The 144,179-nt window shown below is 41.7% G+C and overlaps 3 protein-coding genes across 6 annotated transcripts; all 3 read right to left on the reverse strand.

Moving 5' to 3' along the window:
• Window positions 1-21,972: 21,972 nt before the first annotated feature.
• PRDM15 (PR/SET domain 15) lies at window positions 21,973-55,897 on the reverse strand. Its single transcript, XM_030449831.1, has 25 exons — window positions 55,846-55,897; window positions 51,929-51,974; window positions 48,556-48,649; window positions 45,008-45,161; window positions 43,830-44,082; window positions 42,538-42,657; window positions 40,084-40,182; window positions 39,069-39,293; window positions 38,250-38,385; window positions 36,979-37,160; window positions 36,249-36,343; window positions 35,221-35,308; window positions 33,551-33,718; window positions 32,215-32,309; window positions 31,045-31,176; window positions 30,101-30,235; window positions 27,930-28,093; window positions 27,397-27,476; window positions 26,678-26,797; window positions 25,849-25,980; window positions 25,285-25,368; window positions 24,911-25,086; window positions 23,772-23,852; window positions 23,186-23,398; window positions 21,973-22,678 (listed from the first exon to the last, which is right to left on the reverse strand). Exons 2-25 carry the CDS (start codon window positions 51,963-51,965, stop codon window positions 22,202-22,204), a joined length of 3,540 nt encoding a protein of 1,179 aa, XP_030305691.1. The 5' UTR covers window positions 51,966-51,974; window positions 55,846-55,897; the 3' UTR covers window positions 21,973-22,201.
• Window positions 55,898-63,412: 7,515 nt separating this feature from the next.
• C2CD2 (C2 calcium dependent domain containing 2) lies at window positions 63,413-101,779 on the reverse strand. 3 transcript variants are annotated; one of them, XM_030469298.1, is made up of 14 exons: window positions 101,386-101,779; window positions 98,976-99,074; window positions 88,271-88,390; window positions 87,745-87,846; window positions 83,851-83,973; window positions 83,458-83,578; window positions 80,299-80,407; window positions 77,194-77,255; window positions 74,147-74,286; window positions 73,679-73,850; window positions 72,818-72,931; window positions 70,971-71,047; window positions 69,484-69,796; window positions 63,413-64,300 (listed from the first exon to the last, which is right to left on the reverse strand). In XM_030469298.1, the coding sequence occupies exons 1-14, from the start codon at window positions 101,665-101,667 to the stop codon at window positions 64,068-64,070; spliced, it is 2,067 nt and encodes a 688-aa protein (XP_030325158.1). In that variant the 5' UTR covers window positions 101,668-101,779; the 3' UTR covers window positions 63,413-64,067. The 3 variants fall into 3 exon arrangements, with proteins under 3 accessions (XP_030325158.1, XP_030325157.1, XP_030325156.1); XM_030469297.1 differs by having other exon boundaries at window positions 69,484-69,781; window positions 70,920-71,047; XM_030469296.1 differs by having other exon boundaries at window positions 70,920-71,047.
• Window positions 101,780-117,794: 16,015 nt separating this feature from the next.
• ZBTB21 (zinc finger and BTB domain containing 21) lies at window positions 117,795-138,460 on the reverse strand. 2 transcript variants are annotated; one of them, XM_030469085.1, is made up of 2 exons: window positions 138,341-138,460; window positions 117,795-121,336 (listed from the first exon to the last, which is right to left on the reverse strand). In XM_030469085.1, exons 1-2 carry the CDS (start codon window positions 138,454-138,456, stop codon window positions 118,147-118,149), a joined length of 3,306 nt encoding a protein of 1,101 aa, XP_030324945.1. In that variant the 5' UTR covers window positions 138,457-138,460; the 3' UTR covers window positions 117,795-118,146. The 2 variants fall into 2 exon arrangements, with proteins under 2 accessions (XP_030324945.1, XP_030324947.1); XM_030469087.1 differs by lacking the exon at window positions 138,341-138,460 and adding an exon at window positions 124,201-124,273.
• Window positions 138,461-144,179: the final 5,719 nt, after the last annotated feature.

Consider the following 144,179-nt stretch of genomic DNA (forward strand, 5'->3'; position numbering starts at 1 on the left):
TCTATTTTCTAATATAAAATCTAAAGATGAAAGTATTTCTGTCAGATGCATGTCAATAAAACCATTTAAATACAAAGAGTCGGTCCTGGTAGCTCACAGTAAGCACCAAACGCATAGTTGTTGAGCATCAATGCGTTGACTTGTAGGCAATAAAAAATCATGTTTCCTTAAGAATGCAGCTTGAATCTAGAATCTACCATGACTGAGCAAGTCTGCACAAAGCTACCTGTATATTTATACAGCCTAAATGACTGGTGCTCAGGTCTGGCTACATGGTTCAAATATTCAAATTCCCAGAGCAAAGACCCACCCACCTCTTGGCTTCTACATTTCCTGTATATCCAACAGCAATATCACATGTGTTTCCTTGTGCTTAGATGCTGTAGGATTCTTTCCCAACAAGTCACAGCTCTTGTAGTAGAACTTGTGGGAATAATCTGGGGACCTCAGGGAGATTGTGGTTAAGTTAACGAAGGGCTACACCATTTGAGTGAGGTCGATTATGCATGGCAAGGTGAGCAGAGTTACAGCTCAAGCTAAAACACAGGTTTGGCTTTAACCATGCTCCTAGTCACGAAAGAAGTAAACAGAGGTGTAAGTGAAGAATAGAAGTCTGCACAGGAGCTACTGCAAAAGAGAAAAATCCCTGAAACGTTTTGATCTGAAGGCATGAAGAAAGGAATTGCCATGCTTCAGAGGGACTGGCAATGCAATTCCTACTGCCAACACTGCTAATACAGTTGCCTTAGTTATGTATATTACATTTTTTTTAGCTGACATAATGATACTTATAATAACTCCATAGTTTATCAGACCTGTACTGGTACAAGGTGACTTGATGAAAAGTAAATTTTACTTCAAAAAGCTGTGACTTACCGTGTCCCCTCATGTGATCTCAAAGCAGCCTTTCATTGCAAAATGTTTCTAACAGTTCTGGCAAGCAAATATTTGTTCTGAATTTAAATAGAAATTATTTAGTGTTAGTACAAATAACTTATGAAAGGTTTATTAACTAATAACCATACCAGTTTCATGAATAAACTAATGCAACATTGAGACAGTTTCAATAGTCTTTTTCATTACCAATACTCTTTAGAAGAAAAATTTCTTTAGGCTTAATGAAAAGGATTGTTTATCAGTAATTTAATTTTATCCTAAACAGAATAACAATCTGTTCAAACCACCAACAGTCTGAAGTTTGAGCTCTCCTCTCAATTACCTAGATTGCACCTACTTCCCATCACCAAAACAGCCACAATTTCTAAATATATTCCAAGCACTGAAAAACTGAAAAACCTCCCACCTATCCCTTCCATGCAAGAAAGCTTGCCAACTAATACACATTTGGTTGAGGCAGGGAGTGTTCTGGTAAAAAAAATACTTGCTGGAAAAGCCAAGCTGAAGAGAAAAAATTGTCTTTTGACCTGAAAGTAGTTAAATGATCATTGGAATTACTTGCAAAGACTTTGCAATCCAAGCCTGGCTATTGTGGAGATTCTCTCTTCAGTTACCGAAAGTCTTTCCTATTCGTGGGCAGTTCTCCAGTGTCAGTGGAGCTTCATGCTCTGCCATGGGCACCAAGGAAAGAGATGCTCTGTGATGCCACAAATGCCAAGTGAGTGAAAGTGCTTTTTCTACTGAAACACGGATCTAAGGGTGTTCTGTTGCTCACTTGCATTACTCTAGTTTATCAGAAATGCAAAGTCAAGAGAATTTATGTGTTTTGTGAAAACAACATATAAGTTACAAAAACCTTACATGTTTTATGAAGAAAATTGCTGGAGTAAACCCTGATTTCCTTCAATTGACTTACATGAAATATTTACAATATTTATGAAATTACATGAGCACATTATCACAGAGCACCTTTGATTAAATTATCTCCAAAATATAAACAGGAATAAGGACATGTCCACTAACTATCTTCTGAATCTTGTCTCACTGCATCAAAAACCTCTTTGTGTTACTGAAGAACACTATTCTGCAAGAAGAACCCGCTACAACTCTTTCTTGTGTGAGGGGCCAGTAATCAGAATCCTTCAAGACATTGGCCACGTGTCCATCTTACAAAAATGTCAGTTTTGCATCAGCAGAGAGTATGCTGTTATGCTTTCCACCTTCTTGTGTCAAAGTTTTTGATGCCACATTCATGCTCATACAGCATAACAGAAATAATATTCATTGCTGTTTCTGCTGCCCACAGTCATCACAGAAGTCTAGCAATCTTTGTGGTCTCTTGAGAATGAGAACAAGATGGGCTAGCAAGTACATGTCAGCTGTACATATCCAAGGACTCTGCTTACTGACCTCTTTTTTTTTTTTTTTAATCTTGACATTTTTTATCTTTACACACACATTCACATAGTGGTTAACCACAAGCAATCAGCTATCCACCAAACAATCTTTGCATCTGAACAGCTATATCCTCACATCTCTTTAGCTCAGCAACAGCCTGGTACTGTGAACACAGTGCAAGTTTTAATGTAAACAGAAAGCTCTGGCTATTGACAGATGACACATAAGGGGAAAATCCCTAGTAGTTTAATGTATTGGTATAATGGGAGCTCAAGGACTACTTTCAGGAGGAAACCTCAGACATTTGAAGGAATACCCTACCCTACCACATAATGAGAAGCAGCCATGAGTCTCTCTCATCTACCTAACAATAGCAGCTATGCAGAAAGCTACTTTTTTAGAAAAGTGAAATATTAGCCTGGACCAAATCAAAGATTTAACAATCCAGTTGGCTAAATTCATATCCAAGAACACAGAGGCAGGGAAAAAGAAAAATATTCTTTTGTGGATGATGCATGATAAAAGTAACCAGGTGAGTCAAACTCAATAATGGATTAGATACCTTTAGGTCTCAAAAATTAATAGATAAAATGAATTTAACAGAAAGTTAAATTTAAGTTCATTTAACCAAGTAGGTCCATTTCTGCTACCCATTGGTATATTCTCCCAAGTAGAACAAGAACATTATAGCCTTGATAGCAAATCACATCCACTGCAACAGATAGATTATAGGCAACATCCTGGAAAGGAGTTCTGAGCTCAGGATTAACATACTGAGTACACAGACAGAACTCTAAACTCCTTACTAAAAGACAAAGGACATTCTAAAATCCCACCTTGCCTATAACGAGGAAACTAGATCATCAGTGTCTCTTTTGTCTCTACTGTGTACAGGATATTTCTGATCAGGAGGGGACATGGAAAATGGAGAAGTTCCCACATCTAGATCACAAGATAGAGGATTTACTATTCTCCTAGTGCAATATGAAGATTTCTGTCTCTCTTTAACCCCAAATTCAAAATGTGATAAACATCACACTAAATCTCCCTCTTACATCCTTTCCTTGTGAACTCTGCCAGGGCCCTGAGTATACCAAGAGCTTCTGGTTGCCCTGACCAGCCTGTATCTTTCTTTCTCTGCAGCCAGTTCTACCCTATACATCTAAGAGATTGGCTGCTTGTGTTTGAGGTCTTCTCTAATATGGTGATGCTGTTCAAGCTTCCCTAACACGAAGCTGTGAGAAAGAGCAGGGAGAAGTCTCATCTGGGGCCTCCACTACTCCCTGTGCTCTCTGGCTTGGTAGCTGCTGCTACCCACCCCACAGGCAGGTGTGCTGAGTGCTGCCTGGCACCTCACTGGACTTGCCTCTGACTTGCTATCTGGACTTCCTGGCTTGACTTCAGCCCTGCTGTGTTACAGTGGACTTGGCTGGTGGCTGCTGGGCTATGGCTAGCACAGCCAGACCTTCTCTATTCTTCTTGTTCAGGTTCTGTGAGGCTGCACCCTGCCAGTGAGGTCCCTGCCTGCTTAATTGCCACCCTTAACTCGCAGATTGCCTTCACTTTCAGAGCAGCCCACTCTTGCTGTCCCCTCACAAGACTGAGGGTCCCTGGAAAAGACTGATTACTTCCTATCTGTTGTCCTAGTTCCATGACAACTGCTTCTTTGCAGACATGAGACTTACTGCCCTCTGTTTGCTTCTTAAGTTTGGGGGTGTGAATGGAAAGGTGTTTTTCACCTTCTGCATGTCACTTTCAAATGTCTACCACTGCTCTGAACATTAAGATCACAGAATGCAGCAAACACCATAAAATCCAGGACCTACTCTTTGGTTCCAAAGCAGGATCAGCTCTACCTCAATCTCAGAAGCAGTCTTCTCAGTTCCTGGATGGTAGACAACCTCTATAATTTCAATAAGAAACTGCTACAATATTTAAAAATACCCTATTAAAATGGCTTTCCTAACTTAGGACTTGCACCTCTTTGTTACAACTGAAGCTCAATACTTCTTACTGCTTCTGGCACAGACATGAAGAACAGATGATATCACTGTTCTTAACAGCAGGGCATTTCTTAAAAACATGTGAAGATCCATAATACTATTTTTCTTCTGCACTTCCCTTTTCCCAATTCTGTTATTTAAGTTACACAGTCAAAAGAAGAAGATGATGTTGCCTTATATCCACTGATGGGATTTTGTCATCACTGCAGTGAATAGCTAACCCAAAAATTAACTTTAGCCCATAAACTGAAAAGACACACACAGGAGCAGTTCACCAAGTGGATTCCAATCAAACCTGGATTTTGCTGACACATTTTACAAGACAGAGCCACTGACAGGCTTAAAGACAAAAGTCCCACAAATTGTCTCATTATTCTTCAGCAGAAAGTCTTTCATTCTGGAGAGGTTCTGCTCGTACATTTTGTAAATCTGAAGATGAATGGTATGCACATCAAATGGTAGTTCATAATTTAGCCCTTACTCAAACAATCAGGGCATCTGCTATGAAAGACTGTCAATGGAATGTAGCTTCTACAACAGAGCCAAGGGCAGGACATCATCTTTGAAGCCGTGACAAGAATTTTAATACAAGAGGTAGCCAGCAATACAGGGAATACATTAAAATGCTCTTTCTCATTACAGAGTTGAGACAAACTAAGATGGCAGTAGGTGTGCTTCCCTTGACTGGAAGGCAACAGATGAGGGAAAGAGTAAACATACCATTGAATTTTATTGCAAGGGAGACATCCTGATCCGGAGTGATAGAAGTGAAAAGTCTGTTTGAATAATATATGAACTGTCAGTCACAGGCAGAATTATGAGGAAACTCAACTCTGTTCAGTACTGGCACTTATCAGCTTAAAGTTATTGGGTGCTGAAGGTGATCAATCCCATGGATGATAGGAACTATACTACTTAAATTGTGGTCCCTATAAAATATGTTGGGGAAAATATCTGAAGATCTCTCAAGTGTCTATGTAATATGTAACAGTAAGTGAATTTTATGAGAAACACTGTAGAGAAATACTTTTGGACATGGATTTTTTTTTTTAATATGAACTACCTTTCCAGTGGTAATAAACAGCTTTCTTCTGATCTATAACAGTTTCTTCCTCAGTAGCATAGGTATGAATAGCAACACATTGACAAAAGCTCATTGGGTTATTGAAGGTAACCCAAAATACAGGCATGGAGAAGACAAGATAGCTTGGCAGGAAATCAACTGACAGGAACATAAAATTAAATGTTTTTAGAAATCAAACAGACACTCGTAAATATTGCAGCAACATTTAATTAACTCACCCCAACACAGAGGCAATTACATCCACTACAAAAATGTAGAGCATTCTGCAGTATCCACCACACAAACCAGATCCTGAATTTTTCCCTACCACCTAGTACTTGAGAAGTCTGTCTAGACTGAGTGAATGCCACTCCATTCTTTAGAGCAGAGATGTGCCTGTTAATATTGCTTTATTTCCTGAGTATATCTTACCTTCCCTTATTTCTGCTGGTTTATTTCTTTCATATATTTTACCTTCTCCCTTCCCTTCACCCTTCTATCTGCTCCTACTCACAAGAAGGCTATGAGGGCAGTTCAGGTAATTCCACCAGAAATGGGAAGGCTGCACAGTGATTAAACTGAATTAGGTGTTATGGACACAACACCCCACGAGTCAGTACTTATATGACAAGGGGGACTAAACCTTAATTAGCTTCTGGTTCACTCCACAAAAATCCACACCTGCAGAGTGAAAATAGACTGCATATTACATCTCCTTCAAGTAACACAGGGTGTCATGCAACTGCATGCGGTCATCAGTCGCAATTCAAAGTATTCCTCTCAATTCCAAATAATATAATCCCTTAACCTCCCTGCTGTGCTAGCACAATTTTGTAAGGCTATACATTGGATGAGGAATTGATTTGGCTTTCAACCAAATCAAAACACTGGGGAGAGGAAATAGGAAGGAACTGAAACTCCTTAGGCTTATATTGCCACTGCAGCTAATGTACAGTTGATTCAAATTTAAAAAGCGTACTTAAAAAGAAAAATATATATAAATGAAAGAACTATTATTATCTGGTTTTAATCATCTTAATCTTAGTAGAGTGGATTAAGCAAAGCTGCTAGGCATCTTTGTGCAGAACAGAGCATTTACACGAGGAGTTAATGCTGGCAAACTGCTGCATTTTGAATTCACACTCCAACGTATTTCACAATATCTCCCTCAGGGAGACAAGCCCTTATTTCCTCTTAAGGGCTTGAAACATGATCTGAGAGATCCAAGGTCTTGTGTATATGAAAACATATAGGCATATTAAGGTGAATCAACTAAAAGTATTGAGCTAGACAGTAATCAAAAACCTCTCCACTTCTTAATCAGAGTAACCATATGGGGGTTAAATCCATTTTAATTGTTTGGCACCATCTCTTCAAGTGTTTCACCAGAACTCTCTCAAGTATTTCTTCCTATGTAAACAGAAGTTTGGGGGGGGCTGTTACCTGAGTCAGAAGCTTTACCTTTGAGGAAATTGAATCCTGACAGAGTAAGAGGCACAACGAGATTCGGGGGAAGCTGGATGGGTGATTTTCAAAGACAATTATATTCATAACTGTGGGAACATATTTGCAGTAGGGTGGGAAAGGTAAGCAGTTTTCCCTGCCCTCAAAGTTCTCCTCTTTTGCAGTGTGCCCTTCCCCACCTCCTGGGTCTAGTCTAGCCTGCCTACTAAGTTGGGAAACATTCTTTTAATTAACAGAATTCACAGCATAGTTTGAACTTGAAAAAACATGTATAAAGAGATTTAGCAAAATGTTATGGACTGTAGGATTCCATCAGCCAAAACTTCTCACTTACATAAATGAGAAATGGAACATGAAATCAATTAATAGGAAGATTTTTTTCTTCTGTTGTTTTAAGCATGTTTTTCAAAAGCCTGTGCTTACTGACAGATGCAGCAAAATAAAATTCTGAGGTCTTTGAAGTTTTTCTAAACCTCTTAATTTTTAAAATAAATAGATCATTCATAGCAGCATGAGCATAAGATATTGACATGTACAAAAAAGCATTAATAACAATAACTACTGTAAAAAATATAATTCCTATAAGCTGAGACATAATGGCAATATGATTTGTTTGTAATCAAAATATGCAAACTGTCCAAATTTCTCCCTCAGAATTTGGTCATTTCTTATTTCACGTAAAGAAAAAATAATTAAAGCAGAGGTATCAAGGCATAATATGAGTAAAGATATTCTGAATTCAGAGCCCAAAAAGCCAAATGGATATTTCTAGACATTCTGTCCAGTAATAACATACAGAGGAGGAGGCACTCACCTTTTATAAATGCTATGGCACAAACAATTTGTAAACACAAATGTTAAAAGGAAATTGGAAATAACTTTAGATCTAGTAAGGAGAAGGTTCTAAAGAAAAACATGGGCTATCACCACCATCAGAAAACAAAATTAATTTCACTCCACCACTGCAGTATATTTACTTAAACATCACACTGATTCTAATTCAACAAGGTTATGCATGTGAGGGTCACAATACCTATGTAAAGCACCACCAGTCGACTTTCCCTTGCATAGAAATATTTTCATCCTGATCAGTGTTTGTTTGTATCTTCAAAAAGCAGTTTCTGTCAATAAATAATTTTATTCACAACTTTGGTATGAAAAAGTCATGGATAGTAGAGAACTAGGATTTAAGAATGATAAGCCATAAATCACTGAAAGGCCTAGAAAGACATAAGGAAAAAAGGATCAAATGTCTTCAAAAAATATTAAAGTTTTTGTTTCGTGGTTCAACATTCCTAAACCTACATAAGACTTGTCCATATGAGGTTTGCAAAACTGTTTAGTTTTACAGTTTTTCTCATTTCCACAGTACTGGAAATTAGATTTCCATTGTGTCATCTTTGCCAATATTTTTAGTTATATCACTTAATTAAAATAAAACAAAAAACTCATACAACATGAAAGAAATAATGTAGACCAGGTAGACCATTTTCCCCACACTACTGCTTTCCCTTAAAACTATCTTGCTTAACACTTACACAAAAGGACATGGTAAGAAAATGCCATCTGCAAGTCACCATACTTGTGAAAAGTTTGTGCTCACTAGTCATAAATCACAGCTGAGGTTCTGAGGCCAAGAGTGGCAGAGGAAGTACTTCAATATGAAGCCACTTTTAATCAGGAAAGAACATCTCCAAGGAGCAGAAAAGATTTTATACAGGCAGCACTATTTATGTTAACATAAAAAAAGCAACTACTAATCATCTTGGAATAGTTGATACAGAAATAGCACAGTCAAAACTGAACAAGTAATGATTTTATTTAATATAAGACACCAAACAGTGGTCAAGATACAAAACCTTTTTAGCTGAAACCAGTCTTGGCCACATTTGAACTCCAGATTTATATGAACATCCTGTTGCAAATGTTGGATTCCTGTCCCAGGGAAAAAAAAAAACCCAACAAACAATCTTTCCAACTGACCAAGGAAGCATCAGATATTCTGTTGCCTTTCTTTTGACAAATGATAAACACTCTGGATCTCTCTTTAAACAACCAAGTTCATTAATTTATCATTAAGCTGGGTATATTAAGGTTTTTGCATATATGCTCTTACAACACAAGAGAAGTTTCAATGGTCAAAAAGATCATTTTAGTCACCAGAAAAAGAAAATTTGAATTTCAAGTCACAGATGCTATACAAATATGTTGTTTACATTTTTGTGAATGCTTCCATAATAGTTATCATGTATTATTTATAAAGATAGTAGGAAACACTGTTCAGCATTAAGATTGCACAAAATCAAATTCAAATGCTAAAGTAAAGTTAGGACAGGAAAGGAGAAAAAAAGGCAGTATCTCAATGTATTTCACTTACATCACAATTCTCCCAATGGCAAACAAACTGCAAAGTGTTTGGTAGCTGATGCCAGCTATGGTTGTTCTGCCATAACATGGTGCAAACAAGCTGGCAAATCGTGGTGCAATGCCTGTAACTGAGAGGCTGTGAATTTCAGTTTGGGGTGGTAACTGTGAAAATTGACAAGCACTAGCAGGTCCCTGGGATTTTCCACCTGAAATCCACAATTTCCCCACCAAGGCTGGTACTGCTCTAAACACAAGAAAGAAGGAGCATTTTAAAGAGAACTGCATGAAATCTGCAACCACGTGTGACAACAGCGAGAATGCCAACAGTATTTACATCTGTAATAACGTCACCATCTGTAAGTAACCTTAGCAATTACCAGCTTCTCTGCTATCTACTGATAATGGAGTAGATAAAACTTGCAAATTTCAGAGGCAAACAGATTTTCCACTGTCTTACAACTGCAGCAATACTACAGCATTTTGTACCTTAAGCCACAAGTTTTTGCAGGAGGGCACTTCATAAATTTAATAATAAAGATTTGTAAAAATAAGCATTTTCTTAGGCATATACTATGGCACTCTTCATCTTAGGTCACATAGACACTGTTACTGTTTGTCCAATTCTACTTTTTTCACATTTAATTAAAACTCATTCACCTTTAATTAAAATGTCTACACCTGTAATTACACTTGATTACAGCGTTAAGAATAAAGAGCAGGATATACAAGAGCCAAAATAGCTATATTAAAAAGTCTAGTATATTATTGTTATGACATCCACAGAGACTGCCTATAATTTTCTGCAGAATCAGATTTTTTGTTGTCCTTTTGAGTACATTTTTACTATTAAAAAGATAGAACACCCACCAGAAAATAACACCGGTGTATGTATCCAAATTAGGCAAATAAAAGTTTCAATTTTTTTAATAAAGATTCGTGCAAGTACTTTAAGCTTAGAATTCCCCTGAAAGGGAAGACCTCTGCCATTCAAAAACCATTCGCTAAAATCTCTTTTTATGCAATTGCATCTATTGAGGCTCTAATCTTAAGAAAAAAGAAAACCTTGGTAGCAGTTTTCATTACATCACATCTCCAGTCTCATTTTAGTAATAGTTATCAGTACAAACAAAAATCCAGGACAATAAGGTATGAAGCAAAAAGCAGGTACAATCCCTTGTCTAAGGGCTTCCTGCAGCTGGGCCTTAGATATGAACATCTGTGGCACAGGTAAAATAAAGTCAGTATTATTTTCCAGGCTAGGAACAATCTTCCAGACCGCAACTTAGTTTGTGTGACAGGTGAGACATAAATGACCTGCTGTTTCCAAGAGGTCCTGTAGGTACTTTTCCAAGTGTTCTGCAATATGATTACAAAATTATTCCATTCACTTTCCTATAAAGCAGCATTCTTTCCATTCACATGCTGATATCAATTCAGTGTTCTTAAACTTTCTTCAGGGGCCACTGACTAAAATTTTTGGAGATACAGTGAGGTTTTAGTTATCATACTACATTTCTGTAAATTTCTCCTGTAAAATAGCAGTTAAGATTAGGGGCTGCTAGTTGACATGAAACTTTCTAATGGTTTGCTTGTTGTTTTTTTTTTAATTACTGGATACACTGTTTTAAGATTCTAAAGCCCTATTTTGCAAGCATTTACACCTTGCCAGAAGCCATAATTTGTAGCATTTTCATTGCAGCCATGCAGTAAGAGTCCTGTGATCACCATCCTGAGTATCTGCTGAGGATACCTTCACTGTAAGTTAATTCCATGGCACTATCATAAAACCTCTTTTGACATACAAACCCAAAGTAACCATTATCAAGTGTGGAATTCCACAGTCACTTTAGCCTGATATAATGCGTGGGCTCCTATTGAACAGGGATGGTTCCATCTTCCCCTTCTTATCTTTCTCAAGATTCAGCTCTGGAGTGGGAACAACCAGCCTCTAAACTAATGAGAAAATAGATCCAATCAAAAGCTAATTCATGGAGGAAATGATAGACAGGTGGCTAAATTAGTTTTCTGCTCAACTGGAAGTATATTTGAATCAGTATAAAGGAAGCAACAGGTATATAAACCAAGGAAAAATTATTTCACTTCTTTTTCATGATTCTGAACCTGTACAGCAATTGCAAACTTCATTAAAAACCACTGGTCTGTTCTCAGTGGTTTTCCACTCCCTTAACTCTTCCCTGTGTTACTAGCTTCAAAGATCTGCCAGTTCAGCTACTCCAAGGACCACTCCCTGACTTGCATTATTCCCAGCAACCTGGGTTAGTTTTAAGTTTAAATAGCCTCCAAGCAGATCAGCTGATGGATCTCAGTCAGCGGCAGACTTTGGAAGGAGGATGGTAACAAGCAGCTGGGAGGAGGTGCTTCATTTTCTCATCAACACATACAAATCTATCCAATAGCCTAAAGCATCAGTATGAAAGTTTGACTGTGTCTTTCCTGATGCTCTTACTGATTCTATCGATTAAAAAAGTCAGGCTCAGGCATAGTACTAGGTTAAAAAAAAAGCGTGCAAGTGGAAATACGTGCAGAAATCAGCATCCTACCTCAGTAGTGTTAAGCAGACAGCTGTCAACATAAGCAGCGATATCTTTATACTTCCCATTACTAAAACTACCAATTTGGGAGCATTTCCCTACCAGGAAACTAATTACGAGAAAGCTTCTGAGAGAACTGATCATCTCAGATTGCAAGAGGGACTCTTCTCGCATTTGTAACAGTTTAACCAACCCTTTTATTTCACCAGTGCCCCATCTTACTGGCCTGAAGCAGTAAAACCCTGGCACCCAAAAAGACAGAGGGAAAGGTGAGAAGATTACCACTTATGCTATGCCTTAAACAATCCACTGTCAAGTACTTTATTAATAAAGTTATTCCAGACACAGTCTGGAACAAAATACTTCAAGTTATAATTATTCTAATTGACCAATGCCAGCATCCCCAATATCCTAACAAGCAGACTAGAATAGAGGCAAAAAAGACCGAAGGGCTCTGGGAGTGACCTTCAAATGCTCCCACCCACACCGGCACGGACCTTCAGCACCTCTCCCTTCCTCCTGCTGCCCCTACACCCCACCTCAGCCACCTCCTGGCTAGAGACACCTCCCCTCCGCCTTACCCCCGTTATCCTTGTACTCCCCCTCAGCCGGCTACAGACACCGCCCCTCCGCCTTCCCCCCTTTATCCTTATACTTCCCCTCAGCCGGTTACAGACACCTCACCTCCGCCTTCCCCCCGTTATCTCTGTAGTCCCCCTCAGCCGGCTACAAACACCCCCTCTCCGCCTTTCACCCTTTACCCCTATGCCCCCCTCCCCCCCTCAGCCGGTCACAGACACCTCCCCTTCGCCTTCCCCCCGTTATCCTTGTACTTCCCCTCAGCCGGCTACAGACACCGCCCCTCCGCCTTCCCCCCTTTATCCCTAAACCTCTCCTCAGCCGGTCACAGACACCCCCTCTCCGCCTTCCCCCCGTTATCTCTAAACCCCCCCCCCTCAGCCGGTTACCGACCCGTCCCCACGCTCTCCCTACACCCGCAGCAGCCCGTGGCTGCTTGCAGAGGGGCTCCCCGCACGCCTGACCAACGGCACCGACGGACCGCGGTGGGACGCTGTGGGGCCAGGCACGTACGAACGCCCACCTGCGCCCGCCACGGGGCTGCGCATGAGCAGGGGCCGTACTGCAGGCGGGGAGCGGGGAGCGTTCTCCCCGCACAGCGAAAAGGAGGGGAAGGATGGTAGGGGCTGCGGTTCGGGTTGTTGCCATCCTTCTCCTTCGACTGAAGGCGGAGGCTGAGCTAAGCTTTTCGGCGGCTCTTAGCCTCGCGTTTCCACCCGCCGGCGGGCGGAGTCGTGGGTTGCCCTGTGGCGATGCAGGAGCCCAGGGTTTTACCTAGGGCCGGAGTCAGTGCGCGCGTATGCAGCCCGCCGGCAGTTAGCGGCTGCTGCGCTGTGCGGGGCAGCACCAGAGGGTTGTTGCCCTGCTTGCAAACTCTCCCCTCTTGAAATGTTTCCTAAGGCGCACGGGTGCGCAGCCTGGGACCGGGGAGCGCCGCAGACAGGGCCGCACACCTGTCCCGGTGCAGGTGGTGGGTGGGGAAGCACCTTAGCTGGAGTCGATCCCCTTTGCTTCCTTTGTGGCGCAAGGCTAAAGACGGCCCGCAGCTCACAGAGTCCCCCAGTTTCAGAGAGCCTCGGGGGTGAAAAGTGGCACTTGTCTCAGGACACCGGGGAGAGCCCTCAGGCTGGTGCTGTGGCACAAGCTCCTATTTCTGGTGCTGGAGGCGAGACTGAGCTGCCAGCTCAGGAGTAGGAATGGGGGGACCTGCTGTTGGGAAGTGAATGTCCAGAGAGGTGCTGCCAAAGGCATTTCAGGTGGTTAGAACACGTTTTCCTATGACTGTTGTTACCACTGAACAATTCCACTCACCCATCATCCTGGAGATACTTAAAAAGAGACTGGACGTGGCACTCAGTGCCATGGTCTAGCAACCGCAACGGTGGTTCAAGGGTTGGACTTGATGATCTCTGAGGTCCCTTCCAACCCAGCCAATTCTATGATTCTATGATTCTATGATTTATGTTGCTGTTTGTTAAAACTAAACCCCACTATTTTCAGTGTCCTTCACAATAAACACGGGCACCTTTAAAGGTTAAGAATGTACTAGCTGGCAATGCATGCCATTAAGAGCTTTGGAGTCAAGTGTAGAAGACCACACACATTCAGTTCCTGCTTCCAGACTCTGACCAAAGTGTCCCGTGCAACCAGAATTTGTGATTTCTTGCTAGCATTGATTAGAGCAAGTTCTTGCTCTACTTGAGTCACTGCTTAAGCCCCTCTTCATTTTGACAAAATGCTTACATTTAATTTCTAGGGAGTTTTTAAAGTAGCTCAGCTCAAAAATGCTGGCTATACTGTGTGAAGACGAAGTAAATTATTCAGGAAATGTGTATGCTGTATAATTAGAATGACTGCTATCCCTTTACTAACTAGAATGCTCTCAGAGCTGACTGGATTACTTTAAAAAAACAACAGTAAATAGAGCCCTCTTTTCCAAGACTTTTTTTTTTTTTTTTTTTTTTTTTTTTTGGTAGGAACAACTCGTATCTCTATTCAACCCACTTCTTACTTATATAACCACACAAGTATATCATGCCTGGAGGAAAACTTCGTGCATGTTGGGATTTGCATGTATTTCATGGGAAAAAAAGTAGTGGAAAAGGGAGGAGAGTGAAAGAGGAGTAGTGCACTTGCCTTCAGGACAAAGTTTCTCATTTTTTCGCTTTGATTATGCAATCTAAGCTCTTCTTTTTTGCACCTTTAAAAACAGTGCTTTGTCACCGATTCTATTGTCTCTTCAGCAGGAATCTTCTGTTTGCATCAGTACGGACTTGACAGGTGGGCAATAAAGCAACTATTCTTTCAGACACACCCACCTCTGAACAGAACCTGCTTCTGCCCGAATACCCCCAACCTCTGTACCCGTATTTACTTCAGAAATCAGTCCTGAATGCTGCATGAGAACTAGAGCCCTTGGGCACAAGTGCATCAGTTAGACAAAGGTCTTTATTCCTTTTGAAAGCTCAGGCTAGGGCTTTAACACTGACTGGGGTGTGGAGAGAAGGGAAGAGCTCACCCATGCGGTTTTGTTTTTTTAACCTACCCACAGCCTTCCATTAGGAGGGCCATTTTTATTCATCTCCCTCTCCTTCACACAGCAAGGAAATAGTTAGAGCTTCCCCACCCTTTCCTTTAATGAGCTGATTGGATTTTTTCATTGGGTTGTTTTGGTTTTTTGGTTTTTTTGTTTGTCTGTTTGTTTGTTTTTTGCTTGTAGAACACCCTTCTTTATTCCAGTGTCCTCTCTTTGAAGGGGCTGCTGCGTCCAACCTGCATGCAGATATCACATGCACAACAGAGCAGGTCTGTTCTGTGCATAATGAAGGACAGTTGCCTTTCATAACCTTGCTTTTCCTCTTCTCTCTACAGCTCCCTGAAAGGAGGTTGGAGCCAAGTGGGGGTTGGTCTCTTTTCCCAGGCAACTCTCAGCAAGACAAGAGGGCATGGTCTTAAGTTGTGCCAGGGGAGCTTTAGGTTGGACATTAGAAAGAATTGCTTTATGGAGAGGGTGATCAGGCATTGGAATGGGCTGCCCAGGGAAGTAGTGGATTCTCCATCCCTGGAGATATTTAAAAAGAGACTGGATGTGGCACTCAGTGCCATGGTCTGGTAACTGCAGTGGTAGTGGATCAAGGGTTGGACTTGATGATCTCTGAGGTCCCTTCCAACCCAGCCAATTCTATGAGTCTATGATTCTATGATTCTCAAAAGTGTTGAAATGTGGACTGCTTCATTCTCTTATCATTCAGCATCTTACCCTTTGGTTTCTGCATGTTGCTGCACATAACACCCTGAGCATGTTTTATGTTTGAATTTAGTTTACCATAAACTGAACACACACATTTCCCCCTATACAAGTAACAGCATATAGGTTCTGTTAGGAAAGAAAAGCTTCTGAATGCAATAATCACTAATATTTAGTGAACAGCAATGCATCTACTGCAGCCTACCATGCAGTTTTGTACAGCAGGCTAAGTATGTGTTCTCCCACATTTTTAAGCTGTGCTTCCAGTGTATTTCATTGCCTCTGAGCTCTCTTTCTCCCCAGTTTTGAATCTATTTCTTGAAGTTCACCACAGGTCACTCATGGTCCTGTGAGCTTTGTGAAATCAGCCAGCTGTGTTGGGAGAGATACTGAGAGGAGGATGTGGCTCATGGGGAAGAACTTGGTTGGTACCTGCTACCATTAACAGCACCCAGTGCATCAATACCTACATAAGTAGTCCTGGCAGATGAGCCAGAGTGTGTGCCTTCTTCCTGGACCTAGAGTCATGGCAAAACCCTCAGCTCCACATGGGTAGGAGGGCATAAATCTGTAGAAAGTTAGTATCATTAGTTTCTCCTTGTTTTTACTCCTCATTCTGCCATTACTACTCTTCTCTTTTGCAGATATTTTAATTTTTGCTACATTTACTGAACACCTTAACATTTTGGACTCAAAATCTAGTAAGGAAACAAAAAAAATAAAGTACACACCTGGAAGCAAAAGACCTTAGAACTTAAAAACTCTGCTTTTGATGAAATAAATCCCCAAATTCAGTAATTTAGTAACTTTTCATACCAGCTGCCCTGACAGCCATTACAGCTAATGACCAGATTTTCAGAAGTGTCAACAACTAACCAGGCACTGTAACTGGTCAGAACAGCTCATGGTTAAGGCAGAAAAAGAACAGCACTATGTGACAACTGTGGGGGAAAGCCCACCCCTGGAGTGGGACCGACATCTCCCGGACAACTCTCAATAGCCTCTCTGCCTCTGTCAGCTCAGCTGTTGAAAATGTAAGTTCCCAACAGTGAGTTTCTGGACTCTCCAGAAAAGCAATCCAATACATCAGCCATCATTAGCTGTACTGCAGGAGCTTGGTGTGTCAAATCCCAGTCTGAACTGTGTGCTTGGTAGCTGGCAGCAGTACACAAGCAGAACAGCACTTCAGTACCCACCAGGGAAAATACAGTAGCATTCTCAAAACATTTCATGGCAAGAAACATGTTTTCCAACCATGGTTATGCTGTATGAAGTAACTGTGCCTCTCTATAGTGTTCCAACAGTTCTTGTACTGAAGAGTTGGTGACAGACATTAGAGAAACACTTTTTCCTCTCTCCTGTTGCCAACGTGACACTTTGGGTTTGCTATAGGGCAAAAGCCCTCACAGACGTAAGCCACTTGGCTGCTGTCTGTCTCCGAGACAACTCCAGGCCTATCCATGCTGCTCATCATGGTGGGGATCAGCTGCATCCTCCTGCCAGTATGTTCCTTCCCCGCTACATCAGGCAAGGCCAACATAAAACCAGATGAAAAGGCATGCCCAAAACACAAAGGGTTAAAGATTTTCCAACAGGTATGCCTATTGCCAAAACAAATGTAAGGCCAAAAGTAATTAGAATGAGTGACATTGTTATTATTATTATTATTATTTTAAACAGCACCAAAGAAATCTCATTACCAAGCAAAAATTTCCAAAGCAATTTACCCTACCCACTGTCATGTAGTCCTATAGTTTTTATATGATTGCCATTTGGGCGTATGGTATTTTTCCACTCCTGGTGAGTATATCAGGCATCTTTCTGTGCAGAACATAAGTAAATCATGCTGGCAATCTGCCAGAAAATTCAGATCTAGAAATAAATTCAACTGTTACCTGGCTGTTAACTGCTAATAATTTCTGGAACAGCAAAATGTACACAAATGTAGCTGGTCAGACTGATAGGAGACTGACTGGTAGGTTTCTAGAAAAATGCTCACTTTTCATACTGACATTATCTAAAATGAAAAGCCAAATTGTATACAGTTTAATACCACCTGGTACAGGAAGTTTTCCTGATAACTCACCAAAGACTACTGCTGAGAAAGGTTCAGTCTCCTCTGCTTTCTGTTATTGCCAGGTAACAAGCTATAAAATAGAATATTTTAGAACGCTACCCCATGTTTCTGCATACTGTGGGATGTAGTAAGTTCTGTGAGATAATTATTAACCCTATAAAATTATTAACCCTTTTTGAAGCAAGTCCATGAGATTACAAGAAAAAAATGTTTGCTGCATTAATTAAGGAACAGAAGAGAATAACACTGGTAGAGAAAGGGTTCTGTACCTCGATGCTCCTTTACTTCAGAGCCCATGTGCCACGGACAGCATTCAGTTAAATAGTCTTAGCAGTTAACAATGACAATACACAGAACACTACACAACATCACTCCTTTGGCTCAAAGTAATTCCAGTTTGTTACTGAACATTTGTTATGCAAAATCTCTGACACACAGCTGAAAACAATAACCTTCACACTCTACAGCTGAAAAGGCTAGTAACAAATTGGCAACGGAAATTCAGATTGCACATCCCTTACATAGACTTATTTTTTGTGCAGTTTGAAACAGTATCAGTGTAACTTTGGTATTCATCTGGAAAAGGCCTGGTTGGGATTTGCCCAGCAGCTATTTGCCCAATGTAAGCTCAGTAAGCTTCAGAAAAGGCATCAATTTCCAATGTCTCCAAACAAAATAATTTGGTTTTAAATTTTTCATGTTTCAATACACCCAAGATACAGTTGTGTTCTCACAGGGATGTTAATAACAGTAGTTAATAATAAAATCACGCCAAGAGATGATGAGGTACCACAGCAATGGTTGCAAGGAAAAGTCAAGATCTGGCAAGATTAGCTTTTAGAGAGCTTTCTATTGCCTGGCCTAGTTGAAGCTCTTCCAGTGATCCTATTTTGCTTTGGAGGGGAAAATAAAGATCATTTTTACAGTAAGAATAATTCACTAGAATAAGCTCCCCAGGGACAAAGTAGGGTCTCTGTCACTGGAAATTTTAAAGGTGCAATCAGAGTAAAATCTTGGCTCCCTTTCCCAAAAAAAGGTTGGATCAGATGATATTTCAAGGTCCCTTCCAACTTGGGCTGTTCTACAATTACATGATCTTGGGGACACTGAGGGATTGAAGAGAAACATTTCTTTTCATGTGACCACCAACATGAAAGCATGTATTGTGTGATCATTCCTTTTAAAATCAGCTAGAATCAATCATTATCAGAAAGATGCTATCTTGCCCAGATGGGATTTTGAAGGTCAGTTAGTGTGGGAAGGATGCTAGGCAGCAGAGTACAGGATACCAGAGTATCACGTGAGAATAAAGAGGTTTTGTGAAGTCTCTATAATTGCTGATTACCTGCATATACAATTTTTAATCAAATAGGCAATTACACATTAAAATGACATGTTAAATCAATGCACCATGAATGCTACTATCAGTAGTATTAAACATAGAGCAGATGTACTCTATCTGCAGCTAAGGGAAAAGTTCTTTTCTTCCCCACTTAAAAGTTTACCATTTACGGATTTCTAAAAAAACCCTGATCTTCTAGAAACTCTATATGCAGCACTGTAACCCTCTATGTTTGTATACAGATATATATACATATGTAAATTTTTTAGATGTTAGCTATCTTTTATTTATCATAACAACTAGACCTGGGACCTGTACATTTACTTTCCTTCCTCCCATTTTTTTTCTCCAAAGTACCCTGACAAAAGATAATGTGCCTTTACCAAACAGGCACAAAATGCAGAAAAACCCCAAAAGTTTCAAGTACATAAACAATGCATTTTATAAATAAAGCTTAGCTTCCTTTTGACCAGTGGATCTGGTGTGAAGGAGAAGAATTTGTGGACAGGACAGCTCAGAAGAAACTTAAGTCAGTGGTGAGATAATCCAGGTGATAGAAGGACATAAAACTGCACTTCTCCGGATACTGGGAGGCTAATCAAACTTACAGGATTTAATGGTACAGTGTAAAAAGGATCTGAGGAAGACAGAAGGGGCCAGGGACTGCAAATTCTCCCACGTGGATGAAAGGTATTTTTCTCTTTTCGATATGCATTCTTGTCCCTCCAATGCAGACATTTTATAGGCTTGTTGACACTTAGAGAAAAGCAGTTCTACTCTGCTGACACACAATATCTGTCACCAGAAACCCCTTTCATAGGTATGTCCTGTTGCAACACAGAGCCCTCTTTACACAGAGCCTGGCACAGCAAGCCTCCAGACACTGCTATGGCACCAATAAAACCACTGGAGGCTAACTTTAATACCCAAACATTTATACCTTGAAAGAATTTGTTCTAGAGATTTTAAGGCATCATTTAGGGGTCTGTTAGTCAATGTTAACACAGACTTTCAAAGCTGAAGTAATTCCTACTGATATTTTTCTAATACATAGAACATTTTCATTAATACAATAGGCACAGACAGGACTTTTACAACCATTACTCTGTCTTCACTGTCAAACACAGCAGCTGCTTTATCCTCAGCAAAACCCTTTAGAATGGTTCTGTGGCTCAATCTGCTGCCCAAAGGACCTTGGTTCTTCAACTACACATAGCTGGAAGGTCAGGTTTCACTTTAAGGATTCCAGGCAGCAACTTTTTTTTTTTTTTTTTTTTTTTTTTTTTTAATTATTCCTTTTAGCTATCAGTCGCTTTTTCTCTGTGGGAAAGATACTATCTCCTTGACATGCAGAATTCCAGACTACACATCAATGTATGGAGAGTGGAATGAAACTGAAGTATCAGCAATGATGAATTTGACCCAACCCACTATTTATAATCCCATCAGCCATGCAAACCTTGCCCGTTATACTCTAGGGTATACTGCCTCCATGTGGCAGAATATGCTTCAGACATTCTTGTTTCTTGCATTTCACACAATTTTGTGTGTGGCTAGGAATTTTGGAAATAGTTTTGGAAACAGAAGACCAGAATCCATACATCATTTCAGTGAGAAAGAGCAATATGGGTATGAAAACATTAATGAATCATATTTTATAAGTGTTTTTCACACAAATACTCACCAGGAACACACAGTAATATACAAAGGCGCTATATATATATATATATATATATACACACACATACATATATATATATGCATATATATATATAAAGAGTGCTTTCTCAAATGTTATTACACCATGAAAGAAGATTATTTGAAAAAAATTCACATCCTGAACTTGATCAAAGGGGACTCACTGCTCTTCACACTTACTAGCCAAGAACAGGATCTAAAGAGCAGTTTTGAAAAGTTACATAAAACTCTTATCACATTCTTTTTTTTCGTTTCATTTTTCATTGATTCAAACTTGATTACAAGACCATAAAAGTTGCTTTAGCATTAGACAAGCTATCTGACTCAAGTAGCACTAACACTGTGTTATGGGTACAGGGTTTTTCCCATGACTAAACAGGAAACACTGTGTAAAACTGGTGTATTTACTTTCACACTGACACTCACCCCAAAGCTTGAGCCTCCACCTACTTTACCAATGTTGTTAGATACAAGTTCTAAAGAAGATAAAAACCCAAGAAATTACTGTTCTGCCCATGTGTCTTTACATTTCAGTTTCTACCAGCTGACCACAAGTGCGTTCCACTTCACTGTGAACAGTCTTCCTGTGTAATTTCCAGATGGGAATGAAGTGACTTGGAGTACTGTGTCCAGTTCTGGTGCCCCCAACATAAGAAGGACATAGAGCTCTTGGAGTGAGTCCAGAGGAGGTCCACAAAAATGACCATAGGGCTGGAGCACCTCTCCTGTGAAGACAGACTGTAAGAGTTGGGGGGTTTCAGCCTGAAGAGAAGGCTCTGGGGAGACTTTATAGCAGCCTTCCAGTACCTGAAGGGTCCTACAAGAAAGCTGGATGCGACTTTTCACAAGGCTGTGTAGTGATAGGACAAGGGGTAATGGCTTTAAACTAGAAAAGGGAAGATTTAGATATTAGGGAGAAATTCTTTACTGTGAGGGTGGTGAGACACTGGCACAGGCTGCCCAGGGAAGCTGTGGATGTCCTGCCCCTGGCAGTGTTCAAGGCCAGGCTGGATGGGACTGTGAGCAACCTGGTCTAGTGGGAGGTGTCCCTGCAGCCCATGCAAGGGGGATGAACTTTATGATCTTTAAGGTCTCTTCCAACCCAAACCATTCTGAGTCATGATACAGCTGAAAGGATTTTGTAAATCACCAGTGCCATCATGTTTGGGATTTCCCTGCTTTGGTTAAGATGTACTACGATGCTTCTGTCAGATCTCAGTTTTACTGCACAAAATACACAGTGCAAAGGGGTGCTAAATTTATCAAGACGTTTGCTTTCTTTTTCTTTTTTTTTTTTTTTTTTTTTTTAAGACAATACAAGGTCTAGAGACACCATGAGAATCTCAAGACTAGGGTGTTGCAGAGTGTTATGCCAATTTTAGCTTGTAGTTCATTGTATAAACATTTCCTATCTCTGTTTGGTATCCAGCAAAAAATCCTATTAGAAATTTTCCAAACATTTGTGTGGTTTTGTTTCCAAGTACTGTCCATTTCAACACTTTTCCAAGTATAAATTAGTAGCTATACATCTGTTGTTGCTGCTCTGTTTGAACCTGTTGCTGTCCCGACTGCTGTTGCGTTGGCTGTGCCTGAGGCTGCAAGACATCAGTCTGAGGCACTGACCTCCACGTCAGAGGGTGCTGTTCTGTTACCTGGTTCCCTAGAGGAGCAATGGAATTCACCAAGGTGGTCAGATTTATAAAATGGGCCACAGACTGAGGATTGGCTGCCTCTGGCTGTGGCTGGATCTGCATGTCATTTTGGCGGTTGTGCAGCATGGCGGAACCGCTGACGGTGTCGAACGTCACGGTGAGAATGGAGTTGTCCAGGGCCAACTGGCGTTCAGGTGCAGTCAGGTGCCCCACAGCCACTGGCTGCAGGTTTGTGAATTGGGGTCCAGCCGCCGTCGTGATGGGGGTTACAGTAATATTTGTCAACCCGACAGAACTGGAAGGGACTGTGACATTTGGGTCACCAAGGGTCACCACCACCTAAGGAAAAACAGAAGGGTAACCTCAGACTTGTATCTTGCAGCTGACCACCAAATGTCAAGCATCGAGCAAGATCAGCTAAGTGCTGATGGGCGGAAGAGTTGCTATGGCCAGCAAGAAAAGTCATTCACCCAGAGGGGAACACGTAAAGCTTGGAGTAGAACAACTTCCAAGCATAGAAATATGAAGGTAATGGGAGGGAGGTACATGCAACACAGAAAAAAAGCAGCTGTACTAACTTCCCCCCTTGTGGTCACAGCTTCAGACAGATAGTGAATTCTGCCAAAGAAGGAAAGGGTAACACCAAAGGAGATAAAAACAAACTAGAGGAGCTTACTGGTCCAACTTCTTGCTTTTTTAAAGTCTCTATTCACCTTCATATTACCACAACATGCCAAATTAGCCCTAAATATTCCCATGACTTTTCTGTGTTTGCTATTAGGGAAAAAAGAAAGAGTAACCCTCCAAGCAATGCCTGCTGCCCATCACCCCACTACTGGAGCTCACCTGCTGGATACTGTGTACAGCTGAGTTAGTTTCATCTCCAACATTTCCTGTGAATTCTCCTTCCTTCTCTGTGTATTCACTGAAGGCAGGGTCCTCAGGCACTTGAGTTTCCTCCTCCTCACTTGACTTTTGTTTTCGTTTCTGGGCACGTTTAGGAGCTTTTACATGCTGTTTTCCTTCTGGTAATTCACTCTGTTCCAAGGCTAATTCTGGCTGGAGCAACACATTTCCAAGCAAGACATCAAGTCATTTCCCTTACTGGAGTTTCAAGTAAGAGATTATCACCCTCAAGTGGGTTTACTGTTGATTCTCAAGTAAAGAAACAAACTTCAGCAAAACCTGAATTCAAGGAATGAGACCTCACCTTAGAATTACCTCTGTTCCACCAGCACCCATTTTATACAAGAAACAGATGAACAGCTTCCATCTGCTTATACACTTGAGTCTGGCATTAACTCTCTAAAAAAGAACATTCCTTGCCCATCAGCCTACATCCAGCTATGCACAAAAAAAGTGATGTCCCCACCTCACCCTCCAGGAGGCCTGGAACATAACTGCCACCAGGATTCTGCCACGGTGAATTTACCTGAACAATCCCAATCGAGGAGGCATCAATGGTCGTTGTCTCTGGCAACGGCTCTAACTCACCAATAGTCACTGAAATTATCTGTGGACAAAGAGGTATTAGCTGGTGAACCACAGCAGTGCATACCATACAAGAATAGTCAAACAAAAAAACATTGCCCTAATAAATCCTGTCACAAAGCAAAAAGGATCCACTCTAGTACTATCCACATATCACTTAATACAAAGAATTTAACAGTGGCTTTTAAAAAAATATCTTTTTGGCATAAAATCTTTTCCTTCTCATTGAAAAAGTTTAAAGACAACAATAGAATAATGCTTATTTTTGTATTTGAGACAGAACACAAACCACTAGGAAGTGATGAATCCTACAGAAAGCATGCAGTGTGTTTGAAAAAATATTATTATAGCATTTCTATTTATAAACCTATCAACTGTGTCCTACTCCATTATTTTCAGCTGAATCTATACATCTCAGCTTATCAAAGAACAGAGACAAATTGCCCTCTGGATCGCACAGATGTAGTTGCATTTTTAATAATACAATCAATAAAAAAAGCTTTCTGTTGATTTCCTTCCTAGTCATCATGATAAAAAAATGCTCATGGCAAAGTATTACTAATGATAAATTGGTAGTAAAAAAACCCAACAAACCCTCAAAGGGAATGGGCAAGCCTTTGTTAGCCTAAACAAGAAACACTGAGGAGAAACAATAGCTATTCAGAAATATGGACCACAGAAAAAGTCCCATTGAGGTCAGACAAAACATCCCTCTAATTCAGATCCTCTGCAGTCAGCATTTACCTTTAATACTAAGAATAATTTTGTATTATCAGCAGATGCTGTCATCACCTCTTTATACACCATTTATTTCAGACCAGTTCTGAATACGCTGAACCCAGTGGGGAAAAAAGAATCAGTTATACTCAACTAATGGATGAAGGCAAAACATGAAAAAAATATACATTTGACCTGAGGCAGAAAAAGAAAAGAGATTTAAATAATCAGGACAACTTCATTTTTAGGTACTGAAAATCAGGTATGTTTACTAATCCCCTTCAAAGAGTTAATTCTTTTCAAGGTACTGAAGATCATAACAACCCCAAACAACCTCCCAGTCTACCTGTGAAATTAACTCACCTCTGGATGTTTACGTCTCATATGTCGACTCATGGATGCTCTGGTAGAAACCTTTGTCCCACACAGCTGACAGCTCTGAGCTTCTACTTTATCATGAGTAAGCTGGATGTGTTTCTGTAGCATATAATCAGTGACATACTTCTTATCACAAACTGAACATGTCCACTGTTTTCCTACTGGCAGCAGATGGGAGGAAACGCTGTTAGTGATGGTCCCCAAAGAAGAATATCATATTCATCAGCATCTCTACACAAGGAACAACTTCATGTTGGTAATATGATGTGTAATACTAGTTCCAAGACTGGCAAGTCTAAAGCAAACCTAAGAACAAAATTAAGACACCATCTTTGGAAACTGCTTTTTAGAGGATTTACCTGTATGAATCAACTTATGAGTCTCCATTGTATTTCGTTCACTAAATGTCTTGCCACAGAGCTCACACATGAAATCTTTGATCCCTGCATGAAAAGCACATTTAGCATCGGAGTGAAAACAGTCTAAGGTATCTGGGACAATTCCAAGTTTCATATAACCAAAAAAACCCCCATAAAACATCACAGCTAAACAAGAAGCAGCCCAGCTTCATTAGTTAATTTTATCTAAGCCATACCACTGCATGTGGTAGAAAATGAATCTAAAAGAAATTGATATGGGAAGTAAAATTATCTTTTGGGAAATGAAAACATGAAGACTAATTTAAAACCAACACTCCAGACCTTCCCTAGACCAAAACAATCTCTCTTAAAAAAGCACAACATGAAATCAACTAAACTACATATCTTAATTGTATAACAGGTGGTTTTGGCTGACCAGAGGACAAAATCTCACTTTTCAAAAGGCAGAACATGCATATATTTTTATTAAGTTAATAAACTAAGTTCTCTTAGGGAGCATTTAAAAGATGTAGTGCAACTTCTGCACATCTGTGGAGACCTCACCCGTGTGTCTTTTGTAATGCTTCAGCATGTTGACTTTCTGTGCAAATTTTCGGTGACATTCCTTGCACTCATATTCTTTAATCCCTTTGTGAAGTTTCATGTGGTGACGAAGAGCATGTTTTGTCTTCATTCCTGTCAGACAAAAGGGATAGCATGACAATTAGCCCATTGCTCCCATCTTCAGAGGAAAACTCAGGATGATCATGTTGTTAGCCAAGAGCTCTGGGATCATGTTTGCAGTGTGTCCACAATTGCATATTTTAAATTTTTTAGGTAGCAGTGCACATTGTCATTACTATTTTAATTCTAGGCAAGAGGTCTGGAAAACATCTGCGTAGCCACTGAAGAAGCAGCAAACAAGCGAAGACAAAAACATCATTAAAGATGTCAAACTGACTTACTGCCTTCCACTAAAATAACAGCTCAGAGTTGTTCAAGTTATAACATAAACAATTCAAGAAGTCAAAACAATTTTTACTCTTATGGCTCTTTCAGAGAGTAATTACTCTATACCTTAAGCTTGAAAACAGACTACAATGAAAAAAAAATAAATTGTATTCACTTTTGTGTTGCAAATGCAGTGGAACTCAGTCAGGCAAGCACTCCTCAATCTGATAGAAGCAAATTTTATTACAACCACTGTTTCACAAGCCATGAAACCAAACTGTATAAAATTAGGGGTAGTTTATGTATCCATAAGGCTCCTGTTTCTACCTCTCAGAAATGCAGGATTTAAAATAGCAAGGACCTTTCCAATATTCTAAGAATGGTAGTTTTAATTCCAATATTCACCTATCACAATTAATGGAAAACAAGGCATTGCACATACCTTTGCCACATTCTGCACACAAGTATTCTCGGATATTATCATGGACTCGCATATGTTCTTTTAACATGTCTTTTCTAGCAAATGATTTGCCACATTGCTCACAAGCATGACTTTTTACACCTTAAAAATAAATTTAGAAGACAACATAAACAAAAAAAAAAAAATTAATGAAAAATGTGCATCTCCTAAAACCTGACTAAACTGGTGAATTAGAGGACAACAGTCCATGTATTTCATGCATATTGTAGCCCAAACTAAATTAGAAGGCTTTGGAGAGAGAGATAAAAGCTGACCTTTTCTATGAGATCTGAAAAAAAAAATAATATAAAGACTGAGGTAGGAAAATACTGAATAGCATGAAATAATAATGAGCTGCTACAAATGATTTTGCAATAGCAGTTTTCAGCCTGTGTAATGATGAGAAGGTGGCATAGATAAGAATTTGGGGAAGATCAGAATACAGAATTAGGATTTTTAGCAAGTGAATCCTGCATCATATTAAATAGGAATTTGGATTGTGTGCCTAGATGAAATATCTTCATTAATACTATCTGGTTTAGAAAACCGGTTTGCCCTAAAAGCATACGTACAATATTTATCATATTGTAACTTCCAGTAAAAACCCATAATTTATTTCCTCCCGAAAAAAGTAAGGCAGGGACTGGCATTAAAAATTTCTTTTAAATAATGATAACAATAAAAAAATGCAACATTTTTACCTGTGTGTATAAGCTTATGTCTTTCCAGATTTCCTATACTGTTAAAAATCCTTCCACAGATTTCACATGGATGGATGTATCTGAAACCAGAGACCAAAAACCTTCATTCTTTTCTTGAGACAGAGGTGGATTTTAGGCATCTCTGTCAGCAGCTGTATTTCATATGGTAAAACTAATTACTATAAAAATTCTTTGAAACAAACGCATTTTTAAAATGAGCCTTAAGAAACTCATGAGTTCACAGCAAGCTTGGAGTAGTTTGGTATTGTTATATGCTTAAACCATAGTTTTAAAAAATATTTAGCAAAATCATAGATTTATACTTTACAAAGCCCAAACTAGGAGGCTGCTGACTAAGCATGTGTGCAGTGAATCCTTAGTCATACATACGTCAAGCTTTTAATAAACATTTCAACACCCATTATATCTTTCAGAGATTTTAGTACAGCTCAATTCTGCAAAAGCATCAGATGTCAGAGCCACTGTAACTTCAAGAAGATAGCTCCTCTTATCAGCCCAACACATCATCTTACTTCTGGACGTTAGGATCAGGCAGGTTCTCCCGGTGAATGACCATGTGGGCATGGTAAGTTGCCTTCAAGGCAAAGCGCCGGTTACAAATGCTGCAGCCATAGCCTTTCTCCTTGTGCACCTCCATGATGTGCTTCAGGTACTCCTTCCCTCTGCCAAAAGTCAGCTGTGAAATGAAACAATAGTGAATGAAAAGGGGAAACATTTCTCGGGAACAGCTATGATCTAGTAACATATTACAAGGATCTACTGTCAGAGGTAGGAGATATAATTGACCTGTGTATCACTAGATGAAAAACTCCCTGTCAAAGCTGGAATTAGGGCTGGACCTCTTTGGTCACTACAAGCACATTTCTACAGGACAACACTCAATTCACTTTGAAAACTAGCTTGAGATGGTGCCTCTGCTTCTTATACTGCACTAGGAGAGGACTAAGAGTGCAAATGGAGAGCAGTGACAAGTGTTCTTCCCCAGGGGTTAGTATTGGGACTGGTGTTGTTTAACATCTTTGTTGGTGACAGAGACGGTAATATTGAGTGCACCCTCAGCACATTTTCTGGCGATACCAGGCTGTGTAGTGTGGCCAACACACTAGGGGGAAGGAAGGTCATCCAGAGCAACCCTGTCATGTTTGAGCACATGCACTGGCAGATGAAGTTCGACAAAGATAAGTACAAAGTTCTGCACTTGGGTCAGAGCAATACTGAGCACAATTATAAGATGAGCAAAGAATGGATTGAGAACAGCCCTGAGGAAAAAGACTTGGGAGTGCTGGTTGATGAGAAGCTCAACATGAGCCACCAATGTGTGCTTCCAGCCCAGAAAGTCAACTGTGTCCTGGGCTGCATCAAAAGAAGCACGGGCAGCAGGTCAAGGGACGTCACTCTCTCCCTCTGCTCCTGTGAGACCCCACCTGGAGTATTATGTCCAGTTCACCCAAGGAGTTCTGATCAATGGCTCCATGTCCAAATGGAGACATGTGACTCATATGATGAGATAGTTCTCAAGGGTCACTATGGTGCTACCTGACATCTTTGTCAGTGACAAGGACAGTGGAATGGAGAGTACCCTCAGCAGGTTTGCTGACAGCACCAAGCTGTCTGGTGAAGTCCACACAGGAGGGAAGAGACGCCATCCAGAGGGACTCTCACAAGCTCAGGAAGTGGGCTTGTGCAAACTGCATGAAGTTCAACAAGGTCAAGTGCAAGGTTCTGCACCTGGGTCGAGGCAATCCCATGCATGAATACAAGTTGGGAGGAGAAAGGATTGAGGGCAGCCCTGAGGAGGACTTGGGGTCGAGGACAGTCAGTTGAGGGAGATGATTCTGCCCCTCTACTCCACTCTTGTGAGGCCCCACCTGGAGTACTGTGTCCAGTTCTGGAGTCCCCAACTCCCCAGGACATAATGCTCCTAGAACATGTCCAGAGGAGAGCCATGAAAATGATCAGAGGGCTGGAGAACCACTCCTATAAAGACAGGCTGAGGAAGTCGGGGTTGTTCAGCCTACAGAAGAGGAGGCTCTGAGGTGACCTTATAGTGGCTTTCCAATACCTGAAGGGGGCCTATCAGAAAGCTGGGGTAGGGCTTTTTGTACCAGTGTGTAGCAGGAGGACATGAGGCAATGGCTTAAAACTTGAAGAGGGGAGATATTAGGTTAGACATTAGGAAAAAATTCTTTACTGTGATGGTGGTGAGATGCTGAAATAGGTTGCTCAGGGAAGCTGTGGCTGCCCCCTCCCTCGAAGTGTTCAAGGCCAGGTTGGATGATGCCTTGAGCAACCTGATCTAGTGGGAAGTGTCCTTGCCCATGCAGGGCAGTTCAAACTAGGTGATCTTTAAGGTCCCTTCCAACCCTGGCTATTCTGTAATTCTATGATTTGAAAGTTCCTTTATTGTTTCTTCCTCCAGTTTTGCTTGCTTGTTTCCTTGCACACAGGTAAGAGTACGTACATGTATTTTTCAAATGTCCACCATTCAACCTACACACTACCATCTAAAGTCTTATGGAATAGCATCACTTCACAGATTAGAGGTAGAAAGCACTGCAGAAGACAGCCTACCTGTAGTATTCTTAGTGAATCCTTAATGTTATTTAGAATTCTGGATCATTTATAGACATCTCCATCCCTCACCCCATCCAAACCAAATTAATTTAGAAGTATTTAAAGCTACCTGGCACCTTTTGCAGCTATACTTGTGAGGCTCAGAATCTGCACTTCCATCAGAGTTGTCATCATTTTCCTCTGATGAGATTCCAATTTTACCAATGAACTCTTCCCTCTGGTGATCATCCATTAGTGCTATGTCCTGTGTTGGGTGGGAAACAATATTCTGGTTTAACAGATTAAACTGCTGTTTCAAAGGGTAACATCTAGTCAGCTTCTCATGCCATGCAGACTGCCTTGTGTTAACAATTGCTGTAGCAGTATTTATTTAAAATATCCCCCTGCTTCACTCTGTTCAGGTATACCCCATTCCTCCATCCATGACTAAACAAAGAACAACTGTTTATCCAAATAGATAATACTCAATATTTTGTGTATAAAAGAAACTTAAATGTAACAAAGACTTAACTGGTACAGTATAACATCCATCTTTATGACCACCACAGAGTGATACAATTCCTTTCAATTCCTTACAATTTAGCATTAACCTAGTTAGGTCAAAAAACTCTCTCTAATTAAGCACACTATTAATAGGGTTGTTTTTGTGATTTAAAACATTTTGGGAAAAGCAGGTGAGGAACTCACCAGAAAGGCAGTCATGCTGGCAAATATAAGACTGGCACAGCAATGGCAGGAGCAATTCGTTTTCTCAGTTTGGTTTTTTTTTCGTTCAAAGAGAGGGGATGACAAGAACCCTTCAGCCCAACCAAACTACAGATGGAACAATATATCTGTTTGGAGTCTTCCTGTTGTTATTCTCTCTGCCTTAAACTGAGCAACCTCTGTGATTAACCCAGGTGTTTTTTCCATAAGGTTCAGAACAGTGTTGGTAACAGTGCTTTACTGGCAGCACAACAATGGCTGTAAGTCTCAATACATGTATGTATTCATGTATTCATTAATAATTCTGCTAAGTAATATGGCTTTTCTAGTAAATCCTTAACACAGTACCTTAAAATGGACATGAATATGATCTCTCAACACATCCACTCTGAAAAATTTCCGTCCACAGATTTCACAGGTGTATTTCTTGTCTCCGTGTGTTAAAAGGTGTTTGTTCATATTGCTCCTACATGAAAATATCTGAAGAAGGAAGGCAAGCTTTTTTGAATTATGTCCAGCACGGCTAGAACTCTTTGCAGGTTATCCAGTGGATAGTAGATAACATATTTATTATCTTATTTTATTCATTCTGGCAAGAAAGATGTAAGAGCTCCTGTTATGCAGCCAGCAGACTACCTCAGAAACTGCTGCCAAAGCAAAATACATGCATGCAGTTCCAAGGAACTTAGTGAAACTGGCCATCCAGTGAACGTGAGGTGAACGTGAAAAAAGAAAGCTGTGGCACAATTATGTAGGGTAGATTTGGAAGCATTTAAATCTTTTGAATCAAGAATGTTGCATCTATCTATAAAAACACATCCACAAAATCTACCTTCACTGATATGTAACATATTCAAAGTATCAAAAACAAAGCTTAGGAGTTGCTTGAGTGTATCTTGCACCATGAACAATTATAGACATTTATAAAAGAAACTGCAACTCATGAGTGTTAAACACCCAAATGCAATGGTGCCATGACTACACAATGAATTCACTTTGAATTCTAATAGCAAATCATCCCCAATGCACATAGTCAACTCCAGCTGTTTACATTCTGGCAGAAAAACTTCACTCTAAATAACATAAGCCATGAGATTTCACTGACAGACACAGCAGCTTCAATACACTCCACATCGTGCTTCATGTCCTGGAAGCCTAATCTGAACTTCAGTTTTGTTCTTATCTTTGCCTGCACAGTTCCCACCATCCATGGCCACAGTGGGCTTGGACATATAATGGAGCTGAGGCAACTTACAGAGTTAACACCTTGCTGGGGTGGCAGGGCCTGCTGGTAACTGACCACGTGCCTCTCTGAGCTGCAAGGCAATCTGACTCAGCACATATCTAATGCAAGTCATGCACCTCAACTTCTTGGCAGGCTGTGTGCCTATACAGGTGGGTTTAACACACAGGTGGTAAATTGTTATGGCACGGCAAAACATCTGGAGGCTCAGGGCTGAGTACCCTTGAAGCTACAACGCAGAACTTCACATGGCACATGCTGGCAAAGACACCTACCTTCCCACACACGGGGCATCCTGAAGGCTCCTTCTTGTAGCGAACCATGGTTTCTGTGCTGTGCTCAAAGTCTTCTCTTTTCACACGCCTTACCCCTTAACAGAACAGTCCCCATCAAAAAAACCAAACCAAACCAAACCAAAAAAAACCCACCATGGTTTTCTACTCCAATCTGTGTGACCTTTCAGGTGAATACTGTAAAGAAGAGTGAAACACTGGGAAGAGCCTCAGTGCAGAATTTAATTGCTAGCAAAAGGATAATTTCTAAATTAAAATGGTGTCTTAAGAACATAAAAGCAATCTTCCAAGGTGATATATTGTGGCTCAACAGCAATTAAATCAACTGTAATGTGTCTAAAAACAAAGATCTAGGAGGCCTTGGCACTTTGAGCAGATATTTGGCCCAGAAATTTGTCCTCAAAGTCTCTAAGGAGAGAAGGAACCAACCCAGCATCTCCTTTAATGCTCAGTAAGGATTAGGGTTAGTCCTCTCGAAGAAGTCCTCTTTTTCTCCTGCTTTCAGAGGGGAAGTGGGCTGCTAGTGCTCTGTGACAGCTAAACATAAGATGCCTTGACACTGCCATTCAAACCCTCATCCTCTTGTTGTCTTCTAACTCATGGCACAAAGGTCTGAATCACAAGAGCACACAGTGACAGTTGACTATGTCCAAAGTACCAAAGAAGACAATCTGGCTGCTTTACTAAAAAAATCACGGTTTTGGTTTTATCATGTAGAACACTAGAAAAATTTTAATATCTACTTCAGCAATTTACCATCACCCAAGTTTTTCTAGGGTTTTTGAGTACCTGTAACTTCCTTAGCTGTTTGAGATTTTGAACTGTAACGTCTTATAACCTCATTTTCATGTATTGTCAAGATTTTGAAAAATAATGTCACACAACATTACATTTATACCATATTTACATACTGCTCCTAAATTTTCAGGTTACAATGCATCAAAAAAAAGGAACAGAATCCAAAGAAAGAAAAAGATATTAAAACCAGCTACTCTAAACCGCTGCATAATGAGCCAATCAGCTTTTATGTGACTGGTAGTAATATTGGATCCAATACAGTGAGGCTGAAAACAAACAAAAACAGAGTATGTGCATCTCCTAGGAAGTTTTTCATAGAATTAGACATCTTCCCAATAGGATTTGTTTCTATTATTTTTAAAAAAGAACACGTTTTGCTGAAACCTCCTACTCCAGATCAGGTAATTGTCAAAAAAATGGCAGCTATCATCCAGAAGAATCTAATGTGCAATCCTTTCCTTGACTTCCCCAGTTCTACTGCTTGAAGAGTAATAATTAGGTTAACCTGCAGTGTACTTACCTTCCAAGTGTCGTCTTTGATGGTCTAGCATGACATCTTTCCGATAGAACATCTTACTGCAAATTTCACAGGCAAACTTCTTATCCCCATGCTTTTTCTTGTGTTTTGAAAGGTTACTGTTTGTAGAAAAGAATCTGAAACACATCTCACACTGGAATGTCTTGTCATCTGTAAGCAAAAGAAACTATGCAGCCCTTTACTGATGAAAACAGGTTTTGTATGTTTGTGAGATAAGCAGTCCTTTTGTTAAGACTTCAGTTTTAACATATCATCACTTATGGATTCATTTATTTAACACATCATCATTATATGGATTGAAGATGGAAATGCAAAAGCACTTCACAATTTGTCTGCCCATGGAAAAGGTAGTTAAACATCAAACAACTGACTGAGTTTGTATTTACTACCTACAAGGTTAAATATCACTGGAATGCACTGGAGGACATTTCTTCAAAGGCAATAAATATATTTTATGCTAACTTGAACACAGAAGCCAGCATCATAACTTCCTCACATGTTTGTTTCCAATGTTTGCTGTGATCTAGCATACATTAAAATTCTGTTTGGAGTGGATTCTGTTGCAGTGGATTCAAGTTTTTAATGTTGGTAAAATCACTCCACATATAGCAATGCAGCATCACATGAACATCTGTGTCTAAGCACTGCAATACTTCTGCTGGATCTGGTTCCTAATACCAGCCAGTATAGAATATAACAAGAAAGAATAAAATTGAAAAAATAGACTATTACATGACAAAAGGCCTATGCAGCATTTGTTTTGTATTCAGTAGTTGAGAGTTCTATTGTAACATGGCAGCACAGTCCTGTAGATGGAATCTGCCAGTGCTGCAGTAATCACAAAGAAGAGTTTGCACTGAAGAGTAAAAACTGCTGCTCATGTTGGTAACAGTCAACTCAAACAAATGAGCTGCTGTCTTTGAATAAACACTACTGAGGCTACTTGGCATTACTTGCCATTCTTCATAAGGCTGAGATTTTATACAACCTGCACCCTCTGAAAGGAAAACCTACATTAAATGGTGCTGCAAGGGGCAACTACCCAGGTGATTCGGGACAGAGTTATCAGAGGTCCCCAACAGTAATCAGGGTGTCATTTCCTAAGCATATGATCACTTGGCATAAAGGATATGAGTAACCACAAGAGACAGCTATGGGAGAAATGGACAGGTTCTAGTGATACCAGTAAAGAAACACTGAGAGAGACCACTGCAAGCTCAAAGAAAGCATGAGAAAGCAGAAGAAAACTTGAGACTATCAAAAGTACTGTTCCCCTTTCCAGTTCCTGTATTTCAGAGAAATTAGGTGGAACTTAGTTACTTAGAAAGAAAGCTGAAGAGATACAGTGGCAGAGTATTTGTGAACATACAAATTAAATACCAGTGAGGATATTAGACAGGTGAGCAGGAAATACTAAAAAAAACCAATATAGGAGTGGATGTGTTGCTTTACAGATTACTATACTTTGGCTTACTTTGCTTATCATAACAAAAGCATTTTTTATGAAGTGTGGAAGGAGAGGGACAGGTTGTTTGTGATGACAAAAATCTAATTGACTGCTCTCCCCATTTTGTAGATAGTATGATGGATGGATTTGGAACATCCTCACAAAATGCACTGGAGATGCCAGGAAGGAGAACAGCCACTCTCACCTGTCCTACAGTTGTGGAATTCCAGAGCACTCTCTATCCGAAAGGCCTTTTCACATGTGGTGCACTTGTATCTGTACTCACTGTCAACCTGAGGATTGCAAACAGTAAGTTTTTAAGAGGGGAAAAAGACAAGTCACATCTGATAGAGAAATTCTAACTCTTAACTACTTTTTGTTTTCTGTCTTTTCCAAGTTTTCTTCCTTCTTCACAACATACAGATACACAGCAATGCAAAATTCTGATGCTGTATCATCCTGTCACCCATGTTCCTACATCTGAGCTCTATATATCTATAAAAAAAAAGTATACTCTGCAACTGTGTGCATGTAATAGTCTTCCTTGTAACTCTAGGTCCAACAGGGACACAGAATTTTTGAAAAGCAAGACGTAATCCGACTCGTCCTCCAGCTCCAGAACAGACACCAGCAATCTCAGAGATGAGAACCTTGATGCTGAGCAGCACTGGAAATACTACTCATCAGGCCCCACTACAGCTATGTTTAATATTTATATGGTAGCAGCAGCACTGAAAGACCCTCATCAATAAGTGTGGTGCTGCTGCTGTCAACACTGTAGGTTTACAAATATGTGTGTAGTCCTTAATGACAAAGCCTTTACCCAGAGAGCTTACACAGTAAATGGCACTATAGGTAAGGATAAATGAAACAGGACAAGCAAATAAGACTGGAACAGTTCTATTTAGTACCACAAACTGAAGTCAGATCTCACCTCTAGATCATGCAAGTCCAGCTGACTCCAGCTTGTCTTGCTGTAACTGATGTTGAAAATAGCTTTCGATAGAAAATTCAGTACAAAAAAGGATTTGTATGCTCAGAAGGATTTCCACACTTTGAAAAATCATCAGCTGTTCTAACAGAAGATGTTACCTCTCCCCATCAGTCTTGTCTCACTTATCCACATGGATATCTGCTCAAATGTAATTGAGCCAAGCTCCCCAGCTAGCACCTGGAAGCTCACCATGCATTTTCACCTAACCTCAAAAGAGCCCATTAGTCATTTCCACTCACTTCGTTCCTGCTGTGCTTGTATGAAACATGCTGCTTCAAGCTCTCTTTACGGCTGAACAGCTTTGCACATTCCTCACATTTAAATAGTTTGTCACCTGAGGGGATCAATCAAGACAAAATTAAAAAAAAAATGAAGTGTGATAATAATCAACTCTAGGCAATACAGAGGAAACCAAAGCACAAGCAATTACAAACAAACAGGCCAGTGACGAGAAGCCTTATTCATTCAAGAGATTCAAACAGTGGATTCTAACCTTTTCCAACAATTTTGACAATAATTTTAATACATTCCCCCATCCTTGGGAAATAATAAGTGATTATTTCTCATGGAATCCTTAGAAGTAGGTCACGGACCCCTAGAACTGCAGATCACAAGCTAAAAAGCACTCAGCTGACATCTACACAGTAATTATACAAATACGCCTGTGAAGGCTGGGGATGATATATATGCATATATTTAAAGGGAAGAATAGTTTTGGAAAAATCCATCACACCCTTAGTCCACTTTTAAAATATGCACCTAAATTCAAATTTTAAACACAGACTTCAGCTTTAACTTTGGTCAGCATAACCAAAAGAGTTTCCTAGAGAGAGTTAAAGAAAGAAGAAGAAGAAAAAAAAACCTCAAAATTTTGTATCTCAACATCTAAAAATAGCCTAGCTCTATTATTCAAAGGTGAAACCAGTGAGAGACAAAATCAATAGGCAAGCAAGGCAAAAGTAAACCCACCATGAGAACGGATGTGCCTGCTGAGGTTGCTGCTATTCTGGAAGATTTTACTGCAGATACTGCATTGATAGACTCGCTTGTGCTCCCCAAGTTGTTTTATCAGCTTCCGACGTATACCATGTCTACTGGAGAGAATTAAACTTCTTTTGAGGGACATGGTGTTTTGGTGATGAGCAAACCTACTGGATTAGAGAAAGAAAGGCAGGGACTGAAAGGTATCCCACGGGTTGCAAGAAAGAGTCCCACCAGCTGGCAAAAGCTAGAGGAGTGTTATGCTCAGCTTCTGGCAGGAGAGGGAGGCCTGGAGCTTCCTCATTGCCAAGGTGCCCCCCTGGCCTCCCCCTGGAAGCAGCAGATATCAGAGAGCACCTCACTCCAAATTATCTTTACCCAACACAAATGAGGAAAAAAAGCAGCAGCCAGCAGCCTCAGAGATTCTCTCTGCAGGCCCCTCAGAGGAACATAAAAGATCGGTTCTGCTTATACTCTGAAAGCATTAGTGCTACTTCAGCTTAGAGAGCTTGGCAGTTCACATGCAAAAAGGAAATGGGGTAAGAGGGCAGCAGGATGCCAAAAAGCAATACTGTTCTGTTTCCCAGCACAATCACATACCAGAATGTATTTTTGATGGCTCTGTCTATGCTAAGAACTTCAATATAAACCATTACTAGCTGATTTTGAAACATCAAGTGCTTTACTATTCAAAAAATAATTCAAAAAGCCAATTTTAAGGACACAGAAAGCCATAAAAGAGTCTAGATTAATTCAGTTTTATTGAAGACTCTCTGTATTTAAGGCTCTGTAACACCATTTTTCCCCTCCCACTGCTCTAAATCTGAAGTATCACATGCACAAATCAACGTGAAATCATTCATGAATTAAAATGACAAGACTCAATAATAAGGGTTAGCATAGTTTTTGAGCAAAAATCTCTGCTTGTTTTATCACTAACGTTCAGTAGGAGCAACATTTCACTTTGTACCTGCAGGAGTCTCTTGGAATCCCACTGAATAAAAGCAGTAATATGATGAAAAATTAAATTCTCATGGTTTATATGCCAAATTTCTACCACTAAATATCTCACCATCTGTGCACCATCCTCCAGTGCACAGCCACCTTTGTGGCACTCAAGGTCAGCTCTCACAGCAGCATCACACAACTTTACACCAATAAAAAAGAGCATCTGTGGGCCCAGAAGTCAAGCAGAGCTGTTGCATGCTACAGAATCTTAATTAAGCCTATGAGGTAACTTTGCATCCCAGAGTACTTACGTTGTCACTGAACTGATGCTATTTGTGGTGCTGGGCACCTTTCCTATAACCAAATCTGTAATTCTCTCTTCTGCAGCTGAAGGCAGGGCTGCCTCTTCTGGTGGGACCTCAATTACAACCTCAGCTATACGTTCAGCTGTAAACACATAATAAAAATGACAGTGTTAATGTGGACAGCTAGAAATAAAACCTCAAATGCAGGTATTTGTTTTTTGTAATGGGATGTGGCACTAAAAATATTATTTGTCCATGACAAATAATGGATTGCAAATGAGTAGCAAGATATTGCAAGATAAAGTGGCTACTGTATTACAAGCAAGATGCAGCCAAGTTCTCTTACAAAAGTGTGATTTCCTAACTTTCCAACCTACTACTATGTCAGTAGTAGTTGACAGTTGACTATGCATCACGAACTTTCCTACTACAACTTCCTTTAAAGAAGGCAAGGCCCCTGAAAAAGGCCCCTTTCAAACTTTAAGGTTGAAGAGACAGATATCTGCTCTTGAGAGAGAGAATGCTTTCTCTCCTGTTATTCCTTGCAGAAAGTTAGGCAGGTCTTTAACTACTAGCCTGTGTTTCTCTGGACCTCTCTATTACTGAAACTGTCAGAGAAGAATGCAGGTAATCTAAGTGTAGGCACTGCAATATTTACTGTAGAAAAGGAGCTCAGAGAGATAATTTGTAAAGTTTGCAAATCATCTTCCTCAGCAATCTGAAAACCTCCATCTTGCTCCTCTGCTATGTTTTAGGCCTTTCTGAGAGGGCATCAACACAGACATATATGAGGATATATACTTAGCATTTTAAGCTTTGTTTTACCTGCAGAATCTTTCACCTCAACAACAACCACGGGTGTTTCTGCTTTTGCTGGTTTGGGCTTTCTCCCCCGCCTGGCCTTCCTCCTGGAGTCTGTGCTCACGCTGGCTGCATCACAAATCACTGGCTGATCCAGAGGGGAAGCCTCTGCTGCTTTCTCTGCAACAGCCTCATTTGGGCTGGTTTGGGGGGCACCTTTAGCTTGTTCCAGGTGACTCAGCAAGTGCTCTGGGTGGATGGGAAAGAAGAAGAGAGTGAGGAGGACAGGAACTGTCACGAAACACTCAGAGAAATACCTCCAGATGAGGCCTATCTATCAGGTTAACCTCATTTAGCAGGGACTCACTTCATATTATTTCAAAAGCAGTCACAATGCCTTCCTAAATAAAAATGTACAGTCTATTAAACATTGAAACAACTACTCAGAGGGACAGAATTTTAAAAGGGATTTGTTAGATACCACTGGAATCTGCACCCTGTGGAAGACTGCACCCCCTGATAACTGTATATTTTTCCAAATCCCTCAGTGATTTAGCAGCTTAAGTCCCCTTTTCAAAAACAATTCATCAAATGGTCAGAACTCTTAAATATTCCAAGTTCTTCTGAAAACTGCATTAAAAAGTTGCAAAGGAAATGCAGGAAAAAATGTATTCCGTTACCTTCAGTAATACCACACAAGCAATACCACTAAGCATAAGCTGGGATCACTGACCTTACACACTGCTTTTGCAGTTCTCCATCCTTGATACTCTCAACATTCACGTCTGATTTTCTAGAAAACAGCTTTATTTCTTCTAAATTCAAAATCTAAGTTGTTTGTCCAGAGACTGACCACTGCCATATCCAAAATATTACTGTTTTACCTTGCCTGCTATCCTTTTTCTTAAAGGAACACAAAAATTAAAACATTTATCTTACTCCATCATGGACAAGTTATCGTTTCTTAGTGTCCTGCCCTGGAAGAGCAGATTTCTCCTGATGCTTCTCAGTATTGTCATGAATTTCTAACACTTCTTACCTGTCAGTAGCTGAGGCTCCTGGAAAACAGAAGAACAAACTTTACATGTCCACTGACTGGTCTCAGCTTCTGCAGCTCCACTATCATCTGGAGTGTTCTCTAAAATAGAACACAAAGATAGGAAGACGGTAAACCCCTGTAGCTTTATCTTGCAATAACTTCCTGAGTATCACAAGTTCTGATTTAAGAGGTAAGTGGCCCACAAGGGTTGCTGTGACCACTTCAGTATTTTCCAAACATGAGTGAAAGATGATAAGTCAGAACAGAAACTAAATTATGGCTGGAGAGAATATCATTGCTATGCTGAAGTCCTGAGGATCCCTTTATCACTTTCTAAAGAACTGAGCATCAAAAGCAAATTATAAAGCAATTTTTAGCACCCTTAAAATCAGGGTTGTAGTCCTTCAGGTCAGCTGAGGAGAGAAGCAGGAGAAGCCTCCTTGTTCTCCATGAAAAGCACTGCAGAGTAAGAATATTGGGATTAACTGAATTGTGAAGATAATGAAAACCAAGATCCATTTTTCCTCTAATTTCTTCATTTTTTTTAATCTGGCATGATCTGAAATGTTAATTAAAACGTGATTATGGGTGACAAGTCTGAATTTGTCAAGAGGATCTGATAAATCTAAACTGGTTCAGAGATTATCCTTTTTTTTAGGTTCACACAAAGTTGAGTATTGCACAGTCTACAAGACTCGCCCAGGAGAGAGGGACGTCACTGAAATTAGTTTAAGTGAATGGCAGCACTGCAGATTCAAGCTATAACTCAGTTTCTTCCACAGATTTCCTGTATGATTGCTAGTGAGTCAGTTAATCTCTCTCTGCCTGAGGACCCCACCTGTAATGGGATGATACTCTTACTTCTTCCTTTTCACTGCTCACTCTTAAACCAAAATAAAAGATTCTCTGAGGAAGAGGGTGTTCCCTGTTACAAACTACATTAAATGTTCAGGTGTTCAGTTCTCACTCATGCTGTAATAAATTAAAAACAAACAATTCAGCAACAGAAATTCCTTCTTCACAGGCTACACAAAGAGAACATCTTGACAGCTCAGAGGGGGAAAAAACAGCAAACTTAAACCCCAAGCTTCTGCATGATTTTTTTTAAAAAATCAGATTGGTAAGCAACATGTAAGGTACTGTATCTGCCTCATGAAACTGCAGGCTAGTAAAACTGAAAAAGCTCTATCTGTGGAACTGAAGTCTGTTTTGAGAAAGTGTCCCTGCACTTCCCTTTCTCCTTAGCTGCACCTAGAAAACCTAGTTGTGAACTTTTTTGACAGAAGTTAGGTCCTGTTTAGGTCCCCACTTCTTCAGACTTCCATGGCAGCTGCAAGGCAACCCAGCTTACTCAGAAGCACTGACTTGACAGCTGGCAAAACTTTTGTAAGACTTGAGACAAACAGAGTAAGGAGAGGCATATTGGGAACACTCTGAGGTTGCCCAAGTATAATATAGGTGGTATTCTGTTTCTATTGAAAGTGGACTTTCAGACAATACCATGAAGAATGTAGGAGGGTCTGTTCAAATTCTCCCCCTCACAAAAAATCAATGATGCCAAACTCAACGTCCTCCTCCAGTCACTTTTAGACACAATTACTGTTACATTTTAGCTGTCACTGTATGCAACTTAAATGAATGGATGAAAAACTGCCTTCTACACATCTACACATCTGCAAGAACTCTCCTCCTCCTGGTTACTTTCAGTAGGCAAAATTTTGCAAAGTCACCTTTTCAAAGGACACACCCAGAATGGCTGTCTTTTGATCCTCATCTCCATGTTATATATTCTGAGTTTACTTTCATACACAGCAATTTATGTTAAATTGATTCTTAACGTTATTGTTCTGCTGAACAGAGATTATACGGTGAGGGTGCCTTGCTTCATAATCAACCTTGGAGAAGGGGTTCTTATGACCTTCTTCAGCCATTTGTTCTTTGCCAAGAGTGTCTGTATTACTTGTAAGTTTTCCTAAATTTAAGTTCCTGTAATCAACTACAATAGGCTACTGCTATTATTGTAATTCTGGCCTCTATGGCCTGTGTTCTTGTCCTTTCCAAACATCACTGTTCTTACATTCACTCACAGTCTCATGTTTTCCTTTAGAACCTAATAATTTGAACTATTACACTTTGCAGAGTTCAAAGATCTTCTTTGGAACTGCCCCAACACCCCAGCGCTAACCACCTCCAAAGTCAGAAGCAATTTTGGGTTTCATAAAAATCATGTGCCTAAAGGTATATCATCTCCCCTACAACTCGTTAAACTGCACATATATTTTAAGAACCGTGCCCAGGAAAATAAAAAGAATCCAGACTTTTAAGTACTTTCTAAATTAATACTTGCTGAAAAGTTATATAACAACAGCATCTGCACAGAAGTAGTGCATTTAGCAGCTATTTAGACCTGTATTTAGACCTCTAATTCCCTTAAAACACTATAATTTTGCATACCTGCTGGATCAGCTGCTGATATGCTGCATTTCTTTGTTTTTTTATGGAGAAAGACAGCAGATGAAGGTCTTGAAGAGATTTTTCCCTCTTTATCAGATTCCATCACTACCAAGCACACATCTGTGAAGAAAAAAAACAGCTGCTTTTCTTTACTTTCCAGACCCTCTGATCCTCTTGCTCTGTGCTAAGGCCAGTAACCATAGTAAGAAAGTTTTGCCCTGTAGCAGGCCTGCAAAAAAACATTTTAATGTAAAATCCTAACCAGGACATTCTTATGTCTGAATCTCATGTAATCTACAGCTTCATACACTGTAGTGTGTAGTAAAAGTGCTGAACAGAGAAAGTAGAACCTACCTAAACAATATTTTAAAGTACCCATATGCACACAAAAATACACAAAGGGGTTAAACTAAAGAGGAAAAGCATGAAACCTCTCAGCTAATACCACGTGGAAACATCTTAGAATTCAGAACCCTGTTAACCATGTTGATTTAGCTGTAGCACTTAAGACTGTGCTTACCATCAAGATCAGCCATACAAGCATGCTGATAGCAATGGCATCCCCCCAAGCCATTTTTTTACCCCAAATAATACTCTGTGTAGCAGTGATACTATTCAGGGAGCACTCCCAACACAAGCTTAGAAAGAAAATTACCTTTGCAAAGGATCATGCCTTGTCACTGCAGAAGTGCAAAGGCAGAAGAAAACAAAGGGGCAGAGAAAAAAATACTTCTGGCAATTCCAATTCAGATTTTAAAATATCTGATGCCTTTCTTTGCCAATTGCACAAGCTGCTGTGTAGAGTGGCAGTTTACTCTTGAGCTTTTCTTATTCTAGTGGGCCCCATGTAAGGCTTCATATGATAAAGTAATTTTTTTGAGTAAAACCAGAACATTTTCACTACAACTGAAAAGTAATGGCTTCCTTAGCAAATCTGAACAATTTAGCTTGCAATGACACTTTGGTTCCTTTGCTCTTTTTCCCAGAAATATTTCTGATGCAGCCACCAGTTCTCTAGTTAAGAACTATTTATCCAGTTTGTTCACTCTGAAGAGGCTGAATCATCAACTAGGGCTGAGTCATCTGCTTTCAAGAACTCAGCTATATCATGGTGAAGAATCTGTGCTTTCTTCTTGTAGGGCAACCACGTATGCAAGTCAGTCTGAAACTAAATGCTAACACTCAGGGTCAGAATCTATCTGATAAGCAGCACTGTCAACTACCACAGTAGGGGACTATCAGTCCTTATCAGGACTGGGCCCATAGAAAGGAAAAAAGGCCCCCACACATACCATTGGCAATACTAGTGACCTGCTTCAGCACTGGCTTTTCCATTTTTTTGGCGTAAAAAGCTGCATACCACACTCTCAGCTCAGTTCCTGGTGGGATGTCCCGGGAGGTGGTGAAGTAAATATCATTGTCATGCTGAAAGGCAGTTAAGTTTTGATGCTCATATTCAGTGGCTGGTCGCACCATCATCATCCAGTTGCAGTCATCTTCATTTGAGGTGTCAAAATATACCAAAGGCCCATCCTTCTGGAACACCTGCCAAGCAAAATATGCATGTGATAAAACCTGAACTAATAATATGAAGTTAAGAAGAATTTTTATTTTCTGCTTTTTTTTTTATTTTTTGCTTTTTTGGCTTCCGTTCAATGTACATCAGAGATAAATGCATCAAGCACGTTTCATCAAGAGCCTGTTGCTCTGTTGCATTTTCAGAAAAACAAGGCTGAGACATACCACAATGGGCAGGATGAGAATAAACTGTATGTCTATCCTAAGAATTCTTGCTGTAGCCTCCAGCTTCTCATAAAATTTGAATGAGTGAATACAGGAGAATGGAAGAGGATCCAAGCAGCATGCTGTGAAGCACCCATCAAACCAAATAATATTTCTAAATCTTTACTTTTGAGCCAGGTATTACTGAAAATATAAAACTAGATTCAGTTTTTACTGTAGCATTTTTCCTACCAAAAATTTGTTGAGAAGAATAAACCAAATGAAAGACAGAAGAAAAATATTTATCCTGCATGTTTTATAAACCTGATTCACATCACTCATTATACAAATACAATCAAATTAAAAAGACTTGTTAAAAAAACCCTAAAATTGCCTGCCACAGTCACTGTCCCTTCTGTATCATCACATGCAGAAAGTGAAACACAAACATGTTTGCTGACTGTATCATAGCCCTATCTCCTGTAAGGATTTTCACTTCAAACTCACTAGAATGAGCATTTAATTGGGTTCTTCTGTATTTTGCCCAGAGAATGCTCATTTAGGTAGTCTGTTATAAGGCATGCCTAAAAGATGTCCCAAATAACTGCCCACACACACAGTTTTTTCCATAGTGGTAGAATAAAAAATAAAATCATTATTAAAGACTATTAAAATCATCAGTATTAAAGAATAAAATCATTATAAGTAAAACTGACTCTGTCATTGCTTTTCATGTGCCATGTCTTACCTTCAGAGGAAAAGCTGATTCTTTTTCTAGCTTAACAACTCTCTTGGATTCAAATGGGCCAAACTGGGTACGTTTCACTAGTTGAGTCAGAGCAAAAACTCCTTCAGTCCCATCTTCCAATTGTCTTATTTCCAAATTAGAGGGAAGAGATGACCTAAGAATTGAAGAGAGAATTGAGAAAAAACCTCCAACATTTACCCATGGAACAAAACTGCAGGAACCCATGGAAGAAGATGTCATCTGTTTGTCCAGCCTCCAGTGAAAGAAATTTTTTTTTACTGATTTCTACAAGGATATATAAATAAAGAAGAAAACAGCTACCAGCAGTAGAAGAGAGCTGAGTCAATGATTACTTGAGAGAGCTAAACCCATGTAAATCCAGGGACCAGACAGGCTGCCCCTCAGTGTGTGCGCAGAGCAGTCCAATGCAATAGAGAGATGACCATCACCTTGGAAAGATCATGGGCATCCAGGGTGGTGTCTGACGACTGGGAGAAAGACAAACTTTGCACCCAAGTTCAAAAGAGGCCAAAAGGATGATAAAAGAAACTACAGGTTTGTCAGCTTCACTTCAGTCTCTGGGAAAATCATGGCACAAGGCCTTTTGGGAGGTATTTATGGTCACATAAAGTGAAGGTGACTGGAAACAATCACTCTGGATTAAGAATAATGCATGGCTGACAACACACCTGTCTTCCAGGACAAAATGACCAGGTTTATGGATAATTTAAGAGCAGCAGATGTAATTTTCCTTGACTTCAGCAAGACTTTCAACACTTTCTCCAACAATATTATTGTATCCAAATTGGGATGTTATGATCTGAATGGATACAGAACAACTGGGGCAAAGAAACAGCTGTGTAGCCAGATTTAGAGTTATGGTCAATAGTTCCTACCCTACTTAGAGGTCAGTAACAAGATTGAGGCAAGTCCCCCAGGAGGGAGGATTGTCCCCCTCTGCTCTGCACTTTCTAGATCCTATTGCCTCCTGTTTGGGCCCCCAGTATGGGAAAGACATTGATGACCTGGAGAAAGTTTGGGGAGGACCACCAGGATGGTCAGAGGCTAGAGTTGTCGGCCTGTGAGCAGAGGCTGGAGAAGCAGGGACTTCATTTGCCTGGGGAAAAGATGGCTGTGGGGACCCAAACAGCCACCAGTGCACATCTCCAGGGACACCACTGAGACAAAGGACCCAGGCTCTTCACAGGAGCACACAGCAAGAGCAGAAGAGACAGCAGACATAAAAATGAAAAATAAGCAGCTCAGCCTGGATATTAGCTCTGACTGGAATATCCTGAGACCTGTTTCAAAATTAATTATCCAATGACTCTACAGAACTTTGATTTTGATCATGCTTATTTTAAAAAGTAAGTTACATTCCTCCCCAAATTTTCAAACCACAAGAACTTCTGCAGATCTTAGCCCTTAAGATGAAAGCCCTGTACATTTCCCTTGCCTTCGAGCTCCCTTGTTAGAAACAATAATCACAGATGATTCTGAGCTCCCTGCCTCTCTCATTCACTAACAAGTTTCTCAGAACTATATGTTGCTGCTCAGAAATATTGTTGCTGCATATAATGCGAAGAGACATCTTCCAAAGTGACCACAACCACCACACTGGTTTTGCAAAAACCAACCCTGTTTTTCAGCTCTGTGATACAAGATGAAACACTAAAAATAATCAAGCTGTTGTACAGAAGTTGACACGAACAGATCCATTTTCCTGTATAGGTAAAGTGAAATTTAAAAAGATTGCAATCTTAGTGACAAACAAATGAACTGAAAAAAATACATTTAGTTTAAATAACAGAATATAAAAGTATTAGAGACTGAAGTTCAGGAAACATTTCTTAACACTTTTTTCCTAACCATAAAGCATCCGTTTTAGCTTTTCAGTAGAAGAAACAACATTCATGTGGTTAAGAAACTAGACAGGTTTTTAAGATAATTGTATCCAGTTTGTGGCTAAGCTTGCTTTCAACCACAGACAACACACTCTCTCAGCTACTGTTCCCCAGATGTAAAATAAAAGACTGCAATTATATTTCTTCTTTATCTTTCTCATTTTGCCTGTTTTCAGCTGTAAACCCTTCAGGACACTAAATACATTTTTTGTAACATGGCAATTTTTAAACTCGGCTTTCAAATCCCAGCACCCAATACTTCACTAGGGAACACTTAAGCATCTGCACATAAAAAACGTCTGAAAACCAGTGCATGCACCATATTCACAAACATTCACAGTCTGAACACCTGGACACTATGCTATTTCTCCACTGTACAAATAAACAAGAGCATTATATTTCTAAGAGAAAAAAAAAAGAATAGAAAAAAGGAAAAAAGGTAAGAAATAATCATTTAAGTTGCCACTGAATCCACTTAGTACAGACTAGAACCTTACTGCACTGCCCCAGTTTCCATGTATAGGAAAATCACTTCCATCACCAGTTTCCATTGTTCCTGTGGGTATTCTTAAATTACCCTCAAGAACTAAGCACCTCTAGACTGTTAAAACAGTGGTCCCCATTAACACTTGCTGCAAGGGATCATTCAGGCTCCAGACACAGGAAGCTGGTGCCTGACAGGAGCTGCAGGAAGCTTCCTTTTCCATGAAGGCCAGGGAAACAGCTACAGCTCATGCACACACGCAGCCAGAGTACACTGTGGAACACCAAGATCATCCTTGCAGAGGCAGAGGGGTCATGGCATCTATGCAACAGGCCCAGCACATTCAGTATTTGTTACAAAATGATCCTGGAATATACAGTATGGACTACACAGCCAGAATGTGTCTGTCTTACTACTCACATTTTATGCCTCTGACTTCCCAAGAAGAAATATGGAAGCTCTTTCAACTTTCTTCCCTTTTCAGACTGCTACTGCATCTTCATAACAGCTGTTTATTTTTGTTAGCCTTACATTTTATATCTTAGTATGAAATTTGCTGACAATGCCTGATTGCCTTTCTCTGTAAAAATCACTTCTCGGTGTATTTTTTTCTCCTAATTAGATTTAGTCTATTTGTTTCTTTTGATAAGCACAAATATTTCTGCTGTGTTACAGGTTTTCTGAGAGAAGCATCACCCCTAATCATCATGGAGAATTACCCTAGTAGCAACTTGCTTTTGCTTCTCAGCATAGGAACTACACAGATTATACCAAGCAGAAGGACACAACTATTCAGAAAAATGAGAAATCCTCAGACACTTTTCTGAAACTAATACAGTAGTAAGTCTGAGGAGAGGAGGAAGTTGCAGGTACTCAACTGAGACAGAGTCATTACCCCATTTGGCACTATCTGAATTTTTGTCAGAAACCTCAGCAAAGCAGCCAAGTCTTGATGAGCAGCAAGTAATTTTTTGGCTTCAATTTAGTAGAGCACTTAAGTGTGTGCATCAAATTTTCTATTTAATCAAGGCCATGTGCTTTCCACAGACTGGGACTTCAGCTTTCAGCTGTTGGTGTGACAACCATTAAACAGCAAATAGGCTTTAAAGAACTATTATGGGTGTTGAGTTTTAGTCAGAACTGACACATATGTTCCTTACCTTGCCCTGCTCAATACAAAGGAGTCTTTGACTGTCACCACTGGGCCCAGTTCAGGACATTCTGAATCATGGTACTGCCCACAGTCCTCGCACCCTGCGAGGAAACAGACAGCATATAGAAAAGTTGATGGAAAACACTTTTTGTAAGTTAGCTGCTTTCCAATACAAATTGGAATACAAATACAAATCTAGCACTGAGCAAAATATATACATATAAAGGCAGATGTTGATAGCTGGCACTTCTGTAGGCGAGATAACACACTATGAACAGAAGGCAATTGTTTCGATTCTCTCTCAAAGGAAAATAATTGCCTTACATCCACAGTAAATATTCACCTTAGAGACAGCATTATTCTTCAGATAAAGCACCATTCTAGCAGCTAAAGAAAACCACATTACTACCTTTGCCAGAACCCAGGCTTTTAGAAACAGCTGGAGTATCATGGTCTTTTTACTGACAGAAAACATAAGGCCAGAACCTGTAGCAGAAGCCCAGCAGCAGAACTTGCAGGGGTAGCAGCAGGGGACAAGTGCACTGCTCAGAGCTGTGCCTGGCATGCTCACCCTCCTCACCCACAGCACAGGGACAGATACCTCCAAGATACCTTGCAGTGCCTTCCCAAACAAGTCAGCTGGCTGCGTAATACACTTGGGCCACTTCTTAACTCGCTGTCAGTTTACCTAAAGTAACTTCTGCTTGAAGTGGCTGTAAATTACCCAAATCTGGATGGTTTTAGACCAGGGTAATTTTAGTTTTTCTAAAATAAGCCAACTTAACAGGATTTCAAATGCATATACATTGCTTCACTTTGAAAAATAGCTCTAAAACTGCCCTGCCTGGCCAGCTGCTGACACAGCTTAGGAAGAGATCATCACACAGTGATGATCCCCCACTGCAATTTCCATCTGAGCTTCATGCTCACAATGGCAAGTCAGGTAACCCCACCAGGGATGTAGAGGTTACACCTTGTTTGGGAAGAGAACATGACAAATGCCATGTCATTCCAGGGTATGTTCCCTCTGGTGAAGCTATTCTGTGCTCCTAACTGGGAACCTCTCCTTCCCACTATTTGTCCCAGTGAACTAACAAAAAGATCTAAGACATGGAAAGGGAATCTGAACTAGAACACACAGCTCCACATTGTTTCTTTTGGCAACAAAACCAGTTTATCAGTGAAAATCCACGTGCATTCGACAAATGGCAGTACCAGCTCGTGCAATCCCCAAGCCTGTCTACTGCTCCCTGTACAGCTGCTTGTGCTGCCTTCTGGCAAATCAAACAACAAAACAAGCAGCTTTTCCCATCAGTTTATTTTTCAGATGAATGAGTTTTCCTCTCCAGTTTGCTGTACAGCACCAGACAGCTGTACCAGTGGAAAGGATCAGCAAACACTATCCACATAGAACCAGCATCAAAACTGAGCCTAGAGCCAAATAGTTTCCCCTGTCCTGTGCTGTTTACCACACCACCACCACCCTTAGGTGTGTCTATACTCACACTATGCTTAATATTACTGAAGTAATCTGGGCTAAATAAACTTCCAAAACCAGAGAGGGTGGAGGAGCCACAGAGGAATGTGTAAACCAGACTGCTGAAAAGAACTGGATTATCATCCACAAAGGTTTATCATAACCAACAGTGGCAGAGTAACAGCTTCTTAAACTGGCTTTGCTGTCAAGGGAAAGGAAGAACTTAGTAATTCCCCTTATTTTTTGACTGTACCTATGCACCCCTCATTTCTGCAAAGATAGCTGCTGCAGAGGTTCAATGAAGTGCAGACAGCACTGTCCAAAACAACATGCATGAATAAGCTACACATTTCTCTCACTCTTTAGCAAAGGGATGAATGATCAGAGCAGAGGGAATGAGATACTAACAGTGTTTAGCATGTCCCTCAAAATCTAAGGGAGGGATGCCTTACAGCAGACATTCCCCAGTGCTGTTATACTCAAGGTATGTGGCACTTTCAAGAGATTATAGCCACAGGAGAACTACAAAAATAAGTACGGGGATAAATGGTAAAATAATCCACAGGGAGTATATTCACAAACTTCTATAAAAAACATTCCCAAACTTCTACAACTATGAAATACGTACTCAATCATGTTAACTATGTGAGTGCACAATAACATTTATAACAACTCACTTTTTCAGAACAAAAGCAGTCCCCATATTCTGTGGGAAAAACCTACAGAGAGCACAAGAAAGCTCAAGAAACTCAAATGACCACAGCCTCCACTGGAAGGGGAAAAATCATGTTGTGTGACACCTTTCTATGCAGTCAGGGATTGGTATCACATACCTATCCTTTTTGCTGTCCACCAGGGTCTATTTATGAAGGGGAATATAAGGTAACTTCACCTCTGGTATCTGCATCTCAATAAAGATGTCTATGGAGTCAATACTCTTTTTGAAGGAACCCTGGTCAATCTTTGGTGAAGGGAAAAGTGCAATTTTTTTTCCTATATACTTGCCATAAGGTTAATGTGCAGCTGTGAAACCAATCAGGGGTAAAAGACTGTGGATCTATACCACCAAAGATATATGCTCTATTCTGCTCTTCCTAGATCAGATCTACAACATCTGGGCCCTCTCTGCTCACAGAAGTAGGTTAAGTGGACTGAACATCTATTAGCTTTTTTCCACTGTAACATCAAATCCTGTGCATCAAGGCTCGTGAAAAAGGAAAGGCTGCAGGGAAATGCCACTGGGAAAAAAGCCTACTAGCCAAGCTCCACTGAGCAAAGGACACTGCCTGACACACTCCCTGCGCACACCACTGCTGCAGTCTCTATTCATGCACTCTGTGAGTCCAGGTCACAGAGCCCAGTCTGGCACACAGGGTTAGGTAGAAGGCAGATCACAAAGCTGAGCTGTGTGAAGTGCAGGCCTAGCTGCAGAGGCACAAGAAAACACAGTGAACGCCATGCATGAGATTTAGGGCAGTTGGTGCATCTCAAACTAGGCTTATCTAGATAAAGAACAAGAAGTGTGAATCCTCCTCCTGTGGACATGCAGTGCCTCAGCTCAGGCTAGAAGTCAGGGTTCCCCACAGACACCACAGCTTGCTAAAGGTGGCTCTATAAATAAAGGGCTTAGACTACTGGTAGGCTTTCAGTCTCACTTCTACCATGAAAAAATTGTCCTGCTAACTCACATTGAGAGGTCTCTTTGTGTGTTTGCCGACAAAACCTGAAAAATGTGTATGGTTAAAATGAGTAATCTTCACTCTACTCCTCCATAAGCTGTTTGAGCCTCCTCTCCATGACTTCAATTCTAAATGAAGACTTAGTCTGTTTTAGTCTTGAATTTCTAACGTTCTGGGTAGACAAGTCACATTATAAGCAGATAATTTTCCTTTCCAGTACTTACAAACAAATATAATCTCATCATTGCCATCTTCAGCCATTCTTTAAACCTGACAAAATACAAAAGATGAAGTTAGTTTTGAGTAACTTTTACTTTCCATATTATTAAAACATCCCATTATGGAGTGAAGATTCTGACTGAGACAGAGCATACCCAAACACATCACTGCCCCTGCAAGAAGTATTAATTGAAGGTTAAAAAAATTAAAATCCTCCAGTGACTGCCTCATGATTCCATGTATTGCTGAAATTACTACCAATAAGCCTAAACGCCTGTGGATTCACATATTGCCTCTCTCTGAAGCAACCTTCCTCAATCCTCCTCTTGCCAACCTCCAGTCATTCTTGTGTGTCCCTGCAGCCCCTGCTATAAGCTCCTTTGGTGTTAGAGGACTAATCAAGGCCAGCAACAACCACTGCAGAACATCTGGTACAATGCAACATTCTGTTGAACAGTGACTTAAAAGATGGGCAATGGCTGACAAGCAGCTTCCAGCTGCACCCAGGGTCCACTCCACCTCAAGCCTTCACTTGAAGTAGCAGACAGATTCCTTAGTTAATCCATAGGCTACTACCAATGAGCAAAGGACAGCCCCTTGCCATGCAGAGACACACAGGGTGGAAAGCCAGTATGTCAACTGATAGGAATGCAAAGGGACACTCGGTTGTCAGGGCTCTTGGTCACGGCAGGAGGGATCCTGCTGCTCAGGCATCTGGGCAACTGCCTAAGGAGTATTTTGGTCACAGAGTCTGGGCACCCTGATACTCTCTCATGGACTGTCCCAAGACAATCTTCCACATATCCATTGAATCTCAACACTACGATCCCTTATCACATCTGCTTCCTCACCAAGAGGCCAGCACTGCCTATCTGTGGCACAAGCCAAGTCTTCCTTGGCTACAGCTTTTGGGGACTAAACTTGTATAATAAAACACTTAAACATTTATACAAAAGCCCAATGCTGAGCACCAGCAGCGATTCAGGGAATTTCCCAAAAGTTATTTTCCTGAGCACAATGTAAAAAATTCAACAAGTATTTAGGGAAACCCAGAGTATAATGGTGCAAAACGAGCCACAAGCCACAATCAGGAATTCATAGGCTGATGTGAAAAAAAAAATTGTTTTATACCAAGATGTTTTGTGAATGCTCTGCACTATCTCAAGAGGTGTTATGTTCAGTTATTTTTAGCTTGTGTCTTGAGAAGACTCTAATCCTAAATATGGCTGAATTAACAAATATTCTCCCTAGTCAGTGGTTCAGATCTGCAGGGAACACAGTGCAGCAAGACCAGCAATACTGCTGTGTGACCTCATGAAAGGCATTCGTCTTCTAGGACGTCCCTGTGACGCATTCTTCACCAAGAGCAGGCTGCTGACAGGCAGCACTACAGAAGCAGCAATGCCAGTCTTGTTCCAGGGGCCATCAGATGAGAACAGCAACAAAGGGCTGGAGAAATCACAGCAGCATAAACGTTCTTCAAGGTGGTGGGGACAAACTGGAAAAAATGCTTTTTGCAGCAAGTACATTTATTTTCCACACTGCAAAATTTCTCATTCGTCACCCATTTTTACTGTGCTCAGCACAAGGACCTGTCATGCTCTGAAATAAACAGGAATGGGCTCATGTTTTTTGTATTGGATAAAGAGAGACATCAACTGGCAGGTGCCAAAAAGAGGACTACCTTACATTAGTATTTGTACCTTGTTACAAATTCTTGCATGACAATTTTTTTTCTTTCCCATTTTACAGAAAGCCTAGGAATGGGAGAACTGCATCAACGTGAACTTTAACAATTCTGGTTTAACAACAGTCCTCCTCACCCACAGACTTCCAAACTCCTTACAAATCTCAACTGTATGTCCCAAGAGTTTTTATCAACTCAATGACATTATGATACTCACTCCTGCTAGCAAATTGAATCACAAAGTGCCATGGTAGCTCACGTGATGGCTCTGAAGACAGACTTCAAGGCTTTTTACCCTCACCTGCTGTTGCTATAGGCCACGTCTGATTCTTTTTCTTTTCAAGCATCTGTATTAGGAAAATGTTCCATTGAGTGACTTATCCTACCACACCTAATTACGTTGCTCTCTTGCAGAAACAGTCAAAGCTTCTGGGAATTCCAGAGAGCAATCATTAACTAGTAAACAACCTTGTGAAAAGACACTAAATGAATTGGACTACTGGTTCAAGGTGTAATTCTGACTTCAGTAAAAAAACAGAAAACCAGAATTTTCTGCTTATATAATTGACTTGGGCGATTTTGTACCTAAAGTGGAGGATGCAGCTAAGCACACAAATTCCAGCTGCAGCACCAGCCTCTGAACACTCTTCAGTTTTTCATTCAAATTCTCCAGTGGGCTTCTACTAGTGTGAATAAGGAATATGAAAACACAAGTGGGTGTCTACTGGGAATATACGTGTGCATGCAGAATGCACTTAAAAATAGCCTTTGTTTTCTTCATGATGTTGTGTCTCATTTGTTCACACTACTGCTCAAAATAATAGGAAACTATCTGGCAGAATATCTGGTAAACCACAGCAAGGCCTTGTATTTCCAAGCAATTATGACAACTCCAGCAGTGACTGTTGAGAAGGGGAACAATTTCAGTACCAGTGGGAGAGGGCATGGATTAACAGACACGGGTGCTGAGTTTATGCTTTTCCAGCATCACCTGTGGGCACATCCACCCTTCCTTGAGTGAGCGAACCATCTGCACAGTGTGTTTAACGAACATGAGCAGAAAACCAGCATATTGCAGAAAAACTATGTGTGTGCCCGCCTCTTTAGTAACTTAAGTTCCGTCGTCAGCCTTAGCATTACCAGAATGTTCACAGAATCACACAGGATTTTGTGTTTAGAGCGGGGCTATTTCCCTTTCTCAATCCACACACCACAACCTTCCTCCAGACGGCAGGCACCTGGAGAGCCGGGTCAGGACACAGCCAGCCCTCACGGACCCGCCCACCTACCCGGTTACCAGAGCTGGCTCCTCCTCCCACACTCTTCCATTAGGATCCCTCCCTCACACCTGGAACCAGCCCACTCCCTCCCCAAGGCGAGTCCCTGCCTCGCTGAGCCGCTTTTCGCTCCCGTAGCCCCTCTGCCCGGCAGGGAGACTCCGCTGCCGCCGGCAACCAACCCCGTGGGGCCGTTTCCCTCACAGCGCCCGCACTCGCCCCCGAACCAACGGCTCTACCGGCCGAGCCCCGCCCGTAGGGACATTTCCCCCCCCCCGCTCCTCCCTTCTTCCCTCCCCGCCGCTACACAGCCCAGCGGATCGCCCCAAGCCTCTGCAGGGGGTTGCCCTGGGCCACCTGACACACCGCCCCGGCGAGGCCGGCAGCCCGGCGGCGGTTCCGGAACCTGCCGGTACCGCGGAGCCTGTGTGTGTGTGTGTGTGTGTGTGTTATGCGCGGTGTGAACGCGTGCGGGGAGGGCTGCGGCCTCAGCGTAGCTCCGCGGAGTCGTCCGGGTGCTGAGCGGCGGGACCACGGCGCAGCCACCAGGAGCCCAGCGGGCTGCAAGGGCCCAGACCGAGGATCCGGGACCGGCTCCGCCGGGTTTTGCCTCGGACCCGCCTCGCCCCCCTCTCTACTGCCCTCCCTCCGCGCGCGGCGGCGCGGCCGCTGTAACAAAGAACAGGCGGCATGGAGGAGGCAGCGGCGGAGGAGGAGGCGGCGGGGCCGCAGCCGCCGCTGCCGCCCCGGGAGCCCTCGCCACCGCCCTCGCTTCGGCCCCGCGCACCCCGGGGAGAGGCGGGCGGGGAGAGGAGGCGCGGCGGGCCGGGCGGCGCGGGGCGGTGGTACGGGGGTCCCTGCTTGGGGGGTCCCTCGCGTGGGCTGGGGGGAGTGACAGGGAAGGGCGTGGGGGCGGGGGGGGTTCGCGGCGGGCGGGATCGCGGGGAACCGGCGTTACCTGCCCGGGGAATGGCCAGACCCGGATCGGATCCGGACTCCGGGTTCCGATCCGCTCCGGAAACTACGCGCCACCGGAAGCCAGCCCGTCCATCCGCAAAGCACGGCGGGAAGTGTAGTCCGGTGGGGAAGGGGGTGGCGGCGGGTCTGACCCTCGACCGGCGTCTTCATCGCCTGGGTCCCCTCTAGCCGGAGCGGGGGCGGTCTGCCCGGCAGCCGCCGGACCTTCCGCACCGTTTCCCCCCAGCCGGGCCCATTGCCAGGCGGGTGCAACACCTATGCAGGGGGATAGGCGCTGCCTCCCTCGCTGACGGCCCCGGGCTGGGCTGGGGGAGGAGGGCGGCTGCCATGGAGCTGGGTTTGGAGCAAGAATCCCGAGTGCCCGTCTCCGTAGGAATTTAAGAATTCCGCTTCCGTCGTCAGTCTTAGCATTAGTAGAATGTTCACAGAATCACACAGGATCAGCTGGGTTGGAAAGGACCTCTGAGATCATCAAGTCCAATCCTTGATCCGATACCACTGTAGTACCAGACCATGGCACTGAGTGCCACATCCAGTCTCTTCTTAAAAACCTCCAGGGATGGAGAACACCCCACCTCCCTGGGCAGCCCATTCCAATGCCTGATCACCCTCTCTGTAAGGAATTTTTTCCTAATATCCAACCTAAACCTCCCCTGGCAGAGCTTAAGTCCATGCCTTCTTGTCTTACTGATGGCTGCCTGGGAGAAGAGACCGACCCCCCCTGGCTACACCCTCCTTTCAGGGAGTTGTAGAGATTGATGAGGTCTCCCCTGAGCCTCCTCTTCTCCAGACTGAACACCCCCAGCTCCCTCAGCCCTTCCTCACAAGACTTGTGCTGGATCCCTTCACAGCCTCCTTGCTCTCCTCTGGACCTGCCCCAGCACCTCAATCTTCCTGAACTGAGGGGCCCAGAACTGGACACAGGACTCAAGGTGTGGCGTCATCAAGCGCTAAGTACAGAGGAAGAATCCCTTCCCTGGGCCTGTTGGCCACACCAGATGTTACCAGAGCCCAGCCACAGCCACAGGTCCTATTCAGCAACAACCAGCGATGGCTGCTTTTTTTTTACATCTAATGGGCAACTGCTGAGACCTGGTACCCAGGCAACAAAGCGCATGGACTCAATGCCCTCCTCAGCTAGAAGAGTTTTGAACTCCCAGTTTGGGTTACTGTGCTGCTCACCCTTTCCCAGCTGAAAGAGGTGGCGTGCAAACAAGAACAGCCCTAGAGTGGCAGAAGCCAGGGCCAAGGAGTACCTGGTCTTCATGTATTAAAGCAAGGTGCCCCAACTTTTAGTTCTGGTAAGAAGTGTTACCTACACTGGAGTCCCTCTAAAGCCTTTAGCAGGGCTGCCTGCCACTGTGGTGTGACTGGCCAGTCTGCACAGAGCACCACTGAAGATTCAACGATGATGGAAAAAAGGCTCCAGCTCTGTCCTCTCCAGGCTCTTCTCAGGGCTACAGCTTTAACAGCTGGGAAAATCCAGGCCCTTTCTCACTGCTCACTTTATCCATCCCCTCTTCTGTTTCTGAAGTACCATTTCAACATTTCAAGTGTGGCTGTTCGTTTTAAGTGCTTGGGTATAGTGAAACTATGTAGCATTTGAATTAATTTAATGAAGGGGAACAGTTTATTCTAAAAAAATAACTCCCCAGAAGTTTTCAACAAGCACAGTAGTAGTAAAGGAAATTGTTCAAGTCTCTAACCACAAGCACATGTAATCTGTATTTCAGAAGACATAGTTTTGCATAGTCTTCTTTTACTTACTTTCTCTGTACATTTCATATTCATATTCACAATGATGTCTTTGGGCCCTTGCTCAGGTTTCTCCAGCATCCAGTGCACAAGGATTCCGACCTTTCTGCAGAATTAACATCAGTCTGTGAACATTAATCTTGCACTAGGCTTGCTAGGGCTGAGAGATTAAAAAAAAAGAAGGACCTTTGCATTAATTGTTGAGGAATGATGAAATGGAAGGAAAGAGCATGGTTATCCTACTTGTAGTGCACTCACTTTGTCAGAGTAAGTATTAACTAAGACATAATAGTTACCTGTATATTTCCTGGCTGAAGCAGTATGGATTTACAATGTGCGTAAGTCTGGACCCTGCATCTCCAGATTTTTTTTATTTTTTTTATTTGATCAGTGTTCCTACTAATCATAGAATGGTTTAGGTTGGAAGCGATGTCTAAAGGTCATCCAGTCCAACTCTCCTGCAGTAAGCAGGGACGTTCTCAACTAGATCAGGTTGCTTAGAGCCTTGTTGAGCCTCACCTTGAATATCTCCAGGGATATCTCAGGGATATCTCAGCAACCTCCCTGGGCAACCTGTTGCATTTTTCCGCTACCCTCATGGTAGAGAACTTTTTCCTAACATCCAGTTTAAATCTATTCTCTAATTTAAAACAACTGCCCCTCATCCTATCACTGCAGGGCTTTGAAACAGCCCTTCTCCAGCCTTCTTGTAGACCCCCTTCACATACAATTGGGTATCCCCAGACCCTTCTCCAGGCAGAACAATCCCAGCTCCCTCAGCCTGTCTTTTTAGGAGAGATGTTCCAGCTCCCTGATCATCTTCATGGCCCTCCTCTGGATCCACTCCATCATATCCATGTCCTCCCTGTATTGAGGGCTCCAGAGCTGGATGCAGTACTCCAGGTGAGGTCTTACCAGAGCAAAGGGGCAGAATCACCTGTGTTGGATCTGCTGGCCATGCTTGTTTTGATAAACTTGTCCTTTTTGCTCTTGTGTGAATGGCACCACACAAGTTAAAAAAACATCTCTGAAGATTAGAGTAGGAAGGAAAAGGCTAGATGGGAGACTATTAAGAAATTTCAGCTGAACCCTTCAAGAACATAAAATAAACAGGCATAGAAACATTGGCAGTAATTCCCAGCAATGTAACCTACAATTTCTTTGCAAAAGAAGGTAAAATACCCACTTTGAGAAGGAAAATAAAACAACTGTTGTGACTATTTTCATGTGAATACCTATTTTTGGTGGGTTTTGTTTTTGGTTCTCCCATCCCCCAATCTAATACGATTTTATGGCAGCGCTAATTTAGAACATAACTTTCCAGTAATATGATCATAAGAGAACCTCATTCTCAGGTTGTGCTCATTAGTATTTGCTTCTTCTTTAAAGCCTCCAGACCCTAGCTCTCCTCCCCCTTTGATCCCAAAATTACAAATGGTTTCAGAATAAAACAATGAGTTCCACAGTTCTTTCTTCCATTAGATTCCCACTAAGTCCATGTTTCAGGCAGTTTCTCAAAGGACAAGAAGTAGCCACCTGATATGGCCTGGGTTATCAAAAACAACCCGCAGTGTCAGCACAGTGTAGGTGGAGAACTCTGCTCCTGAATAAACAGGTAAATGGGCTGTATTAAGCAACAGGTCAAATGAGTGAAGGAGAGCAGAAAACCATCTGTTGTGCATGGCTGACTAGGCATGTAGAGCAGTACACTATACAGAGACAGTTGGCTTTTATTTTATGTACAGTGATAGTTATTTTAAAAATCCACAGGCTTTTTAGTGATATAATAAATCTGTACATCATAGACTTCTTAATTGCACCAACTTTTTTGTGTTGGTTAAAAAACACCACCAGAGAAGAAGTGACTAGCACAGCTGAATGCAAGAAAAAAGTATTTTACCCCACCAAAACATAACACATTACTGGGAAAAACAGTTATAGTATTGGAAAGACCTCAGACCCACCCTTCCAAGCTACTTTGCCCTCACGTCAGCACCTTGCATAGCAATAGTTTGGATATCCTGAGTGAAATTATATTATTCACCCTAAACCTAAAATAATCACCCTTGTTAGATAGTTTATCTTAAATTGCTTGTCACCAAGGCTGTGGCTTAGCAATGTACAGAAGTGTATGCTGACTTTAAAAACATGAATAAATCTACTTAGACCCTGCGGAGGTCGAAGTATGAGGTCAGCTGTTCCCACTCACAATGGGAATGTCTTAGCCTGGAGCTACGGTATACTTGATTATGTACTTAAGCATTTATCTGAAACTTCAGCTCTACAATTGAAAAACTGCAATAAGCTAAAATAAAAAAGCTACACAGCTCCCACCCTGCATACAACTCTTGCTCTTTGTAACTCCTAGAGCTACCAGAGCTGAAAAAGATGTTAAAACAAAAGCAAGATTCTTATTTTGCTTTCCCACACACATTTAGTGGCTCTTTATGTTTCCTTTTTCCTATAACACTTTGCATATCAAGAACACCAAAACTTTGTAAGAAACACACAGCAGAAGGCTTCCACTCAAAAGCCAGGAAGGTGATGCAGTACTAGGAAATGCTGTAAAATTTCATTGATTCTCAAAACTGGTATCAATGCCAGGCAAAAGAACACTGCAAAAAAAGCAGAACTGCAAGCCAAGTCCTCTCAAGAGCAAGACAGTAAATACAGGTCTGTTTGCCCTGGAACTCCAACCTCTCTCCCAAAGAAAGAGCAGAGGAAAAACAAAAATCTAACAAAGCTTGAGAATAAAGCCCCATTTTTATGGGGCAAAGTTTATGATCTGCCCATTAAGAAATTTTCCAAGGGTATTTTGCTTTTTAAATTAATATGAACTTTTTTCCATGATGACATGCCATCTCCCTTCCTGCCACCTAAAGTCCACAAGCTTCATATGTAGCTAAGAGTGAAGTGACTTTCATTTCTTCTTGGAGTGAATTGGATATGATAAAGGATCCACTTCTCCTGAAAATTACCTTTAAAGTGATCTCAGTCATTTTAAGAAAGTTACCTACCTTGTATTCTCACTTGAGATATTAGGTAGTTTCATTGTGTCAAACTACAAAGAGAAACTAACTTCTTGTACTACTTACTCGGCCAAAATCCACAATAAAGCCAAGGCAGATCTTGGTTAAGTAAGGATGCAGGTTGTCTCCATCAAAGGAAATAAACAAGCTAAAATGTCATACAGCAAAACAAGCCACAAACACAGATTAAGAAGGCTCAGTTGTGGGCAGAAAAATTAGGAAAAGATAATCAAACCTTCATCTCTTAGACCTCATGAAATAAATAAGATGCCTTAATTGTTGTACAGAACATCCAGAAGGGTAAGAAAAGGGGGAAAAAGGGAGAAACATTTCACAGGTTCTTTCCAAGCTATTGTTCTGAAGTAATTAAATTGGAAGACGGAAAACGAGAAGTTTTCACTGTGTAGTATCACACAGGAATTTGTTCTACTCTTCAAATGTGAGATTATTAAAATAACAAAGATTACAAAACCTAAAAAAGCAAATTTATTCCCTTCGGAATCCTCCACACAACTGCAAAGGAAACGAGCAGCTCCCAACAGGATACGCTGCAGTGTTAGTTAAGCCAGTTTACAAACCCAGTCCTCTCTAGCCAAAGCAGTAGCAAAGCTCCTGCTGGCTGTCAGGATCCATCTCACAGTGACCTAAATACGAGTACACAAAAAACGTATATCCTCGGATCTCCTGATTTTAAATGACAATGTAATCTTCTATGAAGGTGAGAGCAGGAATTCAGTATTATGGGCTGAGTTGTCATGACTGAGCAACTCAGTTGTCTCTTTGTGTTTAGTACTTTAGCTTGTTTTTACAGCAAATTATTTGTAGAGGAGTAAGAAGAGCTGAGGACCACATTGGTCAGATATGAAGGTCAAACATAAAACCAAATGATGTGTATTTTCCTGAGGAGTGAAGGCAGTTACAAAATAGGATTCCCTTTTTACCCCAAATGCCTTGCTTTCCTCTTCTTAATAACTCATTCTCTCTCAATATGTCAGCCCAAACTTTCACACATTTTGCAGTACAAAATGCTCTTGGTTCCCACCATCAAGGCTCACATTTGGGCAGTCACCAAGACATTAATAAAAAAGAAACAAAAAACCCACTTTGTGTATCTGTTCTTTGAACTAAGCTACACACAAACCCTACTCCTGTATTCTGCAAGTTATTGAGTATCATTTCCACCCCATTCTACAGTACATAATAAAGCTTTGTACATTAAAGTCACAGTTCAGTAATTTAAGCAGATTTCAAGGAGTGTTAGGTGCTCGGTTTACATTCCCAGTTCCACAGCTCTTCACTTTTAGTGCAAGGGGGTGCTACACACAGAGCTCAGTCTTGCTTTGATTTCTTGGACTTGGTGATCAGTTGTGGTCTTCTCCTTCAGCAAACAAGAGCTCCTCGTAAGTCAAAAGGAAGTCAAAGGAAAAAGTGTATGTTGAGAGAACACGGTATCTTATATATATATTTTTTTTTAATGTTCATATCATCAGCCACTGTTAGACAAATGAAGAAACCTAACTTCTATTGTGTATTAAATTACCAACAAATAAAAGTGTTCAAACATATTCAAGCTGAACAAACCTGTATTACTGAACTGGGATTCCTAAGCATGTTGTATCTCTAGAAGACTCATTTGTAACCAATTTTCAAAATACATCATATTAAAATGCCTACAAGTATTTTCATAATAAGAAGCAGGGTTAAATGTACAACTATTTGATAGTCTGCACTGCTGTACTACCCCAGTGATTTTAAGAGGTTACACAGAAACTATTTTTAAACAGCAGGCTCAGTTAAAAGATTTTGACAGTTCATTTCTTCTACCCTTTTATTTGTAAAAAAGAAACCAGCCCCCTCTATTTGTCTTTGTAAAAGTATTTACCAACAAATATACTGTCCATCAGAAGTTTTGAAATGTTTCTGTTCTTTAGTGACTTTCTATTTTTGAAGAGCAGTTCAAGCTGAAAGCCCAAATACCTGCCAAAGTGCTGGATGTGTTAAGGGGAGGAAAGAGCAGAGGGAAATTACTGCTGGCAAAGCAGGCACTAATCTATCATCTATTCATGTCAATAATTTTGATGGAATGGATTTTAGCTTGGCTAAAGAGAAAAAGTTTGGTCCTTTGTCCTCAGAAGGAAAATAGATGGTAGAAAAGTACAGGTATGCATGAAAGATGGTACCTGTGAGAAAAGTGATATTTTACTCTTCTTAATATCCAAAACAAGAATTTTGCCTTTACTTTCATCATTTTTCCTTTTAATTGAAAGGAACCAACTGCAATATTCAGTGAGGAAAAAAGTAAAAAAACTCACCCAAACTACTCACCCAACTAACCACATGATAGATAGCATTGTTAGATCTAGAAACTGAAAGACTACTAAGGGAATCATTATTAGTATTTTTTTTAAAGCTGTCTTCACAACTGTGTTTTCTAAGATCTCATTCAGTGTTTGGCAAGTGAAACAAGCTGCCTAATAAAAAGCATATCTAGGTTTAGATATACTCTAGCCATCACTTATTGCTTCTAGCTTTGAATTTGATATGATGGTTAATATACTTGTCTCACAAGTACCCAGGGGAAGGAATTAGGGCCCCTAAAGTAGGTTTTTGCATTAGCAATGCAGCTTCACACAGGGAAGAAAAGCTTCATATAAGAATTCGTAAATGTTTTGTTTGTGAGTAGACTCAAATAAACTTCAAAAAAAGTTCTGGTTTTTTTTTTTAAGCATAACTTACGCACAGAACATGAAACAATAGGCTAGTATAAGTATTTGCATAATTTATTGATTTATGGCTAACATCAGAGGCATCTCTCCACCTACACAGACTGAGCAGTTATTACAGCAGGCTATAGTTATTACAGTAGGCTATCGTAATCAGCATTTTAGTTCCACTTCTGAAAACTTACCCATTTCTAAATTACAAGACAAACTGGATCTGGGTCTCTCTTTTCCCTTTTAGCCTGATTAGATAAACAACTCGAGACTTGCATTGCTACTATTCCAGGCTGCAGTAAGGAAGCACAGTAGTATCTTCTCTCTTTGTGGTGGTTCAGCCATACAGAAGGTACGGTGTTTCAGTTCTTAGCTCCCTGTTAATGTAAACCAGGTGCTTACATGCAGGTCTTCCCCACCTGCACCATTCCACATCCTCCCCCGTCTTCTACAATAAACCACACAGACCTCCAAAAGGTGCCACGATACAATTAGTGCCGCTTGTATTTGGAGGAACAACTTCATAATCAGAGAGAAAAAGCGTTCTGTAAAAACAAGCAAAAAAAGACAAGCTTTCTGTTTATTCCTGGACCACTGTACCAGCGAACATCATTTTATGCAAGTCACCAGCCATATTTGTATTCTCTAGTACTGCTCTGTAAACAAATGGTCAACTGATGGTCACGTATCCCACCAGAGAGTGTTCAGTCTTGTATGTAGGGTTCTGCAGAAGCACCATTCAGTTTGCTCTTGCTTTTGTTTTTGGAGAGGAGCTTTCTGCTCAGAATCCGTGAAAGCGTGCCTCCCTTCTTGCGGGTCTCCTCTGACAGTGGCTGCTGCAGGTAGATGAGGTCGTTGTGCGATTGACTCATCCCTGGGTCCTTCTGATGATGGCGCCGGCGGAAAAAGAGCTTCGCGCTTTTTTTCAATATCCCACCTGCAAATGGCAAAGGTGGAGAGGACACTTTAGGCAGGGCAGGCAGGTTTCCTCTTGGAGCTCAGCTTCAGCTGGAGCCTGAGAAAAAGAAGCCTCGGTCCTAACATTTCCAGTTTAAGCATCACCCTGGTAACTATTCAGTCTCAGAAGCTAGGGGGGTGTTGAATTAAAGCAAGAATATTGATGGTTTGTAACCATTTACAGGCCACAATAGTAAGAGTTCCACCTTGGAACAAGTGATTTCAGATACTGGTAATGTGAGCAATCGTTGTGCTTTCAGCCAGAGACACACATACATACACCACATGCCACTGAATCCTCCTTGCCCCGCTGTGATCCAGCTCTTTCCCAGCTGAACACCACTGAGAAATTCAGACTCTGTGGAATTATGTATTTCTCCACTTCTCCTCATTCCATGCAAGTATCATGCAAACTGCATCATGACAGGCTGTGCTAGTTCTAGGTATATGCATATACACTTGTACTGTTAGCAGAAGCGTTCAGGAGAGATGAGCTCACATATATTGCTAGAGGAGGACTAAAGATAAAAGGAATTTTCCTTTTCCAGAAATGGTACTGTTGAAAAAGGAAGGAAAGCTACTGTGAAACATGCCTATGAGCAACCAAATATCCTCTGACTTCAGCTTCTAAAGTAATTCCACACATCTTGTAAAAGCCTCCTTCCTTAAGACTTCTAGTTTCAAATGCTCTTCTGAAAGCTATGTTAGTGGTCAAAAATACACATGCACAGCATTTGGTATGGGTTGTACACTGGGTTCTCACATGTCAAGCAGGCACATCCAATTTTTCCAAAACAATAAAAGTACAGCATAGTTTATAAAAAGAATGAAATAGAGGAAGTAATGTTATTTTTTGCTCTTTCAGAGATCAAAGGAGATGGAAAAAAAAAAAAAAGAAAAAGATTAGCTCATGATGTACAACATGAAGGTGGCATTTCAGCTTGAGGTGAAGGACACTGCTGGTGCAGGAGAACACTACCTGGCATCCAACCTGCATGCAGTAGGCTCACAAAAGGCAGGCAGCATGTATTCTGTACTAATTGAGTAGCACCACCAGAATAACAACCCCAAAGCATTTGCTATTTTAAAATCCTGTTTGGAATAGCAATTCACTTCAAGCAGATTAAAAATAATATTACATCTGCTTCCAATGGGTTTATAAATTTGCACAAATCCCTTCTGCAATAGATTAAGTTGCTTTATTTTTTTGTACTACTTTCCTTGATCCCATGTCAAACCTATTATGCAGCCAAGGCAATTGCAGCTGTCACCTCACCGGGGACTTGGGACTCTTGCTGCCAACACCATCCATCAGTTCTCTTCTCCCTTGGCAAACTCGGTTTTGTAGCCACCGTTCTGCCAAATTCCACCTTCCTTTTCCATGTGCACACGTGTGCCTTATGCATAAGGCAGCTGGGCTGCAGCTGGCAGGGACACAGCTCTGAGCTACCAGCAACACTCTGCCTGGTGTTGGTACACCAGCCCCATGGTAAAACAGCATCAGTTTTGTGCAGAATTGGGTAGGGGGTTGTTGTCCAAGTGGCATGAGCCAGTTTGAATGAAGGAGGACCCAGGTAACAAGCCACCAAAGGAGCCTTCTGGCAGTCAGACCAGTATGTGAGGACCGTCACCTCCCTGGCAAAGCTTCCACACCCCATTACTGCATCCCTATCGAGTTTCCTGAGTCTTTCTCAGTTCAGCTACTGATTCCTGTCACCTCGTGGTCTTGATTCTGTTTTTCCTCCCATTGCAAATGAATACAAAAAGCACCACACGGACCAATTCTTTCATGTGATAGTCTGCAACAGCTAGAATTACGTATTTGTCCCCCAGGGACTTGACACAGGCCAAGTGTCATTTTGCACAGCAACAGCTGCAGAATAGGTATTTCATGTCAGCTCTGCTGCATGCAGCCAGGTGCTTCTTTGCTCATAACAGAGCTATTACAAACATGCACTTGGGTTTTTTACTTTATATCTTAAGGATGAAGCACTCAGCAGCTGAAAGAATATTCTAGCATGTTTTATCTTGCTGCTGCTGAGGCTGCTCACAGGGCACAATGGGATGGAAGCAGAAGTCAGCTGAAAGCAACTGGAACTCATGGATTTGAATCTTGACTGCTCTCCCACTGCCCTCTCATTGATCTTTTTGGCAAGGCAGTACCACTTCAAGCTGTCGTCAATAGCATAAAAGAAACAGTGTTCAACCCCATGATACTGACAGTTGTTAATATGCAAAGACTGGGGGGGACTGATGAATCCTTGCTGCTGTGTGGCTTTTGTTTTTGCAGTCAGCTGTTCTACCCAGCAGTCTTGGCAGCTGCAGCTGTGCCAACAGGAGTAGGACAGAAGGGTTGATCTGTAAGCAGCTATTCAGCCCTATCCATTCAGACTGATTTCCCATACTAGGAAACAGAAGCGAACCAAGAATGCTGCAAAAATTGTGCGGATGGTCTGGGACGTCTCACTGCAGCTGAAAAAACTGCAGGCAGCACTTCCCTGAGAGCAGCACTGGCTTAGCACGAGCACCAGCCCCCTGACATGAAAGCTCCCTGTGTTTTCAGAAGTACTGAGGTCATGGCTATCTGGAAGCTTGCCACATCCCCACTGCCACCCAGCCTGTTTGGTACGTGCTTCCTGACAGGGGCTCCAGCTGCTGTGGAAGCATGCACCCCTGCTAAGAAGGCAGGGTAGGGCAAATCACAATCCTGGCGATGCTCGTGCTGTTTGCGTGCTTACTTCTTGAGTTCGACAGGATCCATATGCCGGCTCTGCCCCTAACACTGGGAGATAAGCAGAGAGCATGTCAGGAATGCTGCACGGACTGACTGGTCTTCATAGGCTCCTCTGCACTAGTTTCTGAAAATGCTTGTGGGACTAAGATCACTTCTGAATCTCATTTTTGTTAGTGAAAGAAGATTTCCATCCATATATACAAGGATATGAATAGGGATCGCTTCTTTCCATTCCTTCCCAACTTCCAAAAGAGCTTTTATCCAAGTGGTTTTATAAATACCTGCTGATGTCCTGGTAGCTCTACAAATTAGACTAGAAAAGAAATCTAGAAAACTGTAAGCAGCAGGCATAAAAATAAAATTTCTGCATATGTATATCCAGTTATGGGCTCACACACATGGTTTGCACAAGCAGATTTTGATTCTTAACAAGATACTGAAGGAAAAGGCACAATGAAGGGACATCAGGAATGTAGAGCACCCCTCCAAGCCTTCCTTGTTGTCCGTGTTGTATGACTGATTGAAACAGGACAACCACCAGAAGAATGATTTTTTCCAGCAGACTAGTCTGCTAGAGCATGGAAGGTAATTTTGGAGGGAGGAAAGAAATGGATAAGACAATGGGTTTCAGACTATGTTTTGCTTCAGTTTTTATGAGTGTACCATTGTAAAGCTACATTTTCCTAAAATAAATAAAAAGACAAAAATAACTTACTGTATAGTTAATTAATTCTGGTTGACATAGTAATCCTCTTAAGTTTATAAAAGGGGACTGGTATGCAAGAATTTAAAAAAAGATAAAAGACAGTGTTTACTTTAAGACAGTAATACATACACAAGGCTTTTTAAAGCAGAAGGGGTTTTGTTTGCTTTGTCTGAGTTTTGTTTAGGCTTTTTGGTTTTGTGTTGTTTTTTTTTAAAGGGAAAGCATTTGAAAAGACAGAAACCTTTAACTTTTAAAAGCTAACTGAAGACAGGGGAGTTGAAATGCTTTCTTATTTCAGCTGTGACAAAGCAGAGATTCAAAGAGCTCTAGGTATAAAGGCATGCGAGACAGTTTTTAAAGATATTTCCTCAAGATGAGACAGCTCTCTCAAATATTAGAGATACTTGGCACTTTTTAGCAGTCCTATATACATCATGTAAACAGGATATTTAGAAGCCTAATCTCTTTGCAACATACTGCACAGGGAAGAAAACAACTCACATACAAACTTCCACTTGCTCGTTTTAGAATATGATGTTAAAAAGGGAGTCCAGAGTTATGCAGAAATTTATTCAGCTTCCTAAACTTTTCCAGGCTCCTAATGAGACAAATCCCTCCCCAGCTAACCCTCTACTCCCCTGTCCCAGACACACCCAAAGCTTTCCCAAGCCTAACCATCTATGTCAACTTGTTTGTTGCTGACCTATCCTCATCTATGGAACAATAAAGCTGTGAGAAAGCCAGAAAATCTCGATGGTCTAAAGCAGGGTCTTGGCAAAGAGGTCCCATGTATGCCTTAGGGGCTGGGGGAGGGTTTTACAGTAGGTTTTTCCTGAGGTTTTGGTAGGAAGCCATTTTAAAGTATCTCTGGATAAGGGAATCATAGAAAATTAAAAAGCAAAAGAGGGATGGATATGTGTGAGAAACACAACAATTTTTGCAACTTCAACACGCAGCCCATGAGACTGCTGTGCCAGACTTCCTGATAGCACCTGCATTTACCACTTAACCACAAACCAGTGCTACAGCCTCTGAGGTTAATGGTTTTATAAAGAAAACACAAAGAACCCCCAAGATATTTTCAAACTGCAGCTATTGAATTGTGTAAGCAAAATTATCTGACCCTTTTGTTTACTTATTAGATTACCTTTTATTCCCTTTTCTCTAGCAAACTACATACTAATGAAATGAGTGAGAAGGGAGAAATTGTTCACAGGGCAGTTCAAAAAAAGTTTACCTCTGGTTTAGCTGTGGTGCTTCCTGAACACAGGTTTTAGCAAGGGCAGGGGAGTTTTGTGTGCTCGGAGATGGGAAGGAGAAGGAAAGTAACAGAAAATAACCAGGGAACCCTGCCATTTTCACCTTAATAATGGGACTGCTACTGTAGCACAAGTCCTTGTTTACATGAACATGGTTTTCACTAAGGAACTGACAATGTAGCTTGTTATTTCTCTCCCAGAAGAACTGGGCTTAATGAGCTGTCCTTCCGCCCTTCTGTTTCCTGATGGAGGGGAGTGTAAGAACGCCTGACCTGGCTCTCAGAGCCAGAGGACTGCACCCTGTGTTGCTGCTAGTAAGACAGCTTTAAACAAACAACATAATCACACAGAATTTGAGAACAAAACAAAACAAAACAAATTTAAAAAATCAGTAAGAAAGGATGACGCTGCCAATTATGTGGGGAAACCAATCGTTCATTAAAGCAGATGTAGGGATCACGTACCTTTAGATTTCTTCATGCTCCCCGTTTCTGAAACACTTAATGAGCTCCCAGATATTTCTTCACAGGTCTGGTCTAAGAGTGTGTCGGTGTCCCACTGTTGGCTGCCATTCTCCAAACCCCAAGCCTTGTGGGTACTTTGCTGTGGATCAGTATCAGGTTCTCCTTCTGAAGCACCTAATGATAGCTTTTTATCAGAGGTGACTCCTCCAATAGCTTCTTCCACAGTGGCTGGATCTACTTCCCTGCAGGAGGTGTCCATGGCCGCAGCATAGTCCATCATCAGTGCAGCTTCACTGTCCTGAGATAAAGAGGTCTGCCCAGTGAAAATAAGAGACAACACTGACACAAGCTGCTCTGCGGGCAGAAAAACAAGCCTCCCTGCAAAAATTCTGTTCTTGTTTCTTCTTTACAATTTTATTTGTAGGGTTTGGGTCTAACAGAAAGCCACCTGAGGCTTCCTTAGCTTTACTAACAGGGAGGAGCATTTAGCCAAATGCATTAATCATGTCATGAAAGCCAAATGACTGAAATAAAACCTTTAAGTACATGCATCCCACCTACCCCTTGCCCCACTGCAAATAATGGGACTCTTTCCTACATATGCTGCTGTAATGAAATACCAGCACGAATGGACAATCATTTGGTCTTTTTTTGAAAATACACATCAAAACATTTAATCTTGTAGAAGAACTTCTTGGAAGCTGTATCAGCTAAACACAAATCCATGCAGTTCCCATATTGCAATCAGACACATCTGGCACTGTGGCAGCTTAACTTCCTTTGCACCCCCTGGCACAACACAGTGATGATGATGAGACCCATGCTCACTGACTTGTCTTTTCCTTGGCTTTTTTTTTTTTGGCAATCTGCACCTAACAGCCGGACTTGACAGCAAAATATCTTTACAGCAGCCTGCAGGGAAAGGACTACAGGCAGGCACCAAGCATAAGATGGGAGACTGGGGCTTTGGATGAAGGAAGTCTGAAGGAATGCTAAATACCATGGGAGAAACAGTTTTCTCTTTGCCTCCCTCTGTAACAGAGTCTGTGGGACTAGAAGGTTTTTCAGGGGGCTTTGTTTCAACATCTTTTAAAAAAAAGTAAATTAAATTTGTCCTTTTTCTGTGCATCTTCCCTCTATGGGTGAAACACAGAGAAGGACTAATTGTCCTCTGCTCTCAGCTAAAGTGTTTTTCCCATATACCTCTTAATGCCACTCCCATCAAGGATGCCACACATTTTCAGTCAGGCTGTTACATCTGACAATCAAAAACCAAACCTCTCCCCAGCAAGCCCACCCTGATCACACAGAGACAGATCCTGCAGAGACTGCTGAGTGAGAGGCAGCAGAATGCACATTAAGTTAACGTCACACTCGTCGGAGCAAAAACTTTACAGTACTAAGGCATTAAACATAAGTGTTTGTTTCTGCTCTACCTTGGACACCCCTGATATGATAATGGTGCTTTTCTTTCTAGGAGACTTCACCTTCTGCTTTGCGGACTCACTTAGCTGCCGGATGGCTGCTTCTGCAACAGGATCGGTGCCATTCAGTACCAGCAGTTCTGAAAAGAAAGCATTATTTCAGAGAGAAGAGAGAGAAACAAGAAAAAAAAAACCCAGCAGAGCAGAGACAGGCAGAGTTTGGTTTTGAGTTAAAATGCAAAGAAATTAGCAGAAATGGTAGGAATGACAGGCATACCAGAACATCTTCCAGCTCACTATCCAACTATTTGTTCTTGTCTTGCTATTCTGCTACCCAGTCTTTTGAGAAAAGATACTTGAATTGCACTTACAAACCATTGCCCTGAGCCCACAGGAGGTTTTGGAAGCTAACATGAAATATCTCATTATTTTAGTGTATTGCTATGCTGTGGTGATCATAATCCAGAAGTGGTGAGTAGAGCATCAGGTATCACAATAATGAAGTGCATAGTTCTAACACAGTACAAAGATGGCACATACTACAACTTCTTCAGGTAGTCATTTTGCTCTTTTTCCAGACATCCTTGCTCAGCATTTCCAGACTTGCTATGATAGCATGGGGAAAGCAAAGTGGTAGTCACTCTGCTCTTCACCAGCTGCCTCCAAAGAGATGAAGTGCATCTTCTTTGCCCCCCTCCAAACATTTCACAGGAGTACAAAACATTCTTTATAAAATGCCTTTAGTGACAACTCCACGTTTAATTTTAAGCACAGCCATTTCAGTCATCTACTATGCAAGTACTTTGGGCATGGCAAATATACTCTAATCAAATTTGTTAAGCTTAGGAACAAACAAAGCTAAGAAAGTTAACACAAAAATCTCCATATATAACTGTCTGAGGTAAGCTTTTCTAATAAAGAGTTTTAACAACAAAAGAATACAGACAGGAATAGTACCATTGTTAATTAAACTGAGTAGTGTTTATATTACTGTCATGCTAGTGCAATAAAAAACAAGGTCTGAATAATTATGCTGCACAAAGTATCTTAGATACTTTTGGAATTTAGAGAGTATGTGCACATGAGGGGTATGCAGGTTCACACATGTCTGCACATGCATTATAAACACAGAGTTTTCCACCTCTCTATCCATTGCAAAGCTCTCAGGAACAGCTGAGAGCATCCAGGACAGCATCAGCGGCACTTTAAAATTCTTATTGTTGTCATCAGTCAGAATTAAGACACGGCAATGGCATCTTTTCCAGAGTGCTTGTTGCTATTTTGGCATGATGCTTGCAATAACAGCTACTCAGGTTACTGCCACACCAAATGGGCCTTTACATTTCCTTCATTTGGCTTAAACTTCTGTTCTAATGAGTAATTCTTCCTGCTATATCGCATAAACATTTCACATAAATTCCCCTGCATGTCCATAAAAAGAAAATCACTGTACTTATCAATGTGCTCTAAGTTGCCTTAAGATGAGTTTTCCAGTAAGTGCTTTGTATCTTTAACTTAATAAAAAGTTATGAGACTTAGAAGCCTAGCACTTTCTGTAATATTTCCCAAATTGACTTAGTAATACCATCCTGCTTTATGCTTTTTCAAAGGAGGAATCTTTTATTCAAAAGAGAGAAAGCAGCCTGTTTTTTCTGCAGCCACTTCTCCTCTCCAAACTACAGCTCACTGTTATTTATTCAAAATTAGTAATTTAAATCACTTATTAAAAACAGACTTCTACTGAAGGACTGCAATATCCCTGACCACAGTACTTGCTTAGATAAACATCTCATTGCCTGTTGAAAGGCAGTAGCCATATGGGTTTGCTGTTATTTTAACAAGATTACATTAATCCCATGTGCAGCAGAGAGAGATGTATTCTCTTTAGCAGCTTTAAATATTTTTATTACCTGTATCAGAAGATGATAAAGTTTTGCTGACTGGAGCACCATGAGAATGGAGACCTTGACCAGAGAAATCCTTCTCAATCACCTTTACTTTTACTGGAGTTTTCACAGGAGAATCTGAGGAGCATATTTTTTTGTTATTTAAACCATTCAAGACATATATCATTAAAATAATAAGAAATTACTATACCAATGTTAAAGCCTGTTTAAATCATAAGTGTTTGAGAAAATTGTTTAATACAAATTCTAAATGGATATTCACTATGACTCAAAAAAATTTGTGAAATATAGGAATTTATTGTTCTAAACATTTTACTATAATATGCTAGACAACACCCACTTAAGTAAAAGATTTTCTTTAACAACAGAAAAGAATGAAGCTCCTTGAGATTTCACACAAAGACTGTTTAGATTTTTTAGCTTCACACTTATCTCAAGAAACAGAGAATCTTTTCCTGAAAGACAAGTTGAAAAAAAAAAATCTTTGTCACAAGATGACACCAGTCCTTAGAGATTATAGTGCAGATGAAGAAGCTAGTCTGTCATCAGCAAATACTCTGAGTCTGATATTTTTGTCATGTGGAAAACCATCCACCAAAACCAAGCTCTTCTGCATTTTTACTTGACCATGAAGCTTTACAGACTGTATTAAAAGGAGCACTATCGTCTTGTAAGAACAAGGTTTTATGAAAATTAAAAACCTGATTCTGAAGAATACAAACAATACCCCCAACACATTAGAGATGTCTGGACAACAGCATCCCCAAACTTCTCCTGATCCTCTCCTTACCTCTTGTGCCCCAACTTCTCCTGGTCCCCATGAATACAGCTTATCAGTGAAGAGAAGGAAGTGGATTTCCTCACCTGTGCTGGGTGGAGATGATCTCCCTTCTAGACGAGGTTTGGTTTTCACAGCAGTTACAGTAGTGACCACTGTCCCGCAGGGCATCACAGTGCGATCCTTCTCTATCTTAGTGGCTGGCACTGGAGAAGAGGCTTGCCAAGTCTTTAATTCATTGGGTTCTATAAAAGAGAACTAAGAAGGCAAAAAAAAAAGTGTCACCTTAGAAGCAGAGCCAAGTAAGCATGCCACTAATATTTCTAGGTAGTACACCTTCAGCATTTTTACTGACATTCAAGAGGCAAACAGCTAAATCTTTTGATGGACACAAATATCATGTAAACCATTACCATGCAATCTGGATGTCCTACTCTAAACTCAGGCACAAATGGCACTGTGCTACAAGCAGCAGTCCAAATCACAAGACAAGCATTTGCAAGTACTTCCCAAGGTCAAAGATCCACCGTAAAACCATCCAAATGCAGTAGTACCTCTGCACTAATGGATCCCAGCACGGGGCCTGGCACTGGGCTGCTCTCACTGGCCTCACTGTTCAGTGCAAAGCTTTGCTGGCCAGCTGGTTGTTTTCTGAACAAGTCTAGAGGCACAGTCACCTTTGGGGACAAAGGTCCTAGAAGAAATAAAAGAATAATTTAAAAAATCAGCGAATATCTGAGCTGTCAGTTTGTTTAAGTGCAAGAACTCGAGAAGAGGTAGAAGAACTCAGGCAGCTAATTGCAAGAACGGGTTCTACACCACAGGGCAGAAAATGGCAGTCTTCACAGCTTTCTTTCCATTTTACAACTATTCCTCAGCTTGACCTAATACTGTGCAACAGGGAGGAAAGGAGACGTTGTGAGGGACCAGCCTTCAAGACCTGTTCTGGGAAGGAGTGTCAAAACACCATTGTAAGCCCTTGAAAAAACCAAAAGGATAGCCAAGAAAAAGGACTGCCTGGCACCTGCATGTGAAAAAAACCACTGAGATAGCAGTTGCTCAATCTGTTATGCCTCAACCACATTTACTCATTGTTTTGAAATGATTGTTTTAAGCTCAACAGGCCTATGAAAGAAGGAGTTGTGATGGTGGGCTAGGGGAGCTTCTCTGACACCAACCCTCCCCCACTGACTGGCCCAACACAGGATCCAGGATCCATGATTATCTGTTAGCTATCTCTCTAAATTTTCTTCTCCTATTCTCTCTTTCTTTCTCTCCCTTTTCCATCTTAAAATAGTAATAATAAACAATGCAAGACATACCATGATCTTTTTTCCCCCAGGCTGTGCAGCTTGAACATACATGTACTGTGACTTTCGTGCTCAAAATAATCAGTCTGTATGATTGTGCTTCCTGAGCATATAAAATAATCAAGGTATGAGTTATTCCTTCCATAGTTTTAATTAAACCTTATATCCAAATACAGACCTTGAGTGTCATTTTACTTCAGTCCTGTCATGGGGTAGCTGATGGTTGAGCATTTCCTCAGACCATAATATTTTAATTTCTCTCCCTGGAAGGGCCAGATCTGAGACTAGGATTGGATTCAGCTGCACCAAGACTCCTCTCTGAACAGTTTAGAAAACAAGGAGGTCCAATCTGTATCCCTCTGGGTGACATACTTGGGTCATGACAGACATGAAACATTACTTACTTGCCACTATTTCTGGCAATTATTTTTTCTGGTATACACAGAAAAGAAAACATCTGGAAAAGAAAACATCTAATATTTCATTTCAGGTAATAGTCTAGATTCCTGGTGTATCATTAATAATATTTTTTCATAGTTTGATCTTTAGTGCCATTTCAGCAGTTCTCTCGTTCCTCCCCTTTATTAGCTACACTAGACCGGAGCAAACTATCAGTAAAATTACTGCATGATGTCAGGGATGAAATCCTAGTTTTTTGTGGAATTAAAAGACAAACAGAGATCTATTCATTCCTGTTTCTCATCGCTCTCCTTACTAATATGATTCTACTTTGAGATTTCTGTTCAAATGTCTGAGATAAGAATATCTAAGATGATACAGGGGGTGGAGACACATGATTGCCTGTGCAATGAATTGGGATTTTTTTCTTCAATAAACCAGGTTGGTATTTACACTCTAAGTAGGGTGTGAAATGTTTCAGATGTTGTTGGTAGGACTCCCTACTGAAAATGTGCAGGTGCAGGCAAAAATAAACTTTATGTGAGAAACAATTATACATTTGCTAACAGTATATAGAAACCATTTTTTTTGGTTAAATATTGAAACTGGCATCAACATCAGAGAAATTTTTTTAAGCATTTGCCTAAATCTGCAAATAAATGCAATAATGTGCAAGGTATTGCATGACTTTGTGTATCAATACTATTAAAAATAAAAATAAATACAGTAACACAAACCCAAAGTCAAACATAGTCCACTAGGGTATTTTGCTTATTAACTGTAGCTTACTTAAAACATTATTACCTAATACTGGCCAAGCCTTCAGCCACTATCAAAGACATCATGAGTAAAAGCACATTATTTTTAATAAAAAGGTATGAAAAGTTTGGCCAATACTTTCAACCTTTTCCTGAAACAAGCTGGATATAACTGACAGAACTAAACCACAGAGAATTAGCTGAGTGTCAAAAAGCAATATTTCTTTTTCATTTATTTTAAACACAAAACCTGACATAAGAAGGAAAAAGCAAATGGATCCAAGATGTGAAAGACAATTGATATTTTTAGCTACAGCAAAACTGTATCAGCAAAAGAATGTGCAAAGTATAGAAGAATTTATGATGCTGTGTCACCACTTCAATAAAGCTCAAGTAATGAGGTGTTTGGAGCAAGATTACAAAGCCCATGGAAATACCTCAACGTCCTCTTTGGTTTCAGTATTCCTACCCCACCCCTTACTCCCACTAGGAATGTAATAATTCTCCAAATTAACCAAATGCAGTTCAGTGGAGGAGTTTTCTTGCTACTGAAGGCTACCTGCAAGCTGCAGCAACAGAAATAAGTAGCAAAACAGTTTCAGCTATCATGTTTTATATTTAATCCAATATGATAATAAGTATTGTGTTTGACATCTGACAATTGCTAGGCAGCATCTGGGGCTTTAAAAGGAAGGATTTAGCATTAACACCCATGATGCCCCTTCAGCCACAGAAAGACCTGGAAAGCTTCGCTTGAAACCCAAATTGCTCACAGTGGATCTGAAAAGTTTAGAAGGCTGAAAAATTTGGCTATCAGCAAATGGAAGACTCAGTATGTTGACAGTATAGAAAGAAACATTTAGAGCTGAAAACCAGGATTCTCTGCAACCTTAACCCTGAGGAGGACAAGAGACATATGAACTATGTAGTCTCTCTTCTGTCCATGATTACTGATGGCAGTAATGGTGTACACAGACAGCACTTTATCCAGGTCAGTCAGTGTGGCCCATGATGATTTTCTAAGGATTTCAACTCTAGGACATAAATTTAAGTTTACGGAGTTTAAAAATGCAGTCTTATGTTATAAATTTTCCCCGAACTGATCATGCAAAATAATTCAGGTTTAATACTTACTATCCAACTTTCCATCTTCTACTACTTGCAGTTGCAGTGCTTTTGATTTGGCACTTAGTTCACTGTGAAGTAAATGAAACTGTGTTAGGTCTTTGCAGGTAAGAAGATTTTCCTTCCCATTCAGTTTCTCCCCTTTCCCATGCTGGTTGCCAGCACCCTAATTTTTCTTGACCCAGACTAAACCAAGCACTACAACTTGCTAACCGAGGCAGGCAGCACTATGTGGCAGCATGGCAGGACAAGCTGCACGTGTTGGGTCTTCCTGACCTCGGGTAAGGATCAGAAAAAAATCAGCTTTCTTCTGTCCAGCACTCCTGTGGAATTTTGATTGCCTAAAATTTCAGAGGCTTTTCTTGTCCCCAGCAGCTGACAAGCACTGTCCCAGCTGATGTTGGTTCCCAGCCTGAGTGTTACACCTTCCTGGAAGTAATAAACTTGTAGTCAAGATGCTGCAACAGGTCCAGTCAACAACCCATTCAAAGCTGTGGGGTATCCTGCCAAAGCAGGAAAGAGTCCTGCAAAAGCAGGATATATAAATGCAAGTAAATAAAAGTTACAGTCTTAAATGAGAAGACTCAGTATTACTATTCCAAAATAAAACTCAAGGATGTTGCAAGATAACCAGAACTAGCTTCTGTGCAACTCAACCAATATAAACTATTAGCAGAAGTACTGGCCTGTGTGGTACTTAGTTAGATGGACCAGACAATAGATACAAACCCTTTCTTCTAGTTGAGGCAGCAAAGCAAACTGAATTTCTACTAAGAAACCTTTCAGTAAAACTTTGGATTTTATAATCTTTTCAGCAGCATGCTCTGCCAAAAACCTTAAGGGCATGCATACGTGTTTTTTAGGCTGGTGTGTTTCAGGCTGGTGTGATCTTGATCGCAGGCATCCCACCTCCATTAGATGATGTAGGACATCATCTTTACAGCAGGTTTTAAGCTTTTTCCTGCCACTCCCATTCTGCACCTCCAAAACTTGAAAGGAAGCACCTTAACAGTTCTATTGCTGCTCTTCCCATGAAGCTGAAGTGGAGCCTGACATGGTGATGAGTAAACTGGTCTTCAGAGTGGTGGCTATTTTTGTTTTTTAAGAAAGGAAAGGGGTGGTTGAGGGGATGTTAACTTGAAATAAGGTATGCAGCCAAATCCTGATCACTCATCTGTGAAAGTTTGCAAGCTTACCTCACGCACTTCTGAAAAGCAGCCAACGTGGTGGAAAACCCAGCATTATTCCTAGCGTCAAGGCCAAATTCCATTCAACTTAATCACATCCTGCCTGCCCTCTCTCTGCACTTTCAGTTGGAAAGGGTATTACTTTGACAAATTTCCTGTCCAAATTCACTATGAACATGTTTGCTCTGCAAAACTGAGCATGGATGCAGTTCTACCAACAGATGGCTGGAGTGATTCACAGACCCAGTAGCTGAAGCACTATGAGATACTCTAAAATAAAAAGCTGATCCAGAAGTGCATTTTTCCCCCCTTTTACTGTGGAGAATAAATCACATCACGTTAAGTCTTAATGGCAACACAGCCATCTGTGATCTGGGGCTTCCCACAAAAACAGTGAGTTCTTATAACTACAATCCTACTTTAAAAGTCATTGGGCTGTGTGAGTCTGAAGGAAAAGAGCTTCCTATCTGTGTTTTCCACCTGACAGCAGAATGAGAAGCAGTTGTACACACCACCAGACCACATAAAAAGGTGGGACTTTTCCATGTTGTTCTACAACATCCATTTTTCTTTGCTGACTATAGCAACTTCTAACCACGTCTACCCCCTGCACACATGCAGAGGGGTCTAGTGTTCTGCAGGTCATGTCTAACCTCTGATGACTGATCCTAGCATGTTCCCTCAAATCAAACAGCATGTCACTTTTGCCTTCAGGTCTCCTGTTTCTGCAGTGCACACCCAAGAACATTCACAGTCCTGCAGGCTGTGATGAGAAGGCAGAAAAATCTGTGCACTGTGTGCGTGCTCACTCCCCCTTTCAAGTTGAAGAGGAGCACACAGAAGTGCACAACACTCCTTGAGGAAGAGGGCACTCAGCACAGGCAGGCAGATGTCTGAATACACACTTTGTTCCTTGGAAGCTAAGCCTCTGCTTTGCCAAGGAAGGAACGAACACAGTGGATGCCAGGCTGTGAATAGACAGTGAAGAAAAATGTCACACGAGCTAAGCAGCATTACTCTCTGAAAGATGTATTTATATAAATATACATATAAATAGAACTGCGAAGGGGAAGCAAAGCCAAAGAAAGAACCCAAGAGACTCCACTTCACATGAAGTGCCTCTCACACTTATAGCCTGGTAGAAAAAAGAGCAGTATCTGCAGTCTGTTGCATGGCAGCACCTATACCCCATTCCCCTGGGAAGCTGTTTCTGCATGCCTGTGCATATGTTTAAAGCCACTGGAGAAAAACCCCTCTGACCTATCAGTAACCATCAGTGACTCCCCCTTCCTCTATCTGTACAATACAGAAGCTGCCAGATATTTTTGCACTGCTGCTGGGAAGTGGATATTAAAATAGTTTTATAACTGCTCACTTTTGACCTTATTTACAGAAGTTGTGTGAACTACAGAATATCGTGCAGGCTGTCAAAAAGTCCCATTCTTGTACAAAAGAAAATTCTATCTAGTTTTACACCCCCTTTTAAATCATAGCCACCAGTCTTTTAGATGGTTTTTTGTTGTTGTTTTTTGTTTTGGGTTTTTTTTGCACATTTACATTTTTCACTCAGGGAGGGAAAAGAGAGACATCAAATTTCCTCGGATGCAGTTTTCACAGGGAGGCGGATTCAAAACCTTAATAACACTTTTCTTGGCATTGTACAGAAGCAAAGGGTGCTTTATTAAGCCTGTTACTGCTGTTATTTACTAGAATCAGATATCCACTAGGGAAGATCTAGAGACCTATTTCATCTCATTTCCAGTCAGAGAGTAATTAGATAACTGAAGTCCCTACTGGCTCCAGATTTCTCTAAAGCCACCCAACTGGACATATTTCAAAATGCTGTTTTTCCCTCAAAAACATGACATTGGTTAAATAAAAAAAGATGCTTTCCCATAAATGTATTCTCAGTAGGCAAGTTACTTACAAGATAAACTCTTCCTTCCAAAAGGGATTTGCAGCATATTTGGCTACAGAGGTGGAAAACTTCTGCATAGGGTCATTCAATTGAACTATACACGCAAGGTTTGTGCTGCCTGTAAGGGAAAAAAAAAAAATCAATATCCAGCTATTAGCATTCCATCCCCAGGAGGCACATTTCCTCAGAAGAAAGTGAAGAACTCCCTTCCTTACATGAACCAATTAGCAGAAACACTTCCTTTCCTCTCCCACAGAATAAACATCTTCCCTCAGTTTGTATACCACCTACATTAATGGCAATGATCAAGACTGCCCCATCACTGTCCTATGCATAATTCTACTCAGTGTGAAACATGATGGCTCAAATTTAGATTCTGGCCTTAAGTAAAAATGTGAAGGCATAAAATGATCAGCAAGGATAGGGAGACACAATGTACAACAAGGAGGTGGTGGTGTGAGAGTGAGCAGCGGGGGAGTGAAGCTCCTTTCAGCTGCTTCAAAAATACCCAGAAGTTACTACTGTGGTCTCTTTGGACATCAAAGCAAGCTGATTTGTCTAGCAAGGAAGTGGTGACAGTAGTGTTAATTAACAATGGGTTTGTGTACTGCAGTTTTTAACAAGTCCATGGCATTTTAGAGTGCTGGTGCTGAAATACCTCTACCTTGATCTTGGAATTTGATAGTGGTGCAAACGTAGATTAGGTTAGTTATATTGCTACTGTGAGGGGAGACAGTTTGCACAGTGTGCTACTCTTAAAATAATTTGTTTTGTACATTTTTCACAGAATCAGAAATGGTGTCAGTCCCAGGCTTCTAAAATATCAAGGAAAGTGGCAAAAAGCTCAGTATTGACTGTGTGCAAAGCAAACAAAAGATGTGCTGCTTCCCATTGTCCAGAAGAATCTGTGTTTATTTTAAGCTCTCAGCTGTCCCCTGTGGTGCATCAGAGTTGTGGATGAGCCCTGTCTCAGGCACAGAAGCAGTTTGGGCTGGCAAGGCTTTAGAAGGATACAAAGTACTGTGTACAGGCAGCTTATTTGGGATCCAAGATAACTCTGGAGTAAGTATTTTAGCTGCTTTCATAGTGAGCTGAGCCCGAGTTAATGAACCTGGAGCAGTTTTCTGCTAGCCCAGACATATGTCTCTGCAGACAGCAAAGCTCAGCAGCCTGTGGCAGAAAAAGTTGTATAGTTCCACCTGAAATTACAAAGAAGCCACTGACAGACTGACACTGAACAGGGTATTTCAACATTTCTGCCCTGCACACCCCGGAATACACAACAAAGAATTTTTTTCCTTAACAGCAGCAATCACTTTTGGCCTAGATGATACACTGTGGGCCATATAGTACTAAATCTAAGATAATCTTTGTTTACATAAACAAACTAAGGAGATAAAAATGGGCACGGCCCATAAGCAGAGGCCAGTTCTGTGGTTACTCACCAGGTGAACTAACATATCTACAGGAAAGACACAAGCTCCTCTAAATCATCCTAACACCCATGGTTTATAGGATGATAATGATCAGGACAGATAAACCAACCTTCTCCAGCCCTCTATGTATCTATGCAGGTCAGCCTGCAACATTGCACACTTTTATCAAGTCTCAGAGCTGCAACAGGATAATTAATCACTGCTGCAAGACAAAGCCAGGAAAAGGGAAAGGAACAATAATTAAAAGGCAGCAGGCTATGCCCAGAAGCTAGCATCTTCCCAGCTGTGCAGTACTTCCACAGAATTCTGAGTGTATCAGCTAAACCCCAGAATGATACTCATAAGTTCCAAAGTGTTTACACTCCCAGAGTCTCTGGGGAACCAGAAAAATTCCCTCCATATCTTTTTTGAAGAGCAAATAGTGATTTTGCCTCTCAAAATCTGGGTTCCAAAGCAGAGAACATTAATTGTCCTCTCTTCCTCTCATTTTCAGAGAGGGGGCAGAAAGGTTTCCCATAAGATGAATCCTCTGTTGCATGCACTGTATGCTCATAAAGGTATCTCATCTCATTTCATCTCATCTCATGAGTTTTAAAGGCAGCCAAAATAATCTGCTCTTTTGAAAAGCTTCATTTGCACTACAGAATTATGGAGTAATAAATTCTGAATGAGGTTTTCCTGTGATCTACAGTTTCCAGCACAGTTTTATTTATATAGGGTATTTCACTGCACTGAGTTCCAAAACTTCTATAAAAATAATCTGTTTTTTTAAAAAAAAAGAAACAGCCTGCAAAAAAGTTACAGGGGAATCACTTTCAACAAGCACAGCAAAAACAGCATTATGCAAGAGTCTGGGGCAGAAACCTATTACATCTAACTGAAAAAATCAGTAGAGCAAGTAGGATATGTTTATCCAAAACTAATGCCTTGCCCAATTTAGCAGCCACAAGCTTCCATTAAAAAGACTGTTATGGAATTGTTAGTGACCATAAATAAAAGAGCCTCAAATTTGTATTTCCACTGACAAAATCTGAAATATGCCTGCTCATGCCTCAATCAGTGATAGAGGCGTGTTTGCATTTGAAGAAATTTGAGTACTTGCTTGGCAGGCCTGGTGCTTTTTTGCCAAACCAACAGTGCAACTTCACTAGGCAGTGACCTCCTTTTTGGCCTCATTCTCCACTTGCAAAGAGGTACTCCCTCCCATGCCCACAGAGGTCCTTTGTTAGAGGGAAAAAATCCCTGACAACAAAACATCAACTTTGTGGAGGGTTTGCATGGAGAAAAGTTTAGCAAGTCATTAAACTGCTCAAAAGTAAAGAAAAGCAGCTGTCAAAATGGGGTAATAATGGAACCAAACCGATGTCATTGCTAACAGCTAATGGAGGGTTGGATCTGAGCCCCTCATGTTGGGTACACTCAAAGTGATAACTTGTAGAAAGTAAGACTAAAATCCAGAAACTAATTAACCAACTTTATAAATATGCCAATTTCGTTCTGTTTTCAAAAATTATGGATTTATTTATAAGAAGATCAAGATGTTTAAATGCTCAAACTAAAAAATACAGGTTTTGTACAAGCCTAAGTCTGCGTCTTGAAGTACAGCAATTTCTTACATCTTCTTCTGAGAGAAAGGGCATAACCCAGAACTTCCAAATTATTTCACCAGAAAGGAAAAGAAAAAAAAAACAACCCTGCTTGAAAATGAGCAGCATTCTATGGGCTAGGTTACCTGCAGCACTGTGATCAGTTAGGTTTACAGCGATGTTCTTCACCAGCAGTTTGAGTTCGTGAGCCCTTGGAGGTTTTGGTGGACTAGTGCCCTGAGGGAGAAGGCTTACATTCTGTACATTCTGTGAAAAGTAAGCAGAACAACCAGGATGATACATATGCAGATACCAATTTCTTTTGACTTCTGTGACATTGATATAGGGAAGCAGATATGTGCAACAGCCACCCACGAGCTACAATCACAAAGCCTTCACTGCCCAAGGTTATGCTGTTTTAAACAATGTGCTCCAGTTGTTTCTCATCACCAAGCAGTGTTAAACTTAATCACTTTTGAGTCAAAAACGCTAAGGAGAAGGATACTTCACAAAAAGATTTTGGTAGAAATAAGGCTTACCTGAACCTCCTTTATGGCTGTAGGCCTTGTACTCAACACCACGGATGGAGAAACTGAGCTAAAGAGGTCCTTCAAAACATCTCTGAGTGTTTCAGATATTGCACATGTCCCTGCTGTCTGTCCCTAAGAGGAAAAAAATCAATCATGCTTCTCAAAACTCAGAAGAAAGAAGTTAAGGCAAACATTAATTTGGTATATCTAAATCATCAAAGCTATTTATTGAACATTAAAACTTTGACAGAGAGAGAGAGAGAGAGAGAGAGAGTTTCTGTTGCCAAAACCAAACTGTAACAAAAGATCATGCAAATAATTACTTAAGTTTATAATGTTATCCATTAAAGGAAACCAGAAATGCACACTGAAGAAGTTGCATGGTGTTTGAAAGTTAGGAAGGCACAGTTATCAGCCCCAAAATCAGAAGTTTGTATTTTATGATGGTGTTTTATTAAAGTTTTTGTACTGCTTTGCACCCCACTGACAGAACAGCTGAGGTCATCAGATAAGCAGATCAGCACTGTCCCACTGATTTAATGGGAGTTACGCCAGCTTGCAACAGCTGAGAAGAAGCTAATCCTCTGCTGCACTGAAAAAAAATCATTGCACCTCTTGGAGGTTTTTGGTCTTACTAAAAAGTGCACGGTACGGACAGACAGTCATGCTGCTTGAGGGAAATAACTCACATTTGTCCATTCAAAAATCTCACAGCAATCTGCATTTGGCACTAGTCTCTGAGAGGTCAGAATAGAGCATGGATACTGCATACAGATGTAGCTTCATATAATTAATTGTAAGGTGTATGAAGATGGTGAACCACCCCTGCCCTCCCTGTGCCCGCAGAGAAGCCTGTTTCCCGTGTCATGCTCCTCAGAAAATCTCTTCTGCTCAGTGAGCCTTCACCTACAGTGAGCCTATTTTTAAATTAAGCTATCAGAGAAAGAGCAGTTTACTACCCAGCTGCTCCAAAGGTGGCACAGAAGAAACCTCAGTGGGGTATCTTTTCTAAAGAAAAGACTGAAGCAGGCGACAAAGATCTGAACTAAACAACAGTGGACTCATCCATCCTTTCTCACCTGGTGCCTTAACCGAGAAGCTTTACTATTACCAGAACAAGACTTTAAAAGAAGAACAGCTGGAAAATGCAATAATCACACCATAGCAGAAAAAAGGCACCTTTCTACATGCTGCTGTCTGGTGGGAGTATGCCTATAAACACTGTGCCATGGCCATCACAAAAAGCCCTGCTAGAAAGACAAGGCACACTGATAACAAAGACACCCCGCTTGCACCATCAGGGAGATCAAGTGGGGGACTGAAGGCCTAACCCTGGTAGGTTGCTTTGTTAACACTGCAGCTGTGCCCCCCCAGCTTCCAGCACTGCCTGACCCATGGTGCCACACAGCACCATGAAGCTGCAAGGCAGTACCAGCCCAGCTCTCAGAAAACCACACCCCTGCTAAGCTGGTGGAGCACAGGCTTTGCTCTGTCACCCTGGGCACTCTGCACCACACTCATCTGTCACAGAACACCTCAGCACGAGAGGCAATCTATCATCCCAAAAGCCTTCCAAAAGTCCTTTCTTAGGTGTAGAAGAACGATCCTCCAGTGACTCCTGCACTCCTTATGCTTGCAGCTTGCACAACAGGTCAAAACAGATTTGGAGTAACAGCCCTTTCCCAATTACCCAGGTGTTACAGAAACATTTAAGGAGTTTCATAAAAATCCCAGGAATGTTGTGTACAGAAATCAATCCTGTTTCACTGCCTTCTTACCTCATGGCCCTTTGATGACAGGTCGCTATGGCTCAGAACATACAACATCACCCAGCCCCACAGAGACTCTGCTTTCTTCACATTGTTCTGCCTCCTACAGCCACCAAGCAAAGAGGCAGCAGTACATTTCTGCAAGCTGCACAGTACTCTTCTACTTTAAAAAAAATGTTAAAGTAAAGTAGGATGTCTAAAGCCTCAGTTTCAGTAATTCCAATATTTATGTTCCCAGACACTGTTTGATGAAGAACGGTGTCAACTTGTACAATATCACCCAACACTCACTTTGCCATTGACCTAATCTTCCATATGTTATTCAATGGTAACAAGAGCAATAATTTGACTTCTCCTCATAGGTATTGTCTGATGTTTCCATGGTTATGTGGAAAGCAGTTTGGTTAAAGAACCTCCTGTCAGCCCATCCTTAGTTGTAAAGTAATGCTCCATCACAACAGCCTCTGCAATTCAAGCCACAATGGCTTAAGTGCTAACCAAAAAAGCTTAGGGCAACACATTTTACATTATGTTTGAAGTGGGCTAGGGGTGTACAGTCAGCTACTGTGGCTAGCTTTGGGCAAGCCAGCACGTAAAGCCACATGCACAACCATGCTAAGCCAAGCCCTACCAGTCTCTACCAGTTTGGCAACAGTCAGGTTGCCAAAAACAAGGCAGCTTCACCCCTGTCATCAGGAAATAGGTTATTATACCCATCTTGTTTGCCTGATGACAAATGCACTGTGTAGATAATCACAAACAATTGAAGGCATTTATTTGCACACATAATATTTCTTCCAAAAGAGGAAAAAACAAGACATAAAAGTTGACATTTAAGTTTAGGAGCTGAAGCTCTTTCTGAGATGTAGGTTGCTCACAGATTTTAGCTCTTTTATTTTTTTTTCCTCCCCTCTTCCCTAACTGCTAATAGAAAATTCAAAGCGAATACAAAGTTCTTAACTATTGAGAAATTAACATGGCTCTATTTAAGAACATGGGAAAAGCACAGCAAGCAACAACTCCTTTGCAATTCTGTTTGTGAACTCCAGGTAAGTCTAGTGACTGTACCAGACTCATCTGCATTTGACAGTGAGTACTTAACGACTCTTCAATATGTGAATAATCACCATGCCACCCCAACACGTGAAGGTCATCTACATTGCTACGCATGCACAGGAAAATATACATTAAAACACACTTCAAAGGATTTGTCTGGCTTTAGTTATAACATTCATATTTTTGTGTAAAAAAGTGTGGTAATAAATTAAGATTCTAGGTCACTTAGTACAGGTCTTTAGAAGCAGTTCTACTATAGAAAAAAACTAGTTTTTAAAAGATGCTGTTAGTTAGAAAATCAGTTACACAAAACGTAACCAAGTGTTGTGCCACTGCTGTAAAGAAGGTTTCAGTCACCATGTTTTCACCAAAATAGGAAAAAATAATTGTGAAGAGTCAAAGGCAGAATCCAGCCTCAGTCATGAAGAAACACACAGGGGATGTCCCAATAAAAAACTCCCAATGAACCAAGTGTTTACATACTAAGATAAGATGCAGTTCCAAAAGTATAAAGATATTTTAGATCACCCATAATTTACTTAAATAATTCTGTTTCTTCAGAGCTCTTTCTGAACTACTGTTGCCTGATTTAAAAAATGTTATAAGTTAAGGAAGGAACAACTTTGTAATTACTTTGATCAGAATATCATTACAATTGGCTTTTTTTGTTATTTTAGAAGTCCTCTCCAAGAGGTCATTTAGGAGCAGACATTTCACGCCTTTGACTTCGTATGAAAAATGTTTGCCAAGTAATTTGTCTCTCAAATACAGACTTCATTTATCTTTAATGCTTCAGTAACCTTAAGAAATGCTCCTAGATTCCAGAGATGTAGTTTGGCAGATGAACCACAGCAGATGTCACTGACGCAGTTCAATGCAGCACTGCCAACAGGCAACTGCTCCATGTTTCTACCCAAGGCACCCAGCAGAAAGGAATGGCATTTTTGTTTCAGCTCTTGCAGCCTCACCCAGTATCTTAGCTCTAGACATTTCTACTGCTAACCTAAAGCACTTTTGCACCAAAATGATGGAGACCCATCTTCTCTACCATTACAACAAGTAAAACTTACTGACTGACCTCTTGCACTGTTGGCTGGATTTCAAAGTTGGTTTCATCGGCGTTAATGAGGAGCCACTCAACTTTGACATCTTCTCCTTTGTCGTTCACATAAAGCTGAAGCTGTGAATAGGAAAGAAGTTACTGGAGAATGTTCTGGTGTCCTGTAAAGAAATTGTAGGTCAAGCTCCATGCTAAGGCTCACCAAAGGAAGGATGATACCAGTTTCCAAGTAAGTAAATTCAAAGTGACAGTCTAAAATGCAGAAGTTAATCTTTGAGACTGCATCTCAGTCAAAAAAGGATATTGTTGTTCTATACATCCAAATAGTCTACCCAACATGTTATTTATCCAGAGTCTCCTAAGGAGGTAGCTTAATTTATTAATTTTTTAATTTATTACTATCCCAAGAGGGAAACTGTAATATTACCAAATGTTTTACCAGAGCTAACATCAGCTTGTATGCATTTTGCAAACAGGATGTTCAGCTCAGCTGGGAGACTATACATAACAAAAGGAAGAGGAGAGAAAACACTTAACACTTTACCTGCAAGTGAAGTGGAGACACTTTCACAATGTACGACTGACCTTCAGCAGCTGCCTGGGAAGTGTCTGAGACAGTGACAACAAATGTAACAGAATCTCCCACAACATTGCAAGAAATCACCTAAAGAAATAAAAGGTGTGAAGGGAGACAAAGGAAGGGAGAAGCAAATTAGTTTTCAGAAGGTTTGGTGAAGGCAAAAAAAGAACTAAGAAAAGGAAGGACTTTAAGCTACCAGAATTATGCTAAATTCCATAGGTGAGAGATCTGTAAACAATACCCGTATCTACTTCTCTACATTTAATTATAGAAAACATAGTTGAAGAGTTTGCTTCATGCCACATGGAATTTAGTAACTGGAAATTCTGGTATTTTTCAGAATTATTTTTCTATTGTTATCCTTACCTGACAAAGACTCCACTCTCTGTGTTTCACATATATATTAAAAGCTCACAGATCACAATTTTGCCTAAGGGAGACAAAGAAGTTCAATCCTGCTCCTGCCCACTATAGGACAGCTGGTTTTACCAAGAAAGATTTGTTTTAGTCGTAGCCTACAAATGTGAAACTTTGGCACAACCCTGCTGCTGCAGAAGGGAATTTTGCATGGGTAATTCCAGTTCCCAGTGGAGTGGGAAGGGGCAGGAACTTTCAGACGTTTATTCAGGTCTCCAACCAAACCAAGAAAGCCCCTGAAATTTAGTGATGGAGCTAAATGTCTGGGAGAAGTAACAATCAAGTACACCACTTGATTGCAACATACTGCATTGAGTACACTCCTTCGCTTTCATGAGCAGTAATTTGACTTGTTATCACACTCGGTTTACAAACACTGAATGCTTATTCTTCCCTCTTCTCTGCAATCTGACCAAGGTGCCAGAGCTGCTGTGCCAATTTCCTGCAGTGTGCGGAAAGTGCCTGGCAGCACAGGAAAGCCCTAGGTACACAAGCCAGAAGTCACTCATTACACCAGGGAAAGAAGCTGACTTTGCAAACAACTCTGCTGGCTGAAAACAGCTGCTTGATGCTGTCCCTCTCTCATTATTCTGACCACTGCTCCACTGCTAGATTTACCTAGGTGAAGTTAAGCAGGTTAAGGCTAAGACAACTAATTTATTGTAAGATTTGTTTGATGGAAGATCTGCATATATGCTGTCAAATTATGCTTGTGCACTTGCTGCTTCACTTATGGACACTGGGATTGAAGTTGAAGGCTTTAAAATGAATTGTGTACCTTCTAGAAGACCATTATCAGTCTCTCCTTAAATATCTTTTACCTCTCAGGGCTCTATAGTATATATTATAAGAAGCACTAGAGCATTATCAAGGGCTTCAGAGCACATCCATTAAAGTAGAGACTTAATTAAAAACAAGAGGGGGAAAGAAGGGGCCATGACAACTAAAAATTCCATACACACTCAGAAGCAAAAAAATCTGACTTTTCAGGTTTGTCTTCTGCAAACTATACTTCAGAAATGGACAAATCTTCTTTTTGGAGGGCAAAGGAGGGAAAAGGGCAGCTCTGATGCAAAAGCTGATGACACTTGCACGTCCTAAATGCAGTGGTGTATCATCCATGCAGCATTTCATCCACACATGCAAAAGAAGCTCAGTGTATTCAGAACAAGTTGGACTTGCTGTACATGTGATGCAGAGCAATTGTTCTGGAATTTCTGGATGTCTTAGAGCAAAGGTTGCCTGGTATGCAATTGATTACTACATTAAAAAAAAAAAATAGCTCGGCAAGAGACTGGTAGCTGAGTCCATGTGCCACTTTTTCCTTAGTAATGTTTACTTCTAAGTTTACTTTAGGATGAAAACAGATGCTTCTGGTGGTGGAATTTCCACTTCTTTCTACATCTTGCCAAGAGATGCTACACCCATTTAAAAAAATATTTATGCTTTTACTTAACAAGCACAAACCAGTAGCATTTGGGCTTTTAGTCTCCTTGATTAACTTATTTTCTGCCAAAGACATCTACCAAGTCCTACTCCTCCCCTCACTTCTAATAAAATAACTGGGGTCTTCAGGTACAGAGGTCTGTTAATTTTGAATCCAACCAAGAAAAAAAAGAGTTTTTCTACATTTTTAATAGAAAAAGTGTATCTCTCTGTCAAGTGAATCCCTTTGTTCTGGGAGCAGGGTGGCTTGTGGAGTCAGAACACTGAGAGAAGTAGAATTCTGGGCTAGAATTTGAAGAGAAAGCAACTCTGTTTTCATTTAAGAAGCTGCCACAAGAAGTGAGAAGTTGATTAAAGAGACCACAACTGCTGGTTCCCTTTTTAAGTGACATTCCCTTAAAAGTGTAGTGGATGAATTTGATAGACCAGAGCAGAAATAAGCAGGCTATTTTCTCTGAAACATTCACATGAAGACAAATACTGAAGATTCCTGTGCATTGCTCCTCTTTTTCCAAGGCCCCATCCAGCCTGCTTCCTCAAATTCATCCTCTTAGCACAGAGGAAGAGTAGAAGGGAGCCAGGTAAAGCAAATGTTTCTGATTAACAGGGGAGAAAAAGAGGACGGAGGGAGCAAAGAAGAGCAAAAAGAGAAAGCAGCAGCATCTGGACTGATGGGAAGGGAGTCATTTATCTTCTTCATCAGTCTTCTACCTCTCCATACCCTGGACATAACCAGGCATCAATACTGGGTTTGAGAGTCTAGAAAACCTGTCATTTCTATATCAAACTGCTCTTTAAAAATTAAACCTTTGCACCACCACAGAGCAGCTATGGCTGGCTAATTCTGAACTCCTAGAGGGGTCATGTCTCAGCTCTCCTTTGCCATTTTACATCTAGACAAACAAGACCACCTAAATTGGCAGAAACAGGGTGTGGTGAAGTAGCCACACACAAAAAAAATGGGATCTTCCATCAGCAAGACCAAGGTGTTTTCTCTCTCCAGCAACTCTGTGGCACTAACCTCCCTCCAGCCCAAGCAGCCCATGCACTTTGGGGACATCCTGCAGAAGGCATTCCCAGCCCTTCCTCAGGTGCCTTTGCTGGCAAGGCTGCACCTCGACTCCTCCTCAGCCCTTGTCCGTCCCTCCCTGCACTGAGCTGCCTCCTGGCATGCGATCACCCCCATACCAGGGTTATTCTTGCTCTCTGCTCAACACCTTCCATCCCTGCCCCTGATCTCCTGACACTGTCCCTGACCACAGTGGCCCACCATGAGGGTGATGTGCCACGTCAAAACCCCACAACCAAGCTGGACTCTCTTCCCTGTCTGCCTGACACAGGCACCCAATTTGCTGCTGTACAGTTCCACACACCTTGCTTATGCATATCTAAACTTGTTCATAAAATTATCCTAAAAAACCTTTCATATACACGAGGACTGAGAAAGCACTTCAGCTGCAGTAAGACAAGTATTTTTCTAAGGAAGTGAAGTGTCCAAACTTGGGTACCCACAGCTATTAAAGTCCTTCCCCCTGCTTTGCCCTCCCCCTGTATCTCTTGACTTTTTCCCTTTGTGGTTCCTCCAGACAGAACAGCAGAAATTCAGTTTCTTTCCTTTCTGAAGTAGCAGCAGAAGCTGCATCACCTCAAGAAGCTCTGGAATGCCTCTTCTCCTCACATGTGGGGTCCTCTTCACTTGAGAGGTCACAGTTTTGTCACTGGCACCCCACTGATCCATGTGTTATACACAGCCTCCTTGTTACTGCTCCCTCCTCTCTCAGCACATGGCAGTGGGGTCCTTTCTGTGGCCCTGTAGGGGCCTTCACCACCCTTTAGGGTGGGTGAAGGGCCCTGACTTCAGGGGAAAAGTCTGAGAGCCCTGCTGGGGAAGGGCTCCTTCATCTTCCCCAAGCTCTGACTGCATCACCTGCACGTCAAAAACCCTCAGCATTACAGGTTTTCTTCTGTAAAGGAACAGCTTTTAATGCATTTGGCATTGATTTCCAGAAAGAGTGGGTTATTCAGCATTATGTAATTTATACAAATGTTTAATAATTTCACAGGAAAATGAGTATACAATGTGAGGCAGCCATGCAGTGGAAGCTTCCTTGATCTTCACTGTAGGGTTCAGTATGCTCTTAGATGTAGGATGCCCCTCATTTCCCGTATTTGTTTTGGAGTACTACTCAGAGGAGAAGGCTTTTTTTTTTTTTTTTTTTGGCAGGGAAAACTTACCTCGTCAACAGCCAAAGAGGCAGTTTGTGTACTGAGCTTAAAACCTCACCCTAAGAAAATTTCCAGTCAGAAACTTCTGCCTTTTCAGTCATAACACTCCGCTGTTCAAAAGAATTACACCATCTTGGTTACAAAAGCATTAACTTCTGGGGGGCTTTTTGTAGCTTCTTACTCAAGGAGTTGCCAAATGACACAGACAAATTGAAGGGAAGAAGAAATATGCAATTTCTAACCCAGATTTTTAGAAGCTAGGATCAAAGCAAATTTTCCTGCAAATATACCAAGACAGCCCCAGACTGGTTTTCTAAAATGATGATAAACACCAGGGTGAAGGCATGGTGAGTGATGGAATGAGCACAGGAGAGAGTTGCCATGTCAGGAACAAAGAAGAAACTGACAAGAAAAGTGAATTTATCCAGTCCTTTGAGGCCAACAGACATACAAACTCAAAAAAGTGGAAAAACAGGGAGGAGGGAATAAAAGAAGCAAGGGGTACAAGGAGACAGGACAGAAATAATAATTTTCAATCTGCGTATCAAATAAAGCAAGCAGCAAGTGGTGCAAGAACAGGAAACAGTACTTCTACCAGAAAGACACCTGCTAGTTCAGCCTCACTAACACACAAGTCTTTACACACCAGTTTGGGAGACAGCACAGCTGAAGACAGAGAGAAATGGAAGACACTAAAACTCAGGAGAGGTTTGCCAATTTGTGCTGCAGTAGCTTGAAGAGAGATTCAGTTTCAAAGCCACAGGCACATGGTGCTGCTGGGGTGCTAAGGCATCCCTGACCCCTGTGCCAGGCTGACAGAGGTGCAACATGCCTATAGGAGGCCCATGCACATCTGCTGCAGCATCTGGAAGACAGGCAGGCCACCTGACAGTGCCCTAGCCGGTATGATCTCCACTGAACCCAACAAATCCCAACCCTAATGTCTTCCTTTGACAAGACACTCAGCTCTCAGGTAGGCTAGACCCATTGTGTAGCCTTCTCTATTTCAGTAGGGTCACCCCACTGATAATTAAGCTTATACTTCATCATTCCCACGTTAAGATGAAAAGGGATGTGTCTGAAAGAGAGAGGACAGTACAGTGAGCAAGGATGTGAAAGCTCAACACAAGTTACAACGAAGCCTGTCAGGTGCCAACCCTATTGCATATTTAATGTTCACAATCCCTCAGGAGAAATCTGAAAGAAAGTGCAATGCTGAGGAAAACAAACTCAAAATAGCAATGTAAAAGAAAATTAGGACATCACACAGAAAAGCTGAAAATCCTTGAAGACTAGAAAAGAAATGCAATTCAAAATACAGAGCTTGTGGGTATGAGAATTAACAAATATTACTCCTACAAAGGGCATCTTATCACTGGCAGAACACCAAAAGAAGAGATATCCAGATGCATGAAGTCAGCCACAGTGTGACGTAGCCACTGGAAGGGCAGATCAAAAGCCTAAAATGCATTTAAAAAGTACTTTCAGAGATACAAGAAGTAATCTCCTTGCATGGTGAGGCCTCACCTGTAGGGCTGTGTGTCACTTCAAGCCACCAAGTTCAAGACACTGGATATAACAGCAGCTGCTAGCTGCACAGAATGGGTGCACAGAAGTGACTTAGGAGGCAAACCAATGTGGTGAAAGAAGACTTAAGGAACAACTTATTTAGACAAATACATGGAGTTTGCATAGAAAGATTCTGGTAGTGGGAGGGGCACAGGGGTGGCTTCTGTGACAAGTTGCTAGAAGTTTCCCCCAAGTCCAACAGAGTCAATGACAGATGGACCCAGATGGCCAAGGCTGAGCCCATGGTGATGGTGGTAGTGCCTCTAGGATAACATATTTAAGGGGGGAAAAATGTGCAGTACCAGCCAGAGTGGAATGATAATCTGTGAGAGAAACAACCCTGAAGACACTAAGGTCAGTGAAGAAGGAGGGGAAGGAATTTTTCCAGGAGCTGGAGCACAGATTCCCCTGCAGCCCATGGTGAAGATCACGGAGAGGCAGGGTGTCCCCCTCCAGCCCATGGAAGTCCACAGTGGAGCAGATAACCACCTCCAGCCCTTGGAGGACCCATTCCAGCGTCAATGGCTGGCCAAAGGAGGCTGTGACTCCTTGGGAAGCCCAGCAGGCTCCTGGAAGGAACTGTGACCCTGTGGGGTACCTATGCTGGAGCAGTCTGTTCCTGAAGGACTGCACCCCTGGGAGGGACCTGTGCTGGAGCAGTTTGCAAAGAACTGCAGCCCTCAGGAAGGACTGATGTTGGGGAATTTCATGAAGGACCGTGGGGGGGATCCCAGGATGGAGTAGGGAAAGAGTGTGAGAAGGAAGGAGCAGCAGAGAGAACGTGTGACGAACAGACTGCAACTCCCACTCCTGTCCCTTTGTGCTACAGAGGGGACAAGACAGAGGAATTGGGAGTGTAACTGAGTATGGAAGAAGGGTAGGGTGGGGGGGAAGTGTTTTAAGATTTGATTTTATTTCTTATTATCTTACTCTGATTTGATTGGTAATAAATTAAACTCATTTCCCCAAGTCAAGTCTGTTTTGCCCATGATGGTAAACGGTGAGTGAACTCTCCCTGCCCTTATCTTAACTCATGAGCCTTTAATTATATTTTTCCCCTGTCCAGCTGAGGAGGGGAGTGACAGAGTGGCTTTGGTGGGCATCTGGAATCCAGCCAGGGTCAACCCATTACATGAAGGTAAACAAAGACTGGAAGAAAATATAATTCTTTCAGAATGTATTTACTGACAGCAAGCACCAGGGAAGCAAAGTAAATTCATTATGAATAAAAGCTTAAATGAGTACATAAGTATTTTTAAAAAGCAAGAAAAAGATCTGAAAAAGTTGCCTGGGCTATGATTCCACTTTGGCTTGTAAAAAAACTGGAACAACCCAGTCATTAATGCAGCAAAGCTCCAGAACAGCTTTTCAAGCAAACAGGGAGTTAAAGGACAATAGGAACTGCACACGATAGTCAGGGCAGTTCACCCCACCAAAAATAATCAGAAATAAACACACATGCATAACCAAGAATGAGCCCCAGTTCTCAGTGCAGTGGTCACAACACAAACCCAGCTTTTCCCGGAGAAGAAAGCAGCTTTTGCTACACAATGTGTCTACCTGCTTTGAAGCAAGTGGAACTGGAAGCCCTGATGCCCCAGTGCAACACAAAGGTGGGCTACCAGCTCACAGCAGGGTGGCTACAAAGTGGCACCAAAGTGAAGCTACAACAGCTGTGTGGGTGAATAAGACATTTTCAGACGTGCTGCACAGCTCACAGGAGCTCACAGGCTTGTAAAATAGCTCTCTCTTCGCTCCACAATTTCCCTCAGAAAGATCAATCACACAAAAATTGACCTGAAGTTTTTATGTTTGCTGTTGCAATCCAAGACAGCCGTTCTTCTATAGCAACTTATTATCACTTATTAAAGGAATGGCACTCCGAGGACATTTTACCCCTTTCTATTTAAGCATGAAGGGAGGTTTCTCTTACAGCCTACTCCATCCAAATTCTCTGTGCCAAGTTCCCATCAAGAGAATCATCTTTTTTGTTGCCTTTTTTGTTTGTTGTTGTGAAGCTCAAAACCTCTGGAAATAGACTGCAGTACTGGAAACATTAGAAGAATTAGCTAAGAATAGTGCTAATGTTTACTTTATTAAAACAGAACAACCAATACCACACAATGAAAACAGGCCACTTCATTCTATATATATAGGCTTTGGCCCAAAGCTGGAGAGAAGGCGACGCATAAATAGAGGCTTTGTCAAGATGCACTGTGGTGTAACCATCAGCCACGGAGCAGCTCTGTCCCCACCACAACAGCTTTGTCCAAGCTCACAACCACCAGCTTCCCCAACCATGCCGACAGCACTGGGCTGTGGAGCACACACCAATTTTACAGCTTTCAGTTTCTCCAAGGCTCTGCTTCTTCTCACTTTGTATACACCTACGGACTGCATGCGTCAGCGTGCGTCCTGCTCATAAACAGGGCTGCCAGCAGCAATATAGTAATTACAGTCTGGCTGGCAATCCCACATTGTTTCAGAGCAAAACTGCATGAGAGACTTCCCAGGCAGGAGGCTTGCTCCCAGCACCAGGTAGGCTCATCGCCTGGCTGTACTCCATGGCCCAGCATGCAAAAGGACAAAGGACCAGCCACCACAGAAGACATACCACAGGGCTCTATCAGCATATGGCTGCATAAAGCATTACACATCCAATGTTTACTGCTATTTCAACCTCTTACCCTCAATCTTCCACTTCCTTTGATGACCACAACCTCTCTTATGCAAGGTCAAGTACATATTTGAAACACCATGCAATAAATCAAGCCCTGGCTGCTGAATCAAGGCACCCAAATGCTCTTGCCATGCAGATCACAAGTAAAGCAGCACGTTGAACCGGTTGCAGGAAAACACTCTTGTGCCAGCTGATGCCTCAGGCAAGCACAGAGCTCTGTGGGATGCTACAACACTGATAAACATGAAACATATGGTCACAAACTACATGCAGAGCCAGTCACACCAGTAGTGAATTACAAACATGTATCAGAAGTTTGAGTTTAGACAAACTGTGGAGAGAGATTTCAATTTCATACACAAAGATTAAGAGTTTTAAGCACAGGGACTCAGACAGGGGAGAGAAAACACCACAACTCCCCGTCTTTGGACCATGTAAGGAACATCTAAGAGAGACACCATATGGAAGAAAAAGGTATGCATTTCAGGAAAGAGGGAAAGTGGCAACCCAGTGCCACTCTAAGGTTATTATACGCCAAAATCCAAATAAATATTCAGGTTGTACCTGAAGAAGTACGAATAATTCAGAGAAATTTTTCCAGCAGCTGTGCACAAGATTATGGAAATGGGTTTTGGGACAGTTCAGAACAACCCAGTTTACATAAGCAAACATCTTTAATCCCATACATTTGTAAGTGTGCTTATATTGGTTTAAGCTGTTGCAAACCTACATTAGATTGATGGCTACAGTGTAACAGCTCGATTAGTGTATTGAAATGGCTCAACCCAAGGTCAGACAAGGACCAGGGATGGCACAAAGGAAGGTGCTGGACTGCAAAGCCATAGGTAGTGGAGAGAAAGCGAACAGCCCCACAGCATCCAGCAGTTCCCCAGGCTTGGGCTGCTGTGGAGGCAGCACTTGCTACCTTCTGCTGCCCAAGGTTAAAAAAAGCAGGTTAAGGTGCTCAGGAGGCACCATAGGCACTAAATTACCTCTTTGCTTCAGAAGTCAGAACCTACATTTAAACAACACAGAAGTTAGCTGATGACTGCAACAGAGATGCTCCCAGTGCTACAATGTGACTTTAGGAAAATCCAGGACTGCAGCGCAGCCCTTGGTTCTGAGAAGATCAAAGTGGGTTTTAGCCTCATTGTAGTCCAGCCACAGGCACAGTATTCTGAGAACCTTCAGTTGAGGCACAACCTGAAGTGGTGTGCTAATATATGAAGGCAGCAACCGACAGAGAAATGCTGCAAATAAAAGCTAATGACTAACAATACAAAGGCAGTGCAGTGCAATGTGCTGGAGGGCAGGCAGGGCTGCAAACGTGTTTGCATAGGAGAAGGCCAGGAGGTTTGGCCAGTGTCTAAGTTGAGGCTGTTCATACCACTTTTAAACCTAGCAATCCCCTCTCCTTACAATTTCCCACTGTGGTGTCTTCCAGTGACACAGAGTAACACCAGTGTCAACTCTACAGCCCCACCAGCTCCAGACTCTTCACCCACATTGCTGGGACAAGGACCACTGGTAGGGGGAAAAGGAAATAAAAGGAAAAAGGAATTAAAAAAAAAAAAAGTACACAAACAACTTTTTATGCTGGCTACCTCCAGCTGCCAAACATCAGGGTGTGCCTATAAGTTGTGCATCAGGCAGATAAGCATGCATAGCTTTCAAAGGAATCAGAGTAGAGCTGCTCAACATTAAATCAGACAAACAAAACAAAATAATAAAGCAAAACAAGAAGAAAAGCATTACCAGTTCAGATATGACTAGTAGCTACAGTCACTGGGCTGAAAATATAGAAACTATCATTGATACTAAGCATACATACATTTTTCTTACCCTGTTCTAAGAGTCACTTTCAGCTTTACTTTAATTTCATATGCACTAAGCACGGGGGAAACCACTTTGTAGTATGTGGGGTGGGAGAGGAAGAAAGAGACCATTGACTCCTCACTGAATACAGGATTCAGTAAAGACTTCACCCTCTGGACTTCACAGCTGTTTCACTAATCCTTACCCAGCTCCTACTTATGAAGTAAACCTGTAATGAGGCAGACAAACAGCAAGAGGCAGACAAAGACATCTTCCTGTCCCAGAGAAGAAGTGTCCCTTTCCTTCTTCATGAATTCCCCACTCAATGCCTCAGCAGTAGGATGTGAAGCCATGTGACTGACAGTCATGGGAGAGTGGGCAGCCTCTTACCAGCCTTGACAAACTTAGATCAAGTGTACAGAAGTATTGACAAACAAACCAGCCATTGATGCTAATAAGAAAAGTTAACATTCCCTGCCCAAAAGTATACTGGAACAAAACCAAACTGGAGTTTACCTTCTCTTGAGCTGACTTTACAATGCTAACAACTTGTTTAACTTCTAGCTCAAGTGGTTCTGGTAGGTCATCTTCTTCAAATGTAAGCGACTGTGAATCCTAAGAAAGAAAAAAAAGAGAACCATCATTAGCTGATCAACCCATCACTTAAAAAAGAGTGATAAAAACTGCTGGTGAAACTCCTGGGAGAACTGGAGACAGAACTGCAAATGTATGTCAATACCCATGTGTATTAATTGCACAACAGCTCACTACTTAATACAGAGTAGATCCTGAAAGCCTATACTTAGGACATAACTATGGGCCTAATCATATCTCATCCTTCCCTGTAGCAGAATATCAAGGTACACAGCACAGAGTGAAGCCTGTGAGCAGAGTTCAGTGAAACTGCTCTGTTTGAGAAAGCACTAAACAGTGCTGCAGTTTTAAATGCTAAAACTGTAACAAAACTAAAAAACCCCAGGTAACATCTTGCAGAACTGGGGAAAGAAGCCTTCCTATCCCCAATCCTTCCTCATTTGTGATGGAAGGCAGTGATGACAGTGATGACAGCTATTCAGTCTTCACAACATATACCTGTTTTGGCAGTGAGGTCATACTTTCAGAGAAATCAGCACTCCCATTCTCCACCTGCTACCCACACTGAGCCATCACCACTGCTTCCCTCACCATCCAAGGCTGTTTTGCATGGCAGAATTTCATTAGCAGTGTGCTGCTGACATTGTTTTGGGAGGCTGACAGCAGGAGCCACGCCATGCTGCAGTGCCAGGCAGTGAACTCGTGGCTAGAGACAGCTCCAGCTGCTTCGGGGTGTGTGTGCACCTATGGAAGTAGCTTTGGTCTCTGGCTGTGCAGGAGAAGATGCTGCTTGTTTCTACTTAGTTTCAGTTCTTAGCACCTGTGCTCAAGCTGTGCGGCCTCTCCACTTCCACAAGCACAAGGCAAACCTTTGTTTCTTTGTACAACCCATGCTTTTCTCAAACTGCACCAGGCAATTTGAGAGGGCAGATGGAGCATTCTCTTTCAGCTGCCCTAACTTAGAGCCGTAACTTGGAAGTGTTAAACTGCTTTCCTTATCTTTCACGCACACACATGTTGCCCTCCCTTCTCCCCCCGCCTCCCCCCGGAGATGTAGGAGGGCAAGCTCCAGCCACAGAGAGACCTCCTAGACCTAGGGAGAAAGCTGCACACAAATCAGGAGATTAAGGTACATGCCACTTCCTAGGCAATTTGGCCTCAACATTTGCCACTGACACGGCAAGGGTCCAGTCCCCAGGTCCAGGTTGCCACAGCCTCACCTCTTAGACCAGCCATAACACTACAAACCACCATGCGGGATGTCACACTGTGCCCTTTGCAAGATGGGATGGGAAGGGGGTGTCACGTTTTGCGCATTTTTTATCCGACCTGGGTTAAATGCAAACTGCCCAAAAACTGAGAGGCCATCATCCTGTGCTGTCTGGAGGATGCTACCTCTCAGCATTACACTGACAGGCACACGGGCTCAGCATGGCCTAAGACCAGATGAAAGAAACCCAGCTCTGGGATTTATTTGCTGAAGGACGGGCCACAGGCCTGCGCACAGGACAGGAAGTTTCCATTGTTTCCTCCTCCCTGCGCCTGAACAATCTTATCAATGGCACGAGCCCCTACCAGGAGCCACAAGGGTCACAGCTTTCCTCCCCATCCTTCCCCACTCCCACGCATCTATCTACTCTGTGCCTCTGGCTGGCTGCTTCCTGCAAGTTCCTGCCAAGCAGCCACCAAACGTACATCTACAAGGGAATTTAGAGATAGGTCAAGGGGTCACGATTTTAACTGGAAGACCTAGGCTTTAGGTGGAAGTTCTTGACTGTGAGGGTGGTGCGACACAGGCACAGGTTGCTCAGGGGAGCTGTGGCTGCCTCCGACCTGGCAGTGTTCAAGGACAGGTTGGATGGGGCTGTGAGCAACTTGGTCTGGCGGGAGGTGTTCCTGCCCATGCAGGGGGCTTAGAAACAGATGATCTTTAATGCTCCTTCCAACCCAAACCATTCAATGACTCTATGATATGTATATTCATACCCACACACACATACGTATGCATACACACATACACAAACGCACATGGAGGGGCAGTAACACACCGGCAGGCACTGTCAGCAGCGTGCTCACGGCACCCCGATATACCTTTGGAGCAAGTCCCAGCCTACCTATACCTACAGCCCGGGCGGGGAAAGCCTCCTCCGGCTCAGGGGCACACACCGCCCTCTCCCCGGCGAGTCCTCCCTCCCCAGGCCCCCGATCCGGCGGGCGCGGGGAAGCCGCCGCCCGGTGCTGCCAAGCCGAACCCTGCGGCGGGGCGGCTCCCTCTCCCCTCTCCCCTCTTCCCTCCCGCCCGCCGCCCCTCACCTGCATCCCCGGCACTCACCGCCCGCGCCGCCGCCTCGGCGCCGAGGGCCGCCACCCAGGCCCGCCGCCACTGCCGCCTCCAGCTGCCCAGCGACAGCGCCCAGGCCAGCACCGAGCCGCCTTCCTCCAGCAACTCATCCTCCGGCGGTGGCGGCAGCGGCGGAGGGGGCGGCCGGCCCCGCCGCAGGGCCAGCAGCGCGTACTGCACCAAGTAGACGGCCAGGGTGGCCAGCGCCGCCACGAAAAGGGCGACCAGCGCGTACCAGCGCAGCTCGGCCAGCCCGCCCGCCAGCCACGCCATGGCTGAACATAATGGGAGCAGCGCTACCGGCCCCCAGCAAAACGCGCACGGCGGCGGGGCCGGGCAGCGGCAACCCGAGCCGGGAGCGGCACCACGGCGTCCGCCCGCCTGCCCGGGGACGCGCCGCACCGCACCGCACCGCCTCGCCTCGCCTCGCCTCCCACCGCCCGCCTACAGCGCAGTCACCGCCCGGCCCGCCCCTGCCGGCGGGGCGGTGAGGGGAAGCCCGGCCCGGTTCAACAGCGGCCCCAGCCCCTGCCCAGCGCTGCCCCTGTGGGCGGTGGCGGGGGGATGGAGCGCGGCCGCCGGGACCGGGCCGGGTATCGCTGGGCCCGCGGGTCCCCTGGAGTCCCGCAGCAGAGCGGGTGAGGGGGCTGCGGCAGCGCGGAGGGAGCGGGGATCCGGGCCGTGAGGGTTCGTGTCTGCCCTGAGCCGGCGCTGCTCAGAGAAACCATCGGCGGTGCTGCCGTCAGCGTGGGACGAGAAGAGGCAAAAAAGGGGAGTTTAAATAGAGGCACTGGGACCGGGGAGGCTTCCAGAGGCTGGGGAAAGACGCAAGTGTCAAGGCTAAAGGTGTCCTCTTTTTTCATGGGTTCAGTGTTATTTAGTGATACGGTTTGCACGCTAAGGAACAACTGCAAATGAAAAATTATGTGAACAGACCCTCTCCCCTTTGCTCACCTCGTTTTTCACAATAGATAAATGTGTGAATGCCTACCTGTGAATAGAGCAGGAGTCAGTTACAAAACAAGCCTGACATTTTCCCCAGAAAAGAAAGATAATTTCATCTTCACATTCAAGAGGCTGAGGCATACTCACCTTTTATGTCAGAAGTACAAAGCCCAGTAGATAGATTTGCCAAGCAGCCCCTCAGTAGTAAGTGAGCATTTATTGAATATTCCTTCACATAGCAGGGTTATGCTCATGGTTCTGTGATCAGTCTTCCTACTCACTCCTTTGCAGCACTGTGCAGACAGCTAAAGACTTGAAAGTCTGGAAAAGGGCAACAAAGCTGATGAAGGATCTGGAGAACAGCTCTTACAAGGAGTGACTGAGGGAACCAAGGTTGTTTAGCCTGGAGAAAAGGAGGCTGAGGGGCGACCTTATTGCTCTCCACAACTACCTGGAAGGAGGCTGTAGAAAGAGGGAGGTCAGACTCTTCTCCCTAGTAACAAGTAACAGGACAGGAGGAAATGGCCTCAAGTTGCACTAGGGGAGGTTTAGGTTGGATATTAGAAGAAATTTCTTCACCAAAAGGGTTTTTAAACACTGGAACAGGCTGCCCAGGGAGGTAGTTGAATCACTGTCCCTGGAGGTGTTTAAAAGACGTGTAGAGGTGGTGCTCAGGAACATGGTTTAGCACTGGACTTGGTAAAGTTATATTAATAGTTGGACTCGATGATCTTCAAGGTCTTTTCCAACCAGAATGATTCTGTGAATTTAGGAGACATTTTATTTTTCCCACATCTCCTATAAAACAGCAAATACAAGCTTTATTTTTTACCTGGTGCCTCAGCATCTCCTTCGCCAAAGATGTCCAACTCACCAGAAGGAGGAAAAAAACAAATCTGTGTTTCACTGCATCCTTGAGCATAAATTCAAGACTAAGTACTCTCTGACAACCACAGCAAATGACTCTTATTATCAGTAGGAGTTTTGTGATAAGGGGGAGGAAATAGACTTTTGATAGTAAATAAAAGTTTCATCATTATTTATTTCCGTCACATTCATTTTTAGTAAGTTCCTGTTTGGTTTTCAGAGTGCTGCTTTATCAGCTCATTGCTATTTGTGTCCTCATTTTTCTTCTGGTTTTCTTTGCCTGCTCTGTTTCTTTCACAGTGACTTTCTTTACCCATGGCAACTCCCAGCCAATGAACCTGACTTGTATTTTTTGCCCAACCCATATGCAAACCCAACCTGCAATTAAGTCATCGAGCTTGGGAATGAAATGTCAGTCTAACTTCTTGCTCCACTTGGGTTTAGGTAGTTGCCACTTGAAGGCCAGCAATATCTTTTCCTTGCTGGAAACTGGAATTCCAGACCATTGGAGTGCATGCCATGGATCACAGAGGTGAATTACTCTGTGTCCCACTGTGTCTGGCTCTGTTGTGCGTCCCGAGGGATCAGTACAGATGGCAGGTGCAGAGGTGCAGAAGCTGTGTGGGCTTTCAGGACAGATGACATGTGCTTGCTTTCAGGAAATTTTCAAGCACATTCATGGCTAGAAACAGAGGTAAAAGAAAAGGGAAGTGAGTACGTTACAGAATCACTGAATGGTTGAGGATGTAAGGGACCTCTGGAGGTCCTCTCGTCCAACTACCCTACTCCAGCAGGGCCACCCAGAGTGAGTTGCCTGGGACCATATCCAGACAGATGGCTGTTGAGTATCTCCTAGGACTCCACAACTTCTCTGGGCACCTGGTTGTAGTGCTGGGTCACCCTCACAGAGAGAAAGTGGTTTTCCTAATGTTTAGAGGAAACTTCCCGTGTTTCAGTCTGTGCCTGATGCCTCTTGTCCTATCATTTGGGGGCCACTGAAAAGAGAGTGGCTCTGTCTTCTTTGCCCCCTCCATTCAGATATTTATATTCACAGGTAAGAACCTACCTAAACATTCTCTAGCCTTCACCCTCCTGGTTCTCTCAGCCTTTCTTCATAAAAGAAATGTTCCAGTTTCTTAGTTTCATCATAGTAGCCTTTCACTGGGCTGTCTCCAGTGGAGATATGGTATTCCAGGTGTGGCATTGCTACGAATAAGCAAAGGAGAAGGATCACCTCCATTGGCCTGCTGCCAACACTCCTAATGTAGTACAGGATGCCATTAGCCTTTTTGCTGTAAGGGCGTGTTGTTGGCTCATGTCCAATTTGCTGTCCACCTGGATCCCCACATCTTTTCTGCAAAGCTGCTTTCTAGCTGGGCAGCCCCCAGCATGGATCTCCTTTTCCTCCTGAGATGCAGGACTTTGCACACCTCCTTGCTAAACTTCTTGAGGTTACTGACAGCCCATTTCTATAGCCCTTCAAGGTCTCTCTAGATGGCAGCATGAACCTCTGGTGTATCAGCAATTCCTCACAGTTTTGTGCCATCTGTAGGCTTGCTGAGGGTACACTTGGGTTCATCTCCAGATCATTGCTGAAGGTGTTGAGAAGGACTGGACCCAATATTGACCCCTGGGATACACCACTAGTTACCTGCCTCCAACTAGATTTCATTCTATTGATCACCACTCTGGGTGCAGTCACCCAACCAATTTTCAGTCCACCTCACTGTCCACTTTCCAGCCCATATTTCATCAGCTTCTCAATGAAGACCTTATGTGAATGTCAAAAGCCAAGGTAGACAATATTCACTGCTCTCTCCTCATCTACCAAGCCAGCAGTTTCATCTTCATAGTTACTCCAGTTGGTCAAGCATGACATCCCCTTGATGAATCCCTGCTGACTATTCCTGATGACTTTCTTGTTTATTATATGCCTGGAAATGGTGTCCAGAATTAGCTGCTCCATAACCTCCCCAGGGATCAAGATGAGGCTGACTGGCCTGTAGATCCCAGGGTCCTCTGTACTGCCTCTCTTGAAGTTTGCTTTTGCTTTCCTCCAGCCTTCTGACACTTCTCTCAGCCACCATGATAATTCAAAGATGATTGAGAGTGGCCTTGCAGTGACATCTCAGCTTCCTCAACACCTGTGGGTGCATCCCATGAGGGCCACTGTACTCATACATGGCCAGATTGCTTAAATATTCCTTGACCTGATCCTCTTCCACCAAAGGTATGTCATCTTTGTTTCAGACTTCCACCTTTGTCTCTCAGGCCTGGGATTCCTAGAGATCTATTACATTAACATTTAATACAGTATTTATGAATATGGGGGCTATGCCCCTGGGAGGAGGAGCAGGTTGTTTCCTGAGAAGCAGTTTCATAATTTCGTGCTGTAAGTAAATTGCCCACATTTACACTTGTAAGCTGCACACTTAACAGGGCCAGAATATGGTTTTATCTGCTGTAGTTAGTTTACTGTGTGGGCATACCCAGAGATCAAAGTACTTGCCTGGAACGCAGATAAATCCAGCACTCCATTTATTGCCCTGTTGCCTTCTGCCTGCCTGGCTCCAGGTGGGTGATTTACCAAGGAGCAAAATGCTGAAATATCCAGAGATCCACAACCAGCATCATACACAGGTTGAGTTTTCTAAGAGACCAGATGTCTTAGCCAGGCACGTTCATTTTAAGATCCAGACCAGTATCTTTGCTCAGTGTTGCACAGTGCTGTACCAGCTTGGCTGCAGATGGCTCAGGGAGTTCTAATACAGTACTGCAGTGGCAGCCAAACCTGCCCTTCCATTGCCCCATGTTCCTGTCCCCCACATATGCCATGTAGAACTACCTTAAGCACCTGAACAACAAAGAAATATCTCACTCATTAACTAGTGCTGCTGGGTTCATGATACAACTTCCAGACACAGAAGGTGGGCAGAATTTTAGGACCTTAACTGCTTGAAATTTCCAGATTTGTTGGAGGCAGGTGAAATGGTGTCCTGGACTTGGTGTGGGCAAATGCAGGAACTGTGTTTGCTGAGGTCACAGAGGATGGGACAGAGCAGGGTACGCACTCAGATCTAGCACCCAGAAAGTGCTGAGTTTCATGGTGTAGACACAAGCAAAGAGAGCAGGATGAGATCACAGTTATTGAATCAATTTCATTTTTAAAGCTGTAAGCAGAACAACAGCAGCAACAACACAAAAGCAGGTGGCTCAATCATTGCAATGAAATGATCACAGACGCGATTACAATGCACAGAGATAAAATAAATCCAAACTTTTCCCACTAATTCTCTGCCCCTGAGCATATTTTTTTACACACATGAAAGAAAAAGAAGGTTCGTAAGAGGCCATACATGCAGTCGAACATGAAGTCTGTAAGAAGTGCTTTGTCAGATAGTATAAAAGTGTAAGAGGTGCACGTTATCCAGCAAAACTTTTTTCCAGTGTTCCAGGACTCTGTGTGATTCCACCTTTATACCTACGAGGTGGCTACATTGTCTTTATTATGTGATTCTGCCAACATAACAGCCTGAAATGATCCCTTTGCACACTCTTCATTGGCAGCTCTCCTGGCAGAAGCAGACCTGTCAGTCCTCACACTTGAAATGTGACTTGGCGTGTTACTTCCCATGGAAGAGGAGATAATTTCCCCTTTCATATGTAGCATTTCAGCCTCCCTTCCACTCTTTTTACCTCCTGTGCTGAAGCAGGTAACAGGCATGGCCTTCTACCTGCTGACCCTGGCAAGTCTGCTCAGGGGTCATGGGGCGAGGAGAGGCACAACACTAAAGCCAGGGATTTGAGCTCCTCCATTTGTTTCTGCCCCTACATGTGCTCTCCAGTTTTCTGGAACCCTTTTTAAGGTGATATTCAGCATGTGTGACCCATTTCACCTCACATCTCTTGACATCAGAAATGCTGTCCCCAGCATGACGAGAGCTGTCTGAGAAAGAGAGTGGTGGGTGTGCAAAGAGCTGGAAACAGGGCCAGGTGAGATGCTCAAAGAAGTCTGGTTGGAAGATGGTCAGGAGTTTGGTACCAAGGAGGTACCATTAAGCAAGCTTTCATAACTAGGAGCTAGCACAGGAGCAATGAGGCTGGCACTGGATCTGGAGTAACTCCTCCCAGCTCATGTCTTCCAGAGATCATCCTCTTCTTACTGGAGTCTTGCTTCATACTAAAAATGCTCTGAGATGATGACATCATTACACCTTCACTTTGACTAATTACTCTTATTTTTGGTACTTTTGCAAAATCAGGAGATGTCTGATCTATCCAAGCACAGATCTCTATTGAAAAAAAAAGTAATATATTCACCAAGATCTCATAGAAGAAAAATTTTGATTCATGAAGGTCAATTAGTTCTTCTTTGTCCAAATGTCTACCTCTTTTAAGTGCTCAGAGAAGGCATACTGCCAGAAGCCAACTTTTTTCACTAGATCAGAAGATTGCTCTGGCAGCTTTGTTATGATGTATGTTACTAATATATAGGCATCAGCTTAAAAAAAACAAACAAAAAACCCCAGAACAAATCTTGAAAAAAAAATTCCCCAGAAATATAAGCTTTGACAAATTAGCTGTTTCAAAACAAATAGGTCACCACGTGTTATTTTGGTCAAATGGTATTTCAAATCATGTGTTCAGATATAAAGCAATACTGCAAAGCCACGTTTAAGTCCTACTAGAACAACCATGGACCCAACTCAATTCAGCTTGGATACCTGTACTCTCCTTTGAAGACATTCATGCACCAAAAAGACAGCCTATCAAGGAAAAACCAAACCAAACCAAACCAAAAAAACAAGGCCAAAACCATGAGGAAGCACGCAAATAATGGCACCATGCACCACCTATTAATTTTAGACATCTTGTGTAATTTGATGTGTGATAACTATTTTGTTTGTCTCTGTAGGATCATACTTTTCCAGATATCTACTATCTGTGTAAATAATCCATTCCTAAGTGATCACAGCTTTTCAAAAGAAACAAAGGCTGGGAGTCTGGATTGCCAGGAAGCTGAACACAAGCCAGCAGTGTGCCCAGGTGGCCAAGAAAGCCAATGGCATCCTGGCCTGTATCAGGAACAGTGTGGCCAGCAGGTCCAGGGAAGGGATTCTGCCCCTGTACTCAGCCCTGGCGAGGCCACACCTCGAGTACTGTGTCCAGTTCTGGGTCCCCCAGTTCAGGAAGGATATGGAGGTCCTGGAGCAGGTCCAAAGGAGGGCAACCGGGCTGGTAAAGGGACTCGAGCACAGGCCCTATGAGGAGAGGCTGAGAGAGCTGGGGCTGTTCAGCCTGGAGAAGAGGAGGCTCAGGGGAGACCTCATCACTCTCTACAACTCCCTGAAAGGAGGGTGTAGCCAGGTGGGTGTTGGTCTCTTTTCCCAGATGACTTTCAACAAGACAAGAGGGCACGGTCTCAAGTTGTGCCAGGGGAAGTTTAGGTTAGATATTAGAAAGAATTTCTTTATGGAGAGAGTGATCAAGCATTGGAATGGGCTGCCCAGGGAAGTAGTGGATTCTCTGTTCCTGGAGATATTTAAAAAGAGATTGGATGTGGCACTCAGTGCCATGGTCTAGCAACCGCAACAGTGATAAAAGGGTTGGACTCGATGATCTCTGAGGTCCCTTCCAACCCAGCCAATTCTATGATTCTATGAACAGATATTTTGTCTGATTTTCTCTTCTACTACTTATATCTGGTACTACAATGAAAGAAGGAAAAATATTTTTGCGAGTATTTATTTTTTCTGTGATGGCGAGTCTTCAAAAATATTTACCAGACTTCAATAAAATGCTGTTAGTTTTTTGAAACTAAAACACGACAGACAAAATTATTTTTTCTGCTTTATTTTCACCTGCTAGTCAGTTACATTCTCTCCACCAGAGAGCGCAAGTATCACCAATGGTGATGATGCTTGGAGGGAGAGATTGCTGTGCTCTTCAGCAGCATCGTGAGCTGCCTTCCTCAAGGACTGTACTCCGAGACATTTTGTGTGATTCTAAGTACATGAAGTTTATTGCCTATGGGTTAATTTAGACTCATTGTGACCAAATTTTTAAGGCTTTTCATGAGCAACATTGAGCTGAATAATCTCCTGACACGGAAGCACTGGAGAGATCCCTGCCTCTCCTTCTAGATCTTGGGTTCTAGCCCAGGAGGTACTGACTTCCCTGGGATGTGAAATAAATAAAAGGTTTTGAAAAATCTTGGAACCCGCAGCTTCCTCTAGAAGAATAGTGAAAAAAATTCCAACTCAGTTAGATGGCTAAGAAAATCCAAGGGCATGTAACAGTTTTGTGCTGCATGTAACCCCAGAGCACACCCCAAAGGCAAAAAGCCTAAAACACTCTGAGCCTGGAATGCCTGGGCAGAAGCTCACTCACATCACACCTGTGCAAATCCTGCCAGTTACTCTAAGAAGAGCACGATGCATTACTGCAAAGACAAAGGAAAAAAAAAAAATAAAAAGGTTTTAACTCCTCAGCCATGAGGTCACATTACATTCAAGTGTGTTGGCTGAATGTTATAATAGGTGCTAAGCTACCACTAATCCTCTTATGTTTGCTCAGACAACTGTCTGCACTGCAGAAACCATTGGGATAAACTGGCATCTCCCTTGGTGTCCCAATAGGGTGCCAAGGATTGAAGAGTCTGGAGATGCACATCATCTCTCACCTCATCTCTCCACTCCCAGCTGTCACTTAGGCAAAACCCATGCAGCTTAATGAAGGGAAGACTGGAGGAGAAGATAGATTTCAGATAAAAGTGTATTTTTATATCATAATTCCCTAAAAGGGAATTTTCTCAGAACTCAGCAATTGCTGTTAAGAGAATGTATTTAAACGTGCTCATGCATTTTCATGTATATACATAAATATAAATATACAAAGAGGAGGTTTTGCCTTAGGTGCAATGCTTTTAAGGGTGGCTATTCAGGTGGATGTGATGCAGTCTCCTCTTTCTGGCTTCTCCTAGTGTCTGTACAGTGTTAGAGGCACATAATATATTACAGGATTGTCCCCATAAAACAAAGTTTCTATATGATTCTCCCTCTCCTGAGTTTTTTAGTAACACTTGCTAAAAACTAGCCAATTTCAAATCTCATTTTTAGTGTCTGTGATTTTCCTCCAGTTTAATTCAGAATGCGTGTTTAGCATTTTTACAGGTTTTTGGTTTTTTTTTGCATGCTTTTAAAAAATGCATGTACATCCCTTCGCACACATCAGACAAATTTCTCCTGAAACAAGCAATCTGAATGCAAGCTATTTAAGTTTCTTTCTTGTGGCATTTGGCTGCTCAGCTGATTGATGAGTGAAGAAGAGACAACAGCAAACAGCAGCTGCCCTGTTAACCACAACCCTGGGCTGCTATGCAGAGAGGAAATCTTTACTTTCCCCCCATGGGTGGGAGGGAACAGCCGTGTCTGTTCTGACATTAAGCGGATGCCACAGTGTGTGTGCTACGGAGCAAGAGATGTGCAGGGAGCCAAGGAGTAGCCAGCTGTTGTAGGATTAAGTAGGGTGGTGGTCAATAGAGCTGAACTTACTGTTCTGTATATTTCCTTCTGGTTTTATATCCTTCTCTTTATAGAAACCACTGGTGTATGTGATGAGGCAGAGAAACTGAATCTCCACAGGTACAGTTGGCACACCTGATGAAACCCTCAGGACATGCAATTTTCAAAGCCTGTTCCAAGAGGACCCAACTTCCCAATGCAGTACTGTTTTGTATTAAACAAACTTTTGACAAGTTTTCCTTCCCTTAAACTCCTACACAGCATAGAGGAATGGATATAGTTTCTTGTCAGCCAGAAAGGGTTAGAAAATGTCAAACCCCAGCTGTTTGTTAGGGAAGAAAGGAAAAAGCAGAAACCAAAAATAATATTCACCACAAATTACACCTTAAACAGAGGCTGATTTTTTTTTTTTCTTCAGGACCACAGTTTGCTCTCTTCTGTCTCTTACATTCGTCTGCTGTTGCCATCCTACTCTCTCCCATCTCTTCTTCTGGCTCCTTGCCCTGTGTTCCTCCAGACACCTGCCTGCAGAGCCTGCCAATCTCAGCATGGTCTCTTCCTTCCAGCAGAAGCATCCCTGGATGCTGGTAATCCCAGCAGGTCATGTTGTTTTCTTTCCCAGGCAACTCTCAGCAAGACAAGAGGGCACGGTCTTAAGTTGTGCCAGGGGAGGTTTAGGTTGGACATTAGAAAGAATTTCTTTACGGAGAGGGTGATCAGACATTGGAATGGGCTGCCCAGGGAAGTAGTGGATTCTCCATCCCTGGAGATATTTAAAAAGAGACTGGATGTGGCACTCAGTGCCATGGTCTGGTAACTGCAGCGGTGGTGGATCAAGGGTTGGACTTGATGATCTCTGAGGTCCCTTCCAACCCAGCCAGTTCTATGATTCTACGATTCTATGATTTTTATCACCAGTGAATTTCAATGGAGAGATACACGTTGCTGGATAAGAGCCTAAAATATCAGCTTAAGCTGCAAATGACAACCAGGGCTCCATGACATAAAAAAACCTGTGTTCATTGTAGGTCCTGGATTGACAAGACATTAAGAAGTTGTCAAAGGTTATATCAAAAATACAGAGCCCATTTAAAGCAAGTTGTTAAGGGAAACTGGCTTTGCATTCAATATACTCTCTCAACACCCATAAAAGGAAGGGGAAATAAAAGTTGTGTATGTTGCTTCATTGCAGCCTACACCTTGAAAATTTCTATTGCCAGAGAATTTTAGGGCTAGGAAAAAAAATTTCCATTTAGGTCTAATAGTAAAAATTACCCCATGACTGTGTATTAAAAATAATGATAACTGGAAACATCATATGAATGGAAAGTCAGTTAAAGTTGCTGGATTTGTTTGCAGAGCAGCTGTGTTTGAAGTAGACAGCTGGAACTGGAAAAAAAATAACCATGAATATAGGTACAATGGTCATGGTGTCATGAGTAACTTTTTATAATTTTGGTTTGCTTCTTGACTTTTATGTTGAATACAGCTTGTACGGTCTCCAGAGCAGATGTTTTCTGAGAAGCATTTATGCAGATGCTTCTGATACAGAGAGAGAACTGTATGTAGATCTTAGCTGGATGCAGAAAAAGCTGGAGGAGTTCCTTATGTTAAAAGGAGAAAGAGGGAGCTAGACCTCTGCTGATTTAAGACTGTCAACAGCTCTCTGTCCTCTCTTTGCCTTCTCCACAGCTCACCTAATTTCTGATGTGCAGGGATACTCCTTGGAGCCCTTTGACTCTGTTTTCAAAGAGAATTAAGGAGCATCAAAACCACAAATCCTCTTGAGCTTGGATTCTGACCATTTGGCAGGCCTGGTACTTCAGGTCTGTCCTATGTTTCACCTGACTTAGTGCCCTGCTTACTCTGACAACAGTACACATGCACACAGAGGCAAAGCACTGGGGTAAAAAGCACAGATAATAACTTGTTCTGCTGCAAATCTTGTCCTTCCCACTTTGCTATCCAGGCAGTGATTGTTACAAAACTTGCTGGAGATGAACTGTTGAGACCTTGTCTCCTCTGTTAGATGTGAGAGGAATAGGTCAGTGTGTTCAACCAGATGCACAAATTAAAACTGGCAAAGGTGAGCAAATGTGGAGTCCGAGAAGTTGAGAAAACTGGCCCAAGAGTTTTCAAAGATAGGTCTCATCTACTTTGAAGAGAGGAGCTTTGGGAACCCTGTTTCCAAGAGATACTGGGATCCTTTTCTGCATCATGGGAATCTGCACGCTACATTCCCATGCAAGGGTTTTTGAAGAGGGAAATACACACAGCAAAACTGCTTTTGATGAGAGCACTGCGAAATACCATAAACACTCCTGACAGTATATTTTCAAGTATCCAGGTAAATCCAGTTTTAGATGAAGAAGATACTCAGTTGATGTGCCCTTGTTTCTACAAAGTCCCACTTAAATCACTGAATGCACAAGAAGCACAATTTGGGTTGTGCTCAAGTTTAAGAGATTGCCTAGAGCTGTTCATTTTCTTGTACTTTCCAGTAAAAAAAATCAGATGAACACTTACTAAAACAAACAAAGCCATTATTTTAGTAAAGGTAAAGACTATCATTTACATGTTACAAAAGGTGCTCTTTTATAAACAGAATTATCATCCTGCAGACACAATAGTATAGTAACATCCCACTTTGCCAAGAGATTCCAGTATGACACAGTAATTCAAAAGAAAGAAAGTAAGTTTATTGGACGCCAACATTTCTTAGTCAAGATCTAAGTAAAGAAAACACACAGTAGAAAAAGTTGTACAAAGCAGCAATGGATTTACATTACAATAAAGAAAAGTTACCCTAAGCTATTAAGTCTCAGACCTAAAAAAAGTAGAAACCCCATCCTTAATTAAAATTCAACACTGGTGTATTGAACTGATATACAATGACTATAAGGTATACAGGATTATAAAACCAGCTTCTTTTGTCTTCCTTCTATAATCCTTTAAAATGACAAGTGATTTTGTGTAAACCAATTGGAAAATTCTAGAGCAAATATACTGGATAATTCCAATTTCTAAAAACTGTAGGAAACTATTTTCCTGTACCCAAGCACTAATAGTGATCCCATTTTCCTTCTTTTTAAAAAGGGACACTGTCAAGAATAAGCCTTGAAAAGAGTACTTTGTATGTATCTTCCATGTTACATTGCAAAAGAGTTTGCTCTGGTTTTATGCACATATTTTAATCAAAGATGCTGCTTCAGTAGTGGGAAGCTTGTGCCTTTAAAAGGTACTGTGTATCACTGGAAAAACTGGAGAGGGAAAAATGGATTTAATCCTTTATTCTGGAATAGAGAAAAACAACATGAGAAATAAGCTCATCCCACAGAATTCAGATTTTTTAGGCATCCTAGCAACAACTGAGGATGCCCTTAATAGGCATTTCAATGCCCAAGCAGCTCCACTGTTATGACTCAATTAATGTTTTAAAATTCTTTGATTTTATTAATATCAAGTATTCTTAATACAGATAAGTAGATTTACTGCATACAACCTTTCTCTTGATAGTGTCCCTTTGTGCACAATAGTTATAGTACAGTTTTTCACAAGTCATTTTAAATAAACAAGAATCAATGACATTAAAAAATACTCTCAGGCTGTGTTCAGCAAAAACAACAACAAAAAAAGATTTTAACACTGATTCATTAACAGCAATATTTAAAAAACCCAAACCCGAAGCTTGCTTTGATTTTTATCTAAATCTTCTGGTAGGAAAATGTAAACAATTTTGTTGAACAGTATAGGCACATGCCAGATTACAGGCTCATGCCATGTATTTGCACCCTCACTATTAGTGCCAAGAAGGTAGGCAGAGTCTGTCCTTATCCCGTTTGAGGAACTTCTAGTTTTATCACTGGAAGCTTGGAATAAAAACAGAGTACATGTCGCTTAAGACCAAACCCGCGTGTCCTATTTGGGGTGGGGGGAGAACAAACGAACAAGATCATACAAAAAATCTACTGGATATCACTAGAAGGCTTGCCTGAACAGGAAATGCAGGAACAAGGCTCTTTCAGCTGCGTTTTGGTTCACTGATAAGGCTACATCTCCATTCTGAAATACACAAGACAAACTCTAGTGTAACCTGCTGCTTCTTCAGCAGGTGATATGCTCAGTTACTGTCACAGGGTGTTCCACTCCTCCCCCTTATCAAAAAAAAAAAAAAAAAAAAAAAAAAAAGCACAGATACAAGATAGAAGAAGTAGAAATGGTATTATTAACTCGTTCACATCCTTTGTTTTTTTAAAACTACAGATCTTTACCCTGGCTGTATAAGCAGGTTTTAGGTAGAGGAAAATAAATTTTAACTTTTGGTTCTAGGACTTAAAAAAAACTTTATGTATTTTTCTGCCACTGCTCACTTTCAATGGTTGACTGTGGTCCCAAATTAGCAAAGGATGTAAGCGTATGTTTAAAAAAAATTAAGACTTATCTGAATGGAACATAACCATAGGCTTAGATGCTTTACCTACACAGAAGTGAAAGGAAAAAAAGTCCCAAACTAAAATATATTTCATGGCTCAACCTTGCTCCTCTTAAATGCAGTGGGAGTTTCTACTGTACCTCCACTGAAGCAGGATAGTTGTCCAAGATTTTTCTGACAGGTTATAAAAATAGGAAAAAACAAATAAACAAAAAATTAAAGATTCTAATCTATATATTAAAACATCTGCACATTCCTGTCACAAATTTTATGAAAAAAAGCAAAACACCTTTGTTATTTAACAAGACCTCTAACTTTGTGTCACTTTAGTACACAGCTACAAAATTAAACAAAATATGATGAAAACAGATTTTTTATCAATAAATTTGCCTTTTATTTTGGCTGTGGCCAAACTAGACACTCTTCAAAAGACCTTTATTTATAAACAAGCAACTAACATTTTTCCATAATTTAACTTTTAAAACATATATTAAAGTTATATAAGTGGAAGCATATTTATTCTGTATCCTCCAAAATAAACACTTCTATCAAGGGCTTTTTAAGATACTGTATAAAAGCTAATAGAAAACCAGAACTGCTATATAAACATCTCATATTTAAACTTCGGAGATTCTGAATTCCTTTACTAACCAGGAACTGAATAAAAAAACCACACCACAGAACACACTCAAAGTTAAACCCCCCCAACAACTAGAGAAAAATTCAGAAGGAGGCTATTTAGGCCAAAAATATTATATGGATATTTTTATAATACATAGTATACTAGGAAAAAGGTCAAGGTTTCTTCAAAGAAGATGTACAAGCTTTTGATTTAAAGTGTATAGAATTTATCATCATATCACAGAGCAGAATCCCAGATGGAAGTTAGATGACTATGACACAGCCAAACTAGTTGCCATCATATTTTTAAGAGGCTACATTAAATTTTCATACTGTTATGTAGACGAATCACTGGTGAAAACCTTCTGAAAACAATTGGTGAACCATTTTACAAGAGCATTTTCATAGTTTGTCTGCACAGATTTCTTAAATAAATTTAGGGGATACTTAGCAAAGCTTTATGTTTTTCTGATTTTATTAAACAACGTTCAGTGCAATAAACATTTAGTTTTGAAATTGTAAATGGGTGGAAAACAATGGTGGTACAGTGGATTCACTGAGAATGATCTAATTCTGTGTGAGCCTAACTAATGACACCCACCCTCAGGAGTTACACTTCAACCTAATTTTGCTAAAACTTAGTGTCAATTTGCAATTCTTTTTACTTTCAAGTTTGGGATGCTGGCAAAAAATTTAATGGTTACATATACAATTAAAGCCTCACTCCTGATCCCCCTGAAACTGGTGGTCAGACTCCTGCTGCTTTCCATGGAGAGAGACAGAGCTCTGACTAGATAAGTGTGGAATGCAATCCACCTCTTCCAACACCCCTGATGTAAAGTTGGTCAGGATCACAAATACTGTTTGCATCATTTATGTTCACTTTAATCCAAAACCACTCCATTAAGTTTAAATTCTAGCAGAATTTTTCACTGTTAATTTACCACCGACTTCTTGGTAAATATTTCATTTACTTACAGAATAATTTTGGACCCTTACTATAGTTTCTGGTAAATATCAATGATACTACTTACACTAAATGCTCAAGTTGTGATTTGAGGTAAAATAATGGAACTGCATGGAATACCTGCAGCCCATTGTTACCAGGATTTTCAAAAAATTAGAAAATTGCAACACAGTACCACAAATGATAGAAAGCGGCAGAAAGAAATATTCTATGCATTGCATTCATAAAATGCAGTGATTGTAGTGTGATGTTTTTTCCTCTGCTTTGAGCTGGATATGTATGCTTAATACACATTTCAAATACATACTTCTTCATTTATACAGATGTCTATATAAATATTTACACTTTCAGTTTTAACAAAAAAACTTTGTACTCACGGCCAAACTTCTTATTGTGTGTAGGAACACAACTCATCTTCTGTCCCTTAATGAGCTTTCTTTTTTTTTTTTATTTAATAGTTATACATTCCTTTGTAGTTAGAATTACAAACAGTTGTACAAATAGTGGAAACAAAACTATGAAACTTGTCTAGCTTCCATTCAATCTTAGTTCATGTTATAAACAGTACCATTTGCATTATGATAGCTGTTAATACAATGACTTTAGCTACCAAAGCATCTAGAGTAAATTAGTCTTTGGGACATTATATAAAGCAAAGTACCCTCTCCCTCAATTTTCCTTAGAAACTAATAATTAAATGGCTGAAAGCAGGCTTGCTGCTAATTTTTATATAAAAATCTTAATAATATTGCTGTGTTTAGACTTTTTTAATTTGCACAAGTTCCATATAACAACAAAACAATTCTATGTTCCCTTAAAATATCAAACATTCGTATCTAACAACACCAGGATTACTTAAACTTGAGGTTTATTTGTTATTGCTAAAGGTTTATAAGACCTGTATCTAGACACCCCATCCACTTCCACCCTAGCTGCAAGTGCATGGCAACTATTTATATGGAGCTTGTGTGTTCGTTTCTTTAAAAAAAAAAAAAAAAGTTGGTTACAGTATTTCACTACTATAAACTCACAGTTAGAATCCAAATTGTTGTTGCTTTTTCATTTAATATATAATTTCATATATAATACACACGCACACACCAACATCACAGGATGAAGATCCATGCATACAATCCAGATGTGATCGTATTTCAGTGTTAAAAGAAATAAAAATTATTCTGTTACTGTTAGATCCCAGACCACAGAATTTTAAATTATTCTGCTTTCAACCTACTAACCAAGTTAGTTTACCTTATTCTTCAAATCCAGGCATCATCACCAACACTGAATTTGCCATTGTTGTTTCGATCCTCTTAAGTTTTTTACTTTATATGGCATACATCTGAGATCCTGAACACAGCCTCCACTGAACCAGCTTCTTAAGGTACGCATTAAAGCTAATTGTGTGTCTGTTCATGACTCCAAAGACTAAAAGCTGTCTTGAAAGTCCTATGACACAGTTTACACATGTATTGTCTTTTGAATGTGATTGCTGAGAGTGGTGGAGCATGATAAAAGAGTGTATCTGACTCCTGCGGTACAAATAACTTTTCAGTAGTAGTGGAGCTTTCAGACAAGCCTGTTGGACTATCAGGCTCCAAAGGCTGGATTTTGGGGAGAGGTGGGGGCGGAGGTAAGGGTGGTGGTGATGGAGAATTAGCTGGTGGACATATGTCAGGCTCCTTATTTGTGGATTCCTCTGCAGCCTGAGACATATGGGACTGGAAATGACTCCAGAGACGGAAATTGGTTCGGAAGGCCTTGTTACACACGTGACAAATGAATGGCTTCACGGAGCACAACAGCTCTTGGTGACGCTCCAGCTGCTTGCGTAGAGTGAAAATCTTGCCACACTTTTCACAGGGCCACAAACCAGCATCTTTGTTGGAGACTACTTCCTTAGGTTCTCTGCTAGTTTCAGTGGCCTCATCCTCTATGTCGTCTGCAGGCTCTTCTTTGATCTGAATTTTAAACTGCTTGGAAACACTTAGGTCTTCGGGTAGGCATGAGGAATCTTCAGAATCGAAATTGATTTGCTCCGATGAGTCACTGAACACGCCATCTTCCTTTGCAGCAACAAAATTGTTCATTTTATTGGATTCTGACTGAGCAGGCAATCTGGATGAACTAGTTATTTCTCCGTTGTGATCCCGGATAGGCAAAGAAAAGTTCTCTGATGGAGCCATCGTGTTTTGATTGTGAACCTCAACTTGATGACGCCATATACTGAAGGATGATTTAAAGGTACGCATGCACTCAAGACAAGTAAGCTTCTTGTATTCACACTTGCTTTCATGTTCGTGCTTCAGCTCTGGAGAAGAGAATCTAAGGCTGCAGTAGGGACAGAGAGTAGCATTTCTACACAGTCGCTCATGATTTCCCTGCTCAATAAGTGAAGAGAGCTTAGCATTGCAGAGACTGCACTGAAAAACCTCTTTGTTTTCTACTGGACTTTCAACATGAACATGATCTTTCTGCTTAGGAGCCTTATTTCCTCCAATTGGTTTCTCCCCTGGGTGCATTTTTATGTGCTGTTTAAACTGCGAGAGGAAACGATAAGCTTTCCCACAGTAGGAACAGATATAGGCTCCTTTGGTTCTCGACCTCAAATTCCTTTTGATGACTTGTTGTGCTTGTGAAGCAGACTGTCCCTGGAAGCCTTGCTTGCCACGTCTTAGTTTAACGATCAGAGCTTTTTTAATTTCCCTCTCTCTTACTATATCAATCAATTTTCTTTGGAATTTTTCATCCAAAACTGCATGCGAACTGGAAGCTGGTGATGGATTCTTCACAATTCCATGTTGTGTCTGGCAGTGCGTCCACACTTTGAAATTTGTGTGAAATCTCTTGTGGCATATATCACAAGCGTAGGGTTTCTCTGGATTATGATACATGTTAACATGACGATGAAGACCTGCTGTTGATCTGAAAATTTTAAGGCAGTGCTTACATTTAAATTTTTTATTTGGTCTTGCTTCTTCCATCTCACTGTATTCATCTTTACTGACATCAGAATCAGGAAAATCAGCATCAAGGTGCGGAGGGCTTGAGCCTTCCTCGAAGTTCTCTTCTGACCCAGGAGAACCCTGCTCATCTGCCTTCAGTTTCTTAAACGGTAATCTTCTATCAGCTTGAAATCTTCTTTTTGCTGGAAGTCGATTCGGTTCCTTGTGATCATCCTCAGTTTTAAACGGGAAGTCTTTATTTGTTGATGCTGAAGCATCACCCACTGTAACTCTTATTATTTCGGCAGGATCTGAAAGTGGACTGCTAGGTTCAGTTTTTATTCGCACCTCTGTGAGAGGGGAAGCAACCTCCTTATCAGTTGTCTGAGAGGCACTGAAAGACCTAAGGCGATGTGGGTGTATTACCTGTGGTTTTTCATCTACAACTAACTTCTCTGATGACTCTTTCAAGGATGACTTTTGAGATACAACATTAAATGTCTTCTGGGAATCGTTAGTTCCTGGTGAGGAGGACGATGATACCTGTGAAGGTTTTAGGTCAACAGAGGGTGAGTATATAGGAACCTGGCTGTCCATGGACAATGACCTTCGAAGGAGACTTTTTACTAGAGGCCCACTTCTGTCAATACTTTGGTTTGCTGGACTAGATCCACTAGATGGGATTACTAGCCCTAACTTCGAGTAGTAGAGCAAATTCCGGTCTTCACCTTGGCCATTTCCTCTTCCTGCCTCTCGCAACAAAAACGTAGATTCTGATGCACCGTGTAGAGACAAGACTGGTGGACGTGGTCTTTTCAATGACATCTCTGCAGTCTTTCCTCTTAGGAGCTGACCACTGCTTCCTGGTTCATCACTTGCTATTTCTTTCTCTGCTAAAGGCATTTGAGGCAATATTGTGTTTCTTTTCACTAAACCAACTCTGGTCTGATCCTCCACAGTCCCAGAAGTTTCATGAAGCTTGGTATAGCTTACAGGGCTTTCTTTCAGCCATCTCCTTTCAGTCAGTGTTAAGTTGTGAAGGGTTTCAGTTGGTTTTGTTACTTGTGGTCTACTGCTAGTTTTGAAAGCAACAGAGGGCGAAGGTTTAGAAATATGGCTTAAATCATGTTGTGTTTGATTTACACTTTTCCCTTGTGCTTCAGTTCTGTTCTGACAAACAATGACACTTCTCTTTTGGGAACTACTTTCATCTTCATCCTGATACAGTATTTTCTTAATAGGGCAAGCTGGAAAAGGTGCTTGAGGACTCTTAGAAACAATGTTTGTAAGAAAGGATATTCCAAGACTGTAGCCCAGTTCTTGCACAGCTGCAAGACTGCCTTTCTCAATGAACAGAGATGAAGAATAAATGTAGTTTAACACATTATCAAAAGCATCTGGCTCACAGAAGTCAAGTTGAAACACTGACTGAGACTCGTTCTCCTTATTCGTGAACAGAGTCTGGAAGTATTCACTGCTGGCAGCCAGAATGTTTTTATGAGCTCGAAATTTCTGATCTCCCACTATAAGAACAACATCACACAGCTGTCCCTTTAGACGCTCCTCATTCAGTGCGCTTAGAAGTGAAATGGCATGTGCTGGATTGATGTAATGCAAGAGCCCCTCCATGATTCTGATGCTTCTGAAAAAGAAAGACAAAAAAAAAATAAATTGTATGTTGCCTTATATGAACTGTTATTAAACACACCTAATCCCTCTGTACTCCATAAACTGGCTAAACCACCATCAACAGTGATGAAGAAAAGAGCTTGTTTGGAAGAAAGGTATGGAAATTAAAATAACACTGCTAGCTCCAACAGATGTACAGGCATGAGAAGAACCAGCTCATGTGCCCACTTTGAAATACACTACTAATTGCTGATCTTACACTAACTTACTTGGGGGGGCTGTGTTCTCTTCCTGCAATACACCTGTCCACATGAAGAAACAGTTCAACAACTTTACCCCTAATCATTGTTTTACTGAGCTTCAGGAAGATCTATCTTGACAACTGTACTGGCAAACTCTAATCAAATATGTAAAGCTGAGTTATGTCAAGCTGCCTTTCTGAGACTAAGCAATCCTGACAGTCTCCTGACTGTCAGGGGCTTTGCTGACATTTTTAATAGGACAGTGAAGAGGGCATTAATACTGGGAAGGGAGAAGGAAGCAGGATTGTCTGTAATCTAGATTAATTCATCATTGTTTATGCTTAGTAAGTGCTGTCAGTATAAAATTCTAGCAATCTGTGTCACTTACAACCACACTGACAGGATCCAGTTTATTGGAAATGTCACAATGATAACTGAAGTACACCTGCACTGCTTTGTTGTAGTTTAAAAGCAATCAGAGATCTGAACTCTCTAGAGGTCCCTTACAACTTCTAACATTTTATTTCTATGATTTTATTCATTAGCTTACAAGCACTTTATATCCACAACCCATATACTTGAGGAACAGTTACCCTTGTAGGAATCCAAAAGTACAATAAACACAAATCAAACTGTTTTGCAAAAATCTTCATGTTCTATATGCTTCAAAACACAGCCTGCTCCCTACTGCAGAATGTCTCAATAACTCAACAGACTGCATCTGACTAGGAGGTAGATCAGATGTTAACAAAGGAAGACAACCAGGTTTGAAGTTATTTTAATCAAAGAACTGTAGCATGAACTGAAATTTATATATCTGTGCACATGCACACTCACACAGAGAAACAGCAATATCCAGTTTTTTCTCTTTTTTCATGGACACTGACAATTCTTTCAAATTAAGCTGTAATAATTTTATGCTACCTTCCTCCATGTTGGCAGTAAAACAAGTCAACAATTTGTCCGTTAAAAGCAAATATCTTTTCACAACTTATTTGTAAAAGTACTCAGTAGTTTATAATTTATACATGATCTTTGCTACAACAACAGAAAGGTTTCACTATTCTTGTGGTTTAATCCAGCAGGCAGCTAAACACCACACAGCTGCTGTCTTACTGGGACTGGAGAATCAAAAGTTGAAAACTTGTGCACTGAGATAAAGACAGCTTAAGAGAGCAGAGAAGGAAGGGAAAACAGTAATAATAATGCTAAAAGAATATAGCAAACAAATGGCATGGAATGAACGATGCAATTGCTCACCACTCACTGACTGATGCCCAGCCAGTCCCTGAGCAGCCTCTGGTGACCAACTCCCCCCTCTCCCCCCCTGCATGATGCCATATGGATGGAATATTTCTTCAGTCAGATGGGGTCAGCTGCCCTGGCTGTGTCCCCTCTCAGCTTCTTTGTGCTCCTCCAGCCTCCTCCTTAGCAGGGTGGTATAAGAGGCTGAAAAGCCCTTGACTTAGTGTTAAACACTGCTGGGCAACAACTAAAACATCAGTCTCATCCTCATCCTTCTGCATTAGCCACCAAGTATACCCAGGTCCTTGAGCAAAAGCAATCCTATGGATGTGTTTGACTTTGACTAAAGCAGCAATAACCCAGACTGTCTTTTCCATCTTACTTTTAGTGTGTACTACGAGGACTTTACCTCCTTCTAAAGTACATAGAACTTTTGATTGAGTTTTGAGTCTTGGTTGCTCAACTGGCAAATTCCCTGATGTTCACAAACCAGGTGGCTTTTGCTAAGTGTGTTTCCCAGTGCTTGAAGGTCCCACCATCTACTGCTCTCAGTGTAGTCTTTCACAAACCATCGTGTCATTTCATTTTCCCAGCAGCTGGTGCATGATAGGGATGCGATACACCCCTCAACACCATCTGCTTTGTTCCAGGTGTCTATGAGGTTGTTTTGAGACTTAGTCCTATTCTCTGACCCAATTCTTTCTCGGGTGCCATGTTGCCCTAAGACTTGTTTTCCAAGACCTGGGATAGTGTTCTGGGCAGTGCTATGGGGCATGGGATATATTTCCAGCCATCTGGTGATTGCTTCCACCACTGTAATAAGCAACTGGCACTTGTCTTGGCAGGTTTGTGGGAGTGTGATGTAATCAACCTATCAGACCTCCCCATATTTATAGTTCAGCACATCTCATATTCATGGATAGCATAAAATAGTCTCCACAGTCAAGTCTAACAAAATCACACGCCCATCTATATGTTGCATCTATTTATTGATGGCATGAGGTGTCATGGGCCCACTGAGCTTCAAATAATTCACCCTTATGGTGCCAATTCCAGGTCCATTCTCCTGAGCCACTGCAATCTTAGTAGCCAGATCCACTTGTTGGTTGTTTTGATGTTCTTCAGAGGCCTGACTGATGGATATGTGAACATCTACATGACTTACTTTTACAGCCAGGTTCTCTACCCAGGCAGCAATATCTTGCCATAAGGCAGCAGCCCAGATAGGTTTGTCTCTGCACTGCCAGTTGCTCTGTTTCCATTGCTGTAACCACTTAGGAGCATTTGCCACCATTTCTGAGTCAGTGTACAGACAGAACACTGGCCAATTTTCTTGGTCAGCAATGTCTAAAGCCAGCTGGATAGCTTTCTGCAAAATGGCTCAATTTACCTTCTCCTTCAGCAGTTACTGCAACTTGTCATATAGGACTCTGTTCAGCAGTCTTCCACCTCTGGTGTGTTCCTGCAATACAACAGGACCCATCAGTGACCAGGGCCTATTGCTTCGCATTTTTTTGGTAGCTGATTATATAGTGAGGCCTCCTCAGCACACATCACCACCTTTCCTAGTGATATTCTGAAACCTTTACCCTCCAGCCACTCCATGATCACTTCCAAGATCCCTGGGCAACTGCAGTTTCCCATTTGAGTCTGCTTTGTGATCTCTGCAATGCACTTACTCCATGTAGCATCAGTGGCACAACGTGTAGAGCGGATCCTCCCTTTAAACATCCAGCCTAGCATCAGCAGTCAGGGTGCCACGAGGAGCTCTGCTTCAGTACAAATCACTTCTGAAGTAGCTCAGACCCCTTCATATGCTGCCTATACCTCTTCTTCAGGTAGAGCATAGTGGGCCTCAGATCCTCTAAATCCCTGACTCCAAAACTAGAAGTTGCGTCTCTCCTGGTGTTTTCTACCAGAGGCCCCAGGTAGGGCCATTCTCCCTAGCTGCAGTGTAGAGGATATTTTTTATACCTTGTCCTGCCTGGACTGGCCCAAGGGTTACTGCATGAATTATTTCCCATTTGACTTGTTCAAAGGCTTGCTGTTGCTCAGGCCTCAATTTGAAATAATTCTTTCAGATCACTTAATAGAGTGGGCTTACAATATGACTGTAATTAGGAATATGCATTCTTCAAAAACTAACACACCCAAGAAAGCTTGTGTTTCCTTTTTGCTAGTTGGTGGAGACAGAGATGTTATTTTGTTGATCACATCCATCAGGATATAACTACATCTGTCTTGCCATTTTATTTCTGAAAACTGGATCTTCTATGCAGGTCCCTTGACTCCAGCTTGTTTTATGGAAAACTGGCTCTAAGAGGGATTTGGACTATTTTCCTCCTTTTCTCAAAAACTTCTGCCATAGGGCTCCATTTAATGAAGAAATCAATGTGTTGCAGATGGTCCAGAGCTTCACCTTGTACCTTACACAGTGCACTGGTGAGGTAGCAATCAGCACCCACTGTACTTCAACCCCCAGAAACCCCACAACTGAACAGATCTCCAAGAGAACAGGCAAGCTAGACAGTTGTGTAATTTCCTCCATCTTCAGGGCAGCTATAACAAAAGCTATAGCCTTTTTGGTCCCTGAAATACTCTATCCTGAGGCAGTCTATGCCAAAGATGCATGAAACCTCTGCACCAGTCATAATGGAATGGTTTGCCACTCATTCCCAGTTAGGCTTGCTTTGGCCTCCAGTACAGTCAGCTGTTGGGACTTTTCTGTTCCTCCAGAAATACAGATGGGTTCTGCTCCTTTATAGCTTGATGGCATTAGAGTACACTGTGCACTGGTGTTCACTAGAGTGTTATACCCCAGCTGGTCTGATGTGCTAGGTGATCAAATCCACACAGCCCAATAAATTCAGTTGTCCCCTTCCTCCACCTGACTGTAGGAAGGGCTTCTCTAGTCCTGGTCATAATATGTTAATCATTTTGTGTAAATATGAATCAGAAGTCCCATTATTAAGATCAGAAATAAGATCAGCCCTTCTACTCTTTATGGGGAACTGCCCACTGGAAACTGAAGCAGCAATTTTCCTGGAAGAATCCTTTTTTGTGATTGTTTTTCTTTGTAACTCACGTACCTGTGCCTCTAAGATTGAGGTAGATTCTCCAACCCCACTTCCTCATGTCCTCTCTGTGGTCACGCAGGTAGAATCACAGGGTGGTTTGTGGTCCATACCCACTATATCCTCTCTTGAGCAGAGAGGAACACTTATAAACAGCTGTAATTCTGGTCTGTACAGATGGAGAGTCCAACATACCCTCTTTGAACTGCTGGAACTCCTGGGATGGTCTACCCAGCTGAGATGCAGAACCACAAGAAGAGAGACTTTCTTCATATTGCTTGGGCCCACAAATACATCTGCTGATTGTCCCTCTCCATCTTCCAGATCATTACTATAATGTGTTAGCATATGATGATGGCATGCTCTGTACAAACTGCCACGTGGGTTGTGTGCACTTGACTTCACCTGGATCTTTGGATAAATGCTAAATTTTTCAAGTCATCATAAATCCCCTCCAGCATAGCTAATTCCCTCAGGTACTAGATACATCTCTCCATGGTGGTCCACTTCCAAAGTGACATATAACATGTTCCTTAAAGGGATATCTTTCCTTCATGCCTGAGAGAATTTGCCTTCAGAGGCTGAGGACTTGTGTCTCTTTTCCAAATTCTTTGTCAATGCCCTCTTCCCTTGAAAAGGATTCCATCTGCTGGGCTTCCCTACTCTCTAGTTCTAGGCTACTACTCTTGTTATCCCAGCATTAGAGCAGACAGGTGACAGTGTGCTTGCCCAAGCAACACTTGAAATCTTTTCAGATCTCTCACAGCTCCCTCAGAGATCTGGTTGTTACTACCTTGTTGTTTATGAGCTCTGCCTCTCCCTCCTCCTCTTCTTGTCAAGGCCCTGCTTTGGAACAGACCGAGTTGTCCACTTCTTCCTCTTTCCCCTTCCTAGTATGTGTTTCTTCCCTTACTAAACAAGCTAACTTCTGCATGTTTCTTCTTGTGTATAGGGGTGACTGATACCAGCATGTGTAGGTTTTCTGGTTCAGCTGCAGTGCCTGCTGCAAGAGTCAGACCAATGACAGTGCCTGTTGCTGGGAGTGCCTGTCTTTTTGTCATCAGATCCAGAGACCTTCTATTCCCCATGAGGGTACTGCACAGGGTTGAACTGGGCTTGGTCCCCATGTTGCAGTTATTTTTTTCTCTCTGGCATTGCAGTGGTGACAGCATACTTTTTCTAAATATTTTGCTAGTTCTTCAGGATTCTACACTTATACAGGGGTGAGGTACCAAAATGCTGGAAGTGTCCACTGTCCTACATACTTGCCCATACTATCCCAAACACCCTGTCACTCATAGTTATACAGTCCTGAGGCAGATCTCTGGGTAGAATTCTTAAATAGTTTGGGTTTATTTTGGTTTTCTTTTAAACCTTAAACAAGGCCTGAAACACATTCAGGGGATACAGCAATAGGAACAAACTGGTTTGGATGTCACAAGGATATAAAAAATTCTCCAGAGGTATCGTAACTAGCCTGGAGGAGAAGATAAAGGAGCACAGGAAAGCATCCCCCCATGTCTTCCCAATAGATTTGCTCACCAAGGAGAAAAGGTATTACGTATAATTACTAATAGTTTGCTAGAGATGGCTCCCAAAGTACAGAGACAGTGGCAATGCTAAGTACAAACACCAGTTTAGTCTAATGGCCAGTAATTTAATCATAGCATAAACCAGTGTTACAAGCACAGCAAAATTATAACCTTGATTCAGGCCTGAGATGTGATAAACAGAAAAAAAGGGAACATATATAGCAAGTAAGGTGTTAAAACACCACTCTGAGAACAAGCACAACTATTCTGAGAGCAAATAAACCAACATTGTAACCAGCAACATATTAAACTAATATAATGAATGCTCATAACATTCATTTAAACATGTTTTGGTAAGATCTGTGTTATCTCAACCCTTTGAGACCCAAACTGGGCACCACAAAGGTTGTGGTTTAACCTGTCAGGCAGCTAAACATCACACAGCCACTCCCTCACTATCCCCTAGTAGGGCTGGGGACAGAACAGGAAAATAAGAACTCATGGGTTCAGATAAAGACAGTTTAACATGACAGAAAAAAAGGAAAGGAAAATGGTAATAATAATGATAAAATAACAACTCTACCAAACAAGTGATGCACACTGCCATTGCTCACCACCTGCTGACTGATGCCCAGCCAGTCCCTGTGCAGCCTCTGCCACCCCTCAGCTGTCCAGCTCCCCCCAGCCTTATTGTTCAGCATCACATCATAATGGATGGAACATTGCTTCAGTCACTCAGGGTCACCTGCCCTGGCTGTGTCCCCTCACTGCTGCTCTGTGCACCTCCGGCCTCCTACTTGGCAGGGAAGTACAAAAGGATGAAAAGCCCTTGACTTAGTGTAAGCCCCACTGGGCAACAGCATCACTGTTATCAACATCATTCTCACCCTAAATCCAAAACACAGCCTTGTACCAGACACTAGGAAGAAAATTAACTCTATCTTGGCCAGAGCCAGGAAAACTATTCAACAGCTTACATGAAAAACTGAAAAGTTACCAAAATAAAATCAGCCAAACACTATGATTAATAAATGAAGATGATAAGTCTCACAACTAATGGATATAAGTAAGTGATTGAAGTCTAAATTTGTATTATCAAAAAATGACTTAAAGGGTACTGAATACAGTGTCACAGAACACTGATCATATCACAGGACTGCACTACCACTTCTATGTCAGTGACTTATGGCAATAGCACAAGCAGAATTCTACTTTTTAACTAAATCTGGTTTTACTGAGTTTTTCAGTGTGTTGGTTGTTTCATAAACACTATCCTTAATTCACCTGAGATAATTATACTGTATAGCCTTCTACACCTCCATCTAAAAAGAGCAGAGCAGTGAAGTCTCTAGGAAATTTGAGAAACCAATCTGTTTTGGTTTCTTTTCTGTTTTGCTCAAGAGTACTGTAGGAGAGGGGAGAGAGGGGAGGGAGGTGTGCTACCCATCTCCTTTTTGTGACTGCTGTAGTGAAATCTGACTGGCCCTAATCCAGTCTAGTGGTCCAACCACCCATTAACACACACAGTGTTATCAGAACAAGTGTTCCAAGAATGCATCTTTTCCTTTAGCTTCTTCTGAAAGAAACTGAATTTGCAAATTCAAGTGATTCATCTGGGATGTAAATTGCAGCATGGCATATGGAGGTGACAGGTCAACTGTGTACTTATTAAGGAAACCAAAACAGTAGAGACACCCACTGAAAGTTGCTGAAGAACCCATACTTCAAGGACACAGTGATAAAGGAGTGTATTAGTCAACTGTTTTGAGATATTTTCAAATCTTTCATTTTAATCTGCTTTACTCTGGCCTTGTCTCTTGTGTAAAACACTTGCAGAGTAAACATGATGTAACAACTGTTTTCTTTTGCCCATAGTAACACAGTAATGCTATTAGTAGGGACTGGTGTAAAATCTACAAGTCTGAAGCAGAATTCAGCAGCCACCTGTCCTTCTTTCTTTTTCAATTCATAAAGCACATTCAATTTGTTACATTAAAAAAGGCAGAGATAAGCATCCCACTACAATCCTGTCTTTGATTCTCAGACCACAGTCTCTTCTGTGAAATGAAGGAGGCAGAGCTCTTTGCTGCAATGTAACTCTGCTGCTTTAACAGTAACCAAGGCTGCAAACACACACACAAATGGCAAGGGACCAAATTAATCCTGCAAAGATAGCTTTAATCCTGGTATTTCCTAACTCTAGTGCTTGACTTCCAGCTTAATAGCCCTTAAATGCAACAGTCAAAAGTAAACCAAGATATGATATGTTAAGAAATATAACCAGAACTGGCTTGCAGAACCACTTTAAGACACTTACACAGATCACCTCAAAGCCTTGAATATTTAGATGTAAAAAAATGCTCAAAGATTATCAGAGTAAATATACAATGTATTAATATTTCACTACAATGTATTAAAAGATTCACTATGGGAACACTTTTCAGTAACAAAGTTGATCCAAGACATTACTGTGCTCTTTGGTTCATCTTGCCTGCACATTGCAATTCAGTCCTGCCTCAGCACTGCCAATACAAATATTAGCAGGCCTGCATTACACAGCACATACAATAAATAAAAGCCAAATAGTATTTCTTTTCAAATGCTGGTCATTTTTTTATATTGAACTCCAATATCAGGAACAACTGCATTGGCATAACTGAGGGAGCAGCAGAACAGCCATAGGAAGAGCAGAACTCCTCACAGCAGTTTCTCAACAAAGCCAATACTTGGCCATCCCTGACTCCAAAGGTGTGCCTACTTACTGTGCAGGTAGCAGACCTGTGGCAGTCTCTCCTAATACTAGATTTGATTCCAAGCACTCAGGCTTTCTCAGCTGAAGAGGATTTTGCCACTAACTACCTAAACTCATTCTTACAGATAATCTATTTTTCACAGCAATCTTCACTGCTGACTGGAAACAAAAATCTTTTCTCTCTCTTCTTCCATGATGCTTGGGTGACATCAAGGAAACAGCAGCAGCATATCAGAAAATCTCCCATTGTTTTTGCTCAGGTGCCATGTGATAAAGCAGCTGCTGCTCCTCAGGAGGAACAGTGACAGCAAGAGTCCAGATCCAGAAAGGGCAAGTGCAGCCTTCCTTAGAGAGGCCAAGAGATTTCAGTGGCAATCTTCAACAGTCCTCTACTGAACTCAACAAACCAGGTTTCAGAAACCTAAGTAACATATTTGGTGTAAGTTTATTTTACTTTTTGAACAAGGACAGAAAAAGTTACCACTATTTCAAAATTACTGTCTGAAAAGAAAAAAAAAAAAAAAAAGAAAAAAAAAAATCTACTTGAGAAAGCTTTTCACAAGGCAAGTGTGAAAAAACTTAATCTTTGGCCCAGCACTCTACTGATCTTCAACAGACACCTGACTTTGAAGTGGTAGTTCCCCTTCTTTTTCTGTCCCTTACTCACATACCTTCTCCTCTCAGCCCTGGGTACCCTCTGCTTCCTTTTTCTAGCTCTGCCACTACTTTGAGGTCCCAGTAAGTTGATTCAGCTGCTTAAAATAAACCAGGAGACAAACAAACAAAATAAATCTAGCTTTTTATATCTGACTACTATTTTATAAGTGAGGGCCCTAATCAGCTGAGAGGTCAGATGAGCATCAGAGCTGCAGCAAGAGAGGCCACGAAACTACCCATTCTTTGTCAGTAAATTGTTCAGTCACCTCTGCCCATCTGAAACTTCACCTTCACTGAAGTCACCCACGCTGAAACTTTGCAAGTAGGTAAACAATTGTTTGAACAATTTCAGGGTAAGAGCTTACATTTGCAAATACACAAGCAACTAAAATAAGAGGCTGCTGTTGCTTGCTGACTTCCATCGTAACAACCTAGCTGTCAGCTAAAGCTGTTAATAGCAAGTTGGAGGTGGCAGTGGGAAAGGGGATGTTCTGTAACACATCCAACGTTGCAGCGAGGAGGTGCCAGGGCTGTGAGAAACTGCAGTTAGAAGCAGAGAACACAAGGAAGGAGGAGGAAACACACGGAGGAGACAGGCAACAAGGGAGACTGAACAGGGGTTTCAACAGGGAAAACAAACACAAGAGGTGTGATGGGAGCAAACTCGCTTTAAAAAAAAATAGAGAAACAAGGATTATAAGACTCAGTCAAGAAAAGCAATTGACTTCCTAGGGTTTCTCCAGGTAAATGCAGGAACACTGCAGTCCATTGCAAGTGCTTTGATGGCTCTGACAACTGAGTACTGATTTAGACACAAGGAGGGAAAAGGATCCCATTACTCCTCAGAGTCCAGATGCAAAAGAAAAATACACTGCCTGAATTTCTACTCAAGGATCATATGCTGGATTTAGTTGAGTTTGACAGCAGTTTATCAAATGCCTTTTTCCATTAATAGCTTTTGCAACACAAGATAGTATCCCACAGTCCATGTATATGTACACACACACACACACACACACCTCTACACAACCCTTAAAGCTGTATGTAAAAGCTCCAAACCTGCAGAGTTAAACTGTTTGCACATGTATAATCTTCTAAATATTTGAGTAATCTCTTACTGCAATTTTGGGGATCCTGTCTTTCTGGATTTAATGAAATGTGATTTCAACTACTTATTGCTGTTTCCCACTACAGACAATACAACAAATTTTACTATTATACTGCAGAAAATACTGCAAACTATGAAGACAGACATAAAATCAGCTAGTACATTTGCTGTTGTGTGAAACTGATATATTTAGTTCCAGCTACTTCTTCTCCACAAGTGAAGAAGCACAAATTAAGGGAGAGAAGAAGAAATTCTGCAATACTGTGCAGTCTCTATTGTGCCTTTCACTAGAGACAAATAATTAGCAGCTATCCAGATACAGACTATAGAAATCCTCTTAGAAATTAGAGGCTATTTTTCAAGCTCAGATCATACCCGCAGTTTCATCAATTGACATTCAAAATAGCTCCTCCTGACTTGTAGCAAATTATAAGATGTCAGACTAACACCACAAAGCTCTACTTGTCCTCACTCTCATTTACAAACAATCAGCAGCTAAGTGTGCAATTTCATCTTCCTCTCAGTCCAACCTAAGAAGGGATTGCTTCAGCAAAGAGCAGTCCATGTCTTCACCCCAACTACAGACTGAATTTTGCTGTCAGATCAGTAGACTGATCCAGCAGACCACAGGATTACACAGCTACTGAATAGATGGGAAAGTGCAAGAACGTGCACTGGCTATGAGCTGTTCTGGTTCTTCTTGGAAGAGTTCATGAAGATTAAAACACATGAAAAACACAGTTCAATGAAATATTTTTCCTGATCTCAATATCTCAAGTGAAAGGTTACCAAAAAGTTGAAAAATCCCTTTTCTTAGGAGTTCTTCAGTCTTTATTCTCTTAAGTAACATTGCCATTAAATCCACTAATGGGACAAGAAACAAAGGCTTGATGGATATATATTACAGAGCCCCCAAAACATCACCCCCCAAAATCTTTGGGTTTTTTGGTAAGACATGCATGAAGTCAAGAATTTGAAGGGGAGAAACACACCAAATGTGTGTCACTTCTGCTCCTTCTACAGGTAGACTTTATTATTTTATTGGTAATGCTGAGGTGTACTTACTAAATTTGGTAAGATTGAGTCATTTGCTTTACTATATGAGCCACTCCTCCTCTGTTTAACTGGCTGTCTACATACCCAGGGCTAAACTACAGCAGTTACTCTATGGCTCAATGACCACTCCACAGACAAGGAGGAAGCTGGGAAAAGGAGACTCGTGGGCTGAAATTAAAACAGATTTATTGAAACAGCAAAATTATTACATGTAGGGTTATGTACAGCCCAGTCCTCATGAACAGGAAGAGAAGGCCCAGGAAGAGGAGCTTCCTGTCCTCAGCAAGCCTTCCCCTTAATAATGAGTGTGATGTTTATGGTATGGGATGGACTTGCTACTCATCTTGGGTCAGCTACCCTGACTTAAGCTCCCAGCTGACTCAAAAACTGTTAGTGGCCTGCTTACCATGGCTGGCTTATGGTTACATCCCAGCCAAACCAGGACACTGGCCCAATTCACACTCAGACTTTGTCTACATGCTATTTTTAATTTTGCTGTGATAGTGAAAACACTCTGACTGTGGGCATGTTTCTATGAATTTAAAGGTGCTTTTTACAGACATCATATGCTTCAGATGGGAAGACAATTATACCCCTATAAGGTACTTTCACATGAACAGAACTGTGTTTACGCTAAGGTTTCTGTAAGAAAACAAGTGATGGGGGAAAAAAGTCATGCAGTTACTCTGAAACACACGGAGAAAATATAAAACCTGAGCCTAAAAATTCGTCAAGTGAGAAACTTCAGATTCAAGGAACACAGATATCTTGCACCCACTGACGGCATCCAAAGGAAACAGCACATCTCCATTCAGCCATCATTAATTATGGGCAAAATACGGGGAAGGCGATACAGCATATTGTAAAAGCAGAAAGATAACAGCAATTTCAAATGAGTTCTACATAAAAGATTTACAAGGTCATGCATAGCACATGGAAGATTCTTAACTCACTCCAAGTCCACATGGATTTGCAGGCAGGCAACGTCTCACATAATTAAAAAAAAATCTCCCTCCATGAATGAGAGCAGTATGTATTTTTTCTTTATTCCTCATAGGTATTTATGAGAAAGAAGCTGTTCCTATTCTTACAAACCTTCCAGGGAATTTGACCTCAATAGCTGAAGGACTGTACTCAACCATTATGCCCTAGCACAAAATAAAATAATTTCCAATAAAACAGATTTTAGCTGTGACAGGTAGATTAAGTTGTGCCAAACAGTGATTAAAAAAATAGTGTAATTCTGCTCCTTTTCTTTGCATGTTTCTTAATTCCCTTCAAAAGGATTTTTGTGAGGTACCAAGTACACTATTTTTGAAAATTTCTCCTAAGGCACTCACAAATGTATTAAAGACCAGAATGCCAAACAGCTCACCCTAAAGCAGCTCTAATGTTTTTTAAGTGGTGGACATCAACCCCACTGGGACTGCTAGTACACTCCTAGTTCCACTGTACTGTGGTGTCAGGCCTGGTGCTGGCTTGTACAGGAGCCTGACAGTGCTGAAGGGAAATCAGCAGAGTCTGAGAGATGAGGAGCAAGGGGGTGGCAGGGACACTCACTGTCCTCAGAATAAGAACTGTCTCTGAGCTAACCACAATTTATCAGAGAGCTTACTGAGAATGAATTGCAACCCAAAGATTACTTACAATGTTAGGTGCTGATGTAGAATAAACCATGGAAAAGGAGAGTGTTGCTCCAAAACAAAAAAGGGAAAAAAAAATTCTTCCCTTCCTGAATAATGCAACTTGATTGTATGTGAATTACTATGAAAGAGCAAGTTTCATAACATTTTTTTGGAAATTGACACAAGGATTTTTCATGCCTTTTTTTTATCCTACCACACATTGCATGGGAATATTTTCCACACCAAAGGTGTTGTTTCCCTAAGTCCCAGAGGGAAAACCCCTCAATAATCAAGACTAGGTGATCTTAAAATTTTGTTCTTTTTAATCAGCTGTAGGACTGCTGAACTAATGGTAGTAGTGGTGGAGCTAGAATAAGCTTAGGAAGGTAGAAGAGTAGCCCAACATTTTCTTTTTTTTGTTCATAAAATATGTCTGAGATATTCTACAAGAACTTAATACATAAAGTAGACAAAAATCAGACAACAGGTAATTTCTTTCTTAAATTTCATTGCTGAATGAATGAAAAAATAAGAGAACTGGTGTCGTATTAACACTAGGGGAAGAGAAAATGGAAAAATGGAAAAAAGATTACAGAACATAGATTAATATTGAATCTACAGCATAAGTATTTTGGGAAAGGAACTTCCTCTGCATAGAATACCTGTTTCAAAGCAGGGCTTATTACAGTCTTCCCAGTTTCAAGAAAAATTTTTTCTGTATATAAATTCCTTTCCAAGGATCTTAGACCATTAAATGCAGCAGAGTTCACTACGAAGCAGCTCACTTGTTCAAATGTTGAAAATTTCTTTTAATGAGAGATGGAAACAGTTGCAACTGTAGCGTGTGACTCACAGCATTAATACTTCCCAGTGCTGTACAAAATATATGGTGGTTACAGCCCAACTTCCTCTCCCTAGCTCCTCCTCTCTCTACCCTGTAAGTTTACACTTGTTTATAGCCCGCAGTTATCACTATTTTGCAGATAAACAACTTTTAAAACCTTGAAAACTACAACTGGAAATTACTTGACACTCTTTGCAATAACTGCTTCACAGCTACATAAGCTCAAAAAAAAAACAAAACAAAAAACAAAAAAACAAACCAAAAAACCCAACAATTTCAATACAGCATGAAAACTCACAGCTTTCTGTGAAGCTGTCCTTTTAAGCCCAAATGTTGGCGTGCCTCTAACTCATTTTAAGGAAAGCTTAGTCAGTCATTACTATGAAGATAATTAAAACCCCACATCTCAGCAACATCAAGCTTCTACTGATCTGGAGGGTTTTCATCTGAGAAGCGTGCTGAATGAAGTCAGCTGAGCCCCTGCCACTTGGAACCTATACAGTAGGAAAAGGAAGCACAGAGGTTCTCATTTATCATGCTGCGTACCATTCAATGTGCAGTGCAAAGAGGACTACAGGAACTTATTACAAGCTGTTGCCTCTTTTATATTAAATAAGATTGCTAATAATGTTCTAAAGGATAAGCTACCTTAACTGTTAAAAGCCCACCCTACTCATTAGGACTTTAATCTTGTTTTGGATCACAGGGCAGCACTGAAATTAGTGGAGCAGCAAGAGCACCACTGAGAGAAAAAGACAGGGTCATCATCTCTCAGTTCTGACTCCCAGAAGAGACCTTCGTCCCAGCAGGCTCAGGGGAGCTCACAGCTGGAGAACCCCTGATAAATCCTAGTCTGGCAAACATCATTGTAGCTGAAAACAGAACATTATATATATATATGCATATATATATATAACATAGATATATATATATAAAATATACATACTATATATATACTATATATGTACTAATATACTCAGAGTATAATCTGTGACACTTCCCTCCAAGTCCCTACTGAGAACCTTCAAATGCAGTTCTTTAAATGCTCATAATCAAGGCAGTCTGGGTGGATTTTCTACAGGCAGAGTGAACAACATGTTCCTAGGAGACTGCAACCTTCTCAGGGAAAGAGATGTTCAATCTCCTCCTATCCAAGAGATGGCCATATAATTTGTATTTTTCACAAACAGGGTTTCAAAAGAAAAAAGTTGCTAAAGTTTGCCCTAAACTTACCCCCCAGAACATTAACATAACCCTGGTGAAAAATTCTAGACAAAGCAGTCAGTTTGTCAGTTTGAGCTAAGTCAGAACAAGAACACTACAACAGGCAGAGTTCAGACAATATAAACATAAAGCAGTACTAGATCTACCTCTATATTTACTACTTCTGACTTAATATCAAAAGCATGTTGTACAAAATTACATTTAAAGAATGTATTTCAATATTATCACTTATCTAAGGATTAGAATATGAACCGTAACTTCACAAGAACTTCACTGTATTCACAACAAGTTGTGTATGTAATTCATCTCAAACTCTTTATACTTAAAGCCTCCCTACCTCTTACTTCCACCGCGAGACAAAAAAAGAAAAAAAAAGTTTTCAAGCAAGTGCCATTTAACTATTAAGAGCTTATTCGGTACACATTGAAACTCCTCAGTGTTTCCTGCCTCATAACAGCTCCTCTGGAGGTTTTTCCTGCCATTCAATACTTGACATGAGCTGTCTCCAATCTGGACATATGACGACAGTTTGGATTTTGAAGACCATCAGTCTAAAATACTGACAGCTGCGGCAGCGTTAGGACACCTTCCACAGCTCTCTGCGAATGCACAGCACACGCTGGTACACAGCACAGGGGGTTTTAATTTCCACTACGAGATGTCCTTTACCCGACTCATGAGTAACAGAGCCAAAGAGCTCTTGGACTAGTAAAGCTGCACTTTGTTTAATACCTAGGTGTACATATACGTCTTGGGAGCCTTGCTACAATCGCTTTCCGCCCTAAAATTCTCAAGCTTAGCGTGTCTCTCCCTTCAAGACCTCCAGGGGAGGGACCAATGACTCGGAGTCGTCGCGGCCCCTCTGTCATGTTTTACAGTTCAGACGATCGGAGCCGGCGATCCAGAAAAGCACCTCCCGCCGAGAGGGGTTGCGGGGGAGAAGCGCCGGTACCACACAGACGCCCGTCCCTGAGGGAGCCGCCGGTGCGAGGGGTGGGGGCAGCAACCACCTCCTGAGGTACGGGGCAGGGGGTGCACTACCCCTCTCCCAACTCCCACCACCACCACTTTCCTCCCCGCCTGGCAACGGAGCCGCTCCGCATGCGCCGTGAGGGAGAGCAAGGGCAAGGCGCTGCCCCAACTTCTGCCGCCGCGCAGGCGCGGTTCGGCGGGATCCCCAATCCGAACCGGGAAAAGGGGTATGGGGGGTAAGGGGGAGTGGGTTAGGAGGAAAAGGGGCGCGGCAGAAGCGGACGAAGGGGCCGCCGGAGCGGCGTGCGGGCGCGGAGCATGCGCGGCAGGGGGAGGCCGGCGGCTGTTCTGTGGCGGGCGTTGAGGCGGCGCAACGGGCGCCCGCCGTTTCCTCGGGGCGGGGGGAAGCATGCGCGGGAGGGCAGGGAGACGGGAGTTTCGTAACCGGCGCAGGCGCACGGGGCCGTTCGGGGACCGCAGCCCCGCTCGGTGGGGGTAAGGAGGAAGGGCGAAGGAAGGGAAAAAAAAAATAAAAAAAACACCACTAAAAAAAAAAACCAGCAAAAAAAAAAAACCAACCAACCACCACCTCAGAGTTACGTCAGGAAAAGGCGGCTGTGTACACGGGGAGACCCAAACGGAGCGGGCAGCCCCCGGAACGGGCGCGAGACGCGGGCGCTACTCACCCTTTCCGCCGCCGGCCGCGCCCCCCTTGCTGCCCCCCTCGGCGCCTCCTTTCAGGGTTCGCCCGCGCGCGCCGCCGCCACCGCCGTGATTCCATCCATCTTGAATTTGACGTCATCCCACACCAGGGATGAGGTCATCGAAGGGAACGCTCGTCACGTGCGCAGCGCTCCGATTGGCCGGCGGGGGAGCGGGGGGCGAGGCGCTGGGCGCGACAGGGAGGGTAGCGGTTAAGGGACGGTTACGGGGGGATCCCCCCCACCCGCCGCCCCTCCCCCGCAGGTAGCCGGGCGGGACGGAGCCTTCACCGCGGCCGCGGTGACGGGGAGGACGCCGAACGGAGGAGGCCACCGGCACGTCCCCGGGCTGCCACCCCCCCACACACACCACCTTCCACAACTTTTTCCCTTTTCGGGAGGGAAACTGAGGCAGCCGAGGGGCGGGGGAGAAGGGTGCGAACCGGCGCACGGCGGGAGGACGGATCCCGGTTGTCCCTCCCACCCCAGCGCTCTGGGGCCGGTGACACCGGCAGTGGGGTTTGTGAGGGTGGCGCTGTGCTCACCCGCACCCCCTCCCTGGCTTGGGTTTCGCGTTCCCTCCGCGGGGAGGTGGGAGGGGGGGGGGAAGAGGGTGAGTAAAGCCCTGAGTTGTCCCTAATTTAATGGACTGTTTTCTTGTGGGGTTTGTTTTGTTTATTTTGTTTTTTGCATTTTAATCCATGTTTTTCTAACACACACACACACACACACACACACACACACACCCTACCTACACGTTTGGGGGACGGCCCAGCGCGGCTGACGAAGGAGCCAGCTGGATTCCTGGTGCTCGCACGTGGCGGGCTCCGAAACCGAGTCCACTTTTCCCTGGAATTGGCAGACGGGCACATGGCCAGGCACCGGTGGATTTTGGCTCAGACCTCTCTCTTGTAACCGCTGTGCTTGTTCATCCTGATGTGATTTGAAAAATGACAATGGCCATTATCGTTGCTTTAGGCTTGCTTCTTATTGGAATGATCCGCTTCGAATTAATTACCTGAATAGGGCTTTTCTGTGTGTCAAAATACAAGTATTAAAAAGGGAAATTGGAATTACAAGATTGTTCTTGGTGAACACTAATCTGGCCCATTATCTTCTCATTCAGAACTGATCAAGTTGTAGAGATTAACATCTAATCCGCATGTATGTTTGAAAAATGTTAATTTTTATGTTTTACCCAAGTCACAGATACTCTGAAGCAGATACTAGAATCCCTGTGATGTGTGTAGTGCTGTGTTTAAACCTTTTTGACAAGGATTTGTTGCAAGTGGGATAAACCCTATGTAAGAAAAATGGCCATATACCTCTCTGGGTCCAGCTCAGCTCTCACCTTTCCAGATACCTTTTTTTGCCATTGTTGACTCTTTTGTTGGTTTTGCAAACTTACTAAACTGATTGTTTTTTAAGTACTCTTGCTTGGGATTTTCCATTCACAGACTTGTACCACTGCCTTTTCTGCCCTGTCATGAGTGTGACTGTGTGATGAGCCACACAGTCCCAAACAAGCTGTTTGGTTTTATCTGGAACAGTTCCCTGATCTGGTTTGTTGCATTGGTATGCAGACAATGGGGCCTAGAGTGGTAATGGGAACAAACAGCTAGAAAAGCAGTCGGGTCTGGTTGCATAAACCACTTTATGCGGTGACACTGGCTGTGCTGCCAGCGAAGCACTTGTGAAGCTAACCTGAGCACGTGAATCTAACACAGCCCTCTTAGCTTTTTTCATATGTACTCAGTTATTTCTCAGCCAAGCAGAAGCGAACTGGTCCTGCATAATTATTTTATCATCCCCAGTTCTCCAGAGGGTTCTGAGTCACAGATAGAGAACCTCCATGCTGGAATTTCCCTGCTGAAAAAATTGTGTTCATTAAGGTGCACACACAGAGGTATAAGTGTGTCTTACTTTGTAGGTATTTATTATCAATATTTTCAGTTCCTCATTTTTCCCAATGAAAGTGCAGCCATTAGAACAAAGGTTTTGTAGCAGCTTGTAGAATACTAGCCCCAGACAAGCAGTTAAGTCTCTGTAGTTCTTTAAGCAGATTTGACAAAATTTTGAAGAGAATTCTCAAAGACTTTGTTCATTGAAGGGACATAAGACTCAGTCTGTCTGTATTTCATGATTGAGTATTATTGGGTTGATGTTATTAAAATTGTATGGATTGCTCAATTCACTGTAAATCATGGAACTTTCTTGTTTATAAAGAATTCTAGGTAAGGAATTAATGCTGTACAATTATTTAGGATTTAAGTTGTTTCTAAATGGGTTAATTTTGTCAAACATTTTTTCACAGTTATTTGAATATTTTCCTTGTTCTTCAAGAGCAGCTTGTTTATGAACATTTTTTCCAAACATTTTAAATTTTAAATTCTTTGAAGGAACTCTTGGATTGATCTGTTTTTCACCCACATGTGTGTGGTTGCAGCTGTTTTTACTAGATGCATCATTTGTTGGTTATAAGGTTTGTCTATCCAGAGCTGCTGAGGTTAACTTTTGGATCATACCTACCAGCAAGATTAATCACTGGAATTTTGGTAAAAATTGAACCCTAAAAATTGAATCCAGAATGCAAAGCAAACTTATTTGTGAATTATGGATGATTCTACATGGACTTTGTGAGGAAATTTACATGTAAAAATGGTAGCACATTGGTTGTATGTGTAAGTATGAGAAGTTACTAGTTCTTTTGTTGCAAGTATTGTACTATATTCCCAAGTTGTATACCATGAATAGTTTGTGCTTTTTAAAGGTAACATTTGTTTCATTTTCAGTATAAAAACACTAGGAATAAAGTTACATCCTGGAGGTAGGATATTTCTAGGTCTGTAGTTTCAGCCCTTTTTGTTTTATCTATCCCTAAGAAATGTTCAGTGAAGTTTTGGGCCTTGTGTGATTAATTTAAAACTAATGGCGTCCGGTTATTTTGGAGAGCTTTAGAAGTATCTCAGGTACCCTCAGGCGTTCCTATTTTAGCAGCTAACAAGGAGTTTTGGAGTGAAAATCTTAGTTTTGAGCAAGAGAAGGAAAGAGGAAGGAAGTGAAGAAGAATGTAACTCAGAAAGAATGTCACACAGTCTAATTTTCCTTCATTTCAGTGGGAGAACCTAGACTAGGTTTAGATGCTATAATTTTTCATTATGATAAATTTTCTTCGTTCCATGTTTCTGTTTGTACTTTGACAGCTTTAGGAGTATATGCTGCTGCTGCTGCATCCCCTTCCTCCGAGGCAACATAGCTTTTCAAACTCCAAGGTTCTCCTGTGGCTTCTGTAATAGCAGAAATGCAGTACCCAAGGACAGAGTGTTACATTTTTTTGTTTCCTACTCAAACCTCTGGAATACTATTGCCAAGGACATATTGCAGAGGGAGATGATTAATCTCTTAAGAAACTCTGCCCTCTCTCAACTGGCCCTGAAAATCTTACCAGTGGAGCAAATGCTAATGCTGCAGGACATGCTGTGGCTGTTCCCCTGTTCCTGCAGACACACACTTCTATCCCAGAACTTCTGAGAGGCAAAGCCCTCTCACTTGGGATCACAAAAAACATGTGAGTGAAACAGTTCCTTTCAGCCACTGTTGAATGCAGCAAATATTTCTGGAAACACTGGAGGTCTGGCTTTATTGATTCCAAATATTCTGCCAAGACACAGGTAACTCAATGACTTGCCAGATGTATATGGAAATGACTTCCTGGGTTTTATTTTTTTTTTCATTCTCTAGTAAGTTTGTATGAAGTCTCCCATAAAAATTGCTAGCAGGTAAAAAGAAACCTTAGTGTTCAGGGAGACAACCAAACAAGATCCACAATGAGAGCATTACAAAAATTGCAGTGTTTTTTGTAACCAGTATGCAGCAAGATACACAAACAAAACTCCTAAGTTTTAAATTTCTTTCCAAGAAAAAAACTATAATATGAAGTAATGTAAAACTATCTTCATTCTGGGTGTTACAGTGACCAAATACCAAATTTTGAGCTTTTTTAGCTGTCACCCTCATTCTTCTGAAAATAGCACCATCTAGTTAATATTTTTCCACTCAGAATCCACATGCCTAATAGCTGTAATAGTTTCAGATAAACACTGCCAGACAGCAACAAGCTTGATAGTAATATTACCCTAGAAAACTGCTCATTAGTGGTAAATATGTACCTGGTTAAAATGGTGGGAGTTCCACAGGTTGGACAAGATTCAGAGAAAAATATGCTACAGGTATTGAGGCATGTGTTCTCTGGGTGGGCAGATGGTCATGGTACTGTGTTGTTTAAAAAAGTACTGTATCTTCATTTGCAACTTGTGAGCTGTTCATGAGTACTATTAAAAAACATGTTGATAAGCTGCAAGAGCAACTGAAATACAAAATCTGTCATGGTGCAGTTTTCACAGCTCTGATTAACTTCAACTGGAGTTAGGTGTCTGAGTCTTCTAAAAATAAAATCCGGAGTTTTATGCTTACAGTGGAAATGTGTAAGACAGCATTAAAAGTGGCTTTGATTTCCTAGCTACAAGTGTGTGCATCCTGGCTTTATTTTAGAGAAATGGTATGTAAAGAAATTCAGGAAAAAGTAAGTGAAAAGATGGATGATATGGCAAGAATATTGTATAATTTTTTCCATACACTAATTCTAAGCAAGGTAAAACAAAGAAAAAACAAGTGTCTTGTGCTTATTATAAAAAGAGGAAATCTTGCCCTTTTGTTCATGTTAAGCAAAGTTTATTTTCAGGAAGAATAAATAGAGTGATAGTGCAAAGGTTTGCATTAGTACAACAATTATGTTTATCGTCCTATTTTCCTGTAAATGTAGCTCTAGGGACCAAGTTTCTTGGCAGAAAGCACTGTGACTGTAACCTCAGTTCTCTATAAGGTTTATTTAAGTGAATCAGAGCAACAAGGAGCTATTAGTGGTATATATTTTAAAAGTCAGCTTGATACATTCTTTCCTCAGTATCAGACAGTTTGGCCTCAAACAACAGTCTTTCAGGGTTAGAAATTATACAGAGATGGATTGGAATTGCAGCAAGTGCTTTGGGTTTGTGCGTTGCTAAGGTGCTGGTAAAAATATGGTGTATATTCGGTAGGTTATTTTTCTTTTCAGAAGCTTGTATCCTAATTTTAGAGGTGATTTGTTCTCATCAAGTAAAAGGTGCCAAAGTTAAGAAGTAAACCTATTAGTGTGCTGAAATCTGTGTCTGCATTTCTTTGTTTCATCAAATAGTGCCAGAAATGTTATTTCTGGATGACATTTTGTTTGTGCAACTAAAACCCTTTTTTTGTTTTTGTTTGTGCATCTGCTATACCTGCGGGTGCTGTTGTGTCACTAAGTAGTTTCGTATGTGATGTTTTGTGAGGAGAGAGCACAATGTTTAACAACTTTAAACTGATTCTCATGCCTTTAGGTGCATGTCATTTGAGATGAGGATCTGAAACTGCCCTGTTGTAACTGTGGTCAACTTTTGCACTTCTGTGGCCTGTACAGTCTTACTAATGTAATTCCTGTACTGATTTATTCATTACAGAGCAGAAAGATCAAGTGGCATAGCAAAAATAATGAAGATACCAAATTATTGATGTCTTTGCATTCATGCTACTGGCTGAATTTGTTGTTATCAATTCTGTACTGTCTGATTACATTCTTTGCATGATGATTTCAGACCCAAAACAGAATGGGGATTTATACGGTAAGCATTGCTTTACAATTTTGAAGTACAAAAACAGTGCTCTGGAAGAGGTATTTTCGCTTCTCTGCTTCTCTGCTTCTCTGTCCATTTGATGCTCTTACCCCCCAGGTCCCGTGTCAGTTCATGAT

This window comes from Calypte anna, chromosome 1 (assembly GCF_003957555.1).
Source record: "Calypte anna isolate BGI_N300 chromosome 1, bCalAnn1_v1.p, whole genome shotgun sequence".
Taxonomy (NCBI): Eukaryota; Metazoa; Chordata; class Aves; order Apodiformes; family Trochilidae; genus Calypte; species Calypte anna.

Excerpts from the sequence above, each read along its gene's own strand:
- PRDM15 (XM_030449831.1), bottom strand. The coding sequence starts at position 51,965 with ATGGCTGAAGATGGCAATGATGAGATTATATTTGTTT. Across the intron at positions 38,386-39,068 it reads TGAGGTGAAAGATTCTGCAG|CTGAACGTATAGCTGAGGTT; the intron begins GTAAAACAAAGC and ends ATGTGTTTACAG. Across the intron at positions 28,094-30,100 it reads ATAGCTGCAAAAGGTGCCAG|CTGACTTTTGGCAGAGGGAA; the intron begins GTAGCTTTAAAT and ends TTCATTTCACAG.
- C2CD2 (XM_030469296.1), bottom strand. The coding sequence starts at position 101,667 with ATGGCGTGGCTGGCGGGCGGGCTGGCCGAGCTGCGCTGGTACGCGCTG. Across the intron at positions 73,851-74,146 it reads TGGGATCCATTAGTGCAGAG|TTCTCTTTTATAGAACCCAA; the intron begins GTACTACTGCAT and ends TTGCCTTCTTAG. Across the intron at positions 64,301-69,483 it reads GAGCATGAAGAAATCTAAAG|GTGGGATATTGAAAAAAAGC; the intron begins GTACGTGATCCC and ends TGCCATTTGCAG.
- ZBTB21 (XM_030469085.1), bottom strand. The coding sequence starts at position 138,456 with ATGACGTCAAATTCAAGATGGATGGAATCACGGCGGTGGCGGCGGCGC. Across the intron at positions 121,337-138,340 it reads CGCGGCCGGCGGCGGAAAGG|AAGCATCAGAATCATGGAGG; the intron begins GTGAGTAGCGCC and ends TTTCTTTTTCAG.